At 40.1% G+C, this 144,179-nt stretch overlaps 3 protein-coding genes and 2 long non-coding RNA genes across 9 annotated transcripts; 3 read left to right on the top strand and 2 right to left on the bottom strand.

Moving 5' to 3' along the window:
* Positions 1–14,022: 14,022 nt before the first annotated feature.
* MRPL36 (mitochondrial ribosomal protein L36) lies at positions 14,023–15,479 on the bottom strand. The gene is made up of 2 exons (XM_054060216.1): positions 15,376–15,479; positions 14,023–14,736 (listed from the first exon to the last, which is right to left on the bottom strand). The coding sequence occupies exon 2, from the start codon at positions 14,724–14,726 to the stop codon at positions 14,427–14,429; it is 300 nt and encodes a 99-aa protein (XP_053916191.1). The 5' UTR covers positions 14,727–14,736; positions 15,376–15,479; the 3' UTR covers positions 14,023–14,426.
* NDUFS6 (NADH:ubiquinone oxidoreductase subunit S6) lies at positions 15,387–24,270 on the top strand. The gene is made up of 4 exons (XM_009562960.2): positions 15,387–15,634; positions 17,875–17,928; positions 22,390–22,512; positions 24,128–24,270. Exons 1-4 carry the CDS (start codon positions 15,500–15,502, stop codon positions 24,191–24,193), a joined length of 378 nt encoding a protein of 125 aa, XP_009561255.1. The 5' UTR covers positions 15,387–15,499; the 3' UTR covers positions 24,194–24,270.
* Positions 24,271–91,676: 67,406 nt separating this feature from the next.
* Positions 91,677–103,001, bottom strand: IRX4 (iroquois homeobox 4). Of its 3 annotated transcripts, none has more exons than XM_054060450.1 (6): positions 101,979–103,001; positions 97,086–97,151; positions 95,952–96,203; positions 95,178–95,284; positions 93,857–94,182; positions 91,677–93,746 (listed from the first exon to the last, which is right to left on the bottom strand). In XM_054060450.1, exons 2-6 carry the CDS (start codon positions 97,128–97,130, stop codon positions 93,028–93,030), a joined length of 1,449 nt encoding a protein of 482 aa, XP_053916425.1. In that variant the 5' UTR covers positions 97,131–97,151; positions 101,979–103,001; the 3' UTR covers positions 91,677–93,027. The 3 variants fall into 3 exon arrangements, with proteins under 3 accessions (XP_053916425.1, XP_053916423.1, XP_053916424.1); XM_054060448.1 differs by having other exon boundaries at positions 97,086–97,242; positions 101,979–103,000; XM_054060449.1 differs by lacking the exon at positions 101,979–103,001 and adding an exon at positions 101,690–101,961 and having other exon boundaries at positions 97,086–97,242.
* LOC128851448 (uncharacterized) lies at positions 94,960–101,678 on the top strand. 3 transcript variants are annotated; one of them, XR_008448833.1, is made up of 5 exons: positions 94,960–95,072; positions 96,303–96,384; positions 97,344–97,826; positions 98,035–98,444; positions 98,771–101,678. It is a non-coding gene; the product is annotated as an uncharacterized LOC128851448 (long non-coding RNA). The 3 variants fall into 3 exon arrangements; XR_008448835.1 differs by lacking the exon at positions 94,960–95,072 and adding an exon at positions 95,383–95,468; XR_008448834.1 differs by lacking the exon at positions 94,960–95,072 and adding an exon at positions 96,037–96,174.
* Positions 102,230–139,272, top strand: LOC128851449 (uncharacterized). Its single transcript, XR_008448836.1, has 3 exons — positions 102,230–102,367; positions 128,452–128,550; positions 138,566–139,272. It is a non-coding gene; the product is annotated as an uncharacterized LOC128851449 (long non-coding RNA).
* The last annotated feature ends 4,907 nt before the right edge of the window (positions 139,273–144,179 follow it).

Genomic DNA, 144,179 nt, shown 5'->3' with positions numbered 1-144,179 from the left:
TGATTGTATCATGAAGAGGCCAAAATTAAGGATTGAATGCCTTTATGAAGAGATAGGTTACAGCATGTATTATCATTGGAACACTTAAGGATGTATCATAAAAATCTCCTTTGTCCTCTGAAATATTTCAAAAGTGACACATGACTGGATTGCATGAAGAGCATTGAGTGCTTCAGAGATGCAGGAATTCAAAGTACTATAAACCAATTAAAAATTACATTCATTACACTGTGCTATTTGATAATATTATATACTTGCCTCTTTTGAAGAAAGGATGCTCTACTGTTTCCAATGACAAGCTTTTCTTAAAGAGAAACCATAACAACAAGAGAAACATAAAGACTTTCTATAACCTTGTAATCACACATGTCATACACAATGTACTATTTTCCCTCTTTATAGCAGAAATGCTCAGAAATAACATATAGTAGATGCTTCAAATTATGTTTTCTGTGACAGAAGTTAATTCTAAAGTAAGTATTTCCTGAAAGAGAAACAGAGAAAACATTTTTACGTGTCTGTCATTTGTCCTTAGAGGACGCAAAACAAATATGTTTTTTAAAGCTTGACACTGGTATTATTCTGTGTGGCCTCCGGCTATGTGCTTTTTCCAGTTTGTAGAATTGAAGGATAAGAAAACAGCTTTGCATTAAGAGGAACACATTGTACAGGTTAATCATAACCATGCAGAAATCAAAATGCTGCCAACAAAATAATGGCGTACTAGTGCCAAGGGAGTCACCAGGATGACTGTGAGGGAAGCTATGGGAGAATAACAAGTCCTTTGCATGTGGGGAACTATTTCAGGCATGTGCTTCTAAATTAATTATTGATGTGCTGAAACAGAAGTTTTTACTACTGTCGACAATAGCAAATACTCGTAAAAATTTAATTGGCTAAAAGTTAATTTCAGTGTTCCTCAATCATGAAATGCATTAATTGAGAAAAGCCTTTTTTAAGATGTTTAAATTTTAAAAGGAAATAAAGCAAAAAGCAGAATCAGGCAGGGGATTTTAACAAATGTAAAAATGTTGACAGGAATAAGAGCCATTACTTAGTCAATATTGTATCAATTAAACAAATTAACCATAGTTCCCTATGAGAACTAAGTAGAATGGCAGAATTTTCTAGTTTGTCTGACTCATTCACATTATACATTATGTGTGTACATTAGTGTATACAAATCAGACAAACTAGAAGGCAGTGCCACATAAAATGTGGAAGAATTAGACAAAATGGTGTTTGTAAGGATTTTAAAAGCTCTAAATGCATTAAATAATAAATAAATCATACATTGTACTGGTGACAGTTGCTGCTTTTGAAGGAGAGTGGCTAGTCTGCTCCCAGCTACAAGCTTTCCTTAGGCTGCCCTGAGAACATCAGAGAATCACTTGCCTATATTCTAAACAAACAGCATCCCAAGACATTGGAAGAAATACTTAGGGATTTTCAGTTTGACTAATTAAAGTATCAGTACAAAAAAAATAGAAAAGTGAACATGAACAAATTCTTTGTTAAGGTGTGCAACATCAGGCTGAGATTGACATAACTGTAAGGATAATCTGTTCAGGTAATACTGACATTAAGTTTTTAATTCAGTATGGTATACATGTAATTCAGTATATATTTAGTTCAGTATAGTATATATTGAGTTTTCATTGAGAACAGCATAGTACAGCCATATGTAAATAATTGAAATTGAAATCTACATATATTACTGTGGAGGAAAGCTTGTATTATGAAAGATTTTATTTTCACTTATGAGTTTATATGTTCAGCCCTGAGCGCATAACACCTCTATACTTTTGAGAAGCTATTGAAAAGAATCTGTTCAGAGGTGACAACATAAAAGATAACAGCATGCAATTTTATCATCGGAGTAACAGAACAGCCTTCAGTTCCTTAGAATACAGACAGGGACTTGTGGGTAACCCAGGAAAAAGCTCATATAGTTGTTTTGCCTGCCAACTGTCTGAACACAACAATAAACTCTTGGAAGTACCTGAGGAGGCCACCTGCCCTCTAAATTCCTCAAGTGAGAAACTATGGTAAAGCTTCCTTTGACACTGGTAAAGAAACTATGCAGGAGCTTAAGAGAAAGTATTCACAACACTACAAGTTTCAACATAACTTTCCCAGTTTCTCTTTCTGGACAGCGATGAGAGTGAAATATTTTAGCGAGCAGTACTGCTGGCATACAGGCACATTTGGTTTTGTTGTGTGACCAGTTTATTAGATATGTTAGCAATCATCAGAAAAATAAGCAAAATGGAATTTATTTTACTATTTTAATGTTCACACAGTGAGATGGGGGAGTTTCTGAAGGGCTAAAGATCATATTATTTTCTTACTAAACTTTCTCTATCAAAAAGAAAATTTAAAGAGTTACTAATTCGTAAGGGGCCAGTTTTTGGCTATAATTATTCATTAAAAAAATAGTTTGGATTAAACTGTACACAAAATTGTCCTCAGATAATTTCAGGTATAAGGTTTACATTGATAAAAGATACCCTCCTCTAATGCTGTATTGGTTTGTGACAATTATGGTCACCTAACAGGTGCCACAAAGTTCCTTGCCATTGTAGCTTATTCAAATCAATTTACAAATCAATCAACTACAGTAAATTTGCCCAAAGTATACCTAGATTACAAATAGGTGCAGTTCATCTTGACTTTCGTCCTATGGTTTTGAGACTTGCACATATATTCATTTGTAAGAGATTTAAAAATTCAAACAGTGCAACAAACTACGAAGGCAGAAAAATCAATGGTCGATCTTTCATTTGCATATTTTCACCAATATTGATAATATAATATCACTATAACTAGATCTGATCAGTAATATTATCCATCGAAAATAAAATACATACAGTGGGAAGGTCAGATTTTTTAGGAGCAAATTTTTCTGCTGTTCTTTGAAAAGGCTACAACATATGTAACCAGTGGCAAAAGCGTTAGGCAGTACGTGTTCCTGTTTAACTGAGGCTGGATTACTTATTAAAAGAGAAGTGTTGTGAAGGATCTTATTTGTACAGAAGCTCAAGATTTGGTCTGAAAAGGCTGCTTCGTGGGTTAATGTATTCACCTATAAATAAAAGCAGTGACAGCTCTCCTGTCAGTACAAGCTGATGGACGGTTCCTTTTTCTACCATTACAGCCTTGTGAATGTGGGAAAATTAATTTAAGTGGTAGTTAATTTCTAATGAATTCCATTCAAGCGGTTAATATGGTCCCTTGATGTTATGGTAACCTTCATGGATCATTGCATTATGTAAATAAATTCTACTTTATGCTGGTTTATTAAAAAAAAAAGGAAGATTGGTGAGTACAGTCAAACCTTCACGTATACAAACATGCATAAAATTTCTAAAGAAATCACTAAAAATAGACTGTTTAAGAGCAGTACACTTGATATCCTAAAAAGTATACCATACATCTTTAGAAGACATGTAATTTTTATATAATTTTGGCAGGAACATCTATTATTTGGAGCTGAGAATAAGAACACTTCTGGAAAGGAAATCCTCTTCGCTCAAAATTGTATTAGAAATGCAGCTTGCGTGTCCTTGAGAGACTCTCCAAGCCCTTAGATCAACTGTTTTGCACAGGCATGAATCACTGGACAAGCTTCATGCATTCCACCTCCCACATTATCCCCTTTTCTGGTGAGAGACCTCTGACAGGGTGTGCTCTGCAGAGAACATTTACAAGGCATATTACTCCCTGAAGTCACTCAGATTCTTACCTCAGTGGGGTTTAGATCAGGCCTTTACTATTTTACTGAAAATTAGTAATATTTTTGAAAATAAAAACAGCACATGATGATTATTTTCAAATATTAGTGTGTTTCAGTATCCAAATTCAAGCGCTTTTTTTGAAAGGTAATGAAGGAAGCTTTTTACTGTGCTGTACATACTACCTGAAGGATATAAAACCCCTTGTATAAGCACAGAGAATTCTATGCTGTATACTCTGTGGGGCTAAGAATAGCCTGGAGTTTTTGACACTCTTGGTAGTTTATGTTGAAACTAAACTTTTCTTATCCTTATAACTGATTGAACATACATTGGCTAGGATTTTAAAGACACTTTTTTTTCCTTTGTGAAAACATGGCTTCTTATAGATGTCTGAATCTTGTAGAAGAGGGATGTAGTGTGGGGTGTTGTGTGGGGAAGGCAACAAAATAGCCTTTGCTGTTATTTTACGTTTCAAAGAAAAAAAAATATAATCAAGCTGTTGCTTAGTCTTTCAGTAGCCTTATGCAATCAAAGCACCTGACAATAGACAACAATTAGTGTGTACCTAGGCATAAATATATTACAGTAGCTGGTAGATAACTTACGACCACAAGACTTTAAAGAGGTGGCGCAGGATATTTTTGGCCTATTGATTTAACATATCTGTTCAAATACTGAAATACCAGCAGCTGAAATTTAAGTACCACAAGCTTCTAAGCTACATTCCACAGCATAAAAGGGTTTTGATCCGGAACACAAGTAATGACATGAAAATAAATAGAAAACGATTAAATGAAACACAAGGCAGCATGTGTACAACATGTCAAACGAAAGTATCTTTCTTTGACTTTTCTAAAACAGAAAAATACAGTAGGTCTAATCTATCTGGACTTCTGTAAAACGTGACCATTCATCTATGCATTTGTTTAAAACAGAGAAAAGGAGGATTACCTCAGGAATTGTAAGGTTGTTAAGGAAGTGACTAATAGCAGGGTGTTAGATGAGTGTGCCAAAACCTCAAACTTTTGTTGAGAAGAGAAATTAGTGGCGTGTCCTTTCTGACCTAGTACAAAAAGTGGGATGTTCAACCTAATGTGCATGCAAGGCAGCAACAGGTAACCAACATAGCAGGAAATGGAAATATTGTACAGGAAGAATAAAATCACCTGTGAACTGGAGGAAAATAGGCTGCTGGCTACTTGTAGACAAAACACTGTGCGTACTGATGTGTCAAGTAAAGATGCCGAGGCACAAGTGTAAGCTGGCCCACGAGCTGATGAAAGTCAATCCAAAAATATCTAGGGTAAGGTACATTTCCAAGAAACACGGAGGTGGATATTCATCTGTCATCTTGGCAAAACCAGAAATATTTGTGAGGACAGAATTATATAAAGTATTTCAGGAAAGATTAACTCAAAAGGTATATAGTGTAGCCAATAATGTCGAAGAATGTATGAGAGGAAGTGCTTGTAGGCAGAGGCAATATCTTTTATTAGACAATTGAGACAGTTAGAAAAAAAGGCAGTAAGCTTTGGGCATATGTGAGAATGACTTGTATACCCAAAAGCTTTCCTATTTTTTCTAACTATATCAGAGATCTAATAAAATATATTACCTCTCCTTACAAACCTTATCTCACAAATTCAAAAGTTACACAGAAGGGCTATTAGGATGATGAGAGGAACAGAAACTCTGCTTCATGAGAAAAGACTAAAGTGACTTGTTTAGCTGAGGAAAACAAATATTGAGAAAGGACATGATAGCTAAATAAAGAAATTGATATCAAGCGGGTAAATTCCCAAGGAAAAGAAGTGCTATTTAACATGAAAGATAATGCTGGCACAAGTATAAACAGGGCCTGAATAACTGTAGAGGAGGAGTTAGAAGAACATTAGGAAGAGGAGGGGAGTTCTAGACTACCTTTCAAAGAGAAATGTTATCAAAAGATGCCTAATTTTCAATGCAGTTTAATGAATTTATTTAAAGAATTGTATTAAGAATAGCAGGGAGTTGGAGTTTATGTATATGTACTGCTTTTAGGACTTTTTCCAGTGGTCACCATTCTCCCAATGATCTGGCCTAGTGCTGATTGCGACCATACTACTCATAGGCAGCATCTTTTAGAGTGCCTGTAGACACTACAACTACAGAACGCTTAAGGAGACTCCAAATGTACAGAAGGACACTATATGAATTTATGTGAGACATCAAGGCTGGCTGGAATTTTACCAAAGACCCAAGATAGGCTGGAGAAACCAGTCATACTGTTTTTGAGAAAAAGCCAGATCTGTCTAGACACTGAACTGTTTCTCAGGTTTGTCTCGGGAAAGAAAGCATCCTGGAAGCTGCCCATCATGCATGCAGGGCAAACAATCGAGCAAGATGTGAGAGCAAAACCAGAGTGGTTCAAACTGACGCATGAGATTTCTTATGTTTCAAAACTCTAAACAATTCCTAATATATGTATATGAATTAACAACTCCTTGAGTAACGTGTCAAAACATAACTGCAAATGGGAACCATCACTAGATTTTAATGTCTGTCACTGTGGTTTTAGGGGTATTAGGAAAAGTGGTAGATACCTTGAGTTTTTATTAGTGATTCATGAGTGATGTAGATCAAACACTGATAAATTCACGGTAATTAAAATCAGCAAACTAGTAATCATAGAATCACAGAATAATAGAATCATAGAATAGTTTGAGTTGGAAGAGACCTTAAAGATCATCTAGTTCCAACAATCCCACCATGGGCAGGGACATGTCCCACTAGACCAGGCTGCCTAAGGCCCCATCCAAGCTGGCCTTGAACACCTCCAGGGAAGGGGCATCCACAACCTCCCTGCGCAACATGTGCCAGTGCCTCACCACTCTCATAGTGAAGAAATGACTCCTGATATCTAGACTAAATCTGCCCCTCTCCAATTTATAGCCATTGCCCCTCATCCTGTCACTACAAACTTGTAAACAGTGCCTCCCCAACTTTCTTGTATGCCACTTCAGGTACTGGAAGGTCACAATAAGGTTTCCTCGGAGTCTTCACTTCTCCAGGCTGAAGAACCCCAACTCTCTAAGCCTGTTCTCATAGCAGAGGTGCTCCAGCCCTCTGATCATCGTTGCAGGCCCCCTCTGGACCTGTTCCAACAGCTCCATATCCTTCTCATATTGAGGATTCCAGAACTGGATACAATACTCCAGATGAGGTCTCACAAGAGAGGAATAGAGGGGTAGAATCACCTCCCTCGGCCTGCTGGCCACTCTTCTTTTGATGCAGCTCAGGATACGGTTGGCCTTCTGGGCTGCGAGCACACATCGCCAGCTCATGTCAAGCCTTTCATCAACCAGCAGCCCCAAGTCCTTCTCCACAGAGCTGCTCTCAATCACATCATCCCCCATTGTGTATGGAAACTGGGGATTGCCCTGACACCATGTGTAGGACCTTGTACTTGGCCTTGTTGAACCTCATGAGGTTCACACAGGCCCACTTCTCCAGCTTGTCGAGGTCCCCCTAGATGACATCCTGTCCTTCCAGTGTGGCAACTGCACCACTGAGCTTGGCATCATCTGCAAACCTGCTGAGGGTGCACTTGATCTCACTGTCTATATCACTGATGAAGATATTAAACAGCACTAGTCCTGGTACAGACCACTGAGGGACACCACGCGTCATGGATCTCTATCTGGACTTTGAGCTGTTGACCACTATGCTATGAATACAACCATCCAACCAATCTGTTATCCACCAAACAGTCCATCTATCAAATCCATATCTCTCCAATTTAGAGAGAAGGATGTTGTGGGAGACCGTGTCAAAGGCTTTACAGAAGTCCAGATAGATTGCATCCACTGTTTTTCCCACGTCCACTGCCGTGGTTAGCCCATCATAGAAAGCGACTAGGTTGGTGAGTAATAATGATAATGAAGTCATGGAGAAAAGTTTATGCTGCTCAACACATTTAACCTACTCAGAACAAATTTGTTACATTCAAATGCAAAGATGCGCATGTAGCAATCAGGCATTGCAGCTACATTTTACTGATCATCAAAAAAGCTGACAATAGACATGAACATTTCATGGAAACCTGTAGCAATAATACAATCTTCAGATGAAAAAAGCAGAAGATTGGTAAGTGCAAAGTTCAGGAGAATTTTAACCTGTGTTCAGCTTTACAAAGATTGAGTCAGCACCTCCTGTGTCCATATTTTAATTAAAAAATGGGAGGAGAGTACAGAAAGTAGAAATATCCAAAAGCTAAAAAAACCCAAAACTTTATAATGAGAAATTTAACATGATTAATCTGATTAGCTTATCAAAATACTAAAGAGTTACTTGAATTTAGTGACTGTATGTTCTGAAGAAAAAATACAGGGGTCTAACAGTGAAAGGCACAACAAAATTCAGTAACTGTGAATTAAAGTGTACGAACTCACATTTTTAACAGTGAGGGGCAGTGTTTTGGAACAGACTCATAGTTGCATGACTGGCTGCTCCTCTATTTACTATGTGGTCTCTGGCTGCAGCACTGTTGTTTAGGCTTTGTGCTGGTAGAACAGAATTCTTCAGTCTCCCGAATGAAGCTAGGCTTACCATTTCATATTTACTGTACTGTCATTCACTTACTTCCATCAAAAAAGTTCCCCTTTTGTGACTACGCAATTGGTGATAAGGACGAAACACAGACAACTTTCTTAAAACCAACTTGTTATTTAATAGCAGAATAAGCATTCAGGGCAAAACCAAAGTGCCTGGCACACAATCTACATACAATGGTTCTTACCAAAGCCTGCATTTCCTGTGAAAAGGACCTATTTTAGATATCTCGGTCACTGCTTTTATGAAGAATAGCTTGGTAAGATATTTCCTTCATAGTGATGAGTCCCTTTTTAAACTGTATAGACTCTGAGATTGCTTGTTCCCAGCCTTTTCGTCATTTAGCCAGTGTCTTGTTACCAATCTTCAATCGTACAACAGAGAGGTTTATATTATTCCCTGCCTGTTCCTTTGCTTACCTTCAGCCACTAAATGGAATGGATGTATTTTTAGATCAAACAACGTGACACAATTCACTTTTTTTTTTCCTTTTTGCACAATGTGGCACATAAAAACAGGAGGCTTCATGAAGAATACTGCTCTTTTTCAACACTGCATTCCCATTTACAGACAATGGATTTGAAAGCTTCATGCACAAGCTTCTAGGTGAAACGGTGAATTTTCCATTTCTGGAGGCAGGTGGGTAACTCCTGCAAGTGACAGCTTCATCTTAGGTGCCAATATTCTCCCTGCACCCGCTTTCATCATTTTTAGATCAGGTTCAATGTCTTCACTGTGATGAAGCTCTTATAAAGATTGCTGCCTCCACTACAAGCACAATACAGAGCAATAACGAAACTGCTGCAGTTTATCTCCCAGAGGTATAGAAGTAAAACACCACCACTTACCTAAATAAACTGGGCTGTAAAGTATGACAGTTCAATAGCAGCTTCATGGGCAGTTCAGATTCTACTAAGGGAAGAAAAATCCAGTCCTGGAGAGCAAAGGAGACCACACAGTGGGGGCATAACTCCTCAAAGGTGTGGTGACTTAAACTGTCCCATTTAGTAAGGAAGCACCCAGTCCCTCCTCAGCCTCTCAGACTAACGTTCACTCCCTGGAATTTAAGCTACTGGTACAGATGCCAAACTCCAAGTTAATAATCTGATGAGCTGCAATGGAACAAATGCAAGTATTTAAATGTATAATCAGCCTTATTAAACTGAATGGGACTACCACATCCCTAATTTGCATCTTAAAATCCATTTGATAGTTTTCAGCAGTGTATCTCAAGGCACATCCACCCTTCCAGATTCAGAACTTCAGAATATGGTGACAGTGCAGATACATGTGAACTAGTTTTTGTAATGAAACTCTCTAATATCAGCTGTTTGGAGTTCACTGAAACCACAGAAAGACTTTGACATTACAGTGAAGACCTTCTGAACAGCAGTTTGTGTCCATTTGCGCTGCTAAACAAGTAAGAGAAAACTGCCATTTTCTTACTTTCTTTTTCCTTTTTAAGAGTATTTATGGTTTTGTTTTATTTTTTCTGGTAAAATAATACTTGCAATTTCCAATTTTCCTTTGCCTAGTCATAGGCTCATGGATATTACAGAACACAAACTACCTACTTCGTCTCTACAAATAAAGCAAAGTTTTCAGTCATTAATACTTTGCAAAGCCATTAGCAACTGCTCCGAAGGTTTGCTATTTCTTGTGCTTATTTTTATTTTTTTGCTTATACATATGTTATGATAACATAATTGGAAAAGCAATGTGGTGTCTACATAACAAATAAAAATAGCTGTTATTTAACTGAGTCTGGGACTATGACTTTAGTGGTGTCAGAATCAGGGAAATTCACCTGTCAGTCAGCTAGCCTCGGTGTGTACTGCCTCAATCCAAGCAGCCACAGCTTCCACAGTAGTAGTTCCCAAAGACTTCTCCCTCACCTGCCATTACTGAAGAGCTATTGTCCTGAATTCAGCAACCAATACTGTAATTCCCAGACACACAACCACAGACAAAGCCTGACAGTCATTAATATACATGAGCTGTAAGATTTATCCTCCAGTTGACCTAAATACATCTCTACCTGTTGCATATCAGGAATCTGACAGTCTCATTCCCTAGAACAGTTCCAAGGAGTTAAGCAAGTTCAGTCACTCACAACTGCAAATGATTTTCATAACTGTACAATGGAGATAGTCACAGGAGACATCAGTTGTCACACTCCTCCTCAGCTGTGGGGATTTAAAGAAGAATAAAGAATTCCTGGAAGGGGTAACCTAGGCAAAAAACCCAGCAGGATACCAGAAGCTGAAAATGTAACTGGAACCTGGGTCTTACTTCAGTTTTTAGTGTAAGGATTCTTCCTATGCTGCTAGCTCCTATTTTCGCCCCAAATAATTTTCCCTTTCATCTTCTGCCCATGCAACATCTGTGGAGTGGGGAGAAATAAAAAAGAAAATGCATACAATTATGGAACTAATATAGATTGCTATTTTTAGTATTCCAGGACTGAATTTTTGGCCTGAGTTACTTAAGTAGCAGTTGTATACTCTGTCCTTTGAAAACAAAGCTGTTTAAGTAGCACAACATTCAGAAAGTCTGTAATGAAGGACACAAACCCTTAGCTACCCACAACTACCCTGCTGGCTGACATTTTTTCAGCTTCTTATTGTGTTGGAGTTGTAAATAAGCCTAAAATAAACAAGTGTTACCACCAGCTCTAGACACCTCCCTCACATCACCTCTACGGCTTACAGAAAGCTATAGAATTTGATTTTTTTTAGAACACCTCCGTAATAGTTCGTGGACATAAACTTATGAAATGTACTTAAGTGTGACAGTCTGTACTCCTGTCTAACAGATGGAGAAACTGAGACAAAGGCAAAATTACTTTTACAAAGTTATATGGCAAGTCAATGGCAGAGTACAATTACAATGTAGAGTCTTCTAGTTTCTAATCCTATAATCCTCTTTCCAAAATCTACAAGCATGACCAAGTATGCTGTTTCAGGGACGGTTGTGAATGGTCCATTCTCTTGAACACTCCACCCCAGGTATCACAAACTGACTGTTCAGATGATGACACGTGAATAATTCACAGCCATATCAAACATCTAAATTCAAATTACCTCACATCTCAAGTTTCTGATTAGCAGTGCTAAATTCAATGGCTTTAATTGTGAAACTTTTTTTAATTAAGTTGTTGAAATAGACTGCTGAGTCAGTATTGTACAAAAACTTAAGTCTCAGGCTAAACGGGGACATGAAAACATAGCAATTTGTGCCCCCTCTCTGTTGTACAGTAACTCTACTCCTAAATTTCACTTTCTGTTGCAGAGTGTAGACTGTATTTAACAGACACCAGCCTGGGATCTGTAAATCAGTCCTGGAGTCCCACACACTACTGCATTCAAAAAGTCTGGCCAGAGATCAACTGCTGCTCCCAGCTTTGGCAACTCTTACTCACAGGCCTCTCTCTTCACCATCTGACATTGCTTTTGGCAAGCGAGCCCTGGTATAAACATATCCCCAGCGACCCACCAGCACAATTTGTTTTGTAACATAGAGCTGCCCTTTCTTTCTGACAAAACCAAGGGGCTGGATGAACTGTTTGGGAGACAGTAACACCAACTGCCTGTTATCTTTCTTAAATAAAACCCCTACAGACCCTTACTTCATCCGATGGCTCATTCAGTCCACAGCTCAGGCCTTGCAGAGTCCTTGTCATGCTCCAGGAAAATGGGTGGTCCTGGAAAATCACTGGGTTTTCTGGACATACATAGAGCTTACCTTAAATGTGTAGTGATGGCTACACTTACTATCACAGGGATTCACAGCATACAGGCTTATTCTTCTGCCGAAACAAAACACACAGTGCACACTTAAAAATGTGTACCATTAGCTCTAAGCTCAGAACTCGAGCTTTTAAAACCTCCAGTTGCTTAGACTGCTTAACTGGCAAAGCGTGTTAGAGGTGTGGATTCCCTGAAATTTCTCTGCTTACATTTGATTTACATGCACAAGCTACAGGTATTTAGAAAGTAGAGTTTCTTGAGTGCCCAAATTTCAACAAAATCTTTTGAAGTACAACATTTCCACTACTTGAAGGTCTTTTGGTTTTGAGGCTTTTACACTTTTAATCAGTCTGCCTCTTTAGTTAATGAAGACGGGTATTTCTCTTCCCTTTCATTGCTGTGGTCTTGTTTGATGTCCCCCTGAGACGGATGCGTATGTTAACTAACCTGGTCCTCTTTTCAATCCCACCCCCTCAGTGATGAGATAGATGAGTGAAAAAATGAACTGCCCAGCATATGGGAACCAGTCAATAACTATTGTCTCTAGGTTGCTTAGCCACAGCTTTTCAGGCTTAGCTTCTCGTTGTCCACCAAGCACCTAGCAAAAAAAATTATAATTATATAAAAGTTATAGCAATTTTGAAGTTGTGGGATTATAACTTCTTCAAGTCATCATACTATCCAATGTCACAGCAACCTCAAACGCAGCACTCAACCAATCTGAACTCTTCTAAGCCTGGGACGCTCTCTCTCAGTACTCTGGCAAACTTGCAGCTGTAACTTGATAGATATCCAAGTTTAATTTGGTACCTTCTGTTGTGAACTTGTGGTTCACAGAGGGATCGAACAGTCCTGTCTCAAGCACAGTGATATTCAGAAGCAGGAGGAACATCTCTAGGTATTGTAGCAATTTTGCCTAATTGTAATCCATGGGCACCACTCCATTAGTTTCCATTCAACAGTACGCTTTGACTACATGACCTCAAGCATTAATGTTCCCAGTCATTCTCTCCACATCTCTGTTAGGAGAATGTCATTTGAAGAGACACAGGAAAATTCTAGAGCCTCACTGATTTACATGAGTGAGCCTGAAGCTTTGCAGAAACTTAAGGCAAATTAGCTGGAACCCAAAATTACTATTTTTATCTTCTTTGCTGTATACACTTATACGAAATGGTTTACCAACTCCATGCAAAAGGCAATAAACGATTCCAAGGTGTTGCCTTTTTGTTTGGGTTAAGGTTTGAGAAATTGTAGAATAGTAGGTACACCAGAAACACCACAGACGACTTCCCCAAAGGAAGATGAAACTAAGAACACTCCCAAATACACTGTGAATGGTCAATGTATCATTAAATGATGACTTTAGACACTAAAACTTTAAAAACTTATTACTTTATACTAATTAAAATACCATCTCCCTTTAAAACCCACAGTGGTAGGCAGCAAGAGTTACTTACATTAGCTTTACTGAAGCTACATGTGATTACATCTGCTATAACTCAATAGTTAAACAAAATTTTTATCCCACCTATGACCAAGACAATACCTAGAACACTATCTTTCAATGTAACACATTTAATGTTACTCGCCACTTAAGAGCTTACCCGAGTTTGAAACTATTGGTTCTGTTACCATGGCTTTCAACATCCAGAGGTTTGGGCTTGGTTTTTATCAGAAAGATTAACTGCATATTGTAATCATAGAATGGTTTGGGCTGGAAGGGACCTTAAAGATCATCTAGTTCCAAACCCCTTGCCATGGGCAGGGACACCTTCCACTAGATCAAGCTGCTCAAAGCCTCATCCAACCTGGTCTCGAATACCTCCAGGGTTGTGACATCCAAAACTTTTCTGGGTAACCTGTTCCAGTGTCTCACCATCCTCATAGTAAAAAATTTCTTCCTAATATCTAATCTAAATCTACCCCGTATAATAATGCACAATCAGCAGTTTATTTTCATTTTTCTTTAATTAAACACGAATGCATCTCAGAGTCCTGTGATTCAGCTTTACCCTCGTTAAACAGTAAGGAGATTTTCAGTAAGGCTTCACGGCTAAGATGACAAGAGGTCCTGAAAGTTGCAGCTCCCCACCTCCATTCTCAGCATCTATAGTTTGAAGTTATAGCAAGGGCTGCCGAGAACTTAACTCACTCTATGTTAGCGTCAAGATGAAACACTGTCACCCACACCATTTTGCAATTCGCAATTCGAGCTGTCAACTCTCAGAAGTCACTAGGCAGCCAGGGAAGAGTGGTGCTGGTGGCAGGGATGCAGAGAGCAGAGCCCCAGGCCAAGCCGGCGAACACCGTGGTCCTTCTCCCCGAGGAATGGCTCCTGGCCACAGTACTACAGCTTCCGCTGCTTGTGCCTGGGGTTGGTCTTGCAGTAGACGTACAGCCTACCACGCCGCCGGACGATGAAGCAGTCCTTACACCGCCTCTTCAGCGAGACTTTTGTCTTCAGCCCTGCCACGAGCGGCAGTGACAGCAGCCCGGGCGGCGGTGGGACAGCCACCCCGCACCACGGCAGCGGGGCGCGGCTCACCAGCACGGGCACTGCCGCCCGCCACGGGGCCAGGGCAGAGAAGGGCAAGCGGCCCAGCGAGCACAGCGGCCTGGCAGCGGCTCTGGCCAGGAGGGACAGCATGATCCAAGCCCTGCAGGCGACAGAGCAGCGGTGAGGAGACGAGAACCACGCTGCTCCCCTTCTCCCTCCCTCCTTCCCTTCCCTTCCCTTCCCCTTCTCCAGCCCACTCCCCAGTCCTCTCCCTGCCTCCCTCCCCTCCTCCCAGTCTGTTTTGCCTTCCTCTCCCCTCCCTTCTTCTCCTCTCCCCCCACAACTCTTCTATTCCCCTCCTCCCCTCACTCCTCCTCTCCCCTCCTGTCCTGCCTTCTCTCCCCTCTCCCACCCTCTTCTCTCTGCTGTTCTTCCCTCTCCCCTCCTCCTTCCTTTCCCCTCCTCCCCCCCTTTCCTTCCTTCTCCCATCCTCCTTCTTTCCCCTCTCCTCCTACCATCCCCCCCTTTCCCTTCCCTTCCCTTCCTTCCCCTTCCTCCTCCTCCCTTCCCCTATCCTCTCCTTCTTCCCCCCTCTTCCCCACCTTCCCCCATCCTTCCCTCACCTCCCCTCTGCCTCTTCTCCCTTCCTCTCTCCCCTCGTGCTTCCTTCCTTCCTTCTCCCCTGCCCCTTCCTCATTCCTATCCCTCCTTCCTCCCATTCCCCCCCCTCCTTCCTCTCCTCCTTGCCCCCCGTTCCTTTCTTTCCCCCCCAATTCCCTCTCTCCCCCCCAACACTGACCGGCGCCGCACGCGTCCCGCTTCCCCTTCACCCCGGACCCTGCGCACGCGCGCAACCCCGCGGCCCGAACAGAGGCGGGGGGGGCAAGGCGGGGCGTCCGCCGCGGTCACATGGTCTGTCCAAGATGGCGGCGCCCGGCGCGACCTTCCGGCTCCTGGTGCCTCTGGGGCGCTCGCTGTCGTCCCGCCCGGTGGCGGCCGCCCGGGCTTACGGCGTGCGGGCCTCTGGGACCGGGGAGCTGGTGACACACACGGGGCAGGTGAGGGCACGGGGATGGGGGGGCGGGGCTGCCGCCGCACCCCTGAGCGAAGCGATGCGAGCCGCGGTGTGCAGTGCGGGATCCGGACCCGCTTCTGGTCTGGTCGTGTTGACACAAGAAAGGGTTGCTGTCACAGAAAGTGGAATGTTTTGATTTATGCTAAAGTACAGTTAAGTTTGGACTAAACAGTTGTGTTTGCTGGAAGTTAGAGAGAAAGCCCCTCAGATCGAGTGTTTTTTTTTTCAGACAGTGTTTTCCAAACACTGTTCGTTCTCTGGAGGTGATAACGTCTTGTGTGGAGTATGATCTGAGCTGAACAGGTGTGTGTTCTTCTGTAACCACCTCTGTTTGGAGTCTGTCCCTGTCGCAAAGCAAGGTCAGGCAGAGCTGGCTCCAAACCTCCAAATTAGGAAGAGTTTTGACTGCTCTTTAGTTCATAATAACATAAAAATTAGTCCTTGGATAGTAATAGAATATGTGTAAGACTTCTGGGAAAACTTATCCATATGCATATAAGTGGGAAATACATCCTGTTCCCAGCTCTTGTCTTGCTGCACATGATTGAAAGAGATCAATCTCTGGTGTTGCCTAGGCCTGTTAAAGGATGCTTGCTTTCTAAAACTCTGATACTAGTCTTAGAGAGTTTATTTGCTGGCATTTTTTGCATCAGTGGATGTCAGTGAAGTCCTCACTTTTTGTGATATTTGACGAATAAGAGCAATGAAGACTGTAGAAGACTGGCGTCTGGCCAGACCTTCAGGATCCAGAAAAGGTGGGAGGTCAAGATAATGTGTATTTTGAACCTTATTTAAAGGAGTTTTTTTTAAAATAAAAGATGATGACAAGATCTTGCAGAAGAGGAGAATGAAGTGTATGTATGTGGGCAGTGCTGAAAAGTGAGTCTCCAACAGCTTTAGCTTTTTGAAGATTGATCTGGCTGTCTCTGTAGGTCCTGCTAGTGGAACTGTTTTGTGTAGTTCCTGTCAAGCCTAGATGTTTCTCAAGTCTATTTTAGAAAAGGATCATAGAATTATTTGGGTTGGAAAAGATGTTTAAGATCATTGAGTCCAACCCTTAACCCAGCACTGCCAAGTTCACCACCAAGCAATGTCCCTGAGCACTGTCATAGAATCATAGAAACTTCAGAGGGGGGTAGATGCCAACTAAATAGAGTAGAGGACTGCTTTGCAGACTTCAGACTCAATAAAGGAGAGTGGGGTGTGTGCACAAGGGGAAGGATACCTATTGTAATTAGTATTGGGAAATGTGATTATTATGCATGATTTTTATGAGAAATATAATACATATGTATAAACTCGGTGTATAAAAAACCTGCTACTCATAATCACTGGTACATACAGTAGGAGGATCGATCCCCTCCCTATATCTGGTATCAGATTAAAAGAATGTCTACTTCTTAAGACCCCCAATTGGTGTTAAGAAGTTTCTTTTCCCTATTCCGGTGACACAGCTGCTCTGCTGCTGACGGCAGGTGGGTGGGCGCATCCTGGCTCTGCCTGTGGGAAAATGCTGCAGGGGCTAGGATTGGCACGCTGGTGTGCTGCCTCGTTCAGTATCAGTGTGGAAATTGATGCTCTGGGATGGGACATTGTCAAAGCTATGCCCAGTTTCAAAAAAAAGAGTGTTAACTGGAGACTGGGTTATTAACCACTCCCAAGCATTGTGGTCTGAATGCAATATTTGACTCAGCGGAAGGATTGACAGGGAGGAGGTGCCCCTGTGTCGATGCCTTGTTATTCCATTTTATCTGTTCTGTAATAAAAGCTGAGCATGCAAACTAGGGAGGCTTGTGGAGTGCTCTGTGGAGATGTGAGAGGGGCACGGCTGGTGGAGAGTTCGTCCTGTGGTTGCTGAACTCTGACATAAATGCATATAGAATTCTCTAGTTTAGTTCACCTTCCAGATGGCAGTGTGGGATTAAGGAACACCTCTGAAAGTGACAAATCTTACATTTTTCTCTATGGTCAGAGCTAAACACTCTGTTTACTGGCTTTAACCTCCCCTGCTCCCTTCCTTTTCCACTTTCCAATATAAAATTTGTTTTCCAGTGTGAGGATGGAAACTGCTTTTACTCTGCGGTACGTTCTTGTAAGGCTATGGCAATACTTCAAACTGAGGAAATTATTTAAACTATTGAGTCTTGGTGGTGCTGTCAGCCTTTGTGTTTTTGTTTATGATCATTGCTTTTAAAATAAGATCAAGTTTTTTTTATACTTTAGGTATATGACGAAAAAGATTATAGAAGAGTTAGATTTGTGGGACGACAAAAGGAGGTAACTCATTTTACTTTTACTCATGGGTGTGTGGGGTTTTCTTATACCTGATATTGATGTCCTCAACTTGATTAACTTTTCATTAAGAAAACCAACCATCCAAAAAAACTTACCAAAACCAAAGTGGTTTGGATTTGGGGTTTTGGTGTTTTTTCTTACTGTCACGAGAATTCTTTTAACACAACTCATTATTCTGTTAACTCAGTTTCTGTGCACCTCCCTACTTTTGGCAAATTTGGAAAATTCAAGACTTGCCTTACGTCTATTAAGTGTCTATTTTTAGGCTGTGGAAGTTGTAGGCATTTGAGCATCTTAAACTTGGATGACTTTTTATTTTAAGCTTGTGTCTTAAGAAAATTTTAAGCATGTTTTTAATGCCATTTGTGTTCAGAAAAATCATATAATTAAATGCTCTGCTGTATTGTGCATCTATGTATCTGTTTAATTGTAGAGCTTAATTTGCGTCTTCGTACTTAAAATCTTGATCTTTGCCCAAACTGAGTTTTTGATGAAGGCACTTTGTTTCCAGAGCCTAGAAATCTTTTGCTGAAACAGTGATGTGATTTAACAAATGAAACTAAATTTTAGAGTATGCTGAAATAACGAAGCCTCAGGAAAAGGCTAGCAACACTACCATCAGCTAAATTTACTATTGTGAAGTTATCTTGTGAGCCTATTGCTGCTGCTTACGAACAGACTGGGTACATGAAATTATAAGTCCTTTGGCATCAAGCAGCACAGGTCCACAAGGGGTCTGCTGGCCTTTGGGAGACAAACAGAGATTGTTTTAGCCAAATTGTTAACATGTTAATGCTTTCAATGTGTATGTGTAGTAGAGGCATTAAACGTAAGGTGTAATAACTTTTTAATGTACTTGTATATAAGTATTCTCTTCCTAAATTAACCTGAACAAATTATGCTGATTCTTGAGTTTTTGTATTGAGTTTACCTTGTTATATCATGGACACAATTTAACTTATGCTGTGTGGCAAAAATAGAGATTCTGCATGGGAAACAGTTAAATGTCACTTAAAATGCTGAGGTAGTTTACTTCTGGGAGAATAGTGGCAAAGTCAGTAAAGTCAGTCTTTCCCAGATGCAATGCCTGTTTCTGTGCTGCTTCTGGAAGTTTGTAGGAAATGCTTCTTAAGCCCAATTCTCCATAGGTCCCTCTGATACACCTTTGCCAGCAGCTGATTTCATATTCTTCATGGTGAGGAATGCCCAGGTTTGACCCAGTTCTTCCTTCTCCAGCAAAAGATGAACTTTAAGTCTGCTGAACAATGTTTAATGCTAGGTTTTATTTGTGAAGTTGGAACAAAATTTACATGTTAAATGCTAAATTGATCCTCGTATCTGCTCATTAACAGGATCTCTCTTTCTAGGGGTTCACTACTGTCATAGGACATCTCCCAGAGTGTTTCAGCTGATAGTATTAGGGTTTCACGGGCTGTGTCTGTGGTCCAAACGTTGTCTTGTTTCTGAAGCTAAAGCTAGCCTGTGAAGTTGGTGACTGTACAGTCTTAGTCATTTCTTTTTTTGCCTTCAGTATGCTACAAGTTGTCGAGCCTGGCTTGTTGCTGGCTCAGCCTAGCTGTGACAGCTTTTTTTGTGTAGGGATGTGTGTTTTCTCTGGATGCAGGTGCTCTTGATGACAATACCTGGGTGTCACATGTGGCCTCTCCAGGCAGTGGTCAGACCTAGGGTACAATTAGACTAGCAGAACTAAGGGGGACAATACCCATATATTCTGCTAGCCTAATTGTTAATGAAATCCATCCATTGTAGCTAAATCATTGTTCTCTGTGCTGGATGTGCAGGACTAGGGTATTAGTCCTCTCTGGCAAGGGCCTAAAGCAAGTAGGTGTTGGAAGGCTGAGCATGGCAGCTGTTAAACTGCATCTGCTGCAGTCTAGCTGGGATTGTCCTGCCCTTGTGCAGTCCCTAAGGTATCGCAGAACCTATTTCAACACTGCTCTTCCTGCTTTGGCTCTGCTCTTTGTGTTGGGCCAATGCAGCACCTGAAGCCACAAGGGAGACTGACCTCAGAGCTAGTCTGTTTTAAAGATCACCTCCTGCCTTCCCTCTGGATCTTTGGACCTGGATCAGTTCCAAGTTTGGTTTTATCTCTTGGCCTCGCAGACTGGTGCAGGAAAGAAGAAGCAATGGGATTGTCAAACTGGCACTATGGCCAGGAAATATATTGCTCATTGAATTATGCATTGGGCAAGGAGCATTTGGATGTGCTAAGGGAAATGTCACCTTCCCGCTAACTACCGCTGTGCTTTAATTGAAGGAACATGTTGTTACTGAAAACACTTCTTTTTTTTTTTTCCCTCTCAGTTTTTGTCAGTCTCCCTTTTTTCTAGCATGTTTTCCCTGCAAATTCCTAGACTCTCTTGTCTGAACCACAGCAAGTCATAGCTGTACAGTGAACGAGAGGTTCTTGCTTCTGCCCCTCCGCACAAGTACCTTTGTGGTCAAGAAATTTTAGGAAGAGCAGGGTTTTGCTTCTCATCTTGAAGCAGAGGTGCATCTTGTTATTATCTCCCTCCTTCTTTAGCTTGAAATGAAGAATACATAATTTTGAGTGTTATTAAAAGCAGCAGTAAATATCCTTGCAGGTTGGCAAAGATTGCATGTGACTTGTGGACACATGCCTCAGGCAGTAAGGTTCTTGATGTTGCAAATCTGCTTTAATATTGAAAGTTAACTCTTTGTTAACTTTATTTATCTGTCATCATCTTTAGGTAAAGAGATTTACATTGTTGAAAAAACTGACTTTTACACTGCTGTACCAAAAATGCAAATTTTGGGGACACTTAATTGGAGGCTTAGTGAAAGATCATAGAATCATAGAATAGTTTGGGCTGGAAGGGACCTTAAAGATCATCTAGTTTCAGCCACCCTGCCTTGGGCAGGGACACCTTCCACTAGATCAGGCTGCTCAAACCCTCGTCCAAACTGGCCCTGAACATCTCCAGGGATGGGGCATTCATGACTTGTCTGGGCAACTGGTTTGCAGTGCCTCACCACTTTCACAGTAAAAAAACTCTTCCTAATCTAAATCTACCACCTTTTAGCTTAAAACCATTAATCGCTCATCCTATCACTGCACTCCCTGATCAAGAGCCCCTCCTCATTTTTCCTGCAGGTCTCTTTTAAGTACTGGAAGGTGGCTGTGTCTTCCTGCAGCCTTTTCTTCTCTAGGCTGAACAAACTCAACTGTCTCAGCCTGTCCCAATACACGATATTGTTGTGGCCCTCCTCTGGACTTGCTCTAACACATCTATGTCTTTCTTGTTGTGAGGACTCCAGAACTGAATGCAGTACTCCAGGTGAGATCTCACAAGAGCAGAGGAGCAGAATCACCTCCCTTGACCTGCTGGTCACACTTCTTTTAATGCAGCCCAGATCCTAAGTTGTGTACTAGAAGTATATAAAAATACCGTTGTAGTTCTTAGGGATTAATTTATAATAGACACTTAGCTATCTTTTTCTCAAGAATCCCATTTTCATTCAAATACCATCATGTTTATGAGCCTTATATACAGAGAAGCAGATAGTGCCTTCTTTGGGTGTGTGTATTGTTTTGTGTTCTTGCATGTATTACTTTGCCCTTGGAAAAAATGGCCCCTCATGGATGACGTTTGCCTGAGGGGTAGAGTTGATTGTCTGCTGGTACAGACTAGCTTGGAAGGGGCTGGTATGGATGAGGGAGGAAAGTGCTGTGGCTAGGTGCTGTGGGTCCTGCTGAGACACAAGTCGCCGTGTCACAGGTCTGTCCAGAGGTAGATACGTTTCCCAGGCCATCTAGATGTGCTCTAGGAAAAAACCCTACTTGTCAGTGAAGTACGTATTCTGGAAGTGTGTTTAAAATGGATTTACAAAGTGGCATAGTGACATTTAGAGGTTTTTCTTTTTCATAATGCTGAACAATGCCCCTTTCTGACTGTTCTTAGGCACCACGTTCATGTTTTCCTGAGATTCCTGTGCAGTGATGGAATAAGGTGCATGGTGAGAGATTCTAAATTACCAGCAGTTGTTTTATCTCACTCCTGACCTTACTTGTCCCATCATTATTTTTGAGTTTATCAGGAGGGAGTCTTTTGCAGTTTTATCATGTAGTCACTAAAGCATGATACAGAGGCAGTGTCAGTTAAATATCTTCTGTTCTTGGCTGCTTGTTCCTGCTCACCTCTCTGCTGAATCTGCTTAGGTCACATTGTAAACATGAGAACCGATGTGGCCTGTGTATCAGAGGAAAGGGATGACTTTTGCAGAGTTTAACATGTGTAGTTCACTGATCTGCCTTATAGCACAGCCTAAGAGGAAGTGGGAGGAAACCTGTGCAGGAACTTCTCAAGATGGTTGAAGTGGACTGTTTGGGGAGGTGGTGAATACCAATTGCTTTTTGTCTGAGTAGAGCAGGTATCTGAAAGCTTCCTTTTTCTCTTACAGGTGAACAAGAATTTTGCAATTGATTTGATAGCAGAGCAGCCTGTGAGTGAAGTTGAAAGCAGAGTGATTTCATGCGATGGTGGTGGTGGAGCTTTAGGACATCCTAAAGTATACATAAACTTGGTAATAACTTTGTTCTGCGTAGAGCATGTTTTGCTTGTAAATTTGCTTTGGTGCCTAATATAAAATTCAGATTTCTAATTGGAAGAGTTAGAGGATTTCATTTTGAGGTTACAGAAATTTCTTTTTGAGATTTTGATTTCTTTGATAGGACATGTGTTTTTTTAAAAAAAGAAATTAACCGAAGTAATACAAACTAACAGTGCCTTGAGAGCAAAAGCTAACATGCTTGCTGTGTTTTGAGACACTTAGTCTATGTAAATGCCACTGTGTATACTGAAGATAAATTTACAGTATACTTGGGAACATGCAGTTTATTTTGAATCTTGTAAGTTCAAGGGGGAAAAGTGGAAAAAAGCTAAACAACACGCTCTTTCAGTCTTTGGGGATCTTGGTAGTTCTGAAGATTGAATGCTTCAATCAGGTCAGAGAACAGGGAAGATTAAGTGTCTCATTCTCCTCCCATTGACAGTAGTGATATTTGCCAGTGTATTCTTATTCTAGGGAGTAATAATATTGAGGCCACTGTTGTATGACCTCAGTGGAATCAGTGATGACCTGTTGCTTAGGTGCCATTCTAAGGCAGCCCTGGAATGCAGATACCTTAAAACCTTTGTTTGCTTGGCTAAGTTTTGACACTTGCTTAATTCCCCAAACAATGGTGAAGGAAAGCTGATGTCCTGTAGTGTCAGTGTGGTTGTGACTCCTAACTATAATCACAAGCATTTACTTTTTAAAGAAAGCAAGCACTTACAAGTCAAATGCTTGGAGGTTCTAATAAAACTTAGGAAGCTTGTGTTCTTCAGTCTTAAGTTAACTTCTGTAGCACACAGCTGATCTGTTGCATTTATGTTAATTTGTTTGACCTGCAGCACGCTGCTCTTGAAGAATGCTTTAGTTTTTGTGAATTTTGAGATCTTTTTGTGTTACCAATCAAATTGCAAGATGTCTGTGGTTTAGTTCTTGAAAGCTAATGTCTGCAGAGTGAATGGTTATTAGATCAGCTTGTTCCCCCTGACATTTGAAATCAGGCTTTCAAGAATGGAGAGTCATCTGGATTTTGCACTTATAATCAGGTGTTAAGGAAGGGGAACCATGAGTTTACTTTGTTTCATGACTGCTAATAGTTATGTTGCAAAATAACAGAAGGGCCTTGACTGTTTAGCTGGTTTTTGGGGTTTGGTTTTTTTTTTTGTTGTGTTGAGAAGGGCTACAGTACCAACTTGCAGTCAGGCACACTTCTAAATTTAAAGAAAAATATATGTATCTTTTGGAGAGAATAATAAAATTCTATACAGTAGTAACTGCTGCTTTTCTCCAAGCGTTTTCTTTCAGAATTTCTTCACAAATCCTACTGAAATTTCCTCTTTTCTGCAACTAAGTCTGTTAGCTTACAGTACTGGCGAAAATTCCTGTTTAGATCTAACTTGAAAATGCCAACTCCTATTCTTTATTAACATAATTATGAAATGATCATACTTCTAGTGTTCCAATAAGTTTAAACTCCATACTCTATTCAGCTATATTGATCCATTTTAAGATGGCATATGTAAATAACAAAATTTGTAGTTTCTTAAAGTTTTATGAAGCGAAACTAGCAGCTGTTGTATTTTTGCAGGACAAAGATACGAAGACCGGAACATGTGGCTACTGTGGACTTCAGTTTAAACAGAAACATCACTGAAAGATCATCCCTGCATGCTTGCAGATTTCTGTTCAGATGTTAACTTTTAACTATAAATAAACTACTTTGAAACCCAAGATCAGTGTTTGTTTTTATCTTAACTCATGAAAGTCCATTCTATACCTTTTTAAAAACCTAGCTTGTCAAGTATTTGAAAGCTGAATGGTATTACTGATATCTGCTTCGTACTTAATGGGTATTAACATGATTATGTAATCATCATACTTCTAGTGTTCCAAATAAGATTAAACTCTGTACTTCAGCTATATTGATCCATTTTAAGGTGGCACCTGTATTACAAATATCTGCTTGTACTTAATTTGTTTTTTATGGAACAAATGCCCTGCCTTGTTTGGCAGACTTCTTGCAAGCTTCGAAATGGCCTTTGGCCTTTGGCTTTGGTTTGGTTTATACTAGATGGGTTTGTATTAATTTCAACAATGAATTGGCTGTAAATGTTTACCGGGGATTACTTATCTGAAGTGCTCGTCTTATGGTATTATTTGACACTCTTAATTCATGGCCTAGTATCTATAGCTAGATTCACAAATGGAAACACAATGATATTATGATATTGAGCATTGTAACACTTAGTCCTGGAAGCAAGATTGTTATCTGTTAATTAAATAACTACACTTGCTACTTGTTTAAAAGAAACAGTCAGTGCCTTATCATGGTAATCAGTGTGAGCTGGAGAACTACCTAAGCTAGCATGTGTGAAAGGTAAGGACATAAGCATTTGTCCTCCAATTGAGAGGATCAGAGTGTAAATAACTGATTTTGCTTGGGATCCACACTCTTGAAACCTCTAGGAACTGGGTCTCATCAAAGTCAAAGTAGGCATTGCTCCACTGCAGGTGGCAGCTTCTGCTCCTGTAATACAGATAGTATAGCAATAAGAGCATCCACCTGTGTATAAGACAACCTATGCCATGTGAGGCTGGTAGTAAGACACCAGCTTGCTTAATTTTACTTACGTAGCATTCCATCACTTAAGTGTGACTCTGAAGTTGGTCATGTGTCTGGAGAAGGAGGCTCCAAGCTTTAGTCTTTGCTCCAGAGAGCATTTTAATCTGTTGTCAGTAAGTGGCATGTTTTTTTTTTTAAATGCTGGTTATGGAATGTGGTAGGTAGTAATTGCTGCTAGGCCAAATTTAACTTGACATGATTCTAAGCCTGCTGTTCATATTGCTTTAGTTAAATTGATGTGGTGGTATCAAGTTTGACCAAATTACTCGGGTCTACAGCTGCTTAACTTGTGTCAATTTATACATTAAGTTGAAGCAACACAATTAGGCTTAAGGCAAGGTTTGAATTACTCTGTCTGTAGAAGTTTTGTATTTATCAGGCTATCACTGCAATTACACACATGCCTCCTTTAGTCATTCTTTCTGCCTAGAAGAGCTTAACTTTCCTTTCTGACTCTTCCCCTTCTTCCTTGTTCCCTGTCTTTTTCTCCTTTCCATTGCTGCTGGTTTCAGTGATCATCTGGCCTTCAATTAATTCTTTGCAATGACCTACATTTAATAGGTTACATATTGTGACTCCAGTGTAGGTTACTGGGCACTGACTTTTCTTTAAGCCTAGGGTGTGGCTGAGGCTAGATGGCTGTTAATATTGTAGTTTTGTAGTATTAGTGCAGTGGCCAAGTTGGAAAAGTCTTAATGTGTGTTGTGTTTTGAGTAGCACCTGAGTGTATGCGAAGACACAAAGACTTGCTTTCAGCCTATCTGACCTTATGAAAATCCCCTGTCAGCTGAGCATAGATGTGACATTATAAATGGTCTGCCAAGTCTATCTCATCATCTAAATATGAAATAATTACTTGAGTTGCAGTGTCTGTCTTTAAGCGTAAGTCTGGTCACTCTGTAGTCCGGCTCTCTGCTAGTTTGTACAGTGTCTTGGCTGGCACAGTTCTCTCATGATGCAATCATCTCTGCAAAGAGACCTGAAACAAGTAATCATGAGCGATCCTCTTCCTTGGGCCTTTGATTTTTCTTATGAATAATATATCTACTTGGATTGCTGCTGCTCATAATAAATTAACAATGTTTAAATTGGCATGGCATCTGCTGAGGACCCAGACAAATCCCATCCCAATGATGTCAACTATGGAATCCCGTTCTTGGATATTCTCCCTAAAGCACTTGTGATATGTGAAGCTGTTGACACCAGGGAAACAAGGCCTCTACAGCTCTGGTGGTCTTCATAAGAAGACTTGAGACTTCGCTCCTTATTGTTTCTTGTATGCTAAGATTATATATCTAGTTGGGAATAACTGTTTATATGAAGCCTTGCACTTTGAGGTACACCATCTGCATACCTGTGGAAAGGCCAGACTTGGTCCACAGGAAAAGGAAGTGAGGGGAAGCAGAAACTTGCTTTGGTGGTCACAAGCAGATATATGTCAATATATCCTATGAGGATAGGCTAAAACACATCAATATCAAAGTGGGGATAGGCTAAAGCACCTAAGTATCAGCATTACAGTTCTCGGGCAACAAATTCAGAGTAGAAAGGAATATGGAATAAAATCAGTCACTGTTTTGTTCTTCATAGGTAATTCATCTGAGGCTGGAACTATTGTTTCCTGTGAGAACAAGACATAGTTTAGATTCAGTTGCTATGGAAATATGAAGTATTCTGCATCTATGTCTAACTCATCTTAACAATCGTAACTTGCCTTTGCCTACTAAAACAAGATAGCCTCTTTTTTCTTTCTTGCCACATACACTAAGCTTTCCTTGGTGAAAGTCACCATGTATTTAAAATTCCAGAACAAATAAGGACCATCCATCCTTTTGCCCGTAGTTACTCGGTAGTTCTCTGATCTCTAATCAAAAAGTAATTAAAATGAATTTACAAGGCAAGTTCTATTTGTTCACAAGAGCACACAGCACTACTATAATTATTTTTTAAATAATCTTTTTTAAAGCTTCTTTCAGTCGTATGGCATCCGATTGTGCTCTGGAAGTTGCTCTTGTAACAGACTACTTTAAATGAGCGAATAGTATCCCTATACTTCTTGCTTTCTGACCTGCTGGTAAAACTTGCACTTTTTATTTATTGCTGTTGCAAGTATCAAATAAAGGCAGCATCTGATAATAGCAGTAGAAATGTGTGTTTCCATAACATCCACATTACTGGCATTCTTTGATGTGTTCCCTTCTATTGGCCTATGTTGCTTTGAGAGGCAATTAAATCTTTCCATGGTGGTCTTGGAGTATGTAGTCTAAATTTAAAGCCTGGGATTCTTGAGGAGTGTGTCTGGCAACTGTCTTGCCAATGAAATAGATTGCTTATAGGGAAAAATGTCCCTGTATTCACCCTGTCATAAACTTTATAATGAAAATCATCATGCATCTCCCCTCCAGAGGTTCATCAGGACCTGTGTTGCTAGGGAAGAACAGCAGTTTCAGTTTTCATAATCAGAGTCAATATAGTGTAGCAAAAAAGGTAGACTTAAAAGCATATGTATGGTTGCTGTAAATGCCACTCTGATGTGGATGAGCATCCTTTCATGTGCTTTTATTTTTGTCAAGCACTGCTCAGTGTTAATAGTCTGAGCAATAAAATATATTTGGAAGACTTTGCGTGCCCAGTTAGTGACAGCTTTCACTGCAGGCTTTCCAGATCTCATAATTCTCTACAGACTGATTGCAGCAGGGCATTGCAAGTGGAACATGATGATTATCCATTTTCCTATGAACAGGGCAGCTTGTGGAGCTCAGATGTCTTTGAGATGTGTTGAATTTAACTGACAGTTACTGGAACTTTTCGGCACCTGAAAGTTATCTCAGTTGTTACTGATTGTTCGAGGTTTATATTGCCATCCAATCATTTGATGCTTATTTCACCATCCAGAATCCTCAGCATTCAGGTGTCAAAAATTGAGCTGACAAAGCAAAAATTGCTATGTGGAGGAACAGATTATGGAAGCTCAACAGAGGAACCAGGAATGTAATCTGTGCAATATGGAAATGATGTGATGGAGCCCTAGGAATGTTGTCTTAAAATGCCTCGCTTTTTTAAAAGGGACTGTTAGTTTCCCTTAGTGTGATACAAATGATGTGAGAATATACATAACTGCACTTATCCATATATCTTCTGCTGATACAACATCCTGCTTTAGGAAGTCCTCCCCATCAGCCTGCTGTGCACACACTTTTATTGTCGTTCTGGCAACTGAGTGCTAGAAATCAATTGAAAAGTTCTTATACCAAAGTAGTGTAAGCAGTGTGAACCCAGTCATGAAATTAAAAAAAACTTAAACATTATGGAATTTCTATAACTAGCTGCAGTTTTTTAGGTATTTTCTGACCTTTTCTTAATGTTTGCTTTTGGATGTATTTTCTCCTTTACATTTTTTAACTTTCTTCTTTACGTTCTTGTCCTCTTCCATGTTTCTCTTTCCCCTAATCCTTTTATTAAGGACTTGGTCTTTGACAAAGCAATGGTTATTTTATAAAGAATTTGTCTCTTTGGAACAGCTTTTAATGCTCTCCTGCTTCAATAAAAGAGCACCTAACTCAAAAGCCTGTTCTTTCTGAAACTCTGTCACTTGGTCTAAGGTATAAATTAAAGCGCTCTAAGTAGGCAGGCATTTGTCTAGATTTTCTCTTAATGTTGTATGGATCAAGAAATATAGACTGCTTTCACTACAGGCTTTAATGATTAAGATGAGACATCTTTATTTTGGACTAACGACAAACATATAAGATCTAAGAGGAGATTTTCTAGTATAGAATACTGGTAAAATATTTCCTTAATGCTACCAGTCTTCACTTACACTTTTTCTCCACATAACCAAAAATGACTTGTTGTTAACTTTGTCTAAATATTGAAATCACTATCTTTTGGCATGAATATCTTTCTAAGATCTGTTTGTTTTTTCTATGGGAGAGATAAAGAAAAGGGGGAAATTAATGTAGAAGCCTGGTGTAGTATATTTAGTCAGGACAGAACAATTTTAATTTTTTTTTTTCCCAAAGATGTAATTAGGAACACAGACACACACACACACACACAGAAATAAATAAAGATTTTTCAGGCCGTTATACATTCCCCTACTAAACTTTGGTTTGTTGTAAGGAAGAGTCACTTTGAAGGAAACTTGGAATAAGATGGTTCTTTGTTTCTAGGAAGGAACTGTTGATGAAAGGAAGGAGAAAATAGCACAAGATAGCACTCTCTAAATAGTGTACAGACTTATGACTTAGTGCCTAATGAGTCTTAGAGAAGTATCTAAATTCTTGGACTGTGGAGTACTCTTTGGAATTTCCCCTTTACAAAAATGTAAATGGTTCTTGGGCATAAGCTGCTGAGAGGAGACCTGAAATGTGTTTTAGATACTAAAAATGGTTTTCTAAACTAATTGGTGTAACAGTGACTGTAGAAGAAATCCTCAAGTGGTGATAAAAACCCCAACAGTCCCAAATCTTAACATATTCTATCAAATTATGTCCTGACTCGAAACAGTAAGGACAGGGACTTTCTTTTAGCACCTTTTGGTAAACAGTTATGAGGTTACTGTTTTGTTTTGTCTTTTTTTTTTTTTTTTTTTGAGTTCTTCACATGACTAGTGAGACTGTCCAGAAAAATACCTTCTTTTGCAACATGTGAGTAAATATGGAAAGCATATCAGGTAGGTGCTAAGGAAAGACATATTGGTTAATATAAAGTTGCTTGCAATTTAAAGTTTTAAGATAACAGAATTCCATTATCCCTGCTGGATAATGAAGGCACGTTGGAAGTATTGCGGTGTGATTGAAGAGTGGGATCTGCCAGAGTTAATTGTAATTTAAAGCACCTGGGTGTGAGGGAGGTTGAACACTGAAAATGAAAGATTGTCAGAAGGAAAAAGTTTTTTTTCTCCATAAACATACTGCGTGTGACAAGGATTCATCTGCTGTCCCCAACAGCCCAGGTCCCTCTGGGAGAGGAGAGGGCGTAGACAGGTTTGAAATGAATCACAGAATCATAGAATGGTTTGGCTTGGAAAAGACCTTAAAGATCATCCAGTTCCAACCCCATGAGATGGGCAGGGACATCTTTGACTAGACCAGGGTGCTCAAAGGCTCATCCGACCTGGCCTTGAACACCTCCAGGGATGGGGCATCCATGACATCTCTGGATAATCTGTCCCAGTGCCTCACCTCCCTCACAGGAGAAAATTTCTTCCTAATAGCTAATCTAAATCTCTCTCTCAGCTGAAAACCTTTCCCCCTCATTCTAACCCTGCACTAACTGATAAAGAGAGGTCCTAATTTTTCTACTAGGACCCCTTTAAGTACTAGAAGGCTTCCTTAAGATCTTCCCAGAGCCTTCTATTCTCTACATTGTACGACGCCAACTCTCTCAGCCCTTCCTTGTATGGGAGGTGCTCCAACCTTCTAAACATCACTGTGGCCCTTGTGAATGCTTTGTGAAGCACTGTAAGGGCTAAAGTTGGCAGAGGGATTGTAGCAGTTGTGTTCTTGGTTGGCTGCAGAGCTGTGGCCTGCAGAGTACTCTCAGGAGCTGCACACCTACAGTGCAAACTGGACCTGCTCAAAGTTCAGCTTGTGCCAACTCTGAAAAACAAGCTGAGGAGAGGTATGGGCCCAATGTTTGAATGTCCTGTGTACTCATAGTAGCTTATAACCATGAGGATCAGGAACAAAGCTATTGCCTTTCTACGCTTGGTAGAAGATTCTCACCTAATATTTTTGATTTATCAATTGTTTTATAAGCTTTCTTGAGTTTATTTTGGTTCTTATTCATTCTGCACAGGTATGTTACTGGATGTTTAACATACTTGGACTCTATGCCTATGAGTTGGATGTGTTGAAATGTGGTAACTTCAGATCTGGTGACGGGGTTTCCTACATTTGTGGATGGGAGTTTGAGTTACCTCTGTTGATACTTGTGGAGGACAGGTTGCTTGGGTTTTGAGGAAGTAATGGTGAGATATTGGTGAGCTGGCTGTTTTTATTCCTAGCAGCCCCTGGCAGAAGGATTATTGACATTATCCATGCAAATGTATGTTGCAATGTTGTCCACAGTTGTGGTCTTTCAGTTATGAAGGTGGAACACCAAGCCACTACATGTACTTGGGTCTATTTTGCTTGGTTTATGCTCCTCAATGACCTTCTTGTAACCAAAGCAAAGCAGAAGCGTAGGGTCAGGAAAAAGACTGGGACTAATGTACAGTTGAATCTTGCAATGATTTGTACTTAGGGTTTCAGAGTTTGGGAAGCCAAGTCCTGTGGCAGAGTAGCCCTGTTGACCTGGTTCCTGACTCACCGCGACAGCTACTGGTAGCATAACCACAAATGACTGTGATTTGTTTACATATAATAAAGCTGTACCAGTAAAACACTGTTCAACATATTTGTAGAAGGCCTGGAAAAGGGGCTGGAAAGTCAGATGGCAAACTCCCTAACCAGTTTATTTGAGATAGTAAAGAGAAAACTAGGCTCTGAAAAATTAGGAAAGGATCTTTTCAGACTCACTGGACAACATGTCCTGCCCCCAAGCAACTGAAATGTGGTGTAGATAAATGTTGAAGTAGCGCATGTAAGCTTAATTTCACTTATAAAATAATGAATCTGAGCTATTATCAAGTATTATCTGAGCTGAATCACACAGGAGTGAGATTTTAGGGTTGTATTTCCATTAAAAACAAAAAGGAAGGTCATCTTGAAGCTCAGTACCAGTTACACAATCAAGTCTATACCAGGAACTATTGTGAAAGGAATAGAGCATGAAAGAGAGAGCAGTTATGCTGCTGCCTCAACTAGTTGTTCACCCACACCTTGTATTTTCTGTACACTTCTGGTCCTCCTATTTACAAAAAAAAAAAGTCCCAACAAAGCAAAACATCTCCCTCCCCGCTCCCAACCATTAGAAGGCATAGTAGAATGGGAAAAGGCTTAGAGAAGGGAAAATGACATAAACATATGGGTAGTTTCTGTAGAAGAAAGGACAAGTCAAGTAGTCTTGGACTCTTTCAGTCTCTTTAGGGTTGTGATAGAGTTCACATTCAGAGAACAGCTGGTAGAGCTGTAAAATTAAGTAGTATGTATATTTTAAAAGTCTGAAGGAAAATCATTGAAATAAAGGAGAAACGACCAGTAGTGAGCATAACTAAGGCCAGTGAAAAGCACTGAATTACTTTCAAATTAGAAAGTACTGTTTGAGCAGATGTATTGCTCTAATGTGAGAAGGATGTGGTGAAATTGTTAAGTGATGTAAAATACAGTAAAATTGAAAGATGTATCTGTTGCATTATGTGATTGTATAATAGGAGGTCAATGAAATAATTTCCAGTAATAGGCACTCAAAGGATTGCTCTTTAGTAGCTGCTAAATTTAGACATTTTTAAATTGGCATGCTCAGATAATTAGTTTCAACAGGGCTGTCCAGTAGGTTCCTGGATCATTAATGTTGATTTTTGATAAGCTTTAAAATACTGGAAAAAGAGGACAAAAATGGCTAATGTGCCAACAGTCACAGAGGGTAAAAGGCGTGACCTGGATAATTACATGTCTGTCAACTTGACATCACTTCTGGGCAAAAAAATAAGGGACCTAATTAATAATGAATTAAAGAAGTGTTGTATAATTAGTGCCAATCAACATGAGTTATAGGAAAACCAGACCATGTCAAGGTAGCTTGATGTATTTTTGATGAAATTAGAAGTAGTGGTGGATAAAGCTTAAAGTGTTAATGAAATGCCCTCTGATTTCTGTGAAGATTAGACTTAGTAGTAGTCCATATTCTGATTCAGAAATGAAAGTCTTGTGTAATCAGCTATCAACACTTCATATGTTTTACACGCATTAAAGGGCAGCTAATTTTTAGGTGTGAAAATGTCAGTGTAAAATGAGACTCATCGGTGAGAAGATGCATGCCTCTTGGACTCTTGATGGCATCCTTTCTCAACCCTGTGGTACTTAGCTTCTTATCAGTGTCCTATAAATACCCGTAACAGCTACTGATGTTTGCTGGTTAAAGCATTGTTAAGTAAGGAAGAGGATTCAGCCGTGATACCGTTTGCTGCCATGTACCCTGCCAAAGCTGGCACAAAGCTGGATGTGTTTCAATGCAATGAACTTCACAGGAAAAATAAAATGCTGTCCATATTTATTGAAAAAAATGTGTTTCTGTGAAGTGATAAGTGTAACGGTCTGAGTTGTGATTTATCCTGTGTGAATAGCAGTCTTAATAGCCTCAGGTAACAGGAAACATTGACTATTACATTTGACTGCAGGATTTGTTCATCCTATGGGTTTCCACTTCAATTCTGTGTCTTAAATAACTTTTATGAACTTTGAAGGAATAAATAGAGATGTATTGAGTAGGCTTATCTTTCTGACTTTGACATGAGTGAATATGTAACTTAAATACTGTGTCCAGTTTGAGGTCTCTGGTTCATTAATTAACATGGCTAAATTAGAGAAAGTTCAGAGAAAGCCATAGCACTAATTACAAGAGTAGAAAATGTGTTGTGTAGTGAAAGATCTAACAAGCTTCATCTTTGCACTTCCTCGTAAATGAGGTTAAGGGATGACTTGTTCAGGGTCTACCAGTACAAATGGAGGGAACAAAACCTTGATAATGGGCTCTTTAATCTGACTAAAAAGGGTAAGAGCTAGTGGTTGGAAGCTACAGACAAGCAGATTCAGACCAGGTGAAAGGAGGCTTCACAATCTGAGTGATTTACCAACAACTGCAGTAGATTTTGCAGCATTCCTGACTCTGTTTTAAGGCTGCTGGTTTCTAAAATGTGTATTAATTGAAACAAGGCTGGAATCTGGAAACCGTTAGGGATTGTTTTACAAAGGTAATTAGATGACTGTAATGGTACATTCTCAATCTGTAGAAATTAAAAAAATATCAGTCCAGAGACAGGGGTTCCATTGAACAGTGGTGCTGTTAAAAATGTCTGCCAGACCTTTTTCTGAATAAGGCACAGAAAGGACTAGAACTTTGTTTCCCAAAAAAATACTCTAGTACATCTAATGGATAGGGACTTAAACTCTGCTGCTGCAAAAGGATCTCTGGCTTTGTAGCAATGTGGGAGAAGATCAAAACTCAAATCCTGATGTTTATCATGATGAGGAATTGTCATAATCTGCCCAGTGCCTAACGAAGCCAAGCAAACTAAAATAAAATTAAAGTCAGTGCTTTAGGACATGGACAATTAGAGCACTTCATATCTGTTCTTTCTGTGTTAAGAGAACATATGTGAAATTTGCACTACTTTGGAAGATGAAAATGAAAAAGGATAATTTTCATTCAAACATATGTCTCGGCTTCCAAAGTTTACTGTTATTTTATTTTTGTCAGTATTGCTTTTGTAGTCCTCTTGGTACTACACCAGATTATGGAATGAAGGGGCTTGTACTTTTCTAAGCTTTGCTTACCCTCTTAACTGCCACTCTGGATCACAGTGGCTTCTCAGGTTTTCCATGGCTTTGTTGGAGTAGCTAGCATTCAGCATCTCCTGTGCTAGATAACAGCATCTTTCTCAAGAACAGACATGAAATAAAGTGCTGACTGTTCTATCATTAAATTAATGATGTTTATGCCAATTAGCATAAACAAGAAGTTTTCATTCTGAGACATTTTTGGGGAGCTGTTACACCCCACTCCTGATACCAGTAGTGTTAGGCACCCCAAAAGGGAGAATGAAAAGCGTTCTTTCAGTATCTGCATAGCAAATCAGAGACTGACAAATCTCCATGGTAAATTCAAATGCAGTATTTATCTTAGTCACAGCCAAAATCACAAACCAGATACTTGGGTGCACTCTGAGGTGCAGCTTGTTCAGATCACAATGCCCAATCTATTCAGATCATAATCTGATAACCTTGAACATAGTCAGGGTTGCTAAACAAACTACAACATGACTCGGATTTGTTCCAATACACCATAGTGCCAAGAATGAAAAGAAAGTACAGCAAGATAAGTCAGAAAAGGAGACAAAAAGCACTAGCAGGAGAAAAGGAAAAATCATCACCACTCCGGTGGGGCACAGTGGTTCCTCAGGAAAATGTGGTCCGCCCAGCAGCAACTCCTCCAGCAGCAATTTGTCGGGAACACGTGGTCCAGTGGTTCTTCAGGCCAGTCAGGCAGTCCTCGTTGAGGCTGATTTCTTGGGGTGGTGAGTGCTCACTCCATGTCTTCTTGGCAGTCACTGTTCACAGGACAAGTCCATGCCCTATTGGCATGTGAGGGGTGGTCTTGCTGAGAAAGTTCTCAAATCAGGACACGTGCAGAAGCTTCTTTGTGAAGGTTCCGGAATTGAGGCTAGGGGCTCCAGGGCCTCTGGCAGTTCTGCAGACCCTTGCCAGAATAACCTTTGTGTGAACCCTTTGGGTAGGCATGTGCAATTGGGTTTTGGGGCTGGGGGAGAGGCACCTGCTGCTGCACCTCCTCCTCTCCTCTGCAGAAGAACAGCTAACCCATCTGCAGGTGTGGGAGGGAGCATGTGGAGGGGTACAGTGCCTGCTCCTACACCTTCCCCTCTCCATGTTAACCAGGAGCCACAGAAAAGCCCCTCAAATGCAGGCAGCCCTGCACTCAAACAATGTTTAAAACACAAATACAAGTAGAGTAGTCTGTCTTTACAGGAGCCTAAGAGAATATTCATGAATCTCTACTTATCAGTGAAGTGGCTCTCTTCATTAATGCTAAGAGTAATTGGAAGGATATTTAAAGTGTATTTAAAATAAAAATTAAAAAAAACCCAAACAAACGAATAATCCCAGATAGTGGTCTACATTAAAGAGATTAAAATACCAGAAAAATTCAAGACAGAAAATATTTAATAAATAATGTCCTATGATTGGAAAACAGCTGATACAACTATATTAAATGATGGCAAAATATATTCTATTCCAAGATTAAATGAAAAGGTTGTTAGGTATATGCTCCCAGTAAAGGCCATTAACCTTGCAAGACTGGATAACTCTGAAAACAATTGGCTGAAGGGCTTTCGCTGTCACTGATACTGACAGGTCTAACCTCTTGGAACACAGATAAGCCTTCAGAAAACTGCAAGCTAATATGGTAATATTTACAGATGCTGGTGAGGTCAACATCTTGCTGCTTGTTTTTACTGTTTTCTGCTCCATTAAAAGAAAGTGATTAGTGCCTGGTATTTTACCTCCATGAAGGCTTTTACATACCGTATCTTTACATTTTGTTTTCTTTTACTAAGATGCACAAAATGAGGTTGTTTTTTTTTTTTTTTTGACTCAACATTCAGCAGTTTTTCAACACCTTAAAAATGTGACTAGCTACAGTAAATATAATAATTAACAATAAGCACATTGCTGCTGTATGCAGAAATAAAATAGCAGGGAGGGAATGTCCTTTGTACACAAAGGAAAACATTCACTCTCTTGGGTATCCTAGAGATGGAAGCTAATGCAGACTTGGTTCTCCACTGTGTCCTCTAGATCCTCACTCATTCCAGTTTCTGTGCTGTAGATTTGTTCTTTATAACAGTTTGGTTTCTGACTGTGTTGCCTTGCATTCAATTTATTGAAACTTCATTGAGCTTACATGTGCTAAGCTGAGTGGTTCAAATCACTTTGCAAGCAGTTCTATATCTGTGGGGTTTATTTATTTACATAATCAGACATAGTTTTTTGTTTCTTTCTATTTCTGGATAACAGTTTTGCTTGATGTCAAGCCTTGCCTAATGAGAAACGTCCTTGCTTGACAAAGATTTCTGCATTTGGAACAACTTTTTGAAATCTGCCACTTAGCTATTTTCTATTTCATGTAGTGATAGAAATAGTGTAAAACATTCCCCTGGCCTTACACTATTTACAGTATGGAATTGTCCTTGTGTCTTCTGTTTTGATTAATTTATTTACAAAATTTTCTGTATTCTCTATTTTTTAAAGTTTTTTTGTCTTGTATTTCAGTCAGTTTGTTATGATGATAGGCATCAATTGTTTATTCCCTCTTAATGCAAGCTCTTATCCAAGGTTCTTAAATGACTGAAAAGTGCTGAAAATATAATAATAATAATAATAATAATAATAACAACAACAACTTTTGTATTTGTTTTCTTTGGAAATATTGGGCTGTGTGTGTTTGTGATGGTGGGAGGAATACCCAAACCAGGATTTATTTATTTGTTTTTGATTCATTACAAATGAAACTTTTTCATCTTGTGGCTGAGATTCTCAGTTCTCAAGTTCTACCTGAATACTTCAAAAACATGTTGCAAAGCCCAAGTATTTTGGGAAAAAGAAGTCTCATTCCATTAAGAATATCTTAAGAAGGTTTGGGTTTTTTTTCCCAAAAGCTCTAGTAACACTTCTGCTTATTATTTAACAAACAAAATAATGTTTGGTTTCTTGAGGTTTCTACAGTCGTTCACTTTATTTGGTGCAATTAATCTGTTCCACTTTTGAAGCTGTTGTTATGAACCCTGTTACTTATCTTATTGCTGTTGAAAGAGAAAGAAATACTTGGAAATAAAATTTGTGAATCAAGAAACAGTTTGTTGGTCCTCAAGGCTGAGAAATGCCTGATGAGCATCTGACATCTATAATGAGGTAACGATGTTTTACATTAGATCTAAGAGTATATTTTATGCTAGTGATTTTTTTATATATCCAACTATAACTTAATTATTACATGAGTAGTTAGTACTAGAGTGATTGACCAGTGTTTGAATCAATCACAGTCTAAATAACATTCAGTTATTGCTTAGTCACCGTTTGACTGTCATTTTTCATTCAGTCATTGATTAATTACCATTGGATCATAAATAAATCCCTTTGAGTTAAACCCATAACAATGACTTCTTTTAATAATTCACTTGCAATAGGGCTCTATAAGGAAATTAATGCTGAGTGAAGTGGGAACCTGTATCCATAGTCAAATGAAAACGGTATGGGAATACACATTGTGTAGAAATACTTTAATCTGAATCTGTCATGGGTTTTGGTGTTGATAGCCTAGTTAAGATTGTGTACATTAGCCTCTGAAGAAATAAACTTTTCTATGAATCATACTTGTGGAGATGGGAAAAATATATCACAACAGGAGTTGTAGGTAATGCCCATTTTTTCCACTTTACTCTGTATAATCCCCAGATTATTCTGCTCTCCAGACTATGTCTGGTTTGGTGGCAGGTCCAGGGATCACCTAATGTAAAAAAAAAAAACAAACAAAAAACAATATAAGGAAGCATGAACTGAGATCCTAAGCCATTTTGCATCTAGCTATGTGTCACAGTTTGTTAAGCTGGTGTCTGCTTTCCTCCTGCATGAATGCTTTCTGAGTACATGAATTTCTGCTGAATTGTTTGGATGCTGGCAAAATCTTAGCAGAAGGACGGATATGGCTGCTTTCATACATTAGAGTATGAAAGAGTACTTTGTTGAGTAGGGTGTGCTTGGTAACACAAGGGCTGACAGTGCAAACTTCCAAGTAATGACCACAAGCATTAGAGCTTTCGTTCCCTGGTAAACGCTCTAACTTGGCTATTATTCCAGTGACCGTAATGACTACTGAGGTAGAAAAACAAGCAGTGTTTTTTTGACTCAGTATCCAAGCACACCCATACCCACACACCCCTTTCTCTTTTTGACTGCATTCAGCTCTATTGATTTATCTCACTGGCTATTGCAAGGCCAAGTCTACAAGTTGATGTGTTCATCTTTTGCACATTTTGCTATACAGGAAATATTAGCAATATGATTTCTGGTCTTGGAGCCAAGCATGTGATTTTTATGTGCTCTAATTGTGTAATCGCCACATTCTTCTTTGTCCTCTCTATCCTGGCCCAGTTTTCCAAATAAAGCCTTGTGGTAGAAAAGGTATAGAATAATCATCCTTTCCTTTATGGCTATTAAATATCATTTCAAAAGTGGAATTGCAATATATGCAACAAAAATTAAACTGCCCAGTATGAAATTATAAGACCAGATTATATTTTTTTTAACTCCCAGTTTTTACTTTCTGTTTTCACAAGTCATTTTCATTGCATAAAGATTTCACTGTATAGATATTTGTAAATTTCTTTTACAAATGTATGAATGTTGGTAAATCTTAATGTAGTTACAGAGCAAAAATTATGCAGTACTTTCTTCATTATGAAGGGGGGGAATGGGTGGAGGGAAGCCTTATGTCATTCAAGTAAAAATGTATGTGTGTGTGTTATGGAGTTGGAAAAAGTTGAGGGGCTGGGGAACAAGCCCACAATGATTTAATATTTTTTTTTGGTGGCTTGCTACTGAAGCCAAAGAAAGTCACATTGTCAGCTCATCACTCTGAACCCCATGGTACTATCTGAAGTGCTTCATGTATCATTCATTACAGCAGGTAGAAGAACAGTGAAATGTGGTTCACTTTAGCAGCAAACTCCTTTAGGACTGTTTGGCTAAGTGACTTAATGGCTTATTCTTAATGTTCTTCTCTTTTATCTTGAGACCTCATAACTCAAAATGACCAAAAATAATTCAAATTATTCTTGGCAGCAGGTCACCTGTGAAATATTTTCTGTCCAACTTTATTACTTTTGAGTACAAAATGCCGAGGAATATGCTCGTGCGTGTCTGGGTACATGCAAGACTTACAGCTACGTATATCTTCTGTGTACATCTATGGCATCTATGGCAGATGTATCTTCTGTATACTTCTGTGGCTTTTTTTACAATGGCAACAAAGAAAAGTATCTAAAATCATATAATCTGTACCTCATTATAATCTGCTCCATTTTAAAAGCACATAAATCTTGATATAAACCACTGGTAAGTGACATAAAAGCAGAAACAATGGAGAATTAGAGGCAGTCATGAAGAAAAAGAAGTAATGAAGAAAAGATGAGAGCTAGTAAGTATTTGGGCAAAAGAGGGAAATTCAGAGGCAGCAAACTTTTGTCTAAATTTTTATCTCATTTATTTTTCTTCCAATGCAGAAAATGTCTATGCATGTTACATGGAAGAATTTTTAGAAAACATTCAGTACCAGGTACAAATAGAAAAACTTGGAATCTCTATTTAAAAGTAAAATGACTCATAACTGCCTAGAAGGATAATTGATTCATTCTCCATACATCTTTTAAATTAATTATCAAAAAAGATAAATGAACAGCCAATAAGAAAATTTTATGTAAATAGAATTTTCCCCGAAAAAAAATCCTTTCTTAGGGAAATAGCAGTTATGTGCAGATACAGAAGAAGTGACAAGTGCAGGGGTAGCTCTGTCCTGAGCCGTGTCCAAAAAAGTCAGAGTTTATTAATATTAACAAGTTTCTTTTAATAACAAAAGCTTAAACAGACAGTATAGCCATGAAATGGACAAAGACTAATTCTGCCACCATTAACAAATAGAAATCTTTGAAAATTCCTGGTGTTTGTCAAGAAAATAATTACAGTGTCAGAGAGGAAGAGGAATCTTTTTCTGTCTTGCAAAAGCATGTCTTCAGGTTTTGGCAAATTTGTAAATCCAGGGAATGTTGCTTTTGCAGTGGGCTAGAAGACCCGTTAATGATTGGCTTCTGTTTTTTAGTGTTTCAGCCATAGCTGCCCTAAGCTTTGAGCTCTATGAATTTGCTCTGTCACACCCAAACACCTCTGCAATTATAGTAACTGACAGTGTGCAGGCTTAACAAAGAGGCCATGACATGAAGATGTTAAGAAAGAACAGAATTCAGACGAAAGGATTTTAAAAACAAAGTTAGACTCATAATAAAAAAGTGTTCTGTGTTGGAATAAGCTATAAATGATATTGCCTTGTAGTACTGTGCAACAAGACCGATTCTTGCAATCTACCTGATCCCTTACAGCAATCCATAACTGTCAAAAGCAAAGCTGCCCGTGGCTCCTTCTGTAGCAGGGAGTATTGGTTCACGGTCAAAACAGAATTTTAGCTGAACTGTGATGTGAATCTCATCAAGATACACCTTTGGCCTAAAGGGACATGCAGTGATCCTGGAGACAAATTTTGAGTTTGCTGCTTCTGCTCGCTGATGGACATCACAGCATGAATTAGTCTTGCAGAGTTCATATTTTTCCCACCTGGAACAACAGCCTAAAATGGTTCCACATGTGGTCAGAAAGAGCAATGTAGGTTCAATCAAAGAGATATGTCAGATCTGTCACTTGGTTGTTAGTGCACTAAACGGAAAGAAAAAGATGGTGGTTGTAGGAGATGTGTTACAATATGATGGCTGCTTTCTTAGCTTGCTTTAGGCATCTTGTGTGGATTAACGTGTGCAGCTTTATAAACAGTGACGTGTAACCTAGTAGATAAGGGAGGAGAAGTAGGGTAATTAGCCTGCTAAGAGAAGAAGTTAATATGATGAGCTGTTTAGCCTTTTTAATAATTACCTCATTCTATGTGACTGAAGGATGCTGCTTAATATTTCCAGTGATTACTGTAAAGAAGGTTCGTATGTAATTCCTTAAGTAGTGACACTGATTTATTTATTATTTTTAAAGAGTAAATGCAGAAAGAGACTCTGTCAACAGAGACCTCTAGGACCTCTCTTTCCATTAAGTTCCCAGGGTAGTTGTTAATGCTTAGGAGATTCCTTTGGTCAGTTCCTACAGGGAATTTCCTTAGGCCATGCTGTCTTGACCAAATCTACTTTCTTTCAAAGAACTTGTAATAGGTTCTTTCTATATTCTAGCTTGCATCTCTGTCTCCTTATTAAGACCGATCTCATCATATGTATGGCCACAATTTATCTTTGCTTGATTCTTCAAAAAAAAAAGAAATGGGTGGTTTCTTCAGACTTAGCTGTGTTCTCAGCTAGCTGCTACATTTTTCTATCTGTCAATGAGCCAAACCATACTTCTACTTTCTGATTTTTTTCAGTATAGCTACAGAATGGCTTGTTGTTGCCTTTAATGTTAATTGCTAACCAAATCTTGCTTTGTGCTTTATCTTTATGATAGTCTCTTGGCATGCTTTTGCTGTTGCTTTATATTAATTTTTTGTTGTGTGCCCCTAATACCGCGTCCTGTGTAAACCCTTTTATGGGCCAGACTGTTCACTGAAGATTTCTGTAATTGCTGTATCTGTACCAAAAACTCTTGCTGAGATCTTCATTCCTCTCCAGCACTGTGACCACTTCTAGACGTCAACCCAGCTCCTTTTGTAATAGCTACTGAAACTACTAAAACAGGCAGGTTGCCTGGAACTATCTTCTATTTCCAGATTTTTTTTTAATTGTTACTGGATAAACACTAGGGAATTATATTGACAGGTGAACCTGATCTCACTGACCATTTCACACAGCCAAAATCCCCACCAACCTCAAACCTACAGTGATTTCCCTTTTCGTGTCCTTTCCTTAGAAGTAGTCCCAACAAGTAGTTGATGCTGCAACTGTGAGACTGTTCAGGTACTGTGTAGAGATAATTGGTGCCCCTCATACCACAAGATTTTCTTAATCATGTTTTAAATCCATGTTAAAAAACTCCAAAGGAATGAGATCATTCTCTCATATTCAGTATATTTTTTTGTTAATTAGCATTTATAGTTCTAGATCCTCTTGTTATTTCTATATGCTTCCTAGAAAATTGCTAAGACCTTAAGAGACTTCAAAGAATTGCAGCAATGAGTTTCCCAGTCCACATACACTTTATGGGGAAAAGAACTTTTTTGGGGAGTGTTGCATTTTCCATTTTTACATTTCTTGGCTGCCTTGTTGTGGAAGGTAGGATAGAAGGTCCTGATAGATCTTCCGTATATCCTGTACAATGCCAAGTAGAATTGATAAATATCCTATATTTTAGGATATCTATTTCTTGACGTTTTAAAGGATGCTTTTAGTGGTTTCTCAGAAAAAAATTACACACTGCTGTCATGTGTGTGAAATACAGTTTTTGATATTTTTTGAGTGGAAAGGCCTTGGGTTGTAGAAGTGTCTTTTTAATTGCCCTGGAAAATTTCATTCCTATACAGTTGTAATGTTTGTATTCCTCCTACATTTGCCCTTCTTAGGGACATCCAGTCTGTCAAAAACTGATGAACATCTGAAGAATCCAGGTTGCGTTACTGCCAAGGCAATAACAGATGCTGCTGCGGCAGCAAAAACTGCAACCACAGTGACTACCTCTGTGCTGAAAATGCTGCTGTGTCACTGAAGCAGAGTTGGAGGTAGTAGCTTCTGCTGCTACAGTTGTAGAGAGTACCACCAAATTTTGGTGGTTGTTTTCTTTAAGCTCCACGCAAACAAAGAATCAGTCTTAAGAATTTACTTTTTTTTTTTTTTAGAAAAAGAATCATATTATGAGAATATTTCTATTGTAATTTTCAGCACTCAAAGTCTAGAACTGAGCTTACCATCATCTCACGTGCTTCCCGTGTCTCTATTTTGCATCTGATTCTGAATCAGGTCTTGTACTGAGGATCCTGGACTGGATGCAGTACTTCAGGTGGGCTCTTACAAGAGGAAGTAGAAGGGGAAAATATTTCCCTCAGCCTGCTGGCCATACTTCTTTTGATGCAGCCCAAGATACAGTTGCTTTCTGGGCTGCAAGTGCACATTGCTGGCTTGTATCTAATTTTTAATCCTCCAGCATCCCTGAGTCATCCTCTGCAGGGCTGCTTTCAATTCATTCATCAAGCAGGCTTCACTGATATCGGTGATTGCCTGAACACAGGTGCAGGGCCTTGCACATGGCCTTGTTGAACCTCCTCAGGTTCACATTGGCCTGCTTCTCACACCTTTAAAGTTAGATCTGGATTGTGTACTTTCCCTCAGCCCGTAAACTGCACCACATCTTTTCACTGTTTAATGCTAGCTAACAACTAGGCAGCACACAGACTCACTCATGCATCCTGACAGTGGATGTGGGTGGAAACAGGAAATGTGAAAGTGAGAAACATCATGGGTGCAGATAAAAACAGTACTTCCAGGTCCAAGCAGGAGAATACTGTGTTTTTACATGGCATTTCCTATGCAACAAACTGTCTTTTTAAACACTACTATTCAGTTCTATTAACGAACCGTTGTCTTTGGAAATGAGGTATTCCTAGGGTTCAGTTGTCCAGTTGTGAAGGTGTGAAGGCTCAGCCACTGGTAGGGATCTCAAAACTCAACTTCTTGGTGGTCACTGTGATCAAGACAGCCACCAGTCACCACCTGGCCCAAAAGAGCCTCTCTGTTTGCAAACAAATCTAGGAGGGCATCTTTCCTAGTTGAGTACCCCAGCACCTGCACCAAGACGTTACCTTCAATGTGCTTCACCATTTTCCCTGACCTGTTTGTGCTGCTCTGTGACATTGCCAGTTAACACCAGGGAGGTTCAAATTACTCATAAGGAAGGGCAACAGCAGATGATCTAGAGATATCCCTGAATTCCTGATGGAATAATTAATGGGTATCATCATCCTGGCTGGGTTGTCAATAGTAGACTCCTACAACAGCATATGCTTTATTTGCTTTCCCTTTCATCCTTACCCAGAAGCATCAACTGTGTCATTGACTGCAAGCACCATACTATCTGTCCCCTCCCCAACATCCAGTGCCACCTCCCTACCTTGCCTATCCTTCCTGCAGAGCCCATAACTGTCCCTCACAGCATACCAGCCACAGGACTCAGCCTACCAGGTTTCGCTTATTCCAACAATATCCTCTTAGCTCCAGGGCTGGGCTGAAGTTTCTAGCTCCTCCTCTTTATTCCTCATGCTGCCTATTCATTAGTACAGAGACGTGAAGATCTACATCTCTTTTTGAGCAAAAATTTTACTTGCATGTTGGCCTAAGTGAGCCCAGGCTGCTAAGCCTGACCCAGGCTTAGTCAATATTACGCGCAAGACACAGTCTTGGAGTATATAAAAAATATCAAAATGATGAAACCTTCCTGTTAAGTTCATTAGAATGTGTCTGTAACTCCTCTCCAGGAGCAGCAGGACATTTTGAAATGAGCAGATAGAAGCACAAAATCATAGAATCATCTGTGAGCTGAACATGTGAAATGATCATTTCAGATAATTTTTAGGATAATTTAAATTCTTCTCTAAAACTGGTTACTTATATGTCCAGTCAGGATAATACTGCATTTATAGATGGCATTTCTTATGAAATAAATTTCTTTTTAAATGCTACAATTCAGACTTTTTAATGGACTGGTATCTTTGGAAACGAGATATTTCTAAGGTTTAATGGCTTTTCTGATTATAACTGTACACCATTTAAAAAACTATTGTCAAGTTAATGATGATACAGCTTCCAAAAAGATGGAATGTAAGGCACCACGAAAGCATGAAGATGTGCATGTGTCACGAAGTTTTCAGAGAAAACTCGTATTTGAATAAAAATAAAAATAACATTTAAGTAAAATAAAGAATTGATGATAAAGTCATGTTATGACTTACTGCACAGAGGTAATACAGGATGGAAAATCAGGTTATGTATATTTATAGCTAGAGAATTATATGTGCTTATATCCAATGGATTATATGTGCACACCTGATTCCCTATGTCACTTAGCTAAGGTTTTAGTTTCCGATTGCTCATCCAAAACTGACTTCCATTTCCATCTGGGCGTCTGGTATGAGTTTGCTGTGGAGTTCAGATCTGAGTTTTCGCTAAGCAGACTCGGGCACTAGATCCTTCCATCTGGATGTCTGGTGTTGGTCCGTGCCAGAGTTAAAATCTGAGTTTTTGCAAAGCAGAATCTCAGGTGTCAGATTTTATGAAAGAAAGAATCTTTTAAAGGGATACAGCAACACAGTCGATTTGGGAGAGAGAGGTGGACTCTGCAGAGATGGGCTGACCTGAACCAAGAAATCCCTGGGCAGTTATACCCCTACAGAGTGTTCACCTGACCCTTATGGGGTGGTTTGGTCCAGTAGTAATATTGGGGTGTGGAGTCTTCTCATTCCTCATTGGATTCCTTCGCTGTCTTTCAGACAGGTCATAGTGCAGCTGGTGTTGATGGTGTGTATCCTTGAAACCTCTGTATTTCCCTCTTTTTGTTGACTCTGGGGTCTTGTTTTGACTGGACAGGTTGTATGTGTCGGGAAAGTTTTTAACTGGACATTCCCATCTTGTGTTTGAGAGCAAATCTTGCTACTCGTTCTAAGAAAGCTAGGCAAACAGCGTATTAAATCATGCAATCTTATAACTCTGAATGATTTATTCTCTTTAAAATGTTACTTATTTATGCTAAGCAACTAATCCCTTCTAAAGAGGAGGGTTACCTGGTGTGCAGTAGAGCTGCCATCCAGGGAGGATTGTAACAGGGCTCACCAGCCGTCTGTCATTGGTAAAAGATCCCATTGCTTTGAGGAGCACCCTTGAGAGGTGTCCCAGCAGAAGTCATCGCCATACAGCCACACTGCCCAGCAGGGAAAGCTGAAAGAAGGCCTGCTTAGGGTGTCATATTAATGGGATCGAGTGGTTGACATGTAGTCAACTAGCATAGAACAGAGGTATGGACGGAGCTCCTGACTGGTGTTCACTGTGTTGCTCTGCTCCTCATGGGTTTCTTAGAGGAGTTCTTGGTGCTGCTGTGGGCAGCCATTTACTCGCTCTAGAGCCTGAACCAAATCACTGCTGGTTTGGTCAAAGGACTGGGATGGAACATATCCTTCCCAGCATGGAAACAGAACATTTCCAGAAAGAATCTCCTGCTTGATGGCAGAGACCAGGAAGGGACACAGGAGTGCAGACACCATCAGCAAAGTACCAAATAAGAGACAAAGGAATTTTTATTGTTTTATTGTGGTTTATTATCCATTCATGAAGGTGCAAAACCTGAGCTGTGGGTAAGGGTCTGTCCAGGTGCTCCTGCAGCGCTGTTGGCACCATCTCATGCAAAGGAGCCTGGATAGCTGGGGTACTGACAGGTGATCCCTATGGTAGGCGGACCTAGTGCCATGGATGACTCTTATTAAGATGGATCCACCTCCATGGGCTCCATGTCATTCTTTGGCGGACCCACCCATATGGACTCCACATTGTCCTTTGGTGGCCAGTCACATCTGGGTCTCACACAATGCCTCAGCAGATAGTCATGCCAGGAACCCAGGCTGTTCAACCGTGTGCACACAGCTGCACACTGGATAGCATCAGTAGTGTGAGCACAGGCGATGGCTCTCATGGCATGAGGGGTGATGACGTGTCTCCTCCTCATCTGATTGCCCTTCTTCAGGCTCCCGGGAGGTGCCTTCTTCCTCTACAGTGGCAGGAAGTGACTCTGTGCTGTCCGATGCAAAGGTGAGCATAGAGTCATAGAATCACAGAATTGTAGAATCTTAGAATCATACAATAATTTGGGTTAGAAGGGACCTTAAAGATCGTCTAGTTCCAACTCCTCTGTGATGGATACAGACACCTCCCACTAGACCAGGCTGCCCAAGGCCCCATCCAGCCTGGCTTTGGACACCTCCAAGGAAGGGGCATCCACAACTTCCCTGGGCAACCTGTGCTAGTGCCTCACCACTCTCATAGTGAAGAAATTCTTCCTTATGTCTAGTCTAAATCTGTCCCTCTCCAGTTTATACCCATTGCCCCTCATCCTGTCACTACAAGCCTTTGTGAACAGTCCCTCCTCAGCTTTCTTGTAGCCCCTTCAGGTACTGGAAAGTTGTGATAGGATCTCCCTGGAGTTTTCTCCAGACTGAACAACCCAAATTCTCTCAGCCTGTTCTCATAGCAGAGGTGCTTCAGCCCTCTGATCATCTTTGTAGCCCTCCTCTGGACCCATTTCAACAGCTCCATATCCTTCTTATGGTGAGGATTCCAGAACTGGATGCTGCTCTGGCTGCTCCCTGACAGGCGGACACGCCTGGACTCCACACTGTTTCCTCATGGTTCTAAAGTGAACTGTTTCTGATGCAAAGGTGAGCAGCCACTTGCCTCACTGCTCTGGCTGATCTGCCTTCCAACCATGTTCTGGATCCGAGGGTCTTGAAATTCAGTGAACTGTGGGCCAGCTGAAGGGGCCCCAGCTTTTCTAGGTCCAGAGCAAGAGGTGGTGTGGTGTCTGGTGACAGCAGAAGGCCATTTTTATGTCATTGTGACTGTGGTGGAGGTGTGCTGTCAAATACGGCAGGTTTGGGCAGAGGAGGGGATACCGTGGCCTGAAAGGGTCCCAAAGGTAGGTGAAAGACTTATCTCTAATTCTCCTTTTGCTGTTAACATATTTTTAAAAGCCCTTTCTGTTGTCCTTTCACAGCACTGGCCAGCCTGAACTCTAATTGAGCCTCGGTGGCATGAAATTTGTCGCTATTCTGGCAAACAGCATCACTCTGGTCCTCCTGTGTCATCTGTCCTTGTTTGCAATGTCTGTATACTTTCCATGTGCACTTATAGACTGATAAAAATATGTGTTTGCATGTATGTATAACCTTTATATATGCCATAGAGCCTCTTTTGCTGCAAGAAGCTTAGGTAACTGTCTTCTGTGTGAAAAATGAGGAAAATTTTATCAGCAGTCCATACAGAGATATAATAGAAAATTATGATCATTTTTCATCAAAGAGTTGTCATTCATACAGGCAGAGTCTTTGAGGACTGTGATTTTCATGCCACAACTTTTTTTCTGGACTTTTTTTTTTTTTTTTTGCTTGCTTTTGTGTGTTGGTAGGCTTTTTTTAAGGGTAGAGTCTGGAAAACTGAAATTTGAACAGAAATTTCAGAGACCACGAAGTAATTTTTTTCTTTAAATGTAACAGCCTGCTGTAATAAGGTTTTAAACCCCAAAATTTTAAAAGAGCCCAGTTAAGAAATTGCAGAATAAGTAATGCTAGTATTTACTATATCATCTAAGCTAGCATTGGTGGTAAAGATGTGGAAGACAAGTAATGCAGTACGCATTTTTTAAAGGAGCTCCAGGTATTTTTAAGTGGCTCTATCACTACAGGCTTCTGGAGTAATGAATTTGTTGTGTGGTTAAGGAGGCAAAGGAAAAGTTATGTCAATAAGAGGTCAGTGTTTGTGACAGGATATAGCAGGAATCTCTAATAGCATTCAGCATATATGTGCATCATCTTGAAAAGAAGATAAATACTATTATGAGAGTAAATTATGATGCAAAATTCTTGAGGGCAGTAAAAATTAAAGAGTTGCAGAAGAATTTCAAAATACAGATTAACTGAACTGTAAAATTATTTAGGAATTCAATATTATTAAATGAAAATATTGCAGATGAGAATAATCTATGCAAGGAAGAATGTAGAACTTGTGGATAATTCTGTTAAAAAATTGATTATGTGCTTGGTAATGCTAAGTAGGTAAACCTAAAAATGATTAATGAAGGAACAAGAAAGAAAACTGATAAATCATTATGACCTCATATAAAATATAACGCACTTGTGTCTGGAGTACTGCCAACAACTATTGTTATTCCCTATTCACTCCTGAAAAGATGTAATAATACTAGAGAAAGTACAGATTAAGACAGAAAAAATGTAGGAGCTGCCTTGTTGGGGCAGACTGAAGACCTAGTAACCTGTCTCTGAGAGCTGGGAATGTTGAAGGCCCATTAGAAAGATGCTAGGCTTGGTGTAGCAATGCTTCACTCACATAGCTCAAGGATTTCCTGGTGTCATAGAATCATAGAATCACCAGGTTGGAAAAGACCTCTTGGATCATTGAGTCCAACAATTCCTGTCTGCCACTAAACCATGTCTCTGAGCACCTCGTCTACCTGTCTTTTAAATACCTCCAGGGATGGGGACTCACCCCCTCCCTGGGCAGCCTCTGCCAGTGCCCAATGACCCTTTCTGTAAAAAATTATTTCCTGATATCAGGAAATCAGTGTCATACTTTTGCAACAAGTAGCAGTTAGTCAGGGTTTTTTTTGTACTTTGTTCAATTCATTTTTCAAACTGTGTGAGCTTATAGCACGTGCAGAGCCCTGCATCAAGGCACCTCACAGCAGCACTGGTCAGAGGTACCTAAGTTGTGCAAGAAGCAAAACTAAACAGACTGTAACTCTGGCTTGAAGAAATATGACTGAGACACAACATGATAACAGGGCTACAGAAGAAGGCAATAAACTCATTGTTGTTGAAGATAACCAAAAAAGGAGAGATGGGAACAAGGCTAAAAAGTCCAAAGCAAATAAACAAGAGACGGATACCAGCGAAGTCCTCCCAGCAGTGCCTGGCACTCTGTTGTCATCCAAGGAGTCAATAAATGCTGTCTATCAGTGCTTTGCCAAGAAACTTGAGCCAGTACCTATACTGACTTCTTAGATTTCATTATGAAAGAAAGGAGTGCAAGTTCTTTGCAAGTCTGGCCTTCTCCTAGACCAAAAACTGTTTCTTCCAATGTGCCCTAGGATTTAGAAGAAAATAAATTATTTTTTCAGTGGAATAATGCAACTGATAGTGGCAGTCCTGATGCCGTTAGTTAGGACTCAGATCCTCTCACACCATATTCCAACCAGTATATTGTCTGTAACTTGTAATGGCAGGGGAGCAGGTAGCAAAGAGTATGTTATTACAGCCCAGGAGGGGCTGGGAGAGGAGTGTCCTGGGGCAGATAAGTAGGATTTTAAATTCTCCATATGCTGAAAGGGACAAAGATGACTCAACAATTGAATTCCCCTCCTTCCTCATGTCTAGCTGGGTATCTTCAGTGCCAGGGAGAAAAACATGTTTCTGTGTCTTTCGTTGCCATGGACAAGAGTCCTACCTCTAGTTCCTGTTTGTATATTTTTAAATGGATGAACTGGCAATCAGGAAACCACAGATGCAGTGTCAGAATTGGTAGACACCCCAGCACTTCTAGGTAGTATGACAAGAGATGTGGCTGCAGATATGGGCTCTGCCAGGCAGCAACATGAAACACTTGATAAGTGCTCTAGGGACTGATGCCTCTGTCTTCACTGGGGAACAAGAAGTAGGTCCATGGCCTACTTCTTCTACTGGCCAAGAAGACATTAACTACCTCAGTCTTTTCCACATCCTTTGTCACTATGTTTCCACCCATACCCACTAAAGGATGAAGATTCTTCTTAGCCTTCCTTTTGCTCATATTTTGGTACATGGGAATGGCCTGCACCTTTAAGATTTTGTCCTTGAAAAAGGTCCAGCTTTCCTGGGCTCCTTTGTCCGCCAGGGCTACTTCCCCAGAGACTGTGTCAACTAGGTTCCTAAACAGGCCAGAGTCTGCTCTCTGGAAGTCAGAGGTGGTAGTTCTATTGAAGCCCCTTCTCACTTCTCCAAGAACCAAAAAACTCTATCGTTCTGTGGTTGCTACGCCCAAGGTGGTCTTCAACTATCACATCACCCACAAGTCCTTCTCTGTTCACAAAAAGCAGGTCCAGTGCAGTGCCTTCCCTACTTGGCTCCTTCACCAGCTGTGTCAGGAAGTTATCTGCCACACACTCCAGGGACTTCCTGGACTGTTTCCTCTCCACAGTGTTGTATTTCCAGCAGATGTCTGGTAGGTTGAAGTCCTCCATGAGAACAAGGGCTAATGATTGTGAGACTTCTCCCAGCTGCTTATAGGATAATTCGTCTCTCCATCCTAGTCGAGTAGTCTGTAACAGACTTCCACTATGGTATCTGCCTTATTGGCTTTCCCTCTGATTCTTACCCATAAACACTCAACCCTATTGTCACCATCACTAAGTTCTAGACAATCCAAACACACCCTAAGATAGAGGGCTACCCCATTGCCTCTCCTTCCTCACATATCTCTTCTGAAGAGTTTGTAGCCATCCATTGCAGCACTTGAGTTGTACGTGTCATCCCACCATGTTCCTGTGATGGCAACTATATTAAAGTTTTCCTGCTGCACAATGGCTTCCAGCTCCTTCTGTTTGTCGCCCATGCTGCACACATTGGTGTAGATATACTTTAGTTGGACTAACAATCCCACCACCTTTTTAGGGGAGGAAGCCCTAAGTCCTACATGACCATTCTCAAGCACTTCCATGATTTCTAAGACATCGATAACCCTTGCATCTTTGTTGTCATATAGATCTCCATCCCCTGCCTCCACTGAGACAGCAGAGCAAAGGACCTTACTAGCACAGCATCCCTCAAACATTGGTGTGCCACCTCAGGCTTATCTTCAGGAAGCCTATTTTTACCCCTTTCCCCTTTTGAATCTAGTTAGTTTAAGGCTCTTTTGATAATCCATGCTAACTCCCATGCACAGATCCTTCTCCTTCTTTGGAGCAGGTGTACTCCATCTGTTGCCAGCATGCCTGGTGTCATGTAGAGGGACTTGTGACAAAAAAAAAAAACAAATTCTGCTGGTGGCATCAGGCTCAGAGCCAGGTATTGATCTGGCTCTTCCTATTTCTTCCCTCATCACTCCCTGCAAGTGGAAGGATAAAGGAGAACACAGTTTGTGCTCCTGATCCCTTAACCAACCATTCCAAGGCTCTGAAGTCTCTTGATTGCTCTTGGATTTCTTGTTCCAACTTCATTACTGCCTATCTGAAAAGTCAATAAAGTAGAGCAATCTGAGAGCTATGCTAGGGTAGTAATCTTTCTCTTGACATCTTCAACCCAAGCCTCAGGGAGGCAGAAGACTTCCCCAACAATTGGGTCTGATCTGCATGTTAGGTCTTCTGTTCCCTTCAGGAGAGAGTCTCCTGTGACAACAACCTGTATTTTTTTATTTATGTATTGAAACAGTTTTGATGCAGGGCATAGACTGACTTTGGTGATACCTCCAAGCCAGATGAACCATCATCTATATTGTTCAATTCCACTTGCAGGACCTCATACCTGTTATGTAAGGGAACCTGGAAGGCAGGATAGTCACAGAGGAGATGTGCCTGCTGTGTTGGGCAGGAACTTGTTGCCATTGCTCCCTGTCCCTTGAGTCACTGCGTTCAGCCAGGCGGAGAGAGGATAGGGAATTCCTTGTTATCATGTGTCCTCTCTGCTTGTTGAGCCTTTTCCAAGGAAACTAGGGTGCGATTGCAGTAGTCTCCCTCTCTCTCTTGGACTCCCAAGACAAGGCATGGTCTGCAGCCCAATGCCTAGCTGGCAGCATGGTCCCACCAGAGCTCTCTGGGAAGCTGCATCAGTCATAGTGACTGCAGAGCTGAGAGTGGACATAGCCTTCTGCCAGGCAGATGCCGTTGGTCCCTAGTAGAGCTGACAGAACTTCAGCACTGTTCCTGTGTGCCTTTCCACATGAACTGATGGGCCACAGCCTGTTTGCCTACTCTGTTTTCAGTGCTCCTGGTTGCTCCCATTCCTTAGGCTGCTTTTTGCATGCATGGAAGAAGCCGTTGTTGCCCCTGCAATGCCGAGGCCTCAGGAGCCCCCCTGTGCACGAAGATCTGCTGCTCCACTGTGGATTGAACTGGCTCCAGAGCAGCCTCCCACAGCGACTGACCTCATGCCCTTTTAAGAGTTGCTTAGGGCAAACATAGTACTGGTATATGTATAGGTTGGGAAAGGCTGGGTGATAGAATGACTGTAGCTTTATATAAAGGGCAAATAAAATGTTTGCTAATAGACTTTCCTGCTTCAGAAAATGCTTAAGAAGAGAAAAGAAGTATGATTTTGCACATGCAAGATAAAATACAATCTTTGGGTAGGAATCTGAAGTGATGAAGTTTTCCTTAATGTGTTGTTTTGATTGGGTATATCTGGGGGAGATCAACGATTTCTTAGATGGGAAATGACTTTAACTTAAAAGATGGACTATTACTCCTTGAAAAAAAAGTCTAACATTTTTTAAAGCAGATAAGGAGTAAAGTGCAATGACATTAGACAGATGTTAGTGTGTAGTTTATCAGGTCACCCATTCACAAACCACTGTGAGTGCAGTCTCAGTATTGATCTAGAAGCACAAGGGATTCAACTCAAAGAAGCATCAGAAAAAGAAACAGAGAAGATATTGAAGAAATGAACATAACAGAGATGAAATAGTAATACTGCATGGTATGTGGGAAGCCTGCAGATTTTCTTCATTAATATCAGAAAAAATAAGCAAACATGAGACATTTAAAAGTAGAAGAAAAATATTTTCTTGCATGTATAGTGAACTTGTGAAAGTGCTCAGTCTGTATTACAGAATTAAAGGTAAAAGATTTTTTTTGTAGAAGCTATTCTTAAATCAGAATTTGTTTTGTCTGAAAAATGCATATGCCTATATTTACTCTTAGTAAATATATATTCCAGAACTTCTTCTCTTGTCATGCTTTTCTGTTGCCTTTTTGCTTCTTCCCCAGAACTAGTAATTCCATGACTCCCTGCTAGATGGCATGGCAAGCCACAACAATAATAATAACTTGATAAGGCAGATGTACTAGTGTGTTCAGCACAGTAGCCAAGTCAACTGCTCAGCCAACATTATCCCCTACCTTTTTTCTTCAAATTTTTCATCATATTTTCTTACTTATGTATGGGAGATCACAGCAAGTCTTTTAGTTTCTTAATTATTAAAGCAATGACAAGCAGAGTAAAGTTTGTCTGTCTCCTGTATAGATGAAAGGAGAGGAAATCAATCTTGCTTGTAGCCATATTTCAGAAAACACACTTGAGTTTTGACAGATGTTCTCACTGCTTTTCCCATTCTTCCTGCTGTAGAAACACTATGATCCAAGCTCTAGCAGTGTGCTATTCCCTCCCTTATATCCAGCTGCAGGGAAGGCTTTCTTGCTGATACCAGAAGACCTTATGAATTAAAATACATGGTCCTACTGCACATCTCTCTCTGGCTTCACAAAGTCCAAGCCGGGATGAGGGCATGGTGTTTGAACACTGGCACTAACAAAGAAAAACCCAGTTTTGCCCTCAGTGTTCTTCTCCCTCTGAGCATGTTAAAGGCTGATTCAGAAAGGTTGATTCTCTTATCACTACTACTAGGGTGAAAATAACAGTAATTCCAAGTAGCTTGCTGGGTTGAGACCGTTATAATTGCTGTTAGCAAAAGCACAATTGGAGTACAAAATATTTCTATGGGGCCATTTTCAAAATTACAGTTTTGAATAGGTTTTTAAAAGCAATGTTTTAATTACTGCTGCCTTACACGGTAATTACTTTTAAAACAAACATGATGGAGAAAGCAGAGCAGGAACAAAAATAGATTATATGGGCATGGATTTGCTGTGAGCATGTTATTCTGTAACAGAATTCAGTCAGTACTTGCACGTGCAGGTTTACAGAAAGGGATAGGGACACAATAGTCCCAATCTCCGGTTCCTTGTGGCCTCTTTGGGGCCTGAGTATCCATAGCACAGCACTGCAGTCTCTTCTTGGCATCTTGATTGCAGGAGGCAGATGCAGGTTGCTTCAGCACAGCTGCTCTGTGACACCACACCATGCAGCAGCTGGCAAGAGAGAGCCTGGTCCTGGCTAGTGTATGGTGGGGCAAGAAGGATCACGCCCTAGTGCGTGATCAGGTGTGCAAGGTGTAAAACTCATCTTCTGTCCCTCACCTTTCCCAGATATGTGGGGATTGCATTGGTCCCTGCTGTGACTTGATTTGGCAAAGCACTCAGATACTGAAGAGAGAGGCTACAACAGTAAAGAGGTTCATGTGTAAAGATGTCATGTAAAAAAAAAAATAATCTGTATTCTCTTTTGACCAGAGTGTAGCAGAAAAAGCTTTTTTACACAGTAAAGTTAGTAATTCTGTGCACACAGAAGGTGCACAAAACCAGTGAGTTATTATAAATAGTGCTAAGTGTATCAGTTCTAACCTCACTTATTTTCCTAAGGAAAAGGCAAGCATTAAAAGGCTCTTAACTTGTGATAAACAAATACTCTTGTGCTGCATTTCAGAAAGCATCTAGCTATGGAAAATTCCAGGGAAACACCTACTTAGTGTAGTAAAAACATCATATTTAAAGCCTGCACAAGTAATTTCAGCAGTGTTCGTACTGAAAGTATTGTAGAGAATGTGAATAATGGATATGAAAATACAGTATTGCATTGTAGAAAATGCCCTGGAGAGGCAATATGTGATTATAGAGTCTGAAGAATCTTTTGTGTGAGTCTTAATGTGAAATCTTTATGTTTTTCGAGTCAGTGGTGAGGGCTGTGTAATGACACCTGAAGGGAGAGGAGCATAGAGCCAGTATATTGATTATTGATACCGTCTTTCATTAAAAAAACTATTTGAAGCAATGCATACCTTTGCAATAATCCTCTTGATAACAGGGGCTGGATGTGCAAGGAGACTTAAGCATCCATACATTCCTTTTGGTGCATAACTCTAGTCTTAAGGAACTAGCAGGATTGTTAAAGTCTTAGTTTAGTGGCTGATGGGTATGCAGAAATGCATACCCACAGCCAGTCTGGTTGGGATCCTTCTTCATAATGACCTCAGTCGAATTTCTACCAGATTCAGTCTCCCTGAGCTTAGCCAAAACAAGCGACTTCAAGGGCTTCCTTGCAGTGACTATGGCTATCCTCCATGTACCTCTTCTCAGATTCATTACTCTGTAATTCAGAGGAAAGACTTGAACCCAGCTCTTCATTTGTGCCAGAAAGAGTGCTGCAACCTCTTGGCTGTCAAATATTCAGAGGGGAGGGGAAAGGGGAGAGAAGCTGTCTCCTCTTAAAATTCTTCCAGTATATACAAATAATGACAATTCATTACAGCAGAGACAGAGATTGATGACATAGGCATGTAATTAGGGCTATCACCTGGGAAGTGGGAGAGTCAGGTTCTGGTCCACGCTCCAATGAATATTTAATTATTAACATGAGATGGAACAGCTCTGTCAAGCCTGGGAAGGCTGCACCTGCAATTCTTCAATGTTTTTCTGCTGCAGGCGGTCTCTTGGCCAGTAGGAGAACTGAGTGGAGCTCCTTGTTTCCAAATTAATAAGTATCTCAGAGTAGATCTTTCACCACCTCACTAAAAGTACTTACTACTGAAGAACGTTATAAAATGGCAAAGATTTCAGTTGCTGTTATCTGTTCTCTGAGAGTTCAAGTGTCTTAGACATTTAATTTGAAAATAGATTGGAAATTGTTAGCAAACCCTAACATCTCCCTTGTGTTCCACCATGGTGGCCAAATGTGAGATGTAAGGACCCAGCTAGTGAATCTCATAGTTTCTGTGAGCTGCTAAAGAGGGAGAAAGGAAACAGATAGGAAATATTTTCAATTCTTTCCCAATTGAATAACTAGGGAACCCAAATCTTGGGGTGCAAGGCTCAGTTTCATTGAAATGTCTAGAGAAATTCCATTTTCTAGTAGGAATGGAGTGAAAGGTGAGCTACAGCCCCAGGCAGTCCAAGGAGGTCAAGCTAATGAATACTCAGGGAGGAGGGGAAGATTCAGTTGCCTAAACAGGAGTGTCAGGTATCACTTTTGGTATTGGCTCTGACATTTTAAACCTGCCTGGCCTCCACTTGCTGTTTTGCAAGGGAGTGGATCTCCCTGAAGCCCTACCTTAGATCTGCCAACCCTATGCAGATGTGGTGGCTGCCCCGGGGCATCTCAGATAGCATGAGGTGACAGTGTTTAGGCAACTGAATCCCACCCACCCTGTCCATCTTGCATATACAATACCTCTAAGCCTTTGAAAGCTGTACAATTCCTCTTGTCATTCTGCTTCACCAGCAAGACCAGTGGCTACTAATGTGACAATCTATCTCAATCTACACAGTGGTTCAAATTGTTCTGTTGTTATAGAGGAAGGAGAAAAAAATAAATCAATTTGAAAACCTTGTCCTCATGTAGCTGGCCTAATATCATTTTTTCACTGATACGAAGCATCAGGCTTTGATTTTTATTGCTCATAAGGAAATTTCACAATATACAGTACAACTTTTAAGATGCGGTTTGAAAAGACTGGCTGCATTTTCACAGATGTGTATTGGAAATACTTAATTTCCTTTGCTCTTAGTGTTTTCCTTACCGGTTTTATCAATATTTTTGTAATCAGTTTTAGAAGATATGATGAGGTAAAAAGTAGAAAATTATGGCAAATTCAGTTCTAAGTGATCAAAAAAAAAAAGCTGAAATGTATAAATAAATCACAGGTCACACTGACACAAAAAGGCAAGACTGACTGAACATTTTTGTGTGCAATGTTCTACAAAGTGCTGTCTTTTACAAATAGTTTGTATTCAGTGTGAACATAGATTCAACATTGATTTTTTAAGAAATTGTTGGGAACTACTTGTTACCAGTCATTCCTCATGGAAATGCCACCCAAGCCTTTGGACTTGTGTGCCAGATCTCCTTTGACTCTTTCTGCTGGTGGATGAGCTTTCTCCAGTCGAAGGCTGCCACTGAGCACAAATCTTGCTCATCCTCCTCAGCATAATTTTCAACCCTTATGTGTCAATTATGTTCCAAAATGCCATGTAGTGCATCAGCTAATTGCACGATAGAAGAAGACCAAGTCTAGATGCAAGTCAGCAAATGATCTCACACTCAACTGTTGTTGAATGACCAGTAGAGTTCTAACAGTCTGAGCCTTTACCTCCCTCATGTCCTTGTGATGGTCATTGACTAGTTGCCAAGATAATAGCAGTGGATTATGCATGACTCCTGGCCACTCCTGGGGTCAGCAGCATAAAAGAGGTTGGTGTGAGCTTGTAGCTGCATCATGCCAGGTTTTTGATGTTAGAAGAGTAGCAAAGCAATTTTGTTGAAGGTCATCTGCCTACCATCCATGGAGCTACTTAGGTGATGGGACAAAGACAACCTTCTCCCAGTGACAGAGTTTTACCTCTCCTAGATAGAAAAATAAAGGACAGCACCACCCTGACTTTTGGATGACTTTGTGGATGGCATGTGCCAACAGTGCAAGTCTCAGTAAACTGTGAGGCCACTTCATGGTAGCAACTGTCAAGTGACCATTAAAATTTACCTTAGCAAGGATGAGCTGGTGATGATGGGACCCAGACCAAGAGCTTTTTCCTGCCTTTCTGAGAGGAATGTCAGCTACAGCAGGGTGTCATCTGACACCGTCACTGACTGTAGGAGGTACAATAAGCAAAACGGTAACGGTAATTTTGCTTATCTGAGTCTTGGAATCAGCTGTGTTGTCTTTCCTGAAGCACTCTTTTCCAGCAACTAAGATAAAATGATCTGACTCTGTGTGGGCAATTTCAGACTGAAAGGTTAAATGATAGCCAGAAATTATTATTACTGAAAAAGACTTTTATAATAGGAAGTATTCTGCATCTTAAACAAAGGCAATGCCCCTGCTCCATTACTTAATTAACAGTGATAACAGGAAAAAAGTCAGCTATAGGTTTTGAAACTAAAATACTGTAGAGGGCCCTAAGTCCTCGTACATACCTGAAACTTTTCTTATTACTGTATAGAGTGTTTAGCAAGGGAATGAAGGTCATGGCAAGTGGTAAATTCTGGAGTCAGTGAAAAGATAAGGCTTCTTTCTGGGGACAACAAGATAAAAGCTGATCTTTTCTGACAATATATAAGACTGTCTAGTCAGTGACTGGGAACAAAGGAAAGATAATTTGGTAGGCTAATAATTGATCAATTCCCATCAGTTTGGGGAACCATTCAATAGTGATGAAGTAAGAAAGAATATATTTGGAGAATCTTTTCTGCATGGTCCTCCTTTTTCACATGTAATCAGAAACATTGCTATGCTCTGCAAACTTTTCCACTAGTGATAACCAGTTGGTATTTAGGTTTCAGAATACACCTACAAACTGTGGAGGAACACTAGAAAAGGAAGTGAAAAAAGAACCTGGGTCCAAGGCTTTTCTGTTTGTTTCCTAGTTTTGTACAATGGAACCTCTTAGTGCAATTGTGCATTTTTAGTGGAAATAACAATAAAGAAAACAATGCAGCTTCAAGAGTGAAACCTTAATCCAATATCATCTTACATAAACAGGCAATATTTTTTCTTTATTTTTGTTAAAAAAAATTGTGTGTTTTTTCTGTACAATAAATAATCCAGTCTACATATTTTTAGATTATTTACAACCTTCTAATATCCCAATACTTCTTTACCTGTTGTTAATTAAGTCTTCTCACTCTTAAGGATTCATACTATTTAAATATTTATAAAGAATTAATATGTTTCGCCTTGATCATTACTTAGTCAGGGTAGGCAGCTTTTTTTAATCTCGTCTTGCAAGCAAATCCTTTCGGCTTCCAAATTTTCATCCTTGCTCTCCTCTGGACTCCAACAAATCTGTGTGTATGTTTTTCTTCAGAGTTAGGATCGTAGCCTGAGAATTGTCTTTGGAGTAAAGAAAAAGAAATCCCAAACCAAATAACAATTTTATAGTGCTAGTGTAGAGAAAACAGGTCTGCAAACAAATTTTTTTTGTATCTTAGAGAATTACTATCAACAGGTAATAGAAACATACAACTGCAATAGTTGCTCTGAAATATTTTCTCCCACATAGTTTCATTTATTAGAGAAATAGATTACCTCTTGAGCCTGTTTATTTACATATCCTTCTTTTCTATTATTCACATCATTTTTATGGGGTGCTTTCTTATTCTACCTCTGTACAGAAAGTAGGATATTTTTTTAATCTCCAGACTGAAAAATACTTTGCTCTGCTTAGGTTGAAGGTCTTCTGATTTGTCACTGGAAGGCCCCTTTACTTGCTGATTTCTACTCATTAAAGTGGTAGTTTATCCACCTTCAAATGTCTCTGCTCTGTGTCACAGACACTTATTTGTTCTCCAGCCATCAAAGTGTATTAAAATTAACAGCAGTCATCACATGAGTGGAGGGTAGCCATTCTCAGACATGCAGATAGTTATATACTCGCAGCAGGAAACTTGCAATCAAATTCTAACAAAAGGTCACATTTGCAATAAGTAAAGGAAAATGTAGGTAATTGGTTATGGGATCAGTTGATATCTTTGCAGGCCTTGAAAGGCACTCTGATGGACTTGAAACCCTTTTGTTCAAGTAATTAAAACTGAGGCATTGTTATAGTATTAAAGAAACTCAGGAAATTCTTGGTGCTCTGTAAAACAGTATCTCTACAACGGCAAAAAAATTCAAGAGGGAAAACTGTGGTTTGTTTGGAAACGCATATGAACTGAGGTTCTGACAGAAATACGTAGAAGGAATAGGGGGTGAAATGCAGGACAATGTGAAAACTAGCCCTTACAATATATGTTTTTATGCCCAGCTTCAAAGCATGCCTGCTGTTTCCCTCAGCTGATTTAGGTACGTGGCTACTTCTGAAATACCAGGTCACGTGTTTACACAGGCTTTCCACGTACTTCAGGATACTTTCTGGTTCAGAAAGCAGTGACTGGCTTTCCAAGGCTGGAAACCATTTCAGGGTGGGCTGAAATTCTTCTTCTTTGTGTGATAGAATGCAGTCCTTAACAAATATGTGCCACAGCTATAGTTAGTAACTGTATCTTAGGTTAGGCAGGTCCATGAGCCTCCTGCACGACCAACGGGAAGGGTACCCACTACAGAAGGGGACTTCAAGCAGCCAGAGAGCAGAGCATGGACCTGCCAGGGACATCCACTAGGAAAGGCTGTGGGACTGTACTGTGGTTTTCTTTGCCCATCAAACACTCCTCTTCAGCTATTTCAAGCTAGGAGTTTCTGACAGTTTCTGGCATGACTGGGGACTGAGTCTTTAGGGCACCTGGCATGAAGCCTTTCTTCTGCCTGTAGAAAATCAGAGTTGGCAGCTGAGAGTCCTCAGCAGCAGGCTATAGGCTCCCTTGAGCAGAGGGTAGCACAGCCCATACCTTCCCATTTACGCTTTGGTGTTTTGAATTGTACAAAAAAGTTGTCTGCTGGATCAGATGAAAAAGCTGCCTGAAGACCCAGGCACATCCCTCGGTCTGTGAGCCCGTGCACTCAGGAAAGAGAGGGAAACAATGGTTTAAACCTTCTGCTTGAATAAACATTTTAAATAATCAAACAGACATTGTATATACTTGAGGAGTTCCTTTCTACCCACCGAGTGCTCTAATGACTAGGCTAGGCTATCACACTCACACCAGCTTCTCTTGAGTCTTAATTCAGATTTAATGATATCACCAATTCAAATTTTGACCCCTCCTACATGCAGGAGGTCAGGCTAGTTTTGCTTCAGAATAGTTCCAAGCCTGGCATTAGGAGGCCTGCTGGCAGCTCAGAGAAAGCCACCACTGAGCTCTGGTCTCTCCTACCACCAGTGGGTGCTCTCCCTGCCCTGCACACAGGATGTGCACCTGGCCCTGCACAAATTTGGTGGAGAAACTCCTCCATATAGCACAAAGTGGCTTCAGGCCTCTAAGACATCCCCAAAGAAGTCCTAGGAGCTTTCTTGAATGTGGCTGGTAGTGGAGATAGAGTTGGAGGTATGAATGAGAGTCCTGTGGAGTTTCAGGTACTCCCAGGCTGAGGCAGGTGCGCCTGCATTGTCTCAGATGAGCAAGGAGTTGAAGACTATTGGTTTGATTTCCTTCACTGAAAATAAAAACTCAACAAACAGAAAGTTTTTCCTTCCTTCTCTCCAGAAATGCTCTCTACAAATGTTTTGAAGGAGGTATTAATAGTTGACAACAGGAAAGCTTAAAGTCTTCTTCCATCCGTTTACATTTCTACTAGCTTATTTATTCTGACAGGGGTGTCTGAGGCTTGATCTTGAGATGGTACTCAGGTTCTCCAAGAAAAAATTTTGGGAGGGGAAGAGAACTTCCAAGGCAGAATCAAAATCTCATTAACGTGAATGAACTCAGAGGGAGACCACAGCTGGTGCTTCCTGTAGGAAAAGCTCTGTTTCAGGAGCATTCCCTCTCTCCAGGCTCAGTTTTCCCCTTCCTACACATCTATTGCTTACATGATTCTTATGCCTGCACTACGTTTAGTGTTTTTTACGCAAAGGTCATTCACTCTAACTTGAATAAGTGGGAGCACTGACGCGATGGTAAAGAAATATGAGTGAGGGCAGAAATGGAGTGACAGTCTGGGGAAAGAGATTTTTTTTATCTAGGCATAGGAAAGGCGGAATTTTCCTTGTGGTCTAAGCCTAACCAGACAAAGAAATCACATTCACTTTTGCCCTTCCTTTTCTTTCTCAATCAGGTGTCCAAAGTGAATATCATCTATTAGGTCAAGGCTAGTATGACAAGTAGTTTGCCTTGTATTAGAGAGAATAACAAGTATCATCTCAAATGTATGCTCCTCAAACCCTGCTGCTGTGCAAACGAAGCAAATAGAAGGAGGGAAAAGCTAGTCAAGGTTTGCCTACCATAAGGTTTTAGATTGTGCAGGCTTTATTGGCTGTTGTGTTTGACCATTTCAGTGTAATAATACAAATGTGGAAATCAGTGACAACATTCAAAAGACTACAAATTTTGAATGTTAAATATTCCGAGGAACTGTATGTAATCTGTAAACTGTATGTACGTGGGAAAAAGGGGAAGAATAACTCCTGCTAGCAACACATCAATTGAGGATCTTTCCCCAGAGAGTCAGCAAGAAGGAAGATAATAATTCATCTCCCAAACTGGTAGTTCAAAACTATTTGTTCAATTCTAATTGAAGTTATTACAGGAAACTCTGTAAATTTGAGAGTTTTCCAACTAATAGGAAGGGGGAAAATACTCAAACATCCTCTCATACTTAAGTTATCAATCATAGATGGAAATTGAGTGAGACAATATTTGAATCAATGATTGCAATATGTGTTATAAAAGTTCAAATTACAAATGTACACCCCTCCCACAAAAAGACAGTGTCTGAATATAACTAGGGATCAAATTGTTACAACTAATTTTCCCAACTAAAAGGCCAAAAAATATAAATTATGAATAAAATTAGTAACAGCATCTCTACATTTTTCCTCTTTCTACACTAAATTGTCATAAAAAGTACCTAGTCTAGTGTAATTTTAATGGAAGTTATGTTTTATAAATTTAAGGGGTTTTTTTTGAAGAAGTGTGAAACTTTTTTTCAGGACATTCTTTTTCAAAATATTTGGCCATGTGCGATTAAAATATTTGAGCCCTATGGTATGAGGCTGTCAGAGCTCATCTTGGTCAGCTTATTTGAAAAGAAGATCAAGATGCAAATTGATCACTGGCAACAGGAATTTCACAGTGGAAATATGCTCTGACAGTAGGGTATTGCAATCTTCTTGACAAAACCATCTAGACATCCTTCTGAAGCTAGGCATGGTTTCTTGAAATGCTATACTGTTCCTTTGCTGTGAGGGTAGCACAGCATTTGTTGAGTACATATCTAATCAAACTCCCATCCCAGAAGTGTCTTGGTCTCTGCTGTCCTGTGCCTTTCACTGGATGAAATGTCACAGCCTTGGGTCTTGAGGGAAGATGTTTGATTGATTAAGAATGTGTAAAGTTTAGATTCTCCAATAAGATGGTAGGATAGTCTTTTCTATTCTCAAAGCCGATAAAAGATGTAAAAATATCTTGTTTTTTTCTGAAAAAAACAAGAAGAGGCTTGTTTTTTTTCTGAAATAAATTAATTGTTTGGGTTTTTTTTTTTACTTAGTTTAATTACTTTTCTGTTGTTAAGTTCTCTTCTGTTTCTTCGTCTATTTAGCAAAATCCCAGATGAACATTCACACCACATTTCAAAATAGACCTCTGTCCTCTTATGAACCTGAAAATTTTGCTGTCTTATCTTCCACTTCCCTTTCTGCTGCACCTTTCCAGTGTTGTGTTTCCCCATTCACATTGAAGAAAGCTTGATTTTTCATCAACTGCAGATCGAATCAGATATAGATCAAATATAAATTTTAGAATTGGAGTTATTCCTCTAGAATTTGTCTTTGTTTTTCCTTATGCAAATTCCCATTCATTTTTCAATGGTCCAAATATATCGCTGGCACCTCAATAACCTTTTTAAAAAATAAATTTAAAAAAATTATATTGTAAACTTAGAGGCCAAGAGGCCAAGTATAACATCAATGGGAGTAATGTTTATACAGTTTCATTCTCTCAATCTAAGTCATGACTTCAGGTGCTCCTGCTGATTCCAGCCATGTCTCTGCAGCCTGTGCTCATAGCTATAGCACCCAATCTGCCCTCTTGTCTAAGATATAAATGTGTAAGTAGTAAGCGTTTTCCTGAGCTGAGGAGACCATCGTTTTGCAGAACTGAACACTGCATCCCCAGGCTAGCTGAGTACTTGCTGACAGAGCTGTGCCTTGTTGGAAAGCCTGATAGAGCTGAAAGGCTTGATCACACCAGTTTTCGGGATACTTCCGAGAGGGCTTAGAGGAGAATCCAGTTCAAACCACAAGCAAGTCTCCTGGACTGGCTTCTTACTTCTCTACCTGGTTTTCTGGGGAAAAGAAGATGTAAGTTGCCTTGTTCTTCCTGATGTCACACTGCAAGGAGGGGAGAGACAGAGCTGAGCACTAGTTGATTGACAAAGACTCTTTTTCCTATACGCATTTCTAGAAAGAGAAGTATTGAGAACATAAAGCATTTGGTTCATGGTAGATACATAAGATTATCCTATATGTTTTGTGAATATTAGAGAGTTTAGAGAATTGAATAATAATCCTTAGCTATGAAACATTTATAATTTATCTATTTATAAAGCCTATGAACAAGTAATTTCATAAAACCTATTTAAAATGTTCTTTTATTTTTTAAAATCTTTATATTTTAAAATTGGTTCAGCTCTCAAGATAATTCCTACTGCAAATTTTATGGTGCATACTTAATACTGTTTGCTTTCAAGTAACTATCTGTTTTAAATCTTACTGTTGCAGTCTTCTTGTATGCCCCAAGGCAACTGTGTATAAAGCTATCAAAAAGATGGTATATTCAAAAAGAAGAATAATGTGTAAAGTTTTGTCATATCTTTACAAATGTATGTATATTTATCATAATTTCTAATTATTCTTTTTGCTTTAGTCCTTATTATTAGTTTAATTGAACCATAAACTTTAGACTAATAACACCAATTTGTCTTTCATTATACTTTGCTCTATTAACTTTTACAAATGGGTTCATCTCAGGCACTGACTGATGGGCACACAGCAACTATGCTAGATTTCTCTTCCACAAACTGCTATGTTGCACTTTCTGTTCCTGGAAAATACCTTTTTTTTTCAGGCATGTGAGTTTTTTTTCTTTATTCTTGAGGTTTAAATACATGATACACTTTGTATCTTTCCTCTCTCAAACATTACCCCTTCTGGCAGAAACTACCAACAGTAATAAGACCTAGAGCTGTCTATTATTTCAAGGGATTCTGTTCAAAATAAAATGCTTGGTTCTGGGTCCCAGGAAAGCCCTGTTCACCCATGCATAATTTTATATCTTTACTTTTGTTACTGAGGCTCTACTTCTCAAACATCTTGTGACATAGTTTTCTTTCTCCTATGTTCTTCTTCCACTTAGAAAAACCTAAACCTTTTCTCCTTTGTAATATCTGAACCCAAACCATTTATCCTTTTTAATATCTGTTCTGCTTCTTACACATAGGCCTCAAATACAATTATCTTTCCAAGATTCCTTTCAGGCAGAAAGAAAAGGTGCTCCAAGCCATCTTTAGCCAGACAGCTGAGATCTACAGTGTCACTGAAAACTGTAGGGAAAATGCAGCCGCTGCCACAGAGACCTCCTTGAGTCTGAGCCTCACAGAAAATTGTAGGAGATAGAAAGCAACTTCAGTAAGGGAAAACACTCTGTATCACTGTATTTGTCGTAAAATTATGGTAAGATGAGTGAAAAAAAATGGAGGATGGATGAAAATTATGACAGCTTGAAAGGCAATCAAGCAGAGTGAGAAGAACATAGGAACAGAGAGTGGACCCGCATGAGGAAATTGGGAAGGAAGAGAAAACAGAATGGAAGTTAAATACCCTCTGAAAGATATGAGAAAATAGAGAGGAAAAGAAGAGTGAGTTGTAACCTATGCAGTCTTATGGCACCCAGAGGTCCTCCATTGCATGAGAAATGCTGCAGTTCCTTGCTACGGAGTACCTTTTTGCACGTCTTGGTCAGCAGAAAGACAGGCGTGCTTGTTGCAGAGGTATAGCACCCCTGGAGCAGTGTCCCTTAAACAGCAAATTTTGTGAGGGAAAAAAGTCACTTGGGAACCAGTATGAAGCCTACTGACTGGAAATACTTACCTTGGGAATTTGATAATCTGAATAGTAATAGCCTTCACAAAGCCAGTGTCTCAGAAAATAGAGGGTGTGATGTGCTCCTCATTTCAGCTTTGCATTGTTGTGGAGTACTAGTGACTGTTAAAAACACAGAAAAGTAGGCTTGAAGCAAGAAACAGCAGAAAAGGAGTACAAAATGTTCTGCATTTTCCCAAGTCTCCATCAAGTGTTTTATTCGGCTCAAATGTCTTGTTTTTTGCACAGATCTTACTGGAACCAGTTTGAAGGTCCAGAGTTTCAGTGAGTTTCCAATGCATTTCCAATGTTTCAAGGGAAAAGTTATAACTATTGGACTAACAGTAAAGAAAACACCCTCCTTCTTGTTGAAGGCTGTTTCCTGTGTCTTCAAGCAGCATTCATCTCAATTGAGTGCAGGAGGTAAGGATCATGAACAGCAGGAGAGCAAGGGAGAGCTGCGTACTGCTTACAGTAATTGCTGTGGCACAGTAAAGCACCACAGTGACATTTTATTAGATTAGTTTCTATGTTACTACATTTTATATTCACAAATGGCAACTCAGGCCTGTAAAACAAATAAATCATTAAATGAATTATGAGACTTGATACTAAATAATGCACCTGGGGACTCTGCATTAGCCATCTGCATTTTTGAGAGTACTCCTCAAATACAGTACTCCTCACACCCCATTTTCACGTGTATTCATGTAGCTAGGTTGGCTGCAACCTGCTTTTCTAAATAAAGGTGGAGGTTCTCCAATAACCACATCTTCGTAGGTCTTGGCTTCTGAGCAAATGTTAAGTATATCAGTGCTCCAGAGAAAGCTATGAGAGCTGGCAAGGTTTCTAATCTCCTGCAAAGCATTTGTTATGTGTATATATCTTGAATATTTTGTAGCCAATGTCCAGACTTTGAAGTCTGAGGTGTAATATTGAGATTTTTGTGGATGTTTGAGTTGTCTTATATGCTTCTATTCTTTGGTGTCTTTTAATAAGAGAAATAGCTATAACTTTTATGAAATTGAAGAGGATTCTTTGTCTACAAGTCACAACATCTGGTACGTCACATAAAGGGACATCTAGTGAGCATATAACATTCTGCAAAAAAATCATACCCTTACTGTACCACTGAGCACCAGACCATACAATTTATCAAACTAATCTTTTATTTAAGTGATTATCTAATTCTTATGTAAAGCAATTATATCTTCATTCGATGCACATTTGTAATAGCAGTAAACTTTTTGCTAGGCAGCTATTAACTTCTCATGATGTTTTTAGTGTATATTTTTGATAGGATGAATATGAAAGTTTTTTAATGAATGAGTTAGTGTTTTTTTTATTATCTTTACTACATGTATCTCTGAACACTATTTGCAGTAGAAAAAGTTGAAAATGTTATGTCATAACATCTTTGTGTTTTAAGCTGACAATCGAATCAGTTCAGCTTTCCATATGTGAACTTTTGTTTTGCTCCTAGTATTATTTTAAGTGGATCAAAATAAAAGTATAAAAAGGGATAAAATACTCACTTTATTTGTTCTGGAATCAGTGAAATTACTGTAAATTATCTGTTTCCTATTTTTTTCTGTTATTCTTTGCCTCAGTTTGTTTTTCGTTCTTCCTGGTGGCAGTGGCAGAAAATGGAAAGCATCATTTTCCTGGAACAGAAAACACAATTTTCTTATTGAATTGCTCACTGCGGCCATCCATGTCCTTATTAGTAAGTAATATTGTAAAATTCTTACAAAAGCTTTTTCTTAGTTTTTAAAATGGCCCTATGGGTAATATTTATTAATAAATAAAATGTTGAACTATAGTGCATTACAGTGAAAAGGAAGAAACTAAAAATCACCAAAAAAATATAATAACTGAAACGTACATGTCCAGTTTTATTCCTTATTGAAATATATACTTGATTTATATATTTGTTACTGAGAGTGTATTTGGTCTGTCATTTATTTAAAAATATAATTTTAAATGTTTGTTGCTGAATTTTCTGAAAAAAAGATGTTAAACTACTGACTTTTAAGCTGGCACAAAGTTTTTCACACATGTAATTGGGAAAGAAGTAGATTACTTTTTACCATAGAAAGAATGATTTTCCTCCGTGTGTTTTAAAAAATTATTTTCTGGATATATGCTTTTTGGCTTGAAAACCTCTGCAGCTTATGAAGTTGTTTGTTATTTTGCTGTGTTTTTATACACAATGGAAGGGTGAGGAAAAGGTCAGCAATAACTCTGCTGTTGCATTTTCACTGGGAAAAACATAATATTGATCGATAAGAAAATGGAAAAAGCACAACTATTAGCGTCTTACTTGATCTTCTCCGACCTTTACCCTGCCATGTTGATTTTATTCTTAAATGTTATGTCTGTTGTTCCAAAGGTTTGTCCTGTTTAGTCTTTTATTTAATTGATACATGATCTTCTTTACTCCCTCTAATGTTAAAACATGAAATTTGGGTTTATTCCTTGTTGAACCATTGTCCTCTTCACACTAAGCAATGCACACTGTATAATAACTCCATGCTACAATTGGCCTACTTAAAACTACTCTAGAATCACAATTGATGAGTAGTTAGGTTCATCAAGTTCCTTTTCTGGTCCATAGGAAAATTAGCTTTAAGGTTTTGTAACCTCTTTGAAAAGAAAATTTAAATCTCACGCTCTTCATCTTTCTGGGTGTAGACTGAAGAGCAGAAAATGTGATATTGAACCTCACTACTTTACTAAATGTCTATGTCTCTGTTAGGTTGTGACTGTGAAATGTATGCAAAGGGAGCACTCTACACCGTGAGGCTAGTCTGCCTTCAGTACTATATTTGGTATACATGCTCCCATAGGACAGTGCTGCAGTAAAGCCACTGGAGTGACCTGGTCTGGGGATTGGCACAAAATCTTCTCACGCACTGACAAAGATGACAAACTGAGTATTTTGGCAGTATTCACGGAAATAGAAGAAAATAATTAAATAAAAATATGCAAGGATAAACACATACAGAAAGGGCAAAAAGTTGAATCTGTAGATGTGCATTCTGGGCTGTACGCTTGCTGAGGAGCAAGTGGTGGCATCATAGCTCCCACACGCACTGGGACTGTGGCAGGGACATTCTTGCACGTTGTCCTGGCTGACGCCTTCTTGTTCCCATGCTCCTTCAGCCCATGAAGCACCCATCATCTTTGGCAATGCATAAAAAAAATCCTAACCAACCAAAGAAGAACACAAAAAAACCCCATGGATGGTGAACCTCATGGGATAATACCCCCCTCCTCTTTGCATTTCTTCTTCTAAACAGAGACAGAAAATCAGCCCAGAAGTGGCCTGAGACTAAGGTCACTTATTTGTAGCTTCAAAGAAACACATGGGGACTTCAATATGTTATTAATTTAGATTATAGCTGTGTTCTAAATTGGTAAGTGGGTTTATAACTTCTACTTCGGTTTCTGTTTAACAGAAAATAAGGTGGTCACAGAGTCCTTTGTCATTCCTAGAACTAAACAGGCTTCAGAGGCAAGTTAGACAATTATAATAAGGCCTTATTTTATGAAGAAGTAGAGTTCTGATCACTTGAATCCAAAAGTTTTAAAATAATTCTGAGGGTTGTGCCTGGTAACATCTTAAAATTTCAGAATGGCAGAGAAGTTCTAAAGGCTGGCAAGTAAATTTGTATTTTAAAGCATTCATTAAAATAAACCTGTAACGATGACATTGAGTCTACCAAAATAATGGGGTAACTGATATGAAAAATAAAGGATGAGGATACAATTAATTCCAGTTGACAATTTTTCTTTTTTTTTTTTTTACATAAACTAGTTCTTGCTGGCCTCGTTTCATTTCTTACGAGATGACAGACTGATTAAAGATACTTTTATTAGCCTGGTCGGGCTGGATGTCTGTATAATTTTCCACATATTACCATGCAAATTTTTCACTATCATAAGACAATATGATATGTGATATACAAATTATAAATATCCAACAGAGTAATTACTAGAGAATCATAATCAAATATGTTTCCACTGAGGTCTCACTGGTTCTTGCTCCAGTGCAGCCATAAATCATTGGCAAAAGCACATAAAATATAAAATAATTGTTGATAAGGTTTGCAGGTGCCACAAAAGCAGATAGAACGGTAAAAAAATCATGATGACAGGTCATTTGTACAGGATCCTCTGCATCATTTAGTAAACTGGGAAGAAATAACATGCATTTTAATATAACCAAATGCAAGGCCGAACACCTAGGGATAAAAAGTACAAGATTTAACATTAGGGAGACAATACTTTAAGAAGCACTGAGCCTGAAGATGCAGTAATACCTTTTCAAGGGAAATATTTTCTCACCCAGTGCTACAGCCAAAAGAGTCACTGTAAGCCTGTGGGTTTATAAACATGAAATCATCAAATAGGGGCAGAGAGCTGTATTATCTCTGTCCACAAAGTTAATGACACCGCTGCCAAAATGCAGTCTGATATCTGTTCTTCAAAAAAGATAGTAAAAGCTTGGAAAGTGTTCAGAGAAGAGCTACAGGAATGAATTTACAGACAAGAAATTCCACCTTAAGATCAAACCTCCGGGAAGCTTAAAGTTTTTAGTGTATCTTAAAGAATCATACTCTAAGAGACGTATGTTCCCTGTACATAGTTCTCCAACTACTGAAAGTGTTTCCTTTTCATATGGCACTTGAGTTCACAAGACAAAAGCACCCGCTCCAGTAATCAGAATATAAAGCGATAACGCCATGTATAGGAAGATATCTTTTTTAATTTGAACTTTTACATCAAAACTGAACGTCTTTTTGTTTTCCTCTTTCCTAAAGGATATTTTACAGGCAGTCACAAGATCTTAAAATCAATAGTAGGTAAAAGTAAATGGATAAATCATAACCAGAAGATATTCTACTCTTAGAAATGTATTAACCTCTAGAAATCTTGCATACATCAATGCTTCTCTGTAAAAGTCTTTGTTATAATGCCAGAAAAAAAGGCTGTGTTGATCATTATTATTTGTTCATGTTATTTTTTTTTCTCAGTGAACAGTTGTTAAACAAATATTACAGACTTTTTTGTAACATCAAGCTCTTCTGTCATCATATCATTATTTCCTCAGCTCTCTCGTTTTAAGTTCTTGAAAGTTGCTTTCAGTTGCAAATTAGCCAAAGCAAAAAGGAGTGTTGAAATCTTGCTCTATGGAACACACGTCTGATTTCAGTGACCGGTGATCTTGGAAGATTTTTGTAAATAAGGATCGTGCAGTAGAGAAAATGTTGATAGATATATTTGATCTCTGGCAAATTATTCCTCGGGAAGCCTGATTTATTCTTCTTCAAGGTTTTGCATATTTCTTCCACCATGCTAGCTTAAGAGGAAGAGCCACAGATAAGAAAGTATCTGGAAGACTCAACAAGTTATCTGCCTTGACCTTTGGAGACCCTTAAAGGGAAGTGTTGTCACTCTGAGGAGATGTAGAGGTCATACTAGGCACAGAGCCAGCCTACAACTTTTTTTAGAGTATGTCAGAGCCAGGGCAAAGTGAAGACAGACTAGACTTAATCCTTTAACCTAACCTGTCAAAACTGCATCAAGTCAGCACTGCCAAATCTGCAGCCACCTCATAACTCAAAAAGGTATGCATGAGTGCATTTATGAATTTGCTTTTGAAAAGCGGTTTTATGGTTGGGTATTCACAGCATTATGAAACCTGGCCACATTGCTGGATATGCAAACATAAAGCTAAATGCTGCCTGCTGCATGAGCAATCATCCCATCAAGTAATAAGAAGATATGAAATAAGATTATTGCAAAAGGTGATTGTTTTTAAAGGATACTTACTTCCAAACAGAAAAAATACAGACATGAAAAAAAATTAGCTTTGTATTGTTTTAACAAAAACAGTAGAAATAACCTATCTGTCAAATCCACAGTAATGGATAAAGCACACAGTACATTAACCCGACATTTTGTATTCATTGACTGTGCAGAAAAATACTGTTCGTGTGTAGTGATAATAGTTTGTGTAGCCGCCCCCCCAGTTTTTAGGTATTTGGGGGGTTTACATATATGTATGTGTACATGTTGGCTTGTGTGTATGTAAGCATGTTCATGTGCGTCTTGTGTAAACCTATAAATAGTTATGAAAGGAAACATTCATGTGAAAAATAACACAAATGCATGCGAGACACAGGGCCATATCCTGACTGCTGCAAACTATCTTGGCTGACAATGGCACTGCAGCCACGTTCAGACATGACAGTTGTCACAGCTCTCTATATAGCTGTGAACTTTAAATCATGACTATACAGTGATGCAAATGAAAAAAGCTAGAAAGCTCATTTTGTGCCTTTAATCCCCAAGCTTTTCATTTAGATGGATGAAGACACAGTAACAATTGTATCCCTCCTCAAGAAGAATACTTCAAAAACTATAGCATGGATACACAAAGGGACAGGGACCTTAGCCCTCTCTTGAAAGGAAGGATGATTAGCAAGAAAAAAGCTTATGATTTGGTCTTATGATGACTCACTGCTGCAAGCCCAGACCTTGGTGTAAGAAATAGTTCACTTTTTCTGTGAGGGTTCACATTGTCACTGTCCACAGAAGCATCTTGCAAGTCATGGCATGGGCTCCTTTTCCTCCCAGTTGTAACATGTTCAACACTGGGACCGGCCAGGGCTCAAGCTGTTGCTCCAGTGCTTAAGCGCTTTTATCGTTGGTCCTGTGGAGCACGGCATTCAGCTCGTCCTACTGGGGTAGCTGAAGAACACAAGAGGACCTTGCTGGGACCATCTCTCCCCTGCCAAAAGCAACAGCTCCCGCATGGAGGACTGGACAAATCCTCCTGCTGGCTGGTGGTTCAGCCAGCATGGAGATCAAGGAGCCTTGAAGACACTTTGTGTGTGTGTGTGTGTCTTGGTGGGGCTGGTGCCATAGAGAGATTTGTGTCTATGAGAGACAAGGACAGAGTGCGAGTGTGATCTGTGCCTTAATGATCAATTAACTGGGAAATTGTCAAAAGAAAATGCAAAAAATGTCAAAATTTTGTTAATAGTTCTTGCTTGTGAGCTTGGAAGAGCGTTAATGACATGTTGAGAATTTTATGCTGGAAACGTAAAAAATAAAATGTGGTCTTCTTTTCTCTTGGAAAACAATTGTGCTCTCATCTTAATGAGTCATCTAAGCAATTCCAAGGCAGGGGAAAGAAGTCCTTACATTTACTTTCCACTTGGAACATGATAAAATTGGAAACCCATGAAAACCCAAATATGAAAAGAAAAAAAAAATGTAATGAACTATTGAAAGAACAGGGGAGTCTGAATTATGAGTGAAGTCAAGTAAAAATTATTTTAAATACACATGCCAGGGATTGTAATTCATATGTATTGCCGAACTCTTGTGAAAATTCCATCGACTAATAAAGAATTCCACTTTCATAAGAAGAAGTAGGTTGGCAGATTCTCCCCACAGTCTTGATGGTTTTCTAAGAAATGGCTGTGACAGTCTATTTATATGATAGACTTTGTTGGACACAAACAGTAACTTTGGCAAGTGTATACAAATTGAGTGGTCCAGCTGATTGCTAACAAGAGGAAAACAAGACCCTTTTCCCTTCAAATCAGAATAGGATTGAAAAATACCCAGACTCACAGCTATTTCAAAGCAGCAGAAAATATGTTGTTTCACACCTAAATTACTGAAAATATTTAACGTAATACACATATAGCATACATTTACAAAGAAATTAGTCATAGTGCTGCCATAAAACTGGAACCTGGATTATCCATTACTGCTACTTTTGGATAGAAATGAGTCGTTTCACAATATGTGAGGAAAAAGAGATTTCCAACTTCAAATACATATACAAGGATGTATTTTGACTTACATTTTCAGACTTCAATGCCAGAAGGTCAGTCCAGGTTTGTGGGATGACTGGCTTCATAACCCAGGCCATAACTCCTGCCTCAAGCCTCTAATAGCTTACAAATGGTCACAGGCTTGACTCTGCACTCGGAGCTGAAATTTTCCATCTTCCAGAGGAGATTGTGTCTGCTTTTCTCATTCACCACAGTCATTATTTGGACTACTTTCTCTGCCTTTTGTAGAAAACAACTCCTCTGTAGTGAGAATATGAGTTATGAAATGCTTATTGTGTCCTGTAAGTATTAAAGAATCACACTACCTGTTTCACAAGTAATTCTGGAAGAATACTGTGGATCGCATAAAGAATAGGCATGAACTTTGGACAGTTTAGAACATGAATAGTCATACTTAAAATTAGGCTATATCTAATACTGCTGGTGTAACACTGTAAATTAAAGGTGACTGCAGATTCTAAAACCTGCAATAGTGATACTTCAGCTGCATCTCAGTATGAAAGTTAATGGCTCTGTTACCTCAGAAAGAAAAGTGGGAGAAATGGCCTTGCCATATTCCTGTTAAGTATTCGCATATCATCCAGTAACTTGGGAATGGTACAGAAGAAAATGAAGTTTTGTGTCAGATGACAATTGCATAATGAAATTGGAGCTCAAAGTAGAATTTGGCCACGCAAACTTATTTTATTGAATGCAAAATCAGAAGGTGCAAGTTTATAATTTCTAAGTAGCAGCCTTTTGACAGTTTGGGTTTTTTGTCCTGTCCAGATCACCAAATGACAGTTGTCACTGGAGACTAAACGTTTTCATTTATACTATCTAATGTATAGAGGGAATAGAAATATTTGCTGGTATGACTCAAAGAGTTGAATATGGTGCACGTCGTTCAACTGAGCTAAATTACATGGGAAAAGAGATCAAGATGAAATAGGAGATCCTTATCAAAAAGCTTCTTGAAGGTAAGTGTGTATCTGCCTCAGCTATTTAAGTGAAACAGAGTTAAAACATTTTAACAGCTACTCCTGACATTGAAACAGAGAAAACACAAAGGAACTGTATTTGGCTGAGAACTGTGATGCTCGGCTGGCAAAGGAGGAGGTGTCGCCAGTGCTGGTGACAGCTGCAACCAGGAAAGCTGCTGTACAGGCAAAAGTCCCTAAACTCTGTAATCCGGGCCTCGGGAAGGGGATGTTTCTTTCCAGGATCTCGGTGATAGAATATAAACCTTTGTTTCCCATTCACCCCTGAGGGTATGGTGGGGTCTTTATACTGGGAAGTCGATGGGTTTACTGCCCTTATTACGAGAAACCAACCTTTTTATTCTGATCAGACTCAGAAACACCCTCTTTCACCTCTGACAGGAGCCTGATTGCTCTAGTGCTTTAGATCTGAGTTACTTAAAGATACTGAAGGAGGCTGATCAGATGCTGAAGGGCTGCCAAGATTACAGGCCTTTCAGCCCTATCACTTTTGTTATTAATTATGATAAAGCTGTACAAGCTGCAACTGGTCCATTCAGCGCTGGGAGAGGTTTCCTCCCTTATAGTCCACTCTTTTCACTGGCCCAGCTATTCTTAGCCAGGGGAACAGTCCCCAGTGGGATGATTGATATCTGGTATATATACATTGCAGCAGCTGACTCAGATAACCACGAAACTATAACCAGCCCTGGGAATCTGGCGGCATCAGGGACTCTGGCCCAGTACCAGGAACATGCACACAGCCACGGACTGCATTTTGTAGGAGCAGGACATGTGTTTCTCATGCTTCTTCACTTTTCAGACTTACACAATGCAGAATTTCACAAAGCAATGAAATGGAGACAGACCTGCAAACTGCGAAAACAAGACCTAAATTTAAAGACAAATAAAAAGATATCCTAATGAGATTGGTAATGTTTGAATGGTTTCCACATTGTATCATCACTGTGGATATTTCTGCCTCTATTTAAATTACAAAACCAATATACCATTTTTGTTCTTGTCAGTGATGGCTTCCTGTTTCTTGATGACTCCCCTACACATTCCCTTACTGGTCATCTTCTGTCAGTGTGTCTGTTGCTTGCAAAACAAACAAGGTGAAATTAAGTCATTATTAACAAAGCCCTTCTCTAAAACTTTCTGTTATTTAATAAATTCTAATCTGAATTCTGAAAATTAGTCTTGCACAAGAGAAGCTGCAGGAACGGAGGAATGGAGAGATGGATTTTCAGCAACTGCATGACGGGATCCAGCAAAGCCAGTGGGGCCTCAGAGCCAGGAGAACTTCCTTCTTCTGGTGGCAGCAAACAATTCTATCAGCTTGAAATATGTGTATAACTTCACACCTGGGCTGCAGTTTCACAGGCAATCGAGCCCATGTCTTATTGCAGACAAAAGGAGGAAATCTTATATGTCCCATCACTGTTTCCTATCCTCCTTGCCCCGCTTCATCCTCCCTGTCTCTGCTCCCAGCTGCAGACCTCTGCCTGCTCTTGAACTTCTTGATTACTTTAACGATTTGCATCAGCTCACTAAAATAGCAAAAAACCTATTCATCTTTTTTATTTTCATTAATTACTTTTCTGCCATTTTGGTAGGCTTAATTGGCTCATGCAGGAGCACACTTTCTCTCTGTGTTAAGACCAACAGAAGCAGCTGAGCAAAGGCAACATATTTCTATCTGTCTGCACAACCGGGAAAAGAGGCTGGAGCAGTGTGCTCCCTGCTTCTTGTCCTTTTACTGTCTAACCAAGGTTTGGTTGTTCCTTCTGTTGCTCCTGAAGGATGGTGATGAGCTCAGTCCTTGCTTTGAATAAAATTCACGACTGTGTTTGAACTCAAGCTCTTCCTGCTATCAGCCATTCAGAATCACAGCACTGCTGTTTAAGCACAGCAGTAGAAGGGAATAGAGAGAGCTGCTCAGGACAGGTTCATCAAAGGCCCCCTAAACAGTGACCATTCACCTGAGGAGCTGATGGAGTTGTTTTTCTCACTCGCCAATGATCTGAAATTTCAGGCTTCTCTGACAGTAGATATTTCATTGATTTAAGAACCAAGTCTAACTCCCAGAGATCAATGAAGTGAGTTCACATTCAGAGATTCCACAAGAAGCTCTAATCAATCTCTCAAAGCCTCGGTGCACAGATCTGTGCAGAGTGAATGCAGCCTGTGGACAATAAGCAGCAGTGGACAGCTGTTCACTCACTCCAAGGAGTATGAGACATGAAGTTATGACAAGAGAAGATTGACCAGTCAAGAGCTGGTAGCAAGTTTTTCGGCTTATTACTGCTACCTTCGTCTATGCTTATGTCAGGTTCATAATACCCCTTTTCTTCAAGTGGTGAGCAGAGTAGCTGTATGTAAAATATATTGGTCCTTATTGCAGGGCCATTTTAGGAAGTGAATACCTCTGACAAACCACTTGGAGCTTTTGGGATCTATTTACAGCTACTACTGTTATGACTGAGCGGAATTTGAGGGAAAAAAAAAAAAGATAATTTGGAAATGAGGTTGAAGTAGGGAAGTTTCCTTACATATAAGAGAATGCAGAACAGTAATGGCAAGAGAAGAAGAAGAGAGCTAGCGGGAACAGTGCCAGTGCAGAATTAGGATTAGAAGAAAAAGTTTATCATACATGAAAGCAAACCAATCCACCTTTCCTAATTCTTTGAAGACTTTTGTGCTGTATAGAAGCAAAGACTGTGTTGTGCAGCCTGGGCAACCACTGCAGTTGCAAACTAGTAGGAGAGGGAAGAAGTAGCAGCATGTCAGTTAGGTTTGCATGACAGTGATAGCAAGCCATGCAGGTTGCAAGGGTATGTTAGCTATGTCCCTTATTACTACTTGTGTGTGTGATTCTTAGGTCCCAGCTTCACTTATGAAGATTTATGTAATTCCCTCTAATTTCCACTATTGCTTTGTGGAAAGTCGAGGTCAAGAGACACAAAACAGTTCAACAGAGAGTGCTATTCAGGGAGAGACAGAAAAAAGGTTATCATGTGTCCAGATTATTTCATACTCACACATTTTGTCTGAATCAGTGCTGGGCCTCTGCGTTCGCTCTAAAGGAAGTTTGACAGTGCTGTTGGAACTATTGAGAGGAGACTCCAGCCAGGTTGTTGTGTCCTGGTCTCCAGGTTAGGGTACCACACTAGCCACTCTTGCCTGAATGCTAAAACAAATCGCCAGTAATCACCCATTATTCTATACTGTGCTCTGTGCTTGAAGGAAACTTGAACAAACAAGGAGGGAGTAAAGATCTGTTGCAGCAATCTTCTGCTTTGGGTCATCAAGGGACTGGAACCATGAGAGTGAAGGCACAAGCATGCTGCTCAGTTCAAACAAAGCTTCAGTGTGAACAAATCCTGGTGAGGATTCCTGTCCCAGTACAGGTAAGCTCCTGGAACTTCCTTCAAGATGTTACTGAAAAGAGTCTAATAAATAGACCTGCATTCTGTCAGGTCAGAATCTATGACCAAAGAATTAGAGTAACAGCCAGTGAATAGCCAGTTGAAAAGAAAGCCCTAAAAAGTATTTACCTAAGTTCTCAGAAAGACCCTGAATCAGATTCCTCTAACCCATCTTGGATAGTTGAGGTTAGAGGACCTGAAGCATCTCTTTCCACTAGCTACAAGAGTTCAAGTTCATTAGGTAAAACACCTTATTTTTTTATTTATATGCAGTTGGGTATCTCACTCTTCTCATTGTGCAGGGACAAGTGCTCTGAGGGAAAAATCAAGTTTTAAAGATCACTAGTGATCACAAAACATGTGACACTAACCACATGCTTGCTTTGGGTTGGGATGAGACTCATTGCCATTTTAGCTGTTGCAAAGCAGCCTGAGATTTTTTTAAATGTTTAAAATTAGGTCCTTCCATTGCCTTCAATGTGTCAGGATGAAGACAAACTATTTCTTAATCTCCTGTCTATGAGTATAATCAAACAGAATCCTTTGGAAAAGGAAAGCTTTGCAAATATTGTCAGGAAAAAACATAATCTGTACTGAATTTCCTGTACCGTCTGCCTTTTTCTGCTTAAAATGCTCTCTGCTTTTCCTTAAAATTTCAAAGCCTTAGAAGTGTTATTTTTGGCTTTGCTCACATTTGTAAAGCTAAGGGTAACTGAGGGGTGTTGGTGGTGGTATTCATTTACATTGTCAGCGACACATAACAAAAGACGCAGCTCTGTGTTTGTAGACAAACTACAGTCTGACATTTATTCCACATAAATGATATGATGAATAATTATGAAAAATTATCTAATTTGAGGAAATTACAATCAGGTCATGTACATTATGGAGAAAAGGACTAAATTAATTATGTACAGTGTGTAACTGTCAAATACCAACAATGTATGTAATGAAAAGTCAAAACCCTATGCAGCTGATACCTATAAAGCCTGAATTTCTTTGGATATTCATGTTCCACAGATTCACAAACTAACGTACTCCAGGTTATCAAGCTGTACTTGGAAAATGACAGATCAAGATTCAAATAAATCTTCTAATGAGGATTATTTTTCTGTAAAATCAAAACGGTAGTCTGACTAAAGGCTGTATCATTTGGGGAGATTATGTTGTAGGGCTCAACAAAACTCCTAGTAAAACTGCAGGCAACTGCTGAGTGCACAGTTTTATAACACTGGAACTGCTGGCCTTACTGGTCCTCCATAAAACATGATTATTGATTTCCTGTGAAAATTATATGGATTTTTAATGTTTTCTTGATTGTTTGCATTATTAAACTACCTAAAACTTTTTAGTGTAAATATTCTCCTTCCTAGAGGCATTAAAAACATCACTATATCTTAATTGTGCTAATTATTAAAACATGAGCAATAAAGAATGAAAAATGACTAGAAATGGTTGTGTAAAAGCCCATCTGCCTTTTTATTGTTTAATACGCTGAAAGAAATCTAAAAAAGGAAGCAAATACGTCAGTTGTGAAGAGTGAGCCTCAGTGAGGTAGCTGGTGTCTTTGTCTTAGGTGGGACCATTGTGACTGAATACAAATTGTATTCCAGTTATAACTTTGGCAGTTGCTGATAGAAAAATAAATATTATTTTATAATACCTTTTTCTAAGCTTGTAAGTGGGTACAACTCTGTTTTCAAAACCAATAATCTTATCACTCAATGGGCACATAGTTCACATTCACTTTAATATGAGAAGCACTCATCTTGTACAAAATGGAGAAAACAGATTAGAAAGAATAAGACCCCATTTCAGTATGGACTGGGTGTTCACAGAAGACTCACTGGGGACCTTTGATCTTACAGCCAAGGATCACGTATTTCCATTGCTGAGCTTTTCTTATATGATTACCTTAAAAGAATTCTTGCCATATGTCATTTGAATCCTTTGGGGACTTCAAAAGAAAATGAGAAGACTACTTAAGCAAGCTTTGTAAATGTATGTGTCTGTCCATGTGCATTAAAGTATACAGATAGTTTTTACCTTATGCCATACTCAAGTTTATTAAACATAAATGAAATGTACTTAATTTTATCACAGCTAAAATATGCAGCTTAACTAGTTGATATTCGTTTAGGTTTTGCTGATACGTACATGTTAGGGACCAAGTGACCAAGCTCAAATATTTATATTAAAATAATGAGAAAAAGATTCTGAAGCTTTAGTATGTCCAGCAAAAACATCTCTATTTCTGCTTATGGAAGTATGTACATGCAAATATCTGAGACGATGCAACTGTTTTATTCCTCATATAACCAATATAAATAACAACAAGATAAGGTTCTATAAAGTACTGTGCATGATTTATCATGCAGCTTTTCCAGTGCACAATCTCACCACTAATTAATAGCTTGCCTCTTTACTAGCTTAATATTGTCAAACTATGCTAAACAATATAGATCATGACTGGATTTAGTGTGTGCACACGTCAGGCAAGTTCAGTTCCCGTCCTATTTAAAATAAATTACATGTATGAAAGGCCACAGTTTGTGAGAGACCAGCTTCTGTGATTGTTATTTCTTCCCACATTCTCCAAAAGGACAGGGCCAAGATCTGGTGGGCAGCAACAATAGATAGTAGCAATCAGCATTGAACAAGGATAAAATATTGAACTTTGGGGTTTTAAGCAAATTTCATATAGATACAGTTTTCACAATTGCAAGTTTTTTTAATTAGAAGTTTCAGGATCTTTCAGAATTGAGAAAGGAGAGAAGGAATGCCCTATTCTAAACAAAAGGTTTTTTCAAAGTATTTTTTATGCAAGTGCTTAGGTCCCGATCTAGGAAAAAAAAAAAGGACCTGCTTAACCACTTTACAGTGCATCAGCAGCATACAGTGAAATGTGCTGCTCATATAGCTCTGAAGTGAAGGTAACAAAATGGTCAAAAGCAATTAACTCCATTTCTCAGGGAATTGCCTAGCCTTTAATCCAAACCTCCCAAACATGTGGCAGCCTGTCACTGCTGAAATTGTTAGAAAATGTGTTACTGGTTAAGGGCATATACTGTCTCTGTTCAGAGTGCAGTCACTGACCATATTTAGTTCCTGTTTCTTAAATTATGGCTTTAATGGGCTTACTATTTCCCACAGAAAGATTTGGTGATGTAGAGTATGCTACTCTAAAGTATCTTCCATTTTTATCCCACACTTGAATCTGCATGTGGAGAGGATTCAGCCTTTTTGCTCCAGCTTTGAAGAAGGCGGTATCCTTTATTTGAAGCTGGATGAAATAATCATGGCCACACATCCTTCCTCAGTTCAGGAAATCTCACTGGTGAAAGCTCTGCCAAAGCCTGCCTTAAGACAGCATTATCTGACTGAGTCTAGGTAAGATATGCAAAATTAGGGACTTATCCTTTTCCAGAACACAAACAATTAATGTATTACTTCCTTCTGGCAAAGCATTAATCGGGGTAGGGTAAGATGAAGGCTGAGAACCTTGTCTCCTTACATCTCACTGTGAAGAATTTATAGAAGTTAAAAGCAACGGAATGAAAATAAAACACTTCCTTACCTCCTTTTCTTAATATTGTCCTATTTGCAGAGCTACCTGTCTACCAGCCAGCTACCTCTGTGACAGCAGCAATCAAGGTCTTGCAATGATACTTCCCATCACGTTCTCCAGGCCTTCTAGAGTCCCAGCTGCTTAAAATAACAACCCCAGCTGGTCATGCCAGCCAAAACGACGTATGCCCGAAGTGGGCTTGTCTGCAGTTGTTTTTGTAAGGATGCTTCTTCATCTGTACCGCTGTGGCGCTTCCATATACATAGCCTCACACAGGAGTCGCTCACCGGGAATCAAAAAGCTGCTGTTATTTCTTGATCTGCAGAATCTCTTCCTGTGCTCAGCTGACTTGGAATCAAATATGGGAATATGCTTGTGGTGAAAAGAACATTGCATTTCACCACTGTCCTGAAAAATGGTGCCTCACAAAATGAAATGTACCAAATTTGCTCTGTCACTATCAGCCCTACCATTGGGATTAGAAAGAGAAGGATACGAGCAGCTGCTCACAGCTGATCAAGAATGGACTGCATCCCTTCTCTAGTGACCCTAGGAGTGTCACTCAGGATACTTCAGGACACACTCCATTGTCCCCTCCCCATGAGTCCCTCACACTCAGGAGTAGCAAGGCTCTTCAATCTTCAAGGTCTAAGCCTGAAGTTAGGGTGTGAAAAGTTTGGGGTGTTTATTTCTAAATGGCTGGGATATTGACTTAGGTGTAGTCAGCTGGGACATGACTCTGGAAGGCAGAGAGAAGCAGGCTCAAATTCAGTGCAAACTATCCAGATGGGAGGCCAATCAGAGAGGACAGTAAGTTAATAAACTGATCTCCCCTTGAATTGTGGCTCAGGTTTCCAGACTGATGTTGCAGTATGGTTTGCCTGGATTAAAACCCGTCAGTGATACAGTTGGCCCACTGACGCTCTTCAGGATTGTAGAACTACAGTTTTGAGTTAGTGACAGTTATAAATTAGGTCTATCACTGTGCACATACCATGTCATGCCTGTTTGTTTCATTATTATTAATTGAAAAAGGATAGCATGGGAATTGGATATGCCTAGTTAATTAAAGCTTTTCCAAAAGCAAGAATCTGGTGTTTGCAGGAAGCACTGATGGCCATGTTTCAAGACATTGCAGCATTATTTGCTTACTGTGCTTGTTTTCAACCTACTCATACTATATGTGTGCATTCCCAGTCTTTCCAACTTCCAGTCACTTCCAGCAACTAGGAAATTCTTTTTTTTCTTGGTGTATAACTCACTTTTTTGTCTTCTTTGTTTGTTTGCTTACTTTCTTTTCACATTTTCTTTTTTGTGGCAGAGATTCATAGTGGGAAAAGACAGAACATTGTGTACTAGGGTGTTGTGGTTTAGACCCAGAAGGCAACTAAGCACCACATAGCCACTCACTTCCACCACCCAGTGGGATGAGGGAGAGAATCTCAAGGATAAAAGTGGGAAAACTCGTGGTTGAGGTAAAGACAGTTTAAGAGGTAAAGCAAAAGCCATGTAAACAAACAAAGCAAAATAAGGAATTTGTTCACCACTTCCCATTGGCAGGCAGGTGTTCACACATCTCTGGGAGAGCAGAGGTCCATGACACACGATGGTTACTTGAGAAGGCAAACACCATCTCTCCAAACATCATGCCCTTTCCTTCTTCTTTCAGCAGCTTTGTATCCTGATTAGGACACCATCTGGTATGGAATATCCCTTTGGTCAGCAGGGGTCAGCTGTCCTGCCTATTTCCCCTCCCAAATTCTTGCGCACCCCCAGCCCACTCACTGCTAAGGTGAGAGGCAGAAAAGGCTTTGACTCTGTGTAAGCACTGCTGAGCAATAACTGAAACATCCCTGTGCTATCTGCACTGTTTTCAGCACAAATCTGAATCACAGTTTCATAACAGCCGTGAAGAAAAACTAACTCTATCCCAACAAAACCAGAACACTAGGAAAAATTCAGGATTGGTTTTCTTATCTCGTTCATGTATAATTTCTGGTCAGGATTAGGTGTTGGTTTGCTTTTGTTTTGCTTTTACTATGGAACAAGAATCATTCCTCAGAATTTCCAGAGCGTTTTCTTATGATTAAATTCCTTGCTCTTCAGTCAATCTCCAAAATTTGCTTTATCTCCTGGAGTGTTTTTTTTAGTTCATTAAACATGTTAAGTCCTCAATTTCTACCAAAAAGGCTTACTTTAGGGTCTTGGCAATGCTTTATTTCATGAAATATGTAGAATGCAGATGATGTGGCTGTTTCCAGGCTACCTTTGCATTAGACAGATGCTCACAATGCAGAACTTATCCCAGTACTGAAAATGCCTCCTGTACATAGTAGTAGGCATGAGCTTGCATCTCTGACTACTGGTGTAAGTGAAGGACATTTCTTCCAACCTGATTTTTCTTTTTTTTCATCATTTCATAGAATCATAGAATCATTAGAGTTGGAAGGGACCTTAAAGATCACCTAGTTCCAACCCCCCTGCCATGGGCAGGGACATCCCACCAGACCAGGCTGCCCAACTCCCCATCCAACCTGACCTTGAATACCTCCAGGGATGGGGCATCCACAACTTCCCTGGGCAACTTGTTCCAGTGTCTCACCACTCTCAGCGTAAAGAAATTCTTCCTAATGTCCAGTCTAAATCTGCCCCTCCCCAGTTTATACTCATTCCCCCTTGTCCTATCCCCACAAGCCTTTACAAATACCCCCTCTCCAGCTTACCTGTAGGACCCTTTCAGGTACTGGAAGGTCGCTATAAGATCTCCTCTGACCCTTCTCTTCTCCAGGCTGAACAACCCCAATTCTCACAGCAAGAGGATAGTTGTATCTCAGGACTCTTTACTGACTAGGTTGTGTGCAGCAGATGGGAAAAGAGCAAGTGTCCTTCTTTCCTTCACAGATCTGCCACCCAACAGAGGCTTTACATTCCTCCAGGTTGGAAGATGAAGGGAAAACTCTTGATGTTACTCCTGTGTTACTGTCAGAGAAGAGATGCCTAATGGAAATGTTTGAAGGTAAAGCTGGCTATAAGTTTTGGCATCTGACTTCTGGCCTCTGCATTTAATACAGAAGTAACGTAACTTCAACTTTACCTACTTTGAAATAAAATGATGTGCCTAAAATCCTTAATCTAAACCAGTTACATAGTGTGAGATTCCTTCAAGTACTTAGTGAGTGTTGTTAACCCTCAGGTTTAAATGCAGGAACTGTGTCAGCAGGGGGTTTATCTTCATGCACAAGGATCCCTCCTGCTGTCTGATAGGGAATTGCAAACACAGAGAAGCTTTAATGAAGTTAATCTGATTTCTAATTTACTAAATCTGGTGTAAATTAAGGCAGAAATCAATACTGTTTCAGTGCATGTAGTTAATACTTCAACACCTACCACGAAAACCTCCCATCCCTTGGTCCTTTTTTACTGGTTAGTCTTCTGTCATGGTGGGACTTTCACTCCTTACTTCCCCAGTAACGCCAACATGGATACATCACTTTTTTAGTTATTGTTTATTTCAGCTAGTGTGGGCCAACCCTATGGTAAAGTAGCTACAAAACTGTCCAGGCTGATTCAGATCTGGTTTACTTTTACCTGTAAGATTGTGAGATTTCTCCTTTAAGTGAGCAGGTTGTCACTTGTTTCTCTGTGAAGGCTGTAACCAAAGAATTAAATTCTGTACACTAGTCTTTGTGGCAAATAAGAATAAAAAAATAATGTTATCTATACGTGATCACAGATGTGACACTCGACTAAAAGTTATCTGTCACCTTTATTTGCAGTGACAGGAACAACTTCAAGTTTCTACCTCGTCTGCTTAATATGCTGTCAGTCATTCATGTCACAAAGTGGGTGTGAAGATGATGGTATGCTCAGAAAGAGGGCAACCTGATGGCATGAAGCCTCAAAATCAAAGTGTTTGATTCACATGGCTACCAACAACTGATATCATTGGGACTGACTTACATCACATCACTGTCATATACTGCACTCTTGGTTTTCTGTTGTAACCTAGCCAAGCCAGAAGGAAAACCATGATGCCATGTTTCATATACCTTCTGTAATGGGGCCTGGCTAGTTGTTTTTCCCATTCCCAGGAAGGAAGGAAGGAAGGAAGAACAATCCTGCTCACAGAAGATTTCCAAGTGCACTACCCTTTATTCATTTCCATGGCCACTTCATTCATTCCATGGCCACTTCTATCCTGGAAGTGTTTCCCTTTCAACTCATTCCCTGGGCACTACCCTCTTTCCTCTAATTTTCTTCCTGGCAAAAATACTAATATAGTGAAACATGTTAATTAGCTCAGCACCTTCAGATTGAGGACAGTATAATTTACTCTGAATAACTTCTCAGATGATTACAAGACCAGTATGGATAGATACCTTGATAGAGGATAAAGCTTTGGATTCTCATCAACATTTGACGTAGCACATCTCCTGTCATAAGCACATAGCTAAAGCGTTGGATATTTGGCTTTGTTCTATTTTTTAGCAAGTGTTTTAATCCTCTTTCACAGTAGAATACATGGAGAAAAGCGTTTGATGAGGCCTCAAGCAAAAACTTTTTAATTGTTTAATTTTTGACATTCCATAGGAGTCACATAAATCAAGGAATTAATGTTAGAAGAAGGTGTTTCCTCAGTTCCATTTCATCACCACTGTCATCCTTCATAGTATTTCAGGAAGGATTGAAAAATGGCTTGATTATAATCCCATGGAAAACATTGAAAAAATACGCACCAACTGCAACTGAAATCCATTCATTTCAAAATTTAAATAATGACACACTGATTTGGAGAAAGCAAATAGAGTTACAACTGAGAAGAAAAAGGTTTTTATGCCCTCATTTTTGTCTAGCCAAATAAATGGGGAAAAGAATTATTTCATGCATTTGCGTCGTGAAAAAAGAACATTATAAGAACACTTTCCTTCAAGATATTTCCTTGATTTCTGTGCTCCTCTTACACTGGGATGGACAAGAAATAGCTCCTGAACCTTGTAAGTAGGTCAGTTGCTCTTATGCCCAGACCATGGTCCCCACTATGGAAAACAGGATACCAGTGTGGCTTGCGTATATGCACTCTCTCTAGGTCTCATGGAGGCTTCTTTCTTTCCTCCTCGAACCCAGTCCCATTCCCCAGTTGGGTGGGGAGACACTGGGAAGCAATTATCATTGTTTGTCTTTGAACTGCTCCTAGGCATTTCCTCTTCCCTCCGTTCTTCAGGTCGTGGTAAACATAGCTTCAAGTTTTCAGCTAAGTTACAATTTTGCTTTATAATCGTATGGTAAGGGAGACTGACGGCTCGTATAATGAACTGCCCTCAGACCTATGTAGTTGTTGTACAAATAGTAAAACTGCTTTTTTTGTAGGCCTACAAATCTGGAATTACTTCCTGCAGTTATGCCATTTCACAACAAGCGTGAAGAGAACCCTTCCCACAAGTCCTAAGCACCTCACAGCCACTTTGACAGTAAATGTGACTTAAAACATGCCAGATGTCACACTTCCAGGGTCTGTGTTTTGGCCATTAGCTATTCCATTTAAAATAGCATTCTCTCTAAGGGGAATCAGAATTATTACATTTTTTATCAGGCAAATAAAAACGCATAATTTGACTATTAGCATCCATCTCTTCTCTTTTTGAAGTACAAAGTTGCATACATAAATCTCAAGAGACACTGGACTTGAACCTGAGCTCCTCACTTTGTGTCCAGTACTAACTTCATCTAAGGGGGGACCTAAACACTTTGGCCTAAACAGAGTGGTGTTTGGATGATCATTTTCCTTCCCATTCCTCTACAAATTACACTCATTTAAACAGTTTCTGATCCCTCACAAAATCATGGAGTTATAATCCTTTCCTGCATTTTCTAGGATTTCTGCTTGAAATGGTACAACACAAGCATTAAATCTTTTCTTGGCATTTAACTGGATACACTTTCACACTCTCAAGCCTTCATATTATTTGAAGGTCAGATTTAAATGGAAAAGGTAAATGTATATCAAAAAGACTGTAGTAAGTCAGAATCTCCTTCTTAGTCATTGTATCTTTAAATATGTATTGTTCAAAGTCTTGCCAAGACAAAGTCTTCCTCGACATTCCTCTTCGTGTGACTGATGGGAAGGAGCTACTGCACTGAGCTCTGTGACTATGAACTGATTATGCAACTTTAACAGTCAAATGTGAACTCAGGATAAAAATAAATGTGCTCCTAAACATTAACAGGAAACGTGTATCATTTTATCTATGTCTTTTAATTAGCCGCCTATAAATGAGCTGGCTGTCGCAAGGTGTTCTGTAATCAGGTTACCTAAACACCAACCCTTTCCTAAATTAGCAATTAGGATTATGTGAGAGTTGATTGTTAATTGCTCCTGTTTGTTCTATTGTTGTTATTATTATTATTGTTTAAGCAATAGGCAATATGGCCCTTGCAATTTTGAATGCATGCCTGGGAAAAAAAAAAGTAGATGACATAAATCACATGCATAATCTCAGGAGACAATCATTTTAAATCTTAATTGGCTGCCTTTTAAATATCATTTAAGGTCTCGTTTTCCCTGCCTCTCTCTCTCTCTAGTTAAGAAGGTGTTGTGTCAAAGTCTATTACCTTGCTGGACGTCTCGCCTCTAAGTTTTTTTTTAAAAAAATAGAACCATCAGCAGAGGTTTGAGAGGTCGATAAAGCTTTTAGATTTGGAGATGTTTTCAGGGAGCCCATTTCCTGCGGCTAAGAGTTGTTAATGGAGCTTAAGGAATTATCTTATGACTCGGGCTGGGAGAGCCGTATATTTCTTCGCTCCTGTTCCCTTGTCGAGGCTGAATATGCTGCTGTCAAACTCGCTTAATGAAAAGTAACGCGTCGCTGATTACAGTTTTATTTGGGCTCTATGTAAAAAGCACTGTTAATTTAGCATCCCCTCCTTTGTGTGTTTGAATTTGCCATGGCTGAATGATTTAGAGTCTCTCAGTTTCAAGCCGTTTCTCTATGATGTTTTTTCTCCCTCCCTTTTCTTTCCCACTCTGCCTTTATATTTCTGCTTTGTACGGCCATACGAGCCTCACGGCTCTCCCTTTCAGCCTCTTAGCTTCCTCCAAAGCAGCTGAACCTGATCTTTGACTTGTGCTATTGAACCAAATGGCAAAATTAATTTCTCACACTCTTTTTTTAAAAAAGGAAACAACAACCTTTTGAAAAAACCCTGCATTTTACGGCTGATCTAGAGATAAGGTGGGTGTACCAAAGCAAGAAGCTATTTCCCCCACTCCCTCGCAATTTATACAGTCTCATCTCAGGACAGGTGATGTTTTGATGTGTGTGAGCTCAGACAGACACCCTCACACCTCCCAGATTTAATACATGGCCATTCCCGGGTTCTTGAGGGATCTGGGCTTGTTAACAGACACAAACTTACTCAAACTTGTTTTGTAACGACAGTGACACGAAAAATGATGGGATAGAGCTTTGATCCGCTTTTCTTTTGGCTTATGACATTTCAGTGCCCCTGTGGGGTTGCCCACTGTGTATCCCGTCCGTTGTAAGTCCTGGGGATGGGAGGACTATCCTGCCAAACGACGAGCTGGCCAAATTGCGTCGCCGACCGAGCCAGCGCCGGTCAGTGATGATTTATAGCTGCGAGCCCTGGAACCCGGGGCGGCGGGGCGGGTGCTCGGGTTTGGGCTGAGGAGCCCTCTCCTTGCACGCACACGGTCTCTCTGTCTCTCTCTCTCTCTCACACACACACACACACTGGGCTGTGGCAGTGTCGGCAGCAAGAATGAAGTCCCCTCCTGCCCCAAAGAGCCTCTGTGGCACGAAAGGTGAAGTCCACCGGGAGCCACGCCGCCCGGTCCCCGCACACACAGCAAGGCTCGCGCTCACACAGACCTCCTGCCTTCGAAATTCCCATCGCAGAAGGCAGCGAGGGTTTCCCCACTCATCCGTCTTGCCTTTACCAGTGGTTTGAGAGCAGGCAAACCCTCGTCTTTCCTCCTTTCCCTCTTTCTCGCCTTCTTCACCCTCACCTCCTTAGTTTGGCTGGAAATAATTTGCTTTGTCTAAAGGGTTTCAGAGGCAAAGCTCGCCGGCCGCCCCGGCTGCATTAAAATTCCTGCCGGCCCAGCCTTTAGCTGAGATCGCGGCTCCCCGGAGACTCCACTTTCGCTATTACTGTCAAGTACCCTTGACTCTTTATTTTTGCCCTTTTATCTATTACAACTAATTCGAGTTCTTTTGCCCTTTTCAGTTTAAGACGTGGGCTTTCTGTAAAGCCTCCCCCTGCCACCGAGCTCTCTGGGTGCAGAGCCTTTAGAAATTGAGGGGTTTACTGTCAAAATGAAAATTTCACTTCAAATTATCTTGGCTGATGCACGTTTTCCAGGCCGGGGGCTCCTGTCTGAGCCTTTTGACAGCCAGATCAGCAGAGGGGTTCAGTGATCTCGATAATATCATCCAAGAGAGCGAAAGTCAATACAATGACAGGGAATATGACTGGATACAATCCAATTACGGCTGCTCGCAGGGAGGGGAAGGGCTTGATCTGATCTCCGCACCCGGATTCCTTTATTCAGTTCTTGCACTAACAGGTCTCGCTAGAAACTTTGCCGGCTGGAGGATGTTATGTTTCGGCTGGGTGCTGTCTCGGTTGCGTTTATCGTTGCCTTTATATATATGTATAGATGGATAGATACGTGTGCTTGTGTGTGTATATATATATCTCCCACACTGCATTCTTATTTATTTATTTATTGGAGTGCGAGGGCGCTGGCGGGGAGCCGTAGAGGTGGGATGGGCGAGGAGGCCAGGAGACAGGAAAAGGTCTTCTGCTTGTCCAGTGTCAGCTCGGTCCTTCGGGCTCTGTCGGTTTTCCCTCGCATCCCCGGGCAGCGCAGCTCAGGGGGTTTAGGCCGGTCTGGCTAAACCGGGTCTGCTATTGCCTCGCCGCCTCTTTGCCAGCAGTCGTCCCTCTCTGCCGGTCTAGGGATCAGTAAACTTTGTTCTCGTTCCCAGGAAGAAGAGGAAATATTTTAAACGCCTGTGGTCTAAGTGGTAAATTGGCTGCTAGTGCTCCTGAATCACACGTCGAGAGCGCTCTTCCTCTCTCTCTTTTATGTTGGCTGCACTCTATTTAATGTCAAAACGGGAAAGCATCTGTCCTGAAATGCTGAAATATTCATGGAGGATCAGCGATTCTCCATAGCGGCAGAGGAGCTGGAAAGCTAAAACGGTTCTTTTAAAAGATCACATTTTCCATGTGAATCAATTGCTGCTTAAGCCCAGCCCTTTGCGGCCGAAAACCCCCGCCCGGCCGCAGCTCGGGAAGGGGGGAAGATGCTCCCACCCCGCCTCAGCGGGGACACGGGAAAGCTTTGGAGCAGCCAAGCATCCCTCCCGCAGCTCCATCCTCCCTCGCCGTGCCGCTTTTCTCCCCCTCCCGGCAGCCTGTTGACAGTCCTTGGCATTACTGGGAGCGGCTCCGAGGGGGGATTTTGAAACCTAAAAGGTGTTTTGTTGCATAATGCAAAACGCCACCACTTGTGTTACCTCTGAAACAGACAATTTATTGGAGTGAACATACCTTTAACATATTCTCTTTTTTTTTTTTTTGTCAAGATAAATATTGTGCAGTAGGTGTAAACTTAGTAGAAGTGCTGTTTGTGAAGTATATGCTAACAAGAAAATCAGGAGGAAAAAACTCTCGAAAGTCTTTATAACTAATGTCGGCATGCCTTAAATTAAATCTGAATTAAAATTTCCCGTTTGTAAACTTTCGGATGTAAACTTTTTAAGTAGGTCTAAGCTATAGTACGTGCTTCTTTTTTTTTTTTTTTTTTTTTTTTTCTCTTTTTTGGACATGGAATTAAATAACTTTTCACGACATTGATCCCTTAAAGTCGCAGCCAGGAGTTATTCTTCAGGACAGCAATGAGCAAAGTCTGTCTGTTGAATTGAGCAAACTGAACGTTAAATCCTCGTTTGTGTTGCTTTATATATATATAAAAAAAATTGTATTTGAACTCTCGCAAGTCTCTTTTCAGTGTGTCTGACTCTTCAAGCCTTAGGAAGTCCTCGGCGGGCCCGTTAGGAACAAAACATTTTGCTGCCCGCTTTGGGGAAGGCGAGGAACTCTTTGTTCGAGTCATGGTGGGCCAGGTTTGCGAGCTGCCCCTTGAGCACGGCGGCGCCGTTCCCCACCGCGCGTCCCAAGGCGCCCGTTTCCAGGATGGCTCCTTTGGTGGTAGCCCAGGAAACTGTCGTGTTGCTCAAGGCTTGGTTCAAAGTACTGTGCCTGAACAGGGGGTCGTGAAACACCCCGTCCACCCAGTTCCTGAGGTTGGTGACAGGCGAATCCTGGTGCCTGTCGATGGCCGGGGCGGGGACGGCGGCGGCCGCCGAGCCCCCCTGCCGCTTCAGCATGCAGGAGGGGTATTCGGCTTGGTTGAGGGACGTGGCGGTGTGAGCCAGGGACCAGATCCTGGGCTTGGCCTCCAGCAGCTGCTGCCCCTGCTGGAAGCACATTTTGGACTGCCGGGCGCCCAGCGGGTCGGGGCCGCACTCCGCCGCAGTCTTCAAGCAGCTCCTCGCCCGCTCCGCTGCCTCCTCCTCCTCCTCGGCGGCGGCCGGCGGCGGTGGCAGCTTGGCGGGGGGCTCGGTGGCCCGCGGCGGGTGGCTGCCGCCCTGGTGCGGGACAGGGTGCGGGAAGGGCCGTCTCAGCTCGCACTCCGAGCTCTCCGACTCGGCGGCGTCCAACTCGTCCAGGTCGCTGAGCTCCAGCTCCTTCTCCTCCTTGCCCGTGGGCTCTGCGGGGGAAGGGACGGCAAAAAGAAGACACACGGTCACCGGCGGCTCCGAGCTGCCCCCACCCCCGCCCCGGGGCAGGACCCCCAATTGCCCCTTAGCAGCAGGGTACCCTCGGCTTTCCCGCTCTTCATCGCCTCTTCTTGAGAGCCTTCCTCTTCCTCCTCCTCCTCCTCTTCCTCGTAGGGCCTCTTCTCGTCCGAGCACTTGTTCCGCGGCGGCCAGGTCATCTTGTTCTCCTTCTTGAGCCGCCGTCGGGCGTTGGCGAACCAGGTGGAGACCTGGGTGAGGGTCATCTTGGTGATGATGGCCAGCATGATCTTCTCGCCCTTGGTGGGGTAGGGGTTCTTGCGGTGCTCCTGCAGCCAGGCCTTCAGCGTGCTGGTGGTCTCCCGGGTGGCGTTTTTCCTCCTCGTTCCACCGTCCATCGTGCCGTACCTGCAGGGACAGGAGAGCACCCGCAGCGTGACACCTTGGTCCTTGTCCCCATGGACCTGCCCCGCGCAGCATCCCAGGGTTCCGGCACTAGGGTACTGAATCCTTGCTTGAGCCACCGACCCCGTGGGGAGAGGGTGGCTGGGAGTGGGCGGAGATGGACGAGGACAGATCGGCTTTAAGGAGAGCGACCTGCCTGGAGGACTCAGGCCGAGGAAAAGGCGAGGGCGAAGGGCTCGTTCACCTAAGCAGCAGCACAGGGCAATGCAAATCCCCGCTTCGCCGTGGCAGTGGGGGCGGAAAGAGGGAAGAAACTGCCTGCCTTTATTCGCGGTAAAGTCAATGTCAGCGTTTCGGGCAGCAGGGAAATCCTAGCAGCATGCGAACGCACAGAAACCCCTCTTTGCTGTTGTTTGATCAGTCCTCTCCGAACAGAATACATCTGGGTGACCCCAGGGTGTAACTGTTAATAGAAATATATTTCCTCTTACTCCTTTTATTACTAACCTCTCCTACCCTTTTGTTCCTGGAATTAAAGAAAACCTAACGCAGAAGACACTGGGCTGCGACTGAATATTTAATGCACATCCTCCAGGAAAGGTCATCGACGCCCAATGGGCCTCAGAGCTTGAAACGGGGTGGAAGTGGCTTTGCGCTGGTTTAAAACTAATAAACATACCAGAGATGCCCGGGCGCCTAAGCCTGACTCCAGGCAGGAAAATGTAATTGCCTTCCCAGTGGAGAGGGAACTCCTCCCCCCTGCCGCCCCCCGGGGGCCAGAGGACCCCGAGCGGGTCTGCCGGCGGGAGAGGGACCTTTAGATGGGGGAAAGGGAGGAGGCACCGCTGGAGCCGGGAGGGAGATGCTGGGAGGCGAGGAGGCAGGTCCCCGCGGTGGGTCGGGAGTGAAGGCGTGGGGGGGCGGGGGTGGAGGGGGGGTTGGCGAGAAAGGTTGGAAGGGGGAAGGGGGGGGGGGATCGTGCGTGTGGCAGCGCTTACCTGTCATACTGGTACTGGCTGAGGGTGTGATCGTAGGGGTAGTAGGCAGCGGCCGGGGCGATGCCCGCATGCGCAGAGCCGCTCCCGTCCTTCGCCTCCAAACTGTTCTGCAAAGAGACACCGGGCCGCCGCCCTCAGTCCCCGCCGCAGGGACAGCCCGTGCCCCGCACCCTCTGGTCTTTGGGGTGCAGGGGGCTGGGGGGTGTGTGTGTGTGCGCTCCGGACCTTCCCAGAGGCCCCTTGCCAAAACAGAGAGAGAGATCAATGGAGACATAGACTCCAGCTGCTCCGGTGCCAGGGAAAAAAAAAAAAGGAAAAAAGGAGGGGGGGGAAAGGAAAAAGAAAAAAAGGAAAAGGGAAAAAAAAGGGGGAAAAAGGGGGAAAAGGGGGGGAAAAGGGGGGGAAAGGGGGGGAAAGGGGGGAAAAGGGGGGGAAGGAAAAGGGGGGGGAAGGAAAAGGGGGGGGGGAAGGAAAAGGGGGGGGAAGGAAAAGGGGGGGGGGGGAAGACTGGGCAGGAAAAGCCCATCGCTTTTAGCGAGCTGGGGTGGGAGTGTGAAGTGCCCCAAACTGCACTCGGCCGCCACCTCGTCAGGCGCGACTTTTAATTGCGTTACCGTGAGAACCGTGCCGGGCTTGAATATTTAATGAACGGCGGGACTGGAGCTCCTGTCGCCGAAAGCGGGGGATGCCCCGGGAGGAGGCGGAGGAGCATCCCCCCATGGCGGAGGGGTCCGGGCTCGGAGCAGCGCCGGGGGACGGGAGGCAGCGGCTTACCAAGGAATAGAAGGCGGGCGCCTCGGTGCCGTAGGTCACGTAGTTTCCATAGCCCTGGGGCCCGGCGTAGGGGCTGCCGTAGACCCCCAGGGCGGCCGCGGAGTTGAGTTCGTGCCGGGCGGTGGCGAGGAGGCGGCTCTCGTACACCGGGCAGTACACGGGGGTCTGGGCGGACGCGGCAGCCCCCGAATCGGCCAGAGTCCGGCCGCTGGACTCGCAGCAGGTCGTCAGGGAGTTGGTGCTCATCAGGAACTGGAGGGCAAGAGAGAGGCGCTGAGGGCGGGGGGGGGGGGGGGGGGGGCGAGGGAAACTTCCCGCGCTCTAACCAAGTTTGTGTTTGTCTTCCATCAGGTCTCGGGTTTGGGGTGTCATCCTCCTCCCTCCCCTCCCGCATTCTACAATCGAGGTGGAAAGGCTATGGAGGAAAGCGGAGGTGCAAGTATTTTACCAGTTTTTAACGACCCCACAACAACAACAAACAAATGCCCCGTGACTGCGGGCGTTTAATCCTCCGTAACACGTTGCTCCAGCCCTTTGCATTCAAAAACTTAACTTTTCTGGCGTGTTTTCACAAGACTGGCTTTGCACCGGTTTTCTCCTCTTGCAGCACAATGCTTCCCATCTGCGTTTTTAAACCTTTTTTTCTAAATCACTCATGCATATTTATTTTGACTACGGATGGGTAGCAGCCACTCACACATCTGTTATTAACCTGCTTGTTTAAACTATCCCATGATGTTTCCACTGTCCGGACCTTAGTTCTTTCGTGTTTAAATTGGTATACTGTGAATTTAATCGGGAAAGAGAAAACAAGCGCTTGGGGGAAAAGGGGGGGCCTGGGAAGAGCGGGAGGTTGGGGGTGGGGTTTGGGGACCTTCTCACCTCCCTTACCTCCGTAATCCCCCCCCCCGCATCGATATCATCCCCAAACACTCTAAATCCCACATGTTCCTTCCTATTTTAAATTACGTGCGCGAGATCTAACTTGAGCATCTTGGAAAGATGCGGAGCGAGCAACCGATTTCCAGCTCTCCGCACGCTAGAAAGCATCCCTGCCCGCTCTGAGCCCCGGGCGGCGGTAATCAATACGGACTGAAATTCAATCAATCAAGGCTGGTAGGCAAAAAGTCTTACCTGGGGTGCAGAGGAGTAAGGGTAGCCAAACTGAGGATATGACATGGTACAGAGGCTCCCAGTTATCTAGAAACAAGGCGAGACGTCTGATCTGCACGCTATTGCAGCCTGGCTCTGCTGTTGTACCAATTGATTGGTAACCACAGGTCCCTAGATGCTTATAGGACGAAGCAGAAGACCACATTTAATTTATTTACGTGAAATCTTAAACTTTCTTTCTTTTTTTCTTCTTTTTTTTTTTTTTCTTTTTTTTAACAGAAGGGAGGGAGGAGGGTGTATAGTGATTTTAGCACCTTCCCCTCTATATCTACTAAACAGAAATATTTGAGACGTGTGGGCTCCGAGGCTGAAAAACGTGACGGCATACTTTGCACCCACAGAAAAATGAAAGGGGGAGGGAGAAGAAAAGTGATAGAAATACATCACTTCAGAAGCACGTTGTTCTAAAAGAGAAGAGTCTCTGACGTCACGCAAAACCTATTCAAATTAACCTGCCCCTAAGTTTAACATCAATTTTCGGGAACCTTTCCCCTGGCTTGGAAAACAGACTCTCCAGCATCCCTCTCAGTCTTGCTTAACAGAAGCAAAACTTTGGAAGGCTTTCCAGCAGCGGTTACGCCTGCTTGCAACATTTCTGTATATTTCTGCGGGGAAGGGAAGGAAATGAATGGTTTTAATCTGAAGGATCAATGTTGTATCAGCTAAGATTTCCCCCCACCCTCCTTCGTCACTGAAGGGCTGGTAAGCATTTTTAATTAGAAATTAATTAATGAGCAGCTGCTTCTTCCCACCCCACAGTAATAATTAGTCTCAATTACAAACAAGACATATGAAGGGACACACGACTGAGTCTTCATTTAAGATTTAATCAACAGTTAAAATTAGCGCTAACGCTGACAATAAAGCACATGACATGAAACCTTGCTTTCCTTTTCGGCTTTTCTTCCAGACATGTGATTACAGGTAGAAAACCCCACAAGCGTATTCCGGGGAAAGATTGAAAGGACGTGACTTTTAACGTTAAACCGACTTCGATCCCACGGCAAACCTCTTCTGGAAAAGTCAGCCTTTCGAGGCCGTATCCAGCCTGTCTGTGCTCCGAGGTGCACACAGCTTGGAAGGGGAATGGGGGTAGAGGGGTATAACTTCAACGTGCCAAGTACTATTTCGCACCCAAGAACAAACACGTTTTTCTCGGCGTTTAGTTGTTTCCCCCGGTCTACGGCGGGACCACGGACTGAAGGGGGGCCTGGGAAGGAGTCTCATCTCCATTATCTCATCTCCATCACTCCCTTCTCTCCAACCCACGGCTGCCACTAGAACCCCTACCCTCTGGGAGGCTGGATGTGGCCCTCGGAGGTGGGTCGGCTCCGTGCTGCCGCCCGGCGGTAGCGGTGTCGGAGGGAGATGCTGGGGCTGCTGGCCGGCTGAGGTCGCCCAGGGCCGCCACCTCCAGCCGACAGCCCTCCGACGGCCAGCAGCAGCCTGGGCAGGGCGAGCGGGCAGGGACCGGGAGGGTGGAGGAAGCGGAGGAGTTCAGCTCCGAGGCTGAAGCTCGGCTGATGGTGCGGTTGAACGCTGCTTCGTGGTGTGCAGACTTGCTCAGAGAGATTCCTGGGTTCAGACATGTGAATAGCCCCAGGGTCACACTCTAATTAATGATGATGTTCTCTTCTTCTCCCCAGCTGGAAGACTGCCTCCCAGAAACGAATCTGCCCACACTGACAGCTCGATTGAGGGTGATTGATGACTATCTGGAGACCACAGTACACATAATATAATATCTGCTGCGTAATTGCTTTAATTTACAGATGAAAATACTAGTTCCTGGATTGAGTTAGACTACAACGAGTGGCATTTTATGGCGCTTTAGAATGTTTGCAAATAAAAGATATCGGATACAGTACTTGCAAATTACCCCTACAGCTCAGGATCTGTAAGCCAGGAGAGAGTTATAAAGAAGGGGAATCAAATGACGTTAATAATCGGGTTTGAATTCTGTATTGATTTTTCGGGTGTGTGTGTGTAAGAAAGTGCCTATTCTTTCCTCACCTGAAATGCTAATACCGTCACCCTTCTTGGAATATTAATAACTTAGCCACTGGGTTTCTGTTATAGAAACACTCCCTTATTCCTTCTGCGACCCTCATGCTGCAAGGGTATGACACTTTTAGCTACTATTTACAAGCAGCTTCCTCCTCTGCGACGCGCTGACGGGCTCCTGCATTGTTTGGGAAGACACACGGTGTTTACACAATGGTCTGCACGCAGCGTTTCGTGCTGCTCTCTCTGCCTCCTGAGCCGATTATTGCGCTGGGGGATGTTTATTTAAGCCCTGGAGTATCACTCACCGGTGCTAGGGAAGAAAACAGTTGCACTTATCTCAAGAGCGGCTCGGTGTAAAGCACTATAATTAGCTGGGAGAGCTAAAGAACTGCCTAGAGAAGTCCTCCCAGTTTTCCAGGCTACGGTTTGGGAGATGTCCTGGTGTGTGTGGTTTTTTTCCTTCTCTCTTTTGATATTACTGCAGATGTCAAATCTGCAGTGGCCCACAGAACACTACAGGTTTTGATATTTAGATGAGTCTATTAAACTTTAAAATACAAGGTGAAATTCAATATTTATAGTCCTTGTCTATTTATATATCACAGTTGTCTTTCACTGCACCATAGAAATACTCTGGTGCCCATTTTTGCACTGAACTTTCCTGTATTAATCATGATAATTATTTGTCATTTTTCTTTTCAGCCTGCCTGCTCTATTACTTTACCCCTGGTCAGCTTTGTGTCAGTTCCAATCTGTATTCCCTAGAAAGCAGTCATTAAAAAAACCAAACAAACATCAAAACAAATAACAACAACAAAACTTTATAACCTTAAACACTTAATAACCTTATGCACTAAAAGCTGACATTACGTCTTCCTCCGGCGTTTATGCCTTGTCTCACTTACCATTACAAATAATGGCCCTTTGTTGATAAGAAACTTGATACAATTATATTTCATCTTGAATTTTTGGTGCCAGAGCACAAACATGCAATAAGCCCCACAATGATTTAAAATAACCTTTGTGGTTCTTGCATATAAACAACGTAACACTGTTCAAATCCAAGCAAAGACGCTTAATGCTGTGGGCTATATCCTTAAGCATTTGGAAAATGCAAGTCTTTGCTGTGCAATAAAAATTGATCCTTGTCAAAGCCCCTTTCCTGTACAAAGCGGTTAACAGCTTTCAAGAAGGAGAAACACACACTGCTTTCTCCAAAGTTTGAGCAAGTAAACCCACTGCGATCAATAGGAAATGCTGGAGAGTTCCCCTGTCATAAAAGCCAGCCTGCACACCCAAGCGAGCAGGTATTTTACAGCCAAAGCCCAACCACCTCTGTCTCTGAGGGTTATGTGTTTCTTCTCCGAGAACCTGGAGCCAACGTTCATACAAGTTTTGTCATAAAAGTATGAAATGAGAAAGAAACGCTGTGATGCTGGAACAGGCCACAGCAGGTAAAACAGAGAACCTCTTCGGGACTAATGCTTTGATGGACGTCTTCAGGGACATGATCTAGAGGCGGTTAATGCAGCTACACTTTTACTATCTGCATTTTCATCACCTCCTCTTTTGGAGGGTTTATTGCCGCTCCTGGAAATATTTCAGCGACGGAATTTGCTTATGGGCTAAACAGACTTTAGCGAGCTCTTTCAGTCGACTTGCTTTGTTTTCATGTTACAGATTTAAAGCAACCTTGACACCGCCTGACAAACGCTGTGAAGCTCTACATGTTGCCCATTTGGGATCTGACATGGAACCGAGGGCAGCCTACAACATTTTCAAGTAGATTAGCTCACATAAAGTCGCTATCGACAGTAAATACGATTGGGTTTGGTTTTTTTTTTTTTTTTTTCCCTGAGCCCACCTGAGGTGTAATTGCATCTCCTGCACTCTGAATGGAAGGACAGCGAGCTGGTCCTGCCGACCTGCACAAACCTAGGCAATAGCTTGTGATCGGCAGAGCTATGATGACAAGCATAACAGTTGCATAAGAAGGCACCGCTAATTAATTTACTCAGATTACAACTACACATAAAATCAGCTGTTCAAAGATATCCGTTTGAATGCTTTCCCTTCGTAAGTCTTCAATCCTCTTGGCAAACAGTTTAGATTAAAGCAGAAAGGCCTCACATGCTCGTTCTGTTCTTTGTGTTTATTAACTTTTCACACTTAAGGACCAGAGCCAACACACGCGCTCTCTCACACCCACCCAGCCCAAACTTTTCAGCAAGAGAACCAAACGCTGCGAAAGGAGCAGCTGCTGTCCGGCTAGACAGACCCTACAACAAATCCACATCGCACCCGCCCGGTGCAGAGCATCGCAACTACGCCTTCACCAGCTAAGCAAAGATTGTGTAAGGTTTTCTCTTTCCAGCCTCTGAATCCCCCGGTGCCGCAGGCTCCCAGGCGTTCAAACACCACCGCCTTCGAGCTCTCTGGCAGCGGACAGCTTTAACATACTTCCCTGCGACGATAAAACTTTCCTCACTTGCAAGGTCAAATTCTACTCCTTTTAAAGTTTTCCCTTAAAATCCAGAAAGTTTGACTCGATATCTTACCTTAGAGCCAGCTGAGTACCATCTCCACACCCCCTTCCCAAGAAATAACACATCTGTTAAAATACATTTGCCCTCTGTCCTAGGTAAAGATTGCACAAAGCCAAATGATTCATCACAGATAGTTTCTCTTCCCTCCAGCAGTTCGTTTTCAGCCGCCTTGCTGCTAAAGCAGGCTCCGAAGGAGGGGGGGGGACACACAAGCCCCACCGCTCCCCCTCACCCCCCGCTCCCGCAGAGAAAGAGAGGCACACATAAGCATCCCCACCAAAACCCAGGCGAAAATTGGTACCTGCGATCACGCCAGGCTCCGGCTAAAACCTCGTAGCGACGGCTGTGCCATGGCAGGGCTGCTGTCTTCTCGCCTGAGCTGGCTGACTTTGCAGGGAGCCGGGGAGAACTAACGCAGACATGTCTCAGTGTGTAATACCTGAGCGGAGCGGCACCAGTGCCTTCGGTCCCCAGGCGCCACAATCACTCCAGTAACCCCCTGTACCACAGTGACGTTCAAGTGAATAGCTCTACTGATCACACTCTTTCCTACTGATTAACACTTTCCAACGCGGCCAGGCACTCCGCTTCCAACTTTTCACGTTTTAAAACAAGAAGCAGCCAGCACCGCTCTCTCCCGCGGGTTATAAACGCCGTCTGGGGCGTGGGGGACACCGTAATTAATAGCAGGTTAGTAAAATTAGCTCTGCCACTCCAGTTGTTGTCCTTGTTGGCAACAATAATTGCATTGATTCTGGAAAGACACGAATGTCCTCCATTTAACCTAATGATCTGCGGGTTGCACGCGCTGTAAGGCAGCCGGAGCGTTGATTAACTGCGCGCACCTCCAAACTATCATTTATCTCTGCGAGTCACGACTGGAAGGCGCTAAACTTGCAGGCAACTCTCGCTGCCTCTCTCGCCGTCTTTTGTTTGCCTCCCGTTCGAGGAGGAGGGCTGGGAAGCCGGAGCTCGCCCTGCGCGCAGGAGATGGGCACCTCTACCTGTCCACCCCTCGGACTCCGCTTTATTCACAGCCCCGGGGGCAACGCGGGCTCCTCGGGGCAAGGAGAAGGTGGGGGGAGGGATTCCAGGCGACCCCCAGCTCCGGGGACCCGCTCCCAGGGGATGGGGGCTTCCTCCGAGAGATGGAGGCGGGGGGGGGGGACACCGGCCAGATCGGGGCAGGAGCGCTTATTCCTCTCTGTCCTCCTGTCCGTCTGTCCCGCCCGCAGGCTGATGCTGTCGCCGCTGCCTCCTGCGGGAGAAGTTATTCGGGCCCAGGTGGCGGAGAGACCCTTGGTCTTAAATGTAGAGCACAACCCCCCCTCTCCATCCTCTCCCACCCCCGCAGGGTCCTGCCCGGGAGTCGCTCCCGCGACAAGTTTTATAGCGCGGTCCGTACTTTCTTCTCTTAATTGTTTGTTCGGCAAGAAAAGGGACAAATCGGGATTGACAGTGAGGGGGAGGAGGGATCAATATCTTTCCTGTTTAAAGGCGTAAGCCCGGCCAGACGTCTCAATAAGGCAGAGGAGGAGAAAAAGATAATATTATACCCTACCTAATTAAGCGAAGACAAAGAGGTGTGGGGAGAAAGGTTCAGGAGAGGTGGGGTAGCAACGGGATTAAAAATATCCGGTGTCTTTCCACCGTAACCACCAAGGCTGAACAATAATGTTAATAGGGAACATCTGTACATCGACAGATTTATTCTTGCGAGGGCTCTTTCATGCCTATGTCATTTGCATGGACCCGTGCTCGTAATGTTCGACACACGCCGCACCTTGTCGTGCAATGACAGGGTAAATCTGATGAATGTTGAAACTGGGAAATCCTCTTCTCTTTCCCCCTTTCTCCCTCCTCGGATTGCCCTTGCAGCTTCCAAGGCGGGGAAACCACACGGAGAAAGAAAACGTGAGCCTTCTCCCCATCCGCACTTGTAAACAGAAAGCCAATCATGCAGCGAGCCTTTGCATTTTAAAGCAGAGTAACAAACCCACAGCGACGTGGATGCCTGGGCTGCCCTGCTCGCCGGGAGGACGAGGGATAACGCAGCTCGGGACAGGGCACGGCTCCGCTCCCCAGCCTCACCCCGAATCCCCCGGGAGCTCCGAAGGCGTGTGCGCTGGCCCCGACCTGGCCCTGCGGATCTGGGCTTTCCCTTCCTTTCCCCCCGGGGCTCCTACCCCCGGGCTGCCTCCTAGCTCGGCTGCCGGGCTGCAGGCACTCCCGGGGGGTCCAGCCGCCCGCCCGCCCGGCTCAGCCTGTCTTTTACGGGGTGGAGTGACACCGTTTTCCCACCGGAGGTCACATCTCCCCTCCGGCCCAAAAGTGCCTCGGGGGACCCTTCCCTCCTTTCCTACCGCGGTCCGAGCCTGGGGAGCACGGGGTGCCCAGGACCCGGGTGCCCAGGGAATTCCTGCCCTCTTTCATTCCTTCTGGCAGAGCAACAAGGGTGGAAATACTAGGGTGAGATGCTGGAGGGCTGCTGGACACAGCTCCATCACCCCGAAATTTGCTGTGATGTCCAAGGGCAGGAGGCATCTTGCAAAAAATCATTTTTGATATGAACGGATACCCCCAGCATCAGTACGTTAATGCGTATCTTCCGTAAGCTAACGCCCTCAGTGCTGCAAGATCAATGTTTTTTATTATTTCAGTGATGGTTAAAGGAAGCGAGCAGACTCTTGAGTCTGTCTTTTCTAATTTGCTCATGTCGACCTGCACACCTTGGAAATTGCTACTCATTGCCACTTTGACCTATACAGCAGAAAGCACTGTGGCTTTCTGACAAAGACAGGCCTAGCCAGGCAGGAGGGTGTCCAAATGGAGTGGAGATGAAATCCTGGTAGGTATGCATGCAGGTCAGCCACAGCAACATGACAGACGGAACCACTGAGGGAACCACTGGTCATCAATAAACCTGGGAAGGTGTTTGCAACCAGAGCAAAACCTTTTGGGAAGCTCTCCCAAAAAATCATGGGCCAGAGTTCATGACTGGAAGGGCATTTGCAGATTTTGTTTTGTTGTTTGTGATGTTGTTATAGATTCTCTTTCTTCTTCCTTCCTTTTTTTTTTTTTTGGAAAAAAAAAAAGACCAATACTGCTAAGGTTCCAACCATTTTTAATGTCTAAACTATTAAAAGGTGCTTTATTTCACTGCAGAAATGGTGTTAGTCCTGTCTATCTTGGCATTCTTTCCAATTTCTATAGCTAGAGTAATGTCCTTCTGCTGTAAAAAGGCCATCATTAAATGATACCAAGTAGTTAAAAACCTTAATTTTCCATGTCATTAGACGAACATCACTGGTGATAGCACCACATATTTCCATTGAGAAAGGGAATGTAATTTAATTGTCAGTGCCAGTTCCTGCAGCACCGTGGATATACTTCGAAGACCTACTTTCTAAGAGATCAGATAACAGAAAACACTAGCTCGATCTGCTTTGTTGGCCTTTTGTTTTCCTTTTATTACATCACACCTAGTCAAGGAATAATACACTAACACTTGTCTCGTAACTCATGCACACTCTGAAGGTCCTCGAAACACATTAGCTTAATCATGAAACCTCTGAGATAATTTACGTAACTGGAATAATTTCACAGGAAAGCCAATGTAATGTAGTAAATACATGGATAGAAATGGGATTTCCACTGAAATTATTTTTGTCCTCATCTGGTTTACGTGCCAAGTTTTGCACTAGCCTCAGAGCAGCGAGGTTTATGTTAATGTGCAGGGATCCACACAGGTACATTTCTTTTCGTTTTCTCACATTAATTCATTATGTGATGTTCAAAAGACTGATATACATTAGAAAACCTTTAGGCATTTCAGTGTAAAAGGGATGGTTTATTAAAAGGATAGGTTATTACTTTGAACAATGACTTCAGTGTGTACATTTAAAAGTGAAATGTTTATCTGGTACTGGCCTGCACTGGATAAAATCTGTACAAATGTACTTTTATTCATAAATGCATGCCTAAACTAATAAAACACATTTATTTTCAGATTCTGTCTGGTCATTTGTGGATCTTTTTTATTCCACAAAGATATAGGCTCATAATAATTTTTTCAATAATTTTCTAAGCAGATGTTACCATAATTCCATTTGTGAGCCTATGATTTTTAGAAGATATTTATTCTGTGGTAGAAAAAAAAATGTTGATGTGGTTAGAGAAATAGCTAAGGCTGTCCTGGTGTACTCAGTATGAGGATGGGTGGAGGGAATTATTTTTTCTTAGGAACTGAGCATCATTTTAGATGCTTAAAAGCTTAGCCATCTCAGCCCTCCCTGAAGACCCTGAAAAGGCAGAAGATACCGCATGAATAATTAGCACCAAGTTCTCTTCTCTGCAGCGCAACTTTGCCTGAGCTGGGTGGGCATCCTGAGCCTGCTGACCTCTGCCCAGGTGAATAGTGCTACTCAGGTGGAGCTCGAGGGAAGCAACGCAGGAATAAGCTGCTTCCTCCATGTTATACAACTGAAGAGAAGGGAACTGTGGGTCTAGTCTCACCAATCTTCCTGAGAGTGAGTAATTCCATAAAATACTACTTGTGAATGATCACTTCTAGCACAAAAGGGATTATAGAAGAGAACTGCGTGTCCCTCAGAAAAACAAAGATGCAATTAAAGCAGCGTTTGTACTTTTCAGTTAGGGTTATCTTTCAATGCAAGATGAGCCATATTTTTATTCTACTAATTATTTTCATTAGCTGTTTTAACTCTTCCTGAGAGCTCTTAATAATTGCTTCAGAGCAGAATGTGTAAAACGGAAAATTATTTATGGCACTGATTAGAACTACAGAATACTAATATGGGTAGTCAGGAATAATTTACCATAGCAGGAAAAGCATTATTTAATTGTTTAATATAGAAGTTTAATTGTGCTTGCATATAATTGTCATGTAAATATCACTGTGATCACTTTAAGAGGTTATTTCTAGGTGTGCCAAAATTCTGAAGCAATCTGAAAAGAATTAATTTTTTTCTTGCCTCCCTTCACAAGTCTCTCAAGTGCACTATACGTTTTAACTTCAACCAAAACATAGCCAAAGGCAGACAGGAGTTCCAACAGTGACCAGTGTAATACTCACTGCTTTTAATTACTCTAACAATAAATCACACAGGAATGTCCTCCAGGAACTAAATGATTTTCTAAAAACATTTGAGAATATTTTTTGAAATTCAATTAATTGAAGGCACCAGATAAAAGGTACACATTCTTAATGGCTATAAAATAACCCTAAGGGATGTAACTGAGCTCTAGCTTAACTTCAAAGTGTGACAGAAATACTTACTGTATTACTTTAAAAGTATTCAGATCAATGAATCAGTTAAAATTACTTATACATTTACCAACCTTTTCATTTTCTTTCTGAATATGATAGAAAAAATTGCTCTCATTTCCCAGGATACAAAAAGCAGTTGAGACCTGTAAAAGAAATTGTAATTAAAGCCAGCCTTCTGTCAAAATTGGTATTATGAATTTTTGGTTGACGCAAGATAAAGGGCCAGTGGAACATAAAAGTGGCTCGATAAAACAAACATTTAGAAATTTTATACTGAAACTTAGCTGGTTTGTAGAGATGTTTTGGGTTCTGGGATTAAATCTGCCCTTGTTAAGGCCAGTAAGCATTTTTCTATTGAGTGCAATAGAACCAGAACATCATCCTGCAATCTCTATTGTGTACAGCTGTGTACTTGTCTGATTATGGGCCAACTTAATTACATTTTCTTTTTTATTTTTCTCTCTTTGGACTAATTATGCTATACTTAAACACCCACATGGATTTGCAAAGTACTGAACATCTCAAACAGTCAAGGCATGCCTACAGTTTTTGTGGGTAGTCGTCTGAGGTAGTACACCAGCTAATGCTCAGTAGGATCCAACTCCATCAATAAAAACCTTGGCATTTGGCCTGTAGTTTATGAGCAACAGAGGTTGCTTTAAAATAGAAATGTTTAAACCATCACAATTTTTCAATTTGCAAGGTGATTTTATAACTCAGTATGACTTAACAGCAGGAAAGAGTTAAGAAATATGTAGAAGCTGAACTGTCCCTACCAGACAATTACTTTTTAGTGAAGGTGCTCTGTTCTGAGCAGCTCTTCCTTCCCCTCGATCTGTAGCCACGCTCCTAATTGTACCCAGGCTATGAAAGCAGATAATAGACCCGCAGTCATCATACCAAGGAAATAACAGTTGACTTCTATATTTTGCAAAATATCTGCTCGTTATAATTATTCACTGATGAGAAATCATTAAACTGCACATATATTATTCCTCAGTGCGGAAAGTTTAGAAATAGTTGAACCAGAATTACGCACGCCTGTACGTTCATGCACGTCTGTGTTTGTACACTTGTATATACACACACAAACACACAGGGAAAGGATGCAGTGAAGTGTCTGTTCTGTATGAAGGGACCATATTCCAAGAAAAGACTGAAAATACTCTGTATAAGACTCATTATGATATTTTCCAATGGCTACCTACTTTCAATACTCACTGATAATTTTCTCAGTAATGTGTTAACATTTTCTTTATGTTTAAAATACATTCAGCTGAGCAAAATATTACAATAATGCTGCAGAGATAAATGCATCTTTATCCCTTCTGTTTCATCCCCTTGGTCATTCAAAATCATAAGCGCTATAAGAATCTTTGAGAATTTAAAATTGATGTTATGTCATGACAACATAACAATTTTTTTATAGCCCCGTGCAGTAATTCTGCACCCCTCAGGTGAGAAGGGTGGTGGTGATGTTATCAAGCAGTGGCAAGATCCATAGTAGATTGCAGTTGCTGACAATACATCTGTTATATAACAGTTATATTAAAACTGCATGTAGTAAATATAATACAAGGCTAAAACCACCAATAAGACTCAGGTTTCATCTAAGAATTCTGTTTAATAAGGTCAGTAGTCTAACCATGACATCATTTTAATCAGGGACAGTGAACTAAAGAAGATGGTTTGAAAACTGTGGGCAAATACTTCTAACATTCGCAACAGGTTCACATCTACCAAATTAGCGCCTGTGACCCGCAGCCAGATTCAAATCAACTCTGTATAAAAAATACTGATCTTTCTAGTAAATGTTTTTTTTTTTTTTTATCAATTTCTCCAACCCAGCGTTCACAAGCATTTGAAAGCTTTTCCCTTCTGAGGACTATGCAGTCATAAGATCTTTTTTTCAAGAATAGTTAAGCTGTCTATTTCAGAAGGGCTGTTTCTCTAATAAAGGAACACATGGATTTATGAGTACGTAATATCTCCATAAATTCTGAGAAACTGTAGGACATTCCTGCCTTTCCCCTCTTTTCCCTCCCTTTTTTGAAATTCAATAAATATTTGAACTAAAAAAGTCCCTCTTTTTTCTTTCTTTTTTTTTTTAACCTGTGGCGAAATGGTTGAACTGCAGTAATATAGAAGAGACGAAGTGAAAAACAAGTCAGAATATTGGCTTCAGATTAAAGCTGGGTAAACCCAGGGTAACTTGTGTAGAAAGGAGAATCATTTCATTGAAAATACATGTCAGGCAAGGTTAAATATGATTAACAAAGGAAAAAAGTACTCTCGTACGTCTAATTTTTAGGTTTGCAAAAAGTCAGTGCAGTCACAATATGAAATGTAGTCATGTTTGTTATAAGGTGCCGTTTTTCATCTGGGGTGTATTTTCCAGCTAACACTCCTCCTCCTCCTCTTCTCCAAAACCTCTGATTTCATAGCAGGTAGAGCTATCAGTCCTAAGGACAAAGACGGTGGGAGCTGAGGGATTACCACAAAATCCTTATTAATGTTGAAGGAAGAGCCTTCCTTTGGAGGATGAATCTGTTTCTTGTCTTTGCCTATATCCAGTGATGACCATAGGAGGTAAAAGATAAAGAGCAGATACCTGCAGCCACACATGTCCACAGAGAGCATGTCCTGTTTGACATTTCAAGCCTTGCACAAGGCTCCCAGCTGTGCTCTGCTCCCCTGCCAGCCTGTTTTTCAGACGGAAGCAGAGCAGCACAGGACAATAACTGCTTACCCGGGAACCAAGAAAGCATTGGTAATGTGCTCAGACTCACAGTGTTTGGGGATGCAGCAGAACCAGCGGTGACATCGGTGAAGCTGGTTGCTGTGGCTGACTGTACATCGCCTAGAGGAAATTGCAACTGAAATGATGCGATGGAGCTGAAGGTCAATGACAGCCTGTGGCACCTCAGCCATTTCCAGAAGATACTCCAGCTCTCACCCAAGCTACAAAGGACACCTATTGCAAGTTTGGTCAGGTGGTCATGCAAGCTGCTGCCTGCCCGTGGTCAGCCAAATGAAGAAGTCTGAGTGGGATAAGTGTGAGAAAATCTGTTCTTTTCCAGCATTACCAAAATGCTGGGCTTGTCTAGTCTTGTAGCAGGATGTCAGCTGGACCCTTGCTTTTTTTTGCCCACTGTGACTTCTACCTTTAACCAATAACTAAAAACTTGAGCTGCCAATTCTGTTATGTGGTTCCCCATGGGACTGTTGTTGGCTTGCAGTTTTTCATCATGTTTTCTTACCAAACGCCGGTTAGCCAATTTGCACTACTGTATAAATAAAGATCTCCTAACTCTATCAGCTCCTGGGCCTCAGACAGCGCTTTCTAGTGTCACTGAGCATTTGTGAAGAGGATGTGCTGGAAGTGGTGATCCCAACTCTTTCACGAAACTTAAAAGATTTGAAACAGAAAGCATGGCGGAGTAAAACCTGATATCATTTTAAAAAGAAAAGGCTATAAATAGATGTTGAAGACTCCATAAATGTAAGTAAGATTAATAGATCTGAATTTTTCCTATTTAAAATTTTTTATGTCAATTACACCACCGGGAAAAGGCAGATGAAGATACCACAATCCCTCCTGAAAGCAGAGAGGGTTGAAGGAAGACTGGGAGGGCAGCTTGTTCCTCTGTTCTGTGTTAGGCTGGTCCTTGCAATATGTGACCCTAAATGGCATTTTTGGGGCAATTTATGAGTCACATGACTGTAATGTTTGACCTCTGTGTGAGAAAAGAAAAAAACCCAAATGCAATTTTCTTTTTGCCTATTTAATGCAACATATTTGCTTTCAAGAAACCTAGCTTAATCTGTGTTTCAGTAACTACTGATAAATTTATAAGTCTCTCCAGCTTGTCTTTTTTTCCTCTGGCATTAAAAAGTGCTGTGCCTTGCTAGGTAAACAGTCCTCAGGATTGCTTATCTCCAGTTTAGATAACTTAAAATCAGTCAAATCAGCTTTGTGAAAGCACTTCAGGATTACTAGAAGACGCAGCCGGGGGGGATTTCTGTGAATTTACAAAAATACAGTCATTAAAACTGCAGTTCAGGAGCCCAGTCCCGATTCCCTTTTCATTTTATTTCTTTCCTTCACTGAGTCATATGAGTTTACTCTTGTCTTGCCTTGGTTGCATTAAAAAAATCCACATGAAATTCACTGAGATACAGGATAAGGATAAAATTTTTATCTATTTTGAATGCTACCTTTCCTTTTTGTTGTTTTGTTACTCCCGTAGTTGTGCCAAAGTAAATGTGTTCAACAGTAGAATTTACAATTGAAAATTTTATAGATAGAACTAGGGAAAATAAAGTCAGTTGTAACAATACAAATAAAGAATGAATCTTGTGTTACGTATGAATCATGCAATTAGTGAATTCCACTAAGGATAGTAATTGTTCATAACTTCAGATCTGGAAGATATTTTGAAATGCTCTTGAAAGTTGAATGAGAAGAATATTCTTTATCTTCAAAATCAAGTTCAAAGAACTTACCTTCAAGCAAATGATGGCATTCCCAAGTAGTGATCACACTACAGACTAAAGGCTAAGTGGAACTAAACTTAAAGCAGCCTAATATAGAAGCTTGGCTGAAATAAAACTTGGAAGGGGTTTCCCAGAAGATGATAAAAAAAAAAAAAAGTTGTGGCCAAAAATAGCAAGATGAATGAAGGCCTAGGACATTCACACCAAACACTTCCCTCTTCCACTTTTACATGTGTGTTGCAGAACCATGTCTCAGTGCAGCTGAATCCCATCAAGGGTCCTGTGTAAGCCTAACGTTTTTCTTTCACTTGGAAGGAAAGGTTTATTTAGTACTATACAGTTCTGTATAAGTGGTACAGGTTCTGTGTGCTGAACCAATTTGATTTTCTTTCCTCTACTAGTTTTAACTTCCTAAATAGTGTTTGTAGAGGATGAAATGAGTAAAACAATGTCGTAAAACTGCCTGTCCCAAAACATTTTAAACAAATAAATATCGGTTAAGCTTTTATACCTAAATATTTAAAGTTTAATTTATCAGGATTCCAGAAAGGAACGGTAGTTCAATGGGTAAATGAAATGCCCAGAATCTTTCCTCTTGCTTTATCTGTCCCTGGGATTTGTAAAGGGGGAAACCCCATCATATCTTAGGGCATAAGCCAATTGGTGAACTTGAGCTGCTTTGAGAGAAAATTTTATAGTCTTTCTCCGCAGCAGATGGTACTGGTCAACATAGAATATTTGATGAACAGACTATATTTCTCTTTCAGAACAGCCAATCCCATATTTCTTCCAGATTCAGCTTCTCTTTCTCCTTTCTTGACTGCCAAGATTATCAAGGATATTTACCCCAACACACCGCTCATGGTCTTGTTTTTAAAACTTTCATTGAAGACAGATTTATTTGGACTTCTGCTAACCAGTTTAGAGGAAATGGTCCTTCTGGCAGCAATATCTCCTGTGAATCTGTCAGGGTTAATTCTTTCTTTAGCTGTTGAGGCAAACCAGGAGTCAAAATACGTATTTAGGAACCCAAATAAGTTTTTCAGAGTTTCCGAGCATCATCAGCTTCCACTCTGGTCAGTAACAACTGATGGTCCCCATCTCTGACTAGGTCACTTACAGGAGAAAGCTCTTAACTCTTTTATGTATTAAGGGATGGAACTAATTTCCTTGTGCCAGCGTTTGCATAAAGTCACGTTTAGGAAGGAAATTTCATTTAGAGATTTAAGAGTAAAAATTGGTCTTAGAAGCAAAACCCTCTTGCAATGTGTTCTCTGATGCATTTAGGCTAGAGCAATTTGTGATGAAAAATTCAGCTCCAAAGGAACAGGACAGAAACCCAAACTCAAGTTTTCTATGGGTCAGATTGAAGGTGTGTCAATGATGTCCCTCAGTCAAAACATTCAGATTTCATTTTCAAATGCAAATTCTGACAGAATTTCCATTTTATTTTGAGCATATCAGAAACCTCCAGAGTAGAAGTAGAACAGAACTGTTCTCTTTGGGGAACTTTTCACTTAAATCTGCTATGTGCAGCCTGATTTTCAAGAGCTATGATGAGCACACAGGCACTTTGTAAACATCTACAGGACCTGATCAAGGACAGCAGAAAAGTGGGGTGGAGAGGTGTGTGGCAAAAAGGTTCGCTTTTCTGTAGACTTAGTTGAAGAATTCCAAGCAAATATATGTACATATGCATACATGTATATACGGGAAACACTATGGTCCCTCTGTTTGAAAATATTGACCTGAAAGTTTTAGCATGTAACTGATTAAAAAGCAATTTACATAAATTAACTTTCTATTGAAATTCTCAGAAAATTTTAATATTTTCTTGAAAATATAGCCTGCTTTAGACTGGAATAAAATAAGCAATCTTGGTTAGCAGTTACTGAAAACTGACATTGTTTAGCTGAAAATGCTTCAAAACTTAGAAATATCTGGTAAGGACCCAGAAGGAAAAAAAATTCTAAACTTCTCTTGTGCCTTTAAGTGCCTAATGGCAATTTACTGGTAAGCAACTGGGAATGTTAACAAATGAGAGTAGGTTAACGATATACATCTCAGTAGAAGACGAAAAAATAGAAATTGAATACTTGTCTCTTTGAACACTTGAGTGTCTATGGTTAAATCCTATAAATCTTTGTTGTTAATCTGAATCCAATACTTAAGACAGAGATGTATTTTCCCACTTCGAAGATAAGGGAGAACTAGAAAAGAGGTTAAGAAAATCTCTTGAATGCTTACTGCAGTTCAGGTTTTTTGGGAGGTTGGCTTTTTTTAAAATTTTCACTTTTATTTTATTAAATGAGTCATAGTAGCATGCTATATAACTATACCAATCTGGCAAACAGATCAGGTAAAGGACATTTCTCACTACTTTCATGTGCACTCATACTCTTCAGTGCAGAATTTGTACCATATAAATTGAGCAAAGGTTTACTCTCAACTGCTGACCCAGGTATTGTTATGGATCATTTGGTTATGTAGTTCGCAATCGCTAGATCTTAATTCCTTTAACACAAATACACTATTCCACAGATTCCAATTTCTTTGGCTAAATAAATTCTTATTTCCAGGGCTATCCTTTTCCCTGATTTCCTTCTTGACTGCTTTGGTAAGTTCCAAGCTTATGCATTCCATTACAAAGTATGCAATTTTCAGAATATTATTTTTTATTTTGCATGTTAATTAATAATGATTTATTAATTATTAATTAATAACTGTGTTAAAATGCTTTTGCAAAAAGCAGGATTGTACTTTATTTTAAAACTGCAAGAGAAAAGAAAGGCCTTTGCGTAGCATTGAATCTATTTAAATGTAATTACTCCTTGGAAGCTCTGAGTAACAATACCTGATATCAGATGACATATACATTTACAAGAGCTCAACATCAAGAATATTTGACTCCTAAGAATCTAAGCGATGAGTTTGTCAGACATGGTCCTGTTTGGAAAAGAGATTCCACCACTGGAATATGGCTTACTATCTTGCCCAGAGTTGTTACCTCCAAAAGCACAAAGTTGTTCAATAAAACTTTGATAAGCTATCTGCAGGATTTTTGGCACTAATTCTCTGCTCATTGGGTGACATAAACAGTTCCCTAATCTACCCTTTCCATTTTGATAAGAACAATATATCCACCTTGCATGATTAAGGAGTGTTTTGTCACTGTAGATTGTCTACTCTGACAATCAGACAAGACCTTGCAACCAAGATTTCATTTTCATTAATATCTGTAGATTCCTTATAATCCTGAAGAACCATCGCACTAATCTCTTGTTTACCACCCTTTCCTCATCAGGCTGTATCCGTCCTTTCTTTGGAAGGCTCAGTCATAATTACTAATTTTCTAAACTGTCATTTGAAAGGACTATTCTGGAAAATGTTTTCTAGCATTTGGGCCTCCTGGCTGAGCATATGTTATGGTCCCTTCTCAACTTTTGAGAATCTAGAAGCAGACTCTGAGATACTGGAATTTTTAGACAAGTGAGACACTGCAATTATCAACTTGGAAGCACAGAGGTGTTGCCACTGCTTTGGCTCCTTTACTTTGGAGCAGAATGTGCAAAAATTTCAATGCACTGTAGACCAGCAACCTCTCAATAACAAAGGATGACATTTCCTTTTTCTCTGAAAGTTGCAATACTTGCTCAAACAACATGCATTTTCTTAGCCTGAAGGTGTCAGGATTAGGTTGGACTCAGAGTGCACTCTTGTTTTCCATGAAGGAATCTTCCTTTTAGGTTATGAAACAGCTGGGAGAAATACATTTAGAAATTGCCCTTGATCCACTTTCTCTGGGAACAGTTCTGGAGCATAGGATTTATTTCTTCATGATTGCTTCAGAATATTTTAGGGGAATTTGTTTTCGCTCCCAAAGAGGCTTACTGCGGAGCCTTTTAAGAGGTGGCTGCTAAAATATGTATAAACATGCACATTCTATTTGAGGAATATTGCTTTATACTCAAGTAAATGTTTGGAATGCTACAGATAATTCATTTTCTAATTACATAATGGAGATATTTGTTTTCTACATGGATGCCTTGCTGCTTGCTTCCATATCATCTTAATGTGAAGGATATTTTTTTTTTTAGTTTATTTTGATGTCTGTTTTAGACAGACTTGTGGGTTTTTTTGAGATGAGAAAGATAAGGGGAATTTTTGAAAAAGGAAGTGCTTGCTCATCTTGCTTTCATTACCTCTTGTTTCCTTCTCTACATCCCTTCTTATGTCCATTCCTTCCTCAGAGAAGATAGTTGAGTTCGGACATTCTGGTTTGAAGAAGGTGCTTGTTAAGTTGTTCTGGATAGATCTGAGCACCTCAGAGTCATTTATACTATTTCTGGACCGTGGAACTATTATTTAACTGATGTGAGGAATAAGCAGTGGTTGTTTACAGATGGACTTTGTAAAGGGAGAGGAGGAGATTATGATAGACTGAATTAGTAGTAAATAATTCTTTCTATAGAAAAGTGGATCTGTGGTTCTGTGAAAAGGACTTATAGTCATCTCAGTGAGTTACTAATTTGTTTACCTTCAGGTAAAATCATATCTCTAGAGCCAGCCAATTTTTATACTGAGGTGTAAAGGAGCTGTCCTATGTGGCAATGTGATGGATAACTTCATTATACAACTTAAGAAGCTCTTCTTCCCATTCTTGTACCTTTTCACACTCTAGTTAATCACCTCACCCTGGTTTAACCAACTGACTACTTCAGCATTAAAAGTATGCAAAATTAACATTTTACTGTACCATTCCCAGATAAAAGCAGACTTTTCCATCTGGAAAGCAGACAGCCTTTTTGAAATGATTCTGGCATCTCAGTCTGATGTGTAGTCCTGCCGATGCCATTCCTAATCAAGGGGCTGAGTCGTGCTTTCAACTTCCATCCCTTCTCCATCTTTTTCATTATAAGACTATAATGTAAGGATGGTTCTCTTGGGCTGTTCCTGTCTTCGATAGTGGCAGATGCTGACTGTGGAGTGTTTACGAACAGGAGGAGGCTACAAAGATTTTTCTCTAGAATAATCTGTCAGCCTCTGCAATTCATGGTTCAAGCGCTAAATCCAAGATGGTGAAGTCCTGGCTATGTCACTGGATCTGATCCTGCTCCTGGATCTGCAAGCTGACAGCCTGCCTAGCCCCGGCATGTCCCCAGGGAAGTGTCCTGAACATTCCCTCTTCTCCATTGCTTTTAATGTGAAATGACTCTGATGATTCTTTCATCTTGTATGTTTTCCAGCTTTTTGAGATGGAGGATAGAATCAGACCTGTATACAGTATTCAGCGTATTGGTTCATTTCAGATTTATACAGCACTATAACAAGATCTCTTATTTTTGCTTTTAATTTTTATTTCTTAAAATACTTCCATAATCATGATTTTAAGTTTGTAGTTTCATAAAACTGTGTGGAAGCTGTTTTCATCCCTGGGGCCCAAATCATGTACAACCCTTTTACAGAAATTGTTGCAATTTTTAATAAAAAATATATATATCTGTTTGAGAGTCTATTTCCAACCACTGAGAACATCAGGCTTTCTGTCTTTTTGAAGTCTTAGAGTAAAAATTGTATCTGTAAGACCTTATCTGCCCTTCCTATAAAGATATCAAGATGGATTCTTCTGCTGCAAGACTTTATGGAGTAAAATTCACTGCACTTTCTCTTTGCAAGCAACGCTTGTCATCTCTCCCTGAATTCTGGGGTTCTGTTATCAAGCAATAAGAAGCATTATTTTGAGTTTTTTTCTTCTTTATTTTCAACTGAAACATTTATCCTCAAAGCTGTTGCACGAACACTTCACAGTTTGAAAATGGAAGTCATTATGACATCACATTTTGTCATCATCAATCATTTGCTACACAAATCGAGATGCCTACAGGACTTCAGAGAGTTCAAGGCCTGCCTGTGCACAGGACTTGTACAAACAATGAAAGATTTACAATATGACTAATAAGTACTTTCAGGAAAAGACCAATTACAAATCAAAATATAAAAGGATATGGATAGAAAAGGAAAGAAATAGCAAAGGTTGATCACAAAAAGGAAAGAAAGGGAACAGTGGGCACATCTGGTAAAATGGTTTTATGAAACAATTATATTTGAAAAATATACATTAAATTCTTTTGCCCCAAACTCCTGCTTACTTTCCAAATTAAATGTTTTAATAATTAAATGTTTTAATAATAAATATAAAAGTCCCAAGAAGAGAGCAGAGGTGTGTCCACAGGTTATTTCTGATGGGTTCACAGAGGATGTCTGTGATAAAATGCAGCACCAAGGTAAGACTAGAATGATGCTCTGCCAAGCTTCAACCATTCTCATATCAGGATGTGAGTTAAAATTAGTACCTCTGTGTTTAGTGACCCCTGATTTTTTGTCCTGCATTAGTTTTTCTGATTCCTATTTGGCTTCCTCTGCATGTCATCATTTGCAGCATCCCGTGGCAAGGAGTTCCAACATATTCATTCATTGTATGAAGTGTCATCTTTCGCTTATTTTGAACTTGCCACACGCTAATGTCATGCTGTGATTCTTGCCTGCCGGCATTCACTAGAAAAGTGCATTTGGTATCTATCAACAAAAGAATTGAGGCTACTGCATCAAGGCAAATCAGGTTGGTAATATATTTCCCATTGACACAAGATAGGCCATATTGGGGTCGTGCTAAATGAAAGCCCCAAAGCTGCCACACTTCCCAAAAGACAGAAAACATTATTCCTCTTACTGGTAGAGTACTCCCCAGTGACCTCCCCCAGATCTGTTTCTGAAAGGATTTTCCAGCTTTTTGGAAGCCACTGGCAAAGTTGGGTTAAAGATAGACCTCAGCTGTAGAAATAAGAGGATTTAAGTGCAAAAGTATAGATTGGATTGAATATAGAAGATAGTGACCATTATTGATATTAGTGAATGGCAAGTTGAGGGGAAAAATCCTCAGGCCTCCTGAGGCCTCCTATTTTAATGCCTGAGTATGGAACTGGAGAAGAAGCTGTATTTACAGGCATGTTACTCCACTCTTTCCCAATATTATGAGTGACTAGATAATCATGACAAGTTCCAACCAGGCTTCTGGCCATGTAGTATCTGTAGGGAAAGAACTTACTTCCAATATTCAACCCACCAGGGGGCTGTGGACTAAGAATTGGAGATGCCAAGAAAAAGATGTGTCTGTGTGCAATCAGTGACATCAAACTGTACCCATAATTATATATAAACAATAATAATAAAAAAGACAATGAGACATACCTTGTTATTTGGTACTGAAATATTTCACTCAGTCTTTAAGCTTCAGTTGTAATAAGAACTTAAAGATAACTCACAGGCAGTGTGGTAGGATAATAAGTTTCATTCTACCCAGTAGACTTTGAGAAGAGGTCTGCACTCAGATCTTTGGTGGCAACATTAAATTTACTTCTCTTTTGGAAAAAACATCTGTCCAATTTTCTGTCATCAAACTGGGCACAATCATATGATAAGTTATGATAAGCAGTAAAAGCAAGAGATACATGTACCTTGTGGAAAACCGAAGGAATGATGTATAATAATACTATGCCACTGCAAGAGCAATCTGTTCACAGCACTGGCCATTATGTATCAATTAAGTACAATATGTCAGAATAACCTCCTATTAGTTATCTATTCTAATTTTAGTCAAACACTTTTTGGTTTATACACTGAAGAAAGAAGGTTTCTGTCTTTAAAGAATTTTTTTTTCCTATGGAGATGTCCTGAGTGTCTCTGCTGTTTCCATCTACTTTCAGAACGGTGCAAGTATTCTGTATGTTTTCCATCGTATTTGCCACATGGACCTCTTATAATAATTTAGATAATGTTAGATGTCTTTATGTGCTGTGTTCAGTAAACTGAATGACCCCTTTCCACATTGTTCATGTTTGAACTGTTGGGTTCAATTGTATGTTACTGTATGCAATGAGTCCCTTCACAAAAGAAAGGATGAAATTCCTTTTCTAGGTCGTTAATTTTCCTTTAATTTTATTGACTGTCTCTTTGGGTTTTTTTTTTGCTTTTTTTTTTTTTTACAATGAGGAGACAAATAAGAGTTCACAATTTGCTCTTGCCTTTGCATGCATTATTTTATTTCTCCTTTACATGTTTCCTCAACACAGAAAAGAATCCTGACCAAGTTTTCATTGCAAGGAGATCTATCATTGCATTTGCATTTATGCTCTGTGAACACCTTCCATTTGCACTCTATTATTTATTTTAAATGAGGTATCTGGAATTAAGCACAACATTCAAAATGAAAGCATACTAGTCTGTAGTAGCACGTAATGTGTTGTTGTCCACAACATATAACTCTTGTCTGGAAGATCTTCCAATCAAATTTTAAAACAGATGTTAAAAAGGTGAGTAAATTATAGAACTGAGAAAGGAAAAGTGTGCAAGGGAATAAAATGGTTTAGGAGCAATTAACACAAAAGCAAAGAATCTAATTTATGAGGGTATTATATAATTTTTCAAGTAATATCTTAATAAATTTTAAAATACGTTTTAAAATTTAGCTCCCCAAATCCACAAATAATTAATAAACATGTTAATGGAGATGCCAACAATGACTCATTGTCTCCTATGCCTGACTCTCAAATGATTACTATTCATTTAGACTTCATGAAGGTGTATCATCAGCTCAGATCATATTGAATGTTTTACCCCTCACTGTACATTAACATGCCTTTGTTAACATGGAGTTTTAACTGCAGACAGGCTGTGCAGTTGTCTGTCTTTTAAAGTGCCTCTGGAATTCCACATTGTTCTTCCTGGTTTTCAGTAACCTAAATTATTTTGACATCTGTGAATACGCCACCTTGGATTTCACCTTTTCCCAAATAATTAATAGGCATATTAATTAATAATTTCCCTTTATTTTAAAAAGCGTTCCAATATTAGCTCTATTGTTTATGCGAGGAACACAGTACAGGAATAATCACAGAGCCAAAGTTGTAACACATTTCCTGGGTCATTGCCTATAAAAATCACTATAAGCTGGTGTTTTTGAAATTAGAAATTATTGCTAAGCAAACTCTAAAGGTGATTCCTTACTCTAGGCGTGCCTTAAGTAGAAGGAAGTTACAGTCTCTGGTTATTCTGAGCCAATGGAGGATATTACTCCAAAGTGCAGCTGTCTTTGATGAGAAAATGCTGATTGCACCTCTTCTGTTTGAAATGAAAGGTATTCATAGGTCTCAGATGAAGGAATGTGTCCTGGGAAAACTTACAGTGTCTCAGGGAGAAAAGGTGAATCAGGGCTGCACAGGTAAAAAGCAGTGTCTTAAAGTTCATCTACAAGTAGATGTCACAACCCATTGACAAGAGCTGGGAGAGCATTATAAAATAAACCTCTAATACGAGCATGAGTTTTCAGTCTGAGAATAAATTTAAAGATGTCGCTTCGGATAGATTTCACTGCAATATTTTGATCTAGAAATGTCAATAAAGTACTGTGATTGTCTTTTCAGAGGTGTATCTTAGCCAAATGTAGCTAGAAAAACAAGTCTGGTCACAGTAGCATCTTTTATATAGTGAAATAGCAGGGAACCTCTGTTTTCGAAGTAGCGGAATTCTGATACAAAACGTGGTGCTGTAAATTACCTCAAGGGACTACTTATACTTACTGGGGCTTTCAAAAGCTTGAAGCTTCTGAATTGCTGTGGAAAGCAACAGAAAATAGGCAGTTTCTAAAAATCCACTAAACGTCTGCATCTAAATTCCTGTATTGAAATACTGGAAGTGTCACATAACTTTCTGAACATTTGGGTTCGGTATATAAATTACTTACAAGGTTTTGAAATTTTACCTTGGATACTTTAGTAGCTTGTGAGGCAATGACTGAACACAGTCTTTTTGCCATGCCAGATAATTTCAGTTTATGATGGTAAACAAAACTGAGGGAAACTGGGAAAATTTTCTGTGAACAGAATAAAGATTAATTAATGGATTTCCTGCAGAAAGTAGATACATGTGACTTTTAAGGCAATCTTTTCCTCTTAGGAACGAAAATTACTTTCTTATAGACAATTTGGAAAGATAAAAATTCAGAACATAAATGATAGTAATATAGTTGGCACATCAGTTACTATCAGCTTTTTGTCAGTTCTAATTCCTGTGTTTTGTTTTCTGCCCTGGGAAGAGTTCCTAGGTATAAACAACACTTCATACAACTTTGTTGGTGGCAGCTGATATTGTTTCAGTTCTGAATTTCACATTACTAAAAGACCCTAAGAGAAATTTAGAGAAAGACAAAAATATTCCAGATGGAAACAATAGGAAGCAAAATTGTTTTATGGAGACAGTGTATAAAACTGAGACATGCACAGCTTTGTCAAGAGGTGACTGCAAAGGAAAGGTGGTAAGAAAGAGAGCAGTACACTAACTGTATATAATGGCTGAAGCTTTTTCAACTGCAGGAACTTCATATGATTTAAGAAGATGCAATTATGAGTAGTAAAAAGACAGTGAGAAAAAAAATCAGGTATACTAATATTGTAACATCAAGACTGTAGTAGGAACCTGCCCTGGGGCTTCAGACACTACTGGTCGTGTTGGCAAAATCTCATTTGAATTCTGAGGGAGCTGAGACCACTCACCTCTGGCTGTGTGCAGGCATCTATTGAAACACCTCAAGTGATGTTTCAGAGTCCAGAGCTGAATCCTGCTTTAAATGTGTTTTATCTTTCTGTGACCAGGTAATTTCTGTAGTTAAATCATAAAGTTATCTGAAGATTATAGAGTAACCCTAGCTATAAAGGATCTGGAAATTAGTTCTGGTGTGTAGTTAAATGTTATTCTGTCTTTTCTCTTACAATATTCTTAGAATAACATGGTAGAATTTCAGTGCTTGATTGAATGAAGTCTTAACAGTTTTGAAAATTATTTGTATCTGCCAGACTTATTTTGTGAAATCTTTGGGAATAATAAAAATCTAAGCAAAAATCTTCCAAATCCTTTCCTATTACCATCTCTATTTACTTTGGTAATGTCACAAGTTCCACAATGCTAAATAACTTAATTATTTAGCATTATCTGAATAATATGTAATAAAAAGAGACAAATCATCATGTTTTTTTCAGTAGCAACTGCATCATACCTGAGTAAATGACCTGACTTTTCCATTAGAGATGACATGGCGTGCTCTGAGTACTCACACTCAAAAGAAATGAAGATTTCTTTTTAACAGTTTGATGAACATTTAAATACAGAAATGGTTCAGCAAATCTTTCCAAGAGTTTTTGTCTTTTATTGTCTGGTTCACATTGTAAATAGCACACAATTTCAATCTTAAAAATATTTTGATGTTTTAAAATCAAAATACAGATGTGTATCTCAGAGTTCAGTACATGCAATATCTACATCAAATCATCTAATCTCACTAATTTTGATGGGAAAATAAAGTTTTAATAAAATTTTGATGCTTGAAAAAAATCCCCAAACCACAACAGTAAAAACATGCTTTATTTTCTTATTTCAAACACACAAATAAATTTAGTAAACTATGGTTTGATATATTTTAAAATCTAATTGACATGCAATGAAATCAATTAAGTAGTTTATGTTAGGACTAAGTATGTTTTCCTAAATCAAGAACAGCCACTTTACAGCAACACATTAACAGAAAAAAGCTCGGAGTTATAGAGTTAACATACCACATACCGTACTTCAAAAAGATGACAAAACCAAGATAAACTATAATTCACAATACCAAAGGAAAATAAAAAGCTCAAGCCTTAAACCAAAATGTTTTATTTGTCTGAAGCTGAAAGTGTTGTTAATATTCTGCATTGTGCTTTCCTCCTGCCTTTATCTTCAATAAAGCATGACAGTTTTACAAACTTCTGGAAGAGGCCGAGCACTGTAATTTTTATCAAATGTAGCATCAGTAGTTTTCTGTAGTGGTTTTGGAACAATTTAACTGCTTTACTTTTGCTTAGGAAATGAGTTGACTGTTTGCTTTGTACCAGCATTTTGATTCTTGTGGTGAATTTTGAGGGTACACTGAGGAAGCTAAATAAACCCCCAAAGACAGGGGTTTTGGTGTGTATAGAGAAAACAGTAGTTGCCTTTGAATTTATTTTGTTATTTGTTTGCCTTTTTTTTGTCAGTATATCCCATTTCTGAGTATTGAATCACTGTGTAGATCGAAATCCTTTAACGCTGCAGTTTCACAGAACAATTTGTTAAGATTGAGAAATGACAGACTAGCCTAATGGATGAATAATAAAGCTGGTAGTTCTCACATTTGACTCTCCAGTGGATAACCGCATATATAAACCTCTCCTTTAAGCTGCATTTAATAGTACTATTTAATGTAACTTGCTTAACACATAAAGGTATCAAGGTGAAAACATATTAAATAAAGAATTTGCAACTTCTGTCTGTGTAACAGCTGACAACAAAGCATCCCTGTGAAGGAGGAATTATCTGTACATCTTAGCTACGAATAGTAGCAGGGGATATATGACCTGGTTTTCTGTGATTAGGTAGCTGTCTTACTGTAACTCATGTACAATATGGGTCAGGGTTTGCTTTGCACAGAGATCTTTAGTGCTAATTTCACATAGCAACAAGATTATGCAGCTTAGTGAATAGTAGAAACACAGAAAAACAGACTTTGGGCTTTCTTTTCTGATCTGTAGGTTAGAAGAACTCATCAGAATAACAGGTATGAAAGACATATTTCAGGTATCTAGATAAATGTGTATACTTGTGAAAAAATTCATACAAAAGAAATTAAAATTAATAGTAATTCTTAAATGATTGAATAATTTGATATATGTAATTTGCTGTCACATTCTTTTATCTTCATATACAGAGCCAGGAAAAATGCTATGATTTTGCATATTAGACTGTAAAAAATAAATTTAAAGGTATTGGGCTAATATACGTGATATGTGTTGCTAATACTTCTTAAAAGAGGATACCTGAGCAGAAGCAATTGGCCAAAGAAATTTGTATTTTGTGCCAATGCACTAACAAAATTTCTAATGACTCTCTTTAGAAAAAAAAAAAAAACAAATGAGAGAGTTTGTTTTACAATGGTTGTACCTGTTAGGAGAACATAGTAGATTCAACTGGAAATCAGATACCCAAAGCACTTGTGTATTTAAGACAGGCTTTTGATATGATGATTCCCCAGAGTCTTCACTGAGGTAAGTAGGAGTTAAAAAAATAGAAGAGTGAGTGGGATGTCACGGGTTAAGCAGCCTTTCAACTCAAAGATATTTGGCAAGTGAAAACTGGGGTAGCAGTGATGAACCCGAGGGTGGGGGGAGTAAAGTGCCCTGGTAATTTAACACTTCCTTTGAAAGAACAGTGCTCTCCTATTGATCAAAAAGCTACAGATTTATTAGAGACACTCAGATGGACTTTTGGTGTACTATATGGTAAGAGGTTGTGCAAAATTCTTGCTTTTTAGGCCATGTATGTTCAGTTTTAGATCTTAGATCTGGTACTCTATCAAAGTATTACTGAAGTCAGGACATTTCAGGCAAGTAAGGCTACGATTCAGCTCTTCTTCTTCCCCAGACATCCATAAAAATAGCAAAACCAAACTCTGCATTTTTAACAAAGAAATAAAGATTTGAAAGCATAAAACTAGATACAATTGCAGTGGGAAACAGAGTAGAAAAGGAAGCTTAGTTCCTTCAATCAATAGTCCTCTCTGTACCTTCTGTGCATGCTTCAGTAGTTCTCTTTCCATTCTTCTGTATTAAGCCACTTTGTAGGATTAGGACAGATGAATGATTATAGCTAAAATCTAAACCCCACTGGGATTAGGTCAAAACTTTCCTAATCTCTTCCTACTTCTTCAGTGATACTATTTCAGACATTTTTCTTTGAAACAGCCCAGAGCAGGGATCTTGATCCTGTCTGCCTCAGCTCTATGTGCACCTAGGGCTCTGCAGGACCCACCTCAGCATATTGAACCCAATTATGCACCCATTTAAGTGCTTATTCTCAATGGAATTTCAATAGGATTACAGTCACTCTAACAACTTCAAAATATCTGAATTTATGCTGAGCACTGGCCTTTGAGTCAAGAAAGCTGCAAATGCTTGTTAGGAAGACATAATTTGGTTTCAAGCCATAGTCTGTGCTTTGGGTGTGTATTGTTTGTTTGTTTGTTTGTTTATTTTGGAGATTTTAGTTTCTTTTTTTTTCTCAGCCAGGGTAATTTGAAAAAGTCTTCCTGCAAAAGGAGAACATTCTATGTTAACACTTTCCAAAGGTGAACACAAAGGGAATATCTTGCAGCATGTATTTGGTAAGCCATAGAAACACGGGTCATCCAACACCAGATTCTGCTAACTCTTCTTGTCTGTGTATAGCACATCTTTCTCCCTAGATAATTTCACTGTTGTCAAATAAATAATTATATTTATTAATATAATTATGTTAGCACAAGAGCTCTCTCTAGTGGAGCCAATGATGCTTTACTGGTCGTGTTTCTGAGATACTGAAAATAGAAGAAATACTTAATCCTGCTGACAACCAAATAGTCAGAATAGCATTGCAGACACATAGTATATGAGGAATATTGTGCTTGTGAAATATTTAAAAAAAATAATTTACAAAAGGTGCTGGAATGAAATCGTTACCACACACTAAGATCATTGCCTCAGCAGACCTTGGATTTTTTTGAAGGTCTCCATAGGCTATTCAAGAAGAATGTGAGGTTGTTTCTGAACATCCAGTTATATTTGTCAAGTCTTTTTTTCCCCACTCTTCTTTTCTGAGATAAGGTGGCTAGAACTGGACAAAATGCAGAATGTATTGATGCTGTGTCTGTTCCATCAGAGGACTGTGACATTGTATTACATTTACATCTCTCATACTGATCCTTAAATAAGAACCCAATCTCTGCTATTGTGCCAGATGCAGCAGCTTTCAAGAAAACATTGTAGTAGGTAAGGGAGTTGAGGAGGTGAGTGGTCCATCCAAACAGCCTTTTCCCTCAGCTGTGTGATTGGAGTTGGACTCGTTGATCCTTGTGGGTCCCTTCCAACTCAGGACATTCTATGATTCTATGATTGACTTTTACATGCAGAAGAAGATAGACATTCAGAGAAAAATCTTAGAGAGATGTGCAACATAATAGGTCATTTGACATTAATCACACATTGGTTCTGCTGACTTTCTTGTTACTTTGCCCCTACTGGTAGTGGGTAAGGAGAAGGAAAAAATTAAGACAGTGCTTTTGGAGAGAGTGAGAATTAATTTAAATTGCATGGTCTTTTCTCTTTTCTATTTACTGAATTTTCAGATTTTGATGTGTTTGGCTTTCATAGGTACAGCTATTTTTCCCTTAGATTTTCAGAAATCTCCTATGCACTGCTAAAGAAACAAACTGGTTCTGCTATGAAAACAATATTGCTTGGATTGGAAATCAGTTAAATTGACTAGTAAAAATAGCATGTTTCTGTGATGGAACATGGTTGTTAATAGGGAAGTGCTCCAGGGTTTAGTCTAATGGTCAGTGTTGTTTTAACAAACTCATTTATGCTGGTGAGTGTGGGATGACAAAATCTGTATCAAACAGTTATTTGGATTTGTTACCATCAGGAAAGCTTAAGAAAAGCTAAGTAAGCTGTGAGGTGTGGAGAGTTGAGGGAATTGAGGTAAACCACACCATCAGAGGAATCAGATCCATTATCTTCCCTTCAGATCAGGCAAAGAAATGTGGGCCTGCATCTTAAAATAGGAGCAAATCTAAGTAGGAGTGGTTAAAGGGAGTTCCACTGAAATATCTAAGGTCAATGCTGAGAGCATAAAATGCAGAGGGCTGAGGGTCTTCTGTTGGCTTTGCAGTTTACATGGTGCCACCATGAGAACTGACAAATATTTCATAAAGAAATTGCAGCGTGGAAACCTACCCTTAATGTAAGTACTTATGCCCTGTTCTAAAAAGAGGTCTAGGCAGTAGCCTGGTTGAACACTAGATACTTTCAGAGAATCAAGGAAACCTGTGGTCAAGTTTCCGCCTTTTTTTCCAGAAGCCAAATCTTCTAAAAGAGGAAGCCCTCCATCAGGGCTTCTCCCACATCTCCCTCATATGCCTGCTCCATGACCAGACTTGTGTTGAAGCAACCATTTAAGAACAACAAATAATTTTTCTGAGGAACCTATTTAAGGAGACATCGCTGGGGAGATTTTGAAAGTATCAGCACCTGCAAAGTATCATCTCTTTGCTCTGCTCCTGCCTGTCTATCCCCTGTTGTAGCTAACGATCTTTATTATTTTGGCTGTTTGTTTTTTTTTACGATTGGTCTGCTTCTTTGAAACTGCTTCAGTCCTTGTTTTTGTATGATTCATCCTTCTCAAATGTCATTGGAGGCAAGTGGGATAGTATTCATGCAAGCGTCTGCACTTCTCATCTTTGGCTCCTCTTAGAGTTAAAGGAGAGAAATGTGCACCTTTAGGGGCTCAGATCACATCCTTTTAAAAACAACATATAAAATAGTTCATGTGAATCATGACTTAACTATTTTATACCCAGTTCGAGTGTAAAAAGAAAAACAAATGGAAAGTCTGCTACTATCTTCAGGGATAAGGCAAAAGTTTTCTCTATTTTTTTATGTGATAGGAAAAAATGTTTCAAGAAGTGACTGACTCAAAGATGTTACCAGCAATCCAAATAGAAAACAATATAAGGAGTTGAAAAAATGTAACTGAGAGACTAATCTTGTTTGCAGGAGCATTATTACCAGGAAGGAGAAATCTGTGGCCTGTCCATCTATCCTGCTGGAATTTGTCAGGGCCAGCAGGTGGAAGGTTGTGATTTTCCTCTAAGACTGAACATGCTGATGTGGCCATCACTTGGAGCTGAATCTTTAGGTGTTCAAATTGTTATTTTTACACATTTACCTCTTAAAATAGGTGTTCACTTCAGCTTTAATTTTGTACATTGGCATTTGAAGAAAAGCAAGCTTCCTTAATGCCTTTTCTTCCTTTTCTTCTTTGATTTGTGCAGTACAGAATCACCATCCCTGACAACGACAGATGCATTTCAAATTCTGGGTTGAACAGTTAGTGTCTGAAGTGTTTTATTCATGGGCACCATGTGCAAAAAGTGAGTAGTTTTCCTGTTGTGGAAAAGTAATGTTATGTTCAGAACTGCCAAAGTTACTTGAATTTGACTTAGCTGTGTCTTCAGGTGAACCTAGAAATAAATGGAAAGTTGAAAAAACCAGCTACATGTTAAATACATAGTATACCTGTAGTTTTAATTCTTTTAGGTCAAAAAATATTCAAATGCATTCACAGTATTTTTGATTGAAAGAATTTGTAATTGGATTTCCAAACATGCTGCTTTCATCTTGGGCAGTACAATATGCACTTTGATAATAACATGGCTATGTCATTAGAAAGAAGTCCATTTACTAGTTTAGGCATAAAATGAGATACAGACGAAGACAATAAAATGCTTTCTAACATAATGCACCTTATTTTTTATTGTATTCAATAGAGGCATGATGAATAAGTAATCTTATAAGTGCATAAGAAGTACACCTAGGCTGATCTCTTGGAGGTGTTGAGATTTTACTGCTATTGAGATTATTCATAATATCACATTAATTTCTAATAAAGTGCATAGAACTTTATAATGGATCAAAATATATGCCCACAAGGTTCTTAGATCACCTGCTGGAAGATGCAAAATTCCACAGTGTAAAAGTAATCCAAGACATGGGGAAAGGAAATTAAATGAAGATGAAAAGTAACATCTTCAATATTACTTCTTTCTTTAAATATAAAGCCTTAAATAATAATTCCCTTATTTTCACTTATTCACACTCTTTTACTGGTAGTTGAGCTCTATACCTATAAGCTGTTCTGGGCATTAGTTACATTTTCCCCTATGTTTAATGTTATCTCATGCAAATTAGATTTGCAGCAAACTAATCTGGTCCAGGTAGTAAACGTCACTGCTTGAATTATTTTATTCATCCATTCCTTTTTTTCTATAGCATTTATGCAATTACCACTGCTAGTGGGATTCTCCCCTCCCTCCCCCCATGAAATCAGAAAAAATTAAATCCAAGGAACCTAAATAAGGTTTACAATTTTTTCTACCTTCTTCTTCTCTAGGAGAAAGAAAAAAAAGCTTTATTTGCTTTCAAGACATCCACAATTTAAAATCTAATATCAGAACATAAGTAATTTTCCTGATAATAGCAGCACTTATATTCATAGGAAATTCTTGAAACTGGGTGATTTTGCAACCTCAAAGACAATAACAAATCCAGCAGAGTAGTTCTTTGTCAGAAGGTGTGCAGCTCCAGTTATGGACCCTCAGCATTTCATACGTGGCAGCTCTGCCTGTTTTACAATAAAAACACCCTTATGATTACAAGTGTATCTAGACTGATTTGACATGGTGTTTGTTTTGAACTTTGTTGCTTATAGCGAGCAAAGGAGGCTTTTGAGCTGATGACTTTTTCTTTTCAAAAATAAATTTGAATTGTGTACTTTATTGGAAAAAGTGTCACAAAATAAAACCTAGTAATTGCTTCAGTTTTTGAAAATATACACTGGTATTAATTTTTTTTATGTTAATAATATTTTTTCTCTAGAACTGAGGAAACATTGAATATAATTGGGATTTATTTATTTATTTATTTTTGTTAAATGAAGAATGCCTGTGGATTCAGTTTAGAAATACAAAAAAAAACCCAGTTCATGATGTACAGCACAAATTTAAAATGGAAAGTATCAGCTGCTGTAAAGGCTCATTAGGAGTAATTTATTACTCATACCTGAAGTATATCATAGTTGAATTTCAGTGCCCTCATCCTAGTTTTTGCTATAGTGAGTTTGGTACTGTACTGTTTTCCAGAATATAGCCCTTTTAAAGAAATGAAACATACCAGAGATTTTGACATCGTTTTATTTAAAAAAACAAAGGTATCATTACAGTGTTTTCAGATAATTATTGTTTTCCATGTTGATACTCTTGTCATTTAGAAAATTGCCAAAATTCAGGTCATTAAAAGATGAGCAGCAACATGAAACAATACATTTAGAGTTTATCCTGAGTTTTAAATCACATTTTTAACTTTTCTATATAAACACATTATCTTTTTTTCCCCCCCTCTGAGTGAATATAAAGCAAATTACTGACAACATTGGTCCTGTTCCTTCAAACAGTTGTGCACATATTTAACTCTTCCCTTGCAAGAAGCTTCTTTTGTTTCATTAAGAGTTATGTAAGACTGATGTAAAATGCAAACAATAACATTGTTTGGTTACATTTTTTTCCCTGTATATGTTTTCTTAAGTCTTAGTTTGTGACAGGATGAGAATTACTATTGTTTCACTGCTTCCTTTTCTGGTAAAAATCCAGTAGTTATCTGTTGTGTTCAGTTCCTTTGTGTGTTAGATCCATGAACAATGTTACTGGGTGAGTGGACTTTTATTTTCTCCCCACTAGATTCCACGGCAGATGACCTCACATATAGAAATAGTCAAAACTCTTTTTTTTCCTTTTAATTATGCCTCATAATTTGCTAGACCAAACCAATTTTGCTATTAAAACAGGCTTAGTTGTGTTGGTAGACTAGAATATAAATAATGATGTGTTGTGATACATACTGCGATTTGCAACTAAGGAGATTAAAGATTCTCTTCAAAAGAGTAAAGAAAACAAACCCACACCTTCATCAGATTCTCCAAACCTGCACGCAAATGACCTGAAAAAGCAAACAAAGATATTATGTATCCTCAGCCATGTCTGCTTTCAATAAATCTTAGAAAATGGGTGAAAATTCCATGATAAGAGTGCCTCTCACGTTTCCTTGAGACTCCAAGAGAGTGCATGACAAGGCCTGGGATATGGTAGGGTGGGTGTCATGCCATTGTAAATTAAGAGAACACCCTGTGGTCTTAGTAGTTCATAAGTAACAAAAAAAAATCAGACTGAAATTAATACCACTCAGCATGGTTTAATGGAAAATAGATCTTTATTAAACAAGCTTGGTTTTGTTCATTGGTGATGATAAATATAGCTGATACGGTAAATGAGTTAGTGTGAGGCACTTAGATATTTAAAAGGCATTTGGCTTTCTACAACATGCTGTTCTGATTTTAAAAAATGCTATCACTCTACTATGTCAATAAAACACATGTTAAATAGATTAAAATCTGACTACCCAACAGGTAACATGGGTAGTTGTCAATGGAGAACCGTCATCAAGTGTAGGTGTTTCTCATGGCCTTCTGTAGGGACAGATGCTGTACTCAGCACAGTACAGCACTTACCTCAGTGTTCATGAAGCTAATCCAAGATCATTGTTGATAGATTAACAGAATGGTAAATAATCATGAGAACAACATAGTTATGTGCAGAGACTGCCACTTGCCAACCACTTAGATTTCTTTTTCTCTGTCTGTTTGAACTGATATACATTCATATTCACAAGATATCAGAATAATTCACTGAAGAGTCTACAGAGTAGTGGCAGCTATGTGTTAAAACCCTCACTGGAATAATGTTAATGGATTGGTGAGCTAGTTCGTTGAATTTCACAGGGAAACTAAGATTTCTTTTTATTAATATAGGACACAGAGTATGGGAAGCTGCTTGTAATTAGCATGGGGATGACCAGTCAGCCAGTCATATATTTGATTACATCAATATTTGTAAAGAGAAAGACGTTATGTAGTATAGGCATCATGTCTGAGTCATCAATATAACATGCAAATGTCTGATGTGCTGGTGGTCCTTAATTTTCAGCATTCAAGAACACTGTTGAGTGACATACAATGGGGAATATCAGACTGCTCCTAATGATGGTCTTAATCTTAACCTTTTATTTCCTGGGGCTGTGTGCGCAATGTTAGTAGGTCCGCAGTGATGAAAGTGCCAAAGCCTAGACAATATCTGCCAAGAATAACATAAATTTAGCAAATTTACTTTAAGGAACGAGGCTGGACAAGAAGACCTCTTGAGGTACCTTCCAGACCTCTGCCTCTACAAACCACGTTTGAACTGACATGGAGACGACAGGCAGAATGTTTTAAAGTAAACTTGTTACACAACCTGTCTGGGGATCACATGCACCCCTGTTTATTTCCTATACCAGTTCTGGGCTCATCTACACAAGATTCTGTTTTGTCTGGGCACTGACTGCCTGAGGCCAAGCCGTTTTATACAAGTATACATGGCATTAGCCATACTGACACTGAGCCAAGAGAACTTTGATTTTAATCATGAGACAGCTAAAAGATCTTTCTTGAGGGTCTTAATGCTAAACTCGAATGGCCAGAGACGATTTAGATTTACAGAATGTTACTTACAGATGAGTTTATATTTCTTCTTCTTAAGGCACTCCCAAAGCTTCGTTAGCAAGTTTGGACTGATGTGAGTCAGCAGAATTATAAATTAAAATGTCAGCTAAGTTTTGTAGATGTGCTGCAGGATAGGACAAAGCATATGTTTATAGCTTAGGAAATAAAATGTGAAAGAAAATAAAGATTACAGCAAGCCTGTAAGAAACACAAAGAATTTGTTGCTGCAATATTGTTTGTCTTGTGAAAGAAACCATGGTATGTATTTCTTAGTAATGTCAGCTGATGGAGCTGGGACCATAAAATGTTCCTTGCCACTAGCAGAACATTTCTATTGCTAGTTATTGATCGTATTGCTAGTTATTGTGAAAAACATATATTATAAATTGCATTCCTTTTTTTTTTCTCCTTATGTGAAAGAAGTGGCTGTGTAGTGATGCAGAGGAAGCTACTGCCACACAAATTCTCTGGAGAAACAGGAGTGCACATTTCCTCTCCACAGCCTAAGTTTACTATGCCAAATAACAGGCAGGAAAGAAAGCTCATCAAATTTCATGCTTTTTCAAGAATCCTTGTTTCTTTGATGGCTACCCAGTTCCCTCTCATGGTCTATAAGTCTCAGGCTGGTTGAAATAGCACGCTACTCAGTAAGAGTATCTTAGTACAATAGATGATAGATGGTCATGTAAGGAGGTATATAGAATGGCAGAGGCTTCTGAAGTGCAAAATCACTAGCTACACTCAAGTGGTAATAAGGTAGGGAAAATAGCTAGGCATTTAAGCTGTGATTAAGTGCACATACAGAAAAATCACAACTGGAAAAATGCCAGGAGGTTGGGCAGACCAGCTCTTTGCTGGTATGACCTGTCACAGATCAAAATGTTTCAGACACAAGAAGTCTCTCTCTTGCTTCTGATGCTTTTGCAATTGAATTTGTAGCCTTCAGTTCCACAATGCTTGATTTCTACATTTATACTCCAGATCAGGATGAATCATTATTGGTTTTTTTTTCAGAGCTGTAAAAGTAGTAGTTAAATGACACCTCCACACCTTACCTTTTCCGAGTGATGCACGTAGCTCCCCAGTTTCTCCATTGTAGGGCCTTTCCCTTCCAGCCAGCTCCCTGGCTATTGCTTTCTAAGCTGTAGAAACATTAATAATTCATGTTCTCATCTTGCTTTCATTTTCCTCCTTCCAGGAGCAGTCACATCTGAGGTTCAAACCTTAAACAAAATGCAGGGTGCCATTGCACAATAAGCATCTCAATGTGCTCTTTGGTTTGAAGGAAGGGCTGGTGGAGCACACTTTGCGTCACAGTTGGATGCAGTGTGGAGTCACTTCCCTCCCTCTCCGTGCCCACTCTTACTGGCTCATCCATCCCTGGGTAACACGAAGCCCACTCCTGGTCCAGGGTCTGGCAAGGGCCAGAGGTAGGCCTGGATGTGGAAAGCTCCATGCTGCCTTCCTCCTTTCCACTGCTGCTCAACACCAGATTGGTTGTTCCTTTCCCTGATCAAACAACTCTTGTACCTACAAGTGTGACTGCCACTCCTCAGGCTACTGGACTATCAAAAGTTCCTTTAATGTAGCTTATTAATTTTCTTTTTGCCTTGTCCACATGCAGTCACTGTTTTTTTGTTTCATTTCTCACTATCCATTCACCCAACTGCCCATTTCTGCTCATTACCATGCCCTGGGCCCTCCCATAGATACCAGTTTCCATTTTTCGTTCCATCACCAATCCAGTTACATCTCTCCTCTGCCCCGACCTGGTTTTCACTGCTTTTTGGAGCCCTCTTTCATTCTTCTCTCTTATCACAGAGATATCCAGCTGGAGCCGACTTCTTTCTAGAAACGTATTTGCTAACAGTCAAGTCTTGTTACTCCTTCTTTTCCGCTTTTCTCATGGAGGTTCATTGATGTAGTCCCTGTCCTTCAGCAGTCTTCTGCCATTATAGAAAAGTAATATGTGACATTAATTATGTGTTTTCTTTAGATCAGAACATTTCAAACTCTGGTTTATAGTAGTGACTACATGCTTCTAGTACTAAATACCAAAATATACTTTCAGTCTGAATGGCTTGCAAAAAAAGCTTTTTTTTTTTTTTTCCATAAAAAGTAATGAAATCTCAAGAGCAGATATTGCTGTTTATCAGCAGTTTAAGATTTTTTTAGGAATATTCCAAAAGCTTTTTCCAAACCATTACTTTCATGTGTTGAGTTCACCTGAAAAGGAAATTATTTTCACCCACATTCCAATTGCTTAATGCTTTGTATGAAATGCAAGCTTATCAGTTACAATCATTCCACAGTTCTTAAACAGAGATAAAAATATTTTGAATGAAATTGCTTCTGAACAGTTATTTTAAACACTGATTATTGCTCCTGGCTCTTACTACACAAACCTGAATATACTACTTTAATGATCAATATCTCATAAGTTTAAAATTAGCTTTTCATTTGCTTTGTAACTAAGCAGTAAAAATTTCTTTATAATCAGTGAAAATAATTTGATTTTGGTTTAGTAGCCAAATGAGATTTTTTTTTTAAGTTGCTTTGATGGTTCGCATGCCTTTGAATAATAAAAGGTGTAGATAGAGAAAGTAAAGTTATCTAGGAGCAGAGTACCCAGATCAATGGAAGTTCAAGATGAGGAAGCAAATTAAAAATAAAATAAGCCTAAAATAATTGAGTACAGTTTTTTCTTTTCCCTACTCTAGTATTCCATATAGACTATGTTAAGTGACTCGGAGAGGAGAATGCTAAAGAATAAACTGACTGTAGAACTGTGCCCATAATTAGCAACCTTAGATCCTGAGGCCCTCGTATTTGATGTCTTCCCCCTGTGCCAGGAACATTGTTCTGAAAATAAATGTTAGCCAAAATATTTTTTTAGCTTGAATTTTGATAACGTTTTCAATTTCTTCCAAGTAGCCTACAGATACAGAAAGCATTAGAAAATTGATTTTCCTACGTTTTAAATTGACACTTCCCTCCGCTGTGTGTAGATAAGAGAGGTCAAAATGAGCTGTTTCATGTTTGGGGAGCAAGCAGGACTGGATGAAATTTCAGGGCTCACATTTGTTATGTGTACAGTGTACACAGAACATATTTTACTCCAGAGCAATTCCAGCTTGGTTCTCCCCTTCCCCCTGCTTGCTAACTAGTACCACTGTATTGCTCTTGACCTGGTGCTTTTCAGGGTCAAGACAGTGGCTCTGCAGTCATCCAAAATAACTGATAATGTCTTTCAGCTCCTCATCTAACCCCAATAATACCTCAAATGTCCGATTTATATATTACTTTAAAGATACATGCTCCTACTCAAAGATTTAAACTCTAAGTGGGATAATCTCCCTATGTTCACCTCCATGGTGTTACCACTGCTCTACTTCACAGTAACCCTGCGGTTCAGCTGGGCTTAGTGGTACCTTTCCAGTTGTGAGTTAACACTTGTTTAGCGGCTGCAGATTCTTGCACAGCCAAGGGCAAGGAATATTGCAGATTCTGAGGTGCATTTAACTCTGAACTTTTCATTTGGCTCACCCTCTCTCAAGACTAGAAGCAGGACTTGTAGGGAGAACTAACATATTTTAAGAAGGCAATTTGTACAGCTTGAGAGAGATATGAAGCTAGCATCTATGGAGAAGACTTTTAGCAGTGGGAGGCAAGCCGAATACATGGTAGATAAAGCCATTAAGGGCTATTGCATGCAAAAATGCTGATTAAAAATAATCTTTAAAAAAACTAAAGGGTACTGGAAGCTGGGATCATTTTAGACGAGCTCAGAAAGTGAGTGGACAAATTCAGGGTAACCAAAACCCCACCAGACTGACAGCTGTGGAATGCCGAGGTGCTTCTGGCTCAAAACAGGCATCACCTGCTGCTCAGAGGGTTTTCAGGAGATGTCTCACTGCATGCTTGACAATAAGTGACAATTGTTACGGGCCAGATACTGAGTTATTGGTGAGACCTGCAGTCTGAGCCATAGCTCTTTAGTTCCTATGCTGTACACTGTTCATGTGGCCTTTCTCAAGCAGATATTGTCAGGAATGCGACTCTGGAAGAAATGATTCTTTACTGTGATCCAGGGGCAGGTTTGCTGCCTCAGAAAATATATCATCACTTTTTTTGTTTTCTTCCACCAAGACAGAGGCTCTCAAATTATTCTGATAGAAGACAGAATAGTGCTTTTTCTGTCATCTCCAGATTTTTTTTCCCACTGTCTGCGTGAGAGTGAGCTCAATTATCTGAGAACTCACAAGACATTTTGAAGATGCTTTTTTAGCCTTCATCTTAGAAAGCACTGTGAGTGAGGGCAGATAAACTTAGTAGCTGCAGTTCTGCTTTGTATAACACTCAGTCGTCTCAAAATCTGGCACTCCGTGAGCACAGAGACGATTCATACTTGTGGCATTTCCTGGTTAACCAGTGCTATACCTTGAATTCCCATAGCTGGGTCTACACAGCTTTTTGCCTCCAGTAGTTTTTTACTTCTGTGCTCCTGGGCTTTCAGATTACTCCCCCCTGCAGTGGAAATGCGTAGGAAGTCAGGTAGTGGTCAATAGGATTTTATCTTTTTAGTAGTAGAATATTACATAGCCTTTAAAAATGAAAACTGTAAAAAAGATCAGAAAGCTTTAAACTTTTTATAATTGTTGTGATTAGTCACCTAAAATTTTAGTATTATAACTGAGCTGGGGATAAGTAAACAAATATAGAAATGTGCAAAGGAGATCAGAATCTGTCCCTCCCGCTTTTCTCTCACAAAGTCCTGTCATAGCAATGTAATTTCCCATCTTTAATGGTAAATGACATTGCTCTTTAAGTTGATTTCCACTTTTCTTTTCCAGTTGCATAAACAAAAAAGATGGAATTTGCATAATCGTGTTTGTATTGGTTATGATACCAAATAATAAAAAAAAAATCCTGATTCTAACTGTTAACAAAACACCCCTTATGTTGGAGACAACACAGAACTGCAAGTCACATCTGAAGAAAAAATGGCAAGTTTTTTACCCAGTGATGTATTTTTTTAAGCCCTCTTTCCATTAGGGCACCTGGATCTATAACTTCATGTGATAAAATAAGTGTTATTCATATATGAGTGAACATAGTGTACTGGTCCTTCTTGTGGGACTTACCACTGTTACTAGGGGACTCTTTTCTTTTACTGGAAGCATTTAGGAAAATCTCAGCAGGCCTTTGTACAATTATTGTGGCCCCTAGTTTCCATCTAGTGCACTTCCAGCTTTGCTGTTCCTAGCCAGTGGGAATTTAGCAAACTACTTGGAAGGAGATCTGGTCACTGAGGCATCAAAATCTACCTTCTTCTTGCACACCAGAAGGTACGGGTGCGGCCTGAAAGCTGCACTGTGCCTTTTCACACAGCGATCTCATCAGGGAGAGAGTCCCACGGTTGGGACAGAGTATCCAAAAATAAACGCTTTTCAAGTGCTTTCATTACGGGGGCTTGTTGTCTTTCCTCCTTTTGTCTTGGCTCTGGAAATCAGGTGAGGTATCTTGCCTGCTTGGCAATGTATAGGAGAAAGTGAAAATTTGAACAGATGTCTGCAGTTTATTAAGTTTTCTTGGCTGCCACAAGCAAAGGCAGGGAGTGAGCTCTCAAAACATCTCTCTTACTAGGAGATCAAACCTGTAGATGTCTGTGACAGAAATATTTGAAAGCATGATTAAGTGAAGTTGCCTGAGCCAGACACATTTTGAAAAATAAGCACTGTATTACTTCAATTTGCTGTAAATAGTAATTTACTTTGTTTTTTTTCCTTTAATTACAGCGCTCCATCTTTGCACAAGGCTGTACTTGGGAACAAAGAGACCAGTGTCACTGTAAGGTGTATGTTATAATAGAGACATTTATATTAAGCTTCAGGAGAAGCCTACAGTGTATCCAGCAATTCTGTGGCTCTTGTGATCACCAACCCCATTCTAGTTTTGTTAATGTATTTTTTTATATATACGTGCTCATTTAGGCTCTTTCTCATTCTGCTGTGAAGTTGTTTGGCACCAGCTATTAACATACACTGTTCTTTCTTTTCTCATAGACAGTGTTAGGATAAACCAGAATTAGAATAGCCTCTTCAGTACAGATTTAAAGGGAAAAAATACAAAAAGAAATTTTTAACCTAACAAGTGTTATAAATGAGCCAATTGTTTCAAATTTTTTTTACAAAGAAGCAGGAAATCAAGTTATCTTGCGAACCTATTTATACACAGTAGGTAACCCTGGGTTGTAGGCAGGACTAATAAACAAGGAATGACAACCCATTTCTTTTAATGACAAGCCAACATATTTATTTTTATTATTTCACAAAAGTATTCACCAGACTAATCTGTCACACAAAAGCCCCGTTCTCCCTCCCTGCAGACAGAACACGTAGCCTTACCACACTCAGGTTGAGTGAAAAAAACACCCTAAACCCAACCTTTTTGGAATAAAAAATGATATTTGAGGGCATATAGTTTACTTCACTGGAACATAAAATGTAAGATTTTTCTTGTCTGAATAAAGTTTTGTATTGCTTATCGTTGCAAAGTTAAATTATGGCTATGGAAAGTGATTTTTATACTAAAAATTAGCTTTATGATACGCTTAAGTTGAATTTCTGGTTCTCTAGGAAAAGAGGCACCGTTTTCTATAAAAATTTGAATGATCTTTCTGCCTTAATAAGATATTTCACAACTTTTAGGGCATTAAATCAAACAGTTCCTTTAGAAATGACAGAGCCTCTCACAGTATTTAAAAACTGCAATAACGATTTTCAGATACAAATTAAGTTACCATAAAATGGGCTTACTTTTCTGTGCTTTGTGTGGCATTTTCCAGTAAGAACATTTTCTATAACAAAAGTGAGAATTCAGTTTTGCTCAAAGGAATAATCACCTTAGTTTTGTGAAATGTACAATTTTGTTATTTGTCTTTTTGTAACATGGATATATCAAATAATTTAGAGTGCCTTGAATTGGACTTTAGGGTAGCTACACATCAAAATTTGCTTTCCAATCTTTGACTTGCAGACACTGTGTATGCGAAACTCACACTGAAAAAGAATGAGTATCTGTTTTGCATGCCACTTAATGGAAAGTCTACTAATTAAGTAATTCAAATGAAATTGAGTTAAGCTATGGAAGTGTTTAGACTACAAAGATTTTTCTTTTCACTGTTCATTTTTATATATATATTTTACATAGCTGTCAAATGCAAGGTCTGAGCACTTTAACCCCCATAGAAATGTAATGGTTGTTTGCAATATGAAAGAAATTCAGGTCTAGGACCTAAAAAAGAAAACAGAATGATAGTGTAATGTGACATGAGTGGTGGTTTCATATGTTCATGTGTGCGCATTTTCTTTCTGACACTTATAATAGCTGGTTGGTCATAGGAAATATGTTATTAGGAAAGGAACTTCTATGCTTATTCAAAGAATTGTGTTGTAATAACTAGAGGATAAAGTAAAGGACTTCTAATTTATAAGGTTGTCATTAGTTTAATAAAAAAATTGCATACTGGCATTCTCCTCCCCAAATTGCAGTGAAAAGAAATGAGAAAAATATTTTTAAATGCTTTGAATTCCATGTATAATCTCATTGTACAACATAACCCACGAGCCACTCAGTAAAAAGATCTTTCATTTTCATATAAAAGTTGCTTGCTTTAAACAGGTAAGCAAGTGACTGAACGTTTAACAGTCCTCAGGATTTTATAATTTTAGCATTATATATAACCACTTCTGAGAGTGCATAACAATTTTGCTAACACAAAAGCAAAGACAACCTAACCATTTAAAAATTATGACAGCAGCATATGCCTTATTAAAGGCTTGAAAACATCTTACTGAGTTGAAACTGTGCTGGTTTTGAATGTGAACTAATATAAAGATACTGTCGCCTCCTCTTGTGTGAATTCAAACTTTGTGGAAAATAGTCTTCTTTTGTCCCTCACTCAAAAAATCACACTATTTTAGGTGGCCTCAATCCTGCCAGTTCCCTGCACAGTGTTCTATGATACCTACATCTTTATGGGAAAAAACCCAACACAAAATGCCAACACAGTTTTTACATTACCATGGGTATACTAGAAAAGTGCCATTATGGAGTTACCTACCTAACCCTGTTCATTCATGAATGAATAATGCTAGAATTAACATGAGCTATAGTGCATTATTTATTATTTCTCTGGATTTGATTCTTAGCAAAGGTGTTAAAGGACTCATGCCTTTTAAATGTAATTCATTTCCCTTTGTTATGAATCTTGCTGACTAAAAAGTCCCTTCAATTTTGTTTTGTTACTGGCAATTTTGGGTAATACTTCTAAAAATTAGAGTAATATTAAAATTATTCCAATTCAGTAGTTAAATAAATAGAACAACTAGTTCTATTTAAAGCAGGTGATCGTTTAGTGTTAGTGAATAGATTCTGAAGTAAATTTGAAATCTGTGTATTTGGCTGGTGTCTGTAGTTGCATTATGAGAATGAAAACAAAATTATGCTCTTATGCTCTTTTACTGTGATTTTTATTTCTGAAAGTTTGAGAACTAGCAACAAAGCATCCACATTGGAAGACTGGCACTATCAAGGTAATGGGAATTTCATTCACAGTAGCATAACCTTGTTCAAAGATTGTTTGTTCTTGTTTAAACAAGACTCTTATTTATGTTGTTAAAGACTCAAGATTAATATTTTATGATTCATAATACATGGTGCTGAAGGTTGGTGAACCAGGCAGTAAAACAGACATTTCCTAAGAAGCATTTTCAGTGGAACTCTTTGAATGTTGTTCAAAAGAGGCTATTCACATGGATATGAGCAGGAGCAGGTTCTATATAGAAATCCAGAGTACTAGTTAGAAGCTGGGTAAACTCCCTGTTGAACCGTAAAAATCTAGCTATTGTGTACCAAGGCCAAACCGAACAGAGAAAGATTCTTACAAGCCACTGTGAGAATGCTTTCTCACCTGTGGGTATATCTGATTATCAGTCTTATGGTTTTGAGGGTTTTGGCAAGACTTGCAAATTCCTGCCATGATTTCTGTCTACTCAAAACAAGCTGTTGGCTAGTGCTGCTGGCAAGTTCAGCATTTGCTGTGAGGCTTCTGCAAAAAAAAACCAAACCCGTTTCAGTCCTTAATCATTTAGGAGAACGTTTGCTTCCCCAAGGCTTCTGTCTGTAATTCGAACTGATGTGTCTCCACTGTAGAGATGCCATGTGACACGTCCCACAACCACCTTAATTTGAATTCATGGAACATATTTTCAAGGGTTCTCTGTGCAAATCCCTGCAACTCTCCAAGCTGTAACTTTCCAAAGAACAGCCTGGAATTGGGGTCATCATCCCTAAAAGAACATCCAAAGCAACAAGACAGAGGTACACAATCTGCAGTGGGTAAAATGACAGAGCTAGAAGGAACTTCCCTCTCTGAACAATTATGAGATCCTTGATGATAGAACAGACCATCACTAAGTACCACCACATCACCCCGGTTTTCCTTAGATAACGATTTAACAGGCACTTTGGCTCACATTAGGTTTTCTATATACCATTAGCAAATGCTCTAAACTTAAACAGAAGTTGTGAAATTCAACCATTCTGCAATTGCACACAGGTCCATACAAAGATAGGTAGCTGGTTAACTAGGCTGATTGATCAGACTAACTGGATTTGGCAGATGGCTACTCCTGTAAGCACACTGCACTATTGCAGCTCACTGTAGTGGCTTCTGCACTGCCCAGAGCATTCGTTTATGAACTTTAGCTGGGCATTTTTTTGTGTGTGTTCCAGGATCTGAATACCTTCTCCCTCCCCCCCATCCCCATCATGTCACCATTAGAAGGCAATGCGTAAATTAACAATTATTAAATTCACTGTTAAATTCACACAGTAAGACTAATCTGAGCCTTACTTCTGTAGAAGGCGCAAGAAGGAAAAGCACATTTCATAGTCATTAAATGCCTGCTAACTTCAGAAATGTAAACTAAGTACGAAGGATTAGGACAGAAAAGAATAGCAACAGCCACAACTGAGATCTGGACAGTTTCACTCCCTTTTTTTCTAATGGACAAAGACTTAAACCCATAATAGCTTTATTTAAATCCTATTTATTCTAGTTGTAATAGTGAATGTAAGCAGGGACTAAACAATGAAATGTGTATTTTCAGGAAACTTGGTCTGTGTGGTTTGAGTATGATTGTGTTGCAGCTTGTTTCCCTAAGGCTTCAAATACCTCTCACCTAAAACTGTGAGGTAAAGTATGAAACCATAATGAATAAATAAAGAAATTTAAACTACCTAATTAATTAAAAGCCTGGAAAATTAGTATCAAAATTGCATTCTTGCAATAGGAGTAAGATTATTTACAGGTTTTTTCTATTCCATATTAAAACCATAAACTGCTCAAATAGAAAAGAAATTTTGGAAAATATACTTTCCACAGAACGTTTTAATTGTGTTATTGTGCAGAAAAGATTCCACACAACTGGGAAAAAAGCATATATGCATTTTTTTAAAAATCCATGGATAATTCATGTATGTGTGCATGATTTACTTTTCTGAAATTTTGGAGCTGTAGGATATTTAGAGATAACCAAAACTGCCATCCAAACTATTCCCAGCAATCCAAATCATGCCTTGAATTTAAAAAAAAAGCAACAAAAGAACTTGTAGTTGAAACCCATTAAAAACCAACCAACTAAACAAGCCAAGGACTAAGCAGCAGAGGGCTGAAGTCAGCAACCTAAAGCATATTTATGCGCCCTGCATCTTCTCATGATTGATGTGTTGCACTCATGTGGCATTTGACAAACGTAGTTTTGCATGTGCTTAGTTTGATGACAAATTAAGAACTAGAATAAACTGATTACAAAGCATTTACATAGTCATTTATGCCTTTCCCCCCTCCAGTCTGGACTACTACAAAGTGATCTGAGACTAGTTACCAAGAGATACACAAAATTTACAAGGTGCGGCATGCAGCAGGGTGATTAATGCAGGGAGATTAATGAACATAATTTTGAATCAGTAGCTTTTGTGTTACATTATTTTCTCATTTTGTTATTCATAGGCACCAAAATCACAATGCTTATTTCATAAATCCTCAAAGGGCTGGCACTGGGCTTCCACAGATAGCATTCTTGAAGTATCTTTGAAACAACCTCTGACAAACAGGGACAAAAGAGATGATCATTCAGGACCAAACATCTGAGAAACAAGGTGAAATATCTTGGGTGATGGTCCACTCTATCATGGCAGCAGGGCTTCTAAATCTTCCATACTCTGCTGATCTGGCACTATATATCTCAGTGGGCTATTGCTGAAGTGCCTCAGGTTAGAAATGACTCAGTGGGGTGTCTCCCAAGATTTTTACTGTGGGGAAATGACAGGAGTAATTTTTCACAT

The sequence above is a fragment of the Cuculus canorus genome, chromosome 2, assembly GCF_017976375.1.
Source record: "Cuculus canorus isolate bCucCan1 chromosome 2, bCucCan1.pri, whole genome shotgun sequence".
NCBI lineage: Eukaryota > Metazoa > Chordata > Aves > Cuculiformes > Cuculidae > Cuculus > Cuculus canorus.
Note: the sequence above shows the minus strand (reverse complement) of the source record. Positions and strands in the feature narration are given on the sequence as shown.

Coding starts and splice junctions, on each gene's coding strand:
- IRX4 (XM_054060450.1), bottom strand. CDS start 97,130: ATGTCATATCCTCAGTTTGGCTACCCTTACTCCTCTGCACCCCAG. Junction 95,285..95,951: donor CGCCCGCCTTCTATTCCTTG/GTAAGCCGCTGC, acceptor GTCTCTTTGCAG/AACAGTTTGGAGGCGAAGGA. Junction 93,747..93,856: donor GAAGAGCGGGAAAGCCGAGG/GTACCCTGCTGC, acceptor CTTCCCCCGCAG/AGCCCACGGGCAAGGAGGAG.
- MRPL36 (XM_054060216.1), bottom strand. CDS start 14,726: ATGCTGTCCCTCCTGGCCAGAGCCGCTGCCAGGCCGCTGTGCTCGCTG.
- NDUFS6 (XM_009562960.2), top strand. CDS start 15,500: ATGGCGGCGCCCGGCGCGACCTTCCGGCTCCTGGTGCCTCTGGGGCGC. Junction 17,929..22,389: donor TTGTGGGACGACAAAAGGAG/GTAACTCATTTT, acceptor TTTCTCTTACAG/GTGAACAAGAATTTTGCAAT. Junction 22,513..24,127: donor CTAAAGTATACATAAACTTG/GTAATAACTTTG, acceptor GTATTTTTGCAG/GACAAAGATACGAAGACCGG.